A 144,179-nucleotide genomic window follows, 5' to 3' on the forward strand; every position below is an offset into this window, starting at 1 on the left:
TTGTTGGTACATTTTTTAGAGTCTATCCTTCCATTTATCTCTTTATATTCTATGACATATATGCCATTATTGTTATTTTGATAAGTTATTACTAAAACCTTATTTCCCAACTGTTCTTATCATACTAGTTTATGCTGTCAATTTTCTAGGGAAGGTTAAAAAACTAAATTTTTAAATCAAGAAGTTCATTGATGTACCAAATAAAGACTGTTCACATGATGCTGGAAGCTTATGTTTCTGCAATATAATATTGTTTTCCTTGAACTAACTTTGTGCTCTTGATTTAGATAAAAATGAGATAATAAATTATAGAACAATAGTGTTAGGCATAACGTTCTTGAAAAAAAACTATAACTGATTGTAGGAAACTTAAATATGTATATATTAAATAAACATAAACTAATAGTGAAATATATATATATATATATATATATATATATATATATATGTATATATATTTACACAAACATATATATATTTACATAATAAATATCAGAATTATCAATTACCATAAAAAAGATTTTTCTAAAAACATATTTCCTATAAAAAGATTATTGATTTTAAAAGATCCATAATTTCGGTGTCACACATATTGGCTGAATATGTTCTTTATATATTTATCATTTATTTAAGTTGTGAGACGTTTTTCTACAAATGATCCAAGAGATAAAGAAAAGAGAGTTGGGAAGATTACAGGAATCAAATAATCTGAAAATATATGCAAAACTTTTCCAAGACACAAAATTACAGGTAAATAAATGGTTTTGCTTCAACTCTGCAAAACTGAGATATGTCATATTAAAATATAAAAAAAACCTCAGGGATGTAATATGTCTTATGATTCTTTATCAAAACTTTTCTTGAAGAAAAGTAGTGACTTTAATATATGTGAAAATTCATTGTTGATTACAAACAGCAAAAATGATAAGACAGCAAAATTAATCACACACACTTGCTTTATGTGTACCTTTCATCTTAGAAAATTTGCCTAAAAATAGGAATAAAATACCTTATCTGAATAAAAAGCATACAAATGTGCATTTACAAGGAAAAGAATATGAAAGAATGCAATTTAATTTTAGATGTGCTGTTTATATGCTAAACAATCTACTTAATTACAAAAATGAATATTTTTTCTTGATTTATAAAAAAACAAAAAAACATTTCTTTTAAATGCAATTTAATAAAATTAAGGGAACAAGGGAATAATAAAAAAACAATTTTCAGTTTTTAAAATTAACAAGATTGCAGTGAATTCCCTGATTATAAAATCAAAGTTAATGCAAATTTAAAATATTGTACTTCATCATGCATCTGATAGTATTTATTTATCAACAGAAACATGATTAAAATGCAAAGTATTTAAGGCTGATAGAGAAAATTAAGCATAGAAATTTTGGTAGTCAGCTTGTTGCTATTGAGTGAATAAAGACTATGAGGAATTTTTAATAAACCTCATGGGATAAGAGCTTGCTAACTTTAAAATCAAAAGCAGCAGGAAACCTTTTAAAATGTGCACTTTTATCTAAGAGCCAAGGAATGTACAGGTATTAAATTAGCCACAAGAGAGCTGTACTAATGTTCCCTAAATGTGAAACAAATATGTGAAGAGTTATGAGAAAAATAAAGGTATTTAATGAAGGGGATGTAAAGTTCATATAAACACTCTATAATTTATACCAATCATGAGTGAAGTTCATACTTAATCACATTTGATCCAAATTCTTGTGAATATTAATCATATCACTGAAGATTTTTTTTCATTTTTATAGGAAGCAAAAACATGCCCCATTCTTTCAGAAAAGATATTTTCTCCTAGGTAAATTCTTCCCATTTATTTATTACCTTGTTCATGCAACAGAATACAAAGTCAATCTCAAATGGAATACTGGACTCAAAATTGGGGTATCTATATTAGCATTAATCTATTAACTAATTAATTTAAAACATATCTGTCAACTATTTTATGCAAGACACAGATGTATACAAAATATCTCATATCACATAATTTACATTGCAGCTAAGAGAAATAAGCATATATACACTAAATAAAAATGATATTAAAAGTTGTCAGAAACAATGTGAAGAACATACAGGGTAGAAGAAAAGTAAAAGAAACTATAATGTGGTAAACTATCTTTTGAAAGATTTTTTTAGAGACTTTTCAAAAAAAGGAGAACATTATGAAGGAACAGGGAAATGAGAAGGAGATACTTAGATGAGTGTCTAAAGACAAGTGCTGTTTTTACTGAGGCTGGCTTTGAACTTTCAGTCCTTCTCACTCAGCCTCCAGAACCACTGGAATTACAGTTGTTGGCATCCATACCTGGCATAAAGGCAAGTTTTAACACACATGAAGGAAACTTCAGGTTAGTGCATATAGAGTAATATCACTGTGTCATAGTTGATTCTGGCTGCTATTACAACTTGTCATAGAATGAATAGTTTAAGTAGCAAACATTTATTTGTGACAGCTTCAGAGAAGGAGGAGTCAAGGTTGAGGTGCCAGCAGATCTGGGGTATTATGAGGACTCTCTTGGTTTGCATTTTGCAGTTTTCTTATAGTGCCCTTACCCAGCTGAGTCACAAAAGAATTTGGGCTCTTTGATGTCTTTGTAGAGGCACTAAACTCATTATGAGGGTTGCATCTTTAAGGCCTGATATAAATCTAATCACTTCCTGAAATTCCTACCTTCTAATAATATTATCTGGGGTGATAGGATTTCAACATATGAATTTTGATGTGATGCAAACATTCAGTTTATATTTCCACTACAGCCCCTCCTCCATGACTTCCACATGTATAGTATGTACATTTTATCCCCAAAGTCCCAAGTATCTTAAGACATTTCATTAGTAACTCTGTAGTCAAGCCACAAAACTCATCAATTATCATATAAATCAGAAATGAATGAGATTACAGTATGATATATTCAAAAGCAAAATTTCTGTAACTGTGAACATAAAAAATCAAGCAAGTTATATTCTTTCTCACTACAGTGATGGAGAAAGCACAAGATAGACCATCTCAGTCCAAAAGGAAGAAATAGGGAAGCAGGAATTGATAGAAAGCAGAACAACCAAGAAAAAGAAGCCAAAGACAGGTGTCAGATTTCCAGATTCAGCATGATTTTGCAGGGGATTCTTGCAAATAAATAATGTGTGGGTATTCCCACTTTTGCATCTAATAAGTACTGGCTAAGGAAATCCATGGGAGATGCTTACAAAGTTGTAGAATTTCAGTCTCCTTTTGCATGAGGGTAAAGTGACTCCAGTCACTAGAGGACATGGTTCAAAGACAGTTGCAGGTAAAGGCGATGAGAAACTAAAGAATTCCAAAATTGTAGTATGTGTGTGGCCATATTAAAGGATCAAAGGGATTTATAGTAGAGAATCAGCTTTCACATCAAAACACTTCTTTGCATGCTGTGCTCATTTCTTTCTGAACTAGAATAACAGACTCCAATTGATCTCTCCCTTAACCAAATCCCTTTCCTACTTTTTAGGCTATTTCCTATTTAACCACCAAATTGATCTTTTCTAAATATATTATGTAAAACTCTTTCAACAGCTTTTCATTTCACTGGAAATGAATGTGAAATTCTTACTCTAGCTTGGCAAGGTCTATGGGAACTTGACCCCTGCCTGAATGTCTGGATCCAGTTAATACAGATAGACTTTTTGTTCAAAGGCCTACAGTCTGCATGAAGGGTGCATCTAAGTTAAAATATACCACAGATCATTTGGAGTGATATTCAATGTCTCCTGCAAATGTGGTTATCAAGGTCAATGGACAAAATCATTTCTTCCTATGGGAAGAAATCAGGGTAACCAGTGTAATCAACTAAGGAATTTGTTGTGTTTTATATAAGTGAAGCATCAGCTTCCTTGAAATTCTCTTGCTGCTAATTTTTCATTTCACCATGGCCAAACTACCCACTACTGGGTATGTTCTGCAGTAGTGGTGATTAGATATTTTTTCCTCCCACAAGATATTTTCTAAGTACTAGTTGTTAATTTGGATATTTATTAAAGAATTTTAACTTGATTGTGGGTAAATTTGCCAGTTACCCCATAGCTCTCAAGATTATTATTAGCTATAATAGCCCTGATGAATGACAGTTATTATCCACTGATATTTCAGATTCAGAAAATGATGAGGTTTAGGATTTCTTTTACTGGGGAGTGTTTTTACAATCATGTATATGTTTTCTTATAAATCATACCTTTTTAAAAGTAATAGATTTGGAAATTAAGTGACATAGGTATGATGGACAGAGCTGATAGTTTTGCACTGTAGCAAACATCTATAACAATACTTGCCAGTCTCCATTCTCTTTTCTGCTGTGCTAGGCCCATATCTCTGAATTCATTTAGATTGTATTTAGTTTACTTTAGTTATCCATATGTATATATCAGAAGATATCCATATCTCCCTAATTATCTATGTATTATATGAGTTTTTAATGGTGGCTCACTGCTTTATAATAGAAAAATTATATATAAACTTAAATAGCAATCAGAATAGATTTTTAGTCTACAGGTTGTGTGAAAGTGTAACACAGCTTAGTAAAACCATTTTCTCCAATCCTCTTCAGGAGATACAGACAATACATTGAATTTGACATCCTTCTGAAGTAGCAGATAATGAGGAGTTACCATTAACTACCATTATTCATCTGGACCTACATCTTGCACACAGTTGACACCATCCCATTACAAGAAAACAGTAGCAGTTACTTACCCAGCCAGAGGATAGTGAGCTTGACAAAAGATGATGGTAAAATGCTTCATCGCACCAAGTGTGGCTGGATGTCAAATCAGTTCTTCTTGTTGGAAGAGTACACAGGTACAGACACACAATATGTAGGCAAGGTAAGGACTTTGATATGAGAATTCCAAAACTTGAAAGTGATAGCTGTTTATTTATTTTCCACACAACTAATAATTATTCAGAAAAAAATTTCTTAAATATGATGTTTGAAAAGCATGCTCTTGCAGATTATTTCAGAAAGGTAGTATGTGGAATGTGATGTATTCACACGCCTATTTTATATCACTATCTGAAAAAAGAATCAAAATAATATAGCTCATGTGTGGCCTTGGTTCAGTGTTAATCATGACATATGAATTGATTCTATTCATTTTAAAGAACACTTTCCTTGAAATGTTATTTAAAATTATGATAACTGTCTGCTATATAAGAAAAACAAATCACAATTTTAGTATATCATAACATTATTAAAATATAGTGGTATCTATAGATGACTAGTTCATCGTAAGAATAGCATGTTCTGTGTGAGAAATAAATTATTTCTAGATGCTTTCATATCTTAATATCAGACTAAACTACTTCCTGACTATAATCCAGACTAAAAGTTTAAAGGCAGAATGAAGAAGAAAAGACAAAAGAAGGCAAAAGAAGACACTATCTTTAGGGAAGTATACCTTTATGTTAATAGCAGCAACATGAATGGTTTCTCATCAGCAACCAATAACAAATGGTAATTGAAAATGTATAACTCACTTCCTCATGTCTTCCTTTTGTGTTTAAAAAGATCTTTCTCTTTCTTTCAGGTATTACCTATTTTTTCAATTCATTCTTATTTATTTTTTCTTTAGTGGCACAACCTATCTTTCATATCTTATCAATTTTATTAATTCTATTCTATACTCAGGACAATTCATTATTTCACCTGATTATATTTGATTTATTCCCAGTGCTGAGGCTTTACCCAATTCTGAGAATAAGCATGTAAGTAAGCATAAATACTAACATTATACACAGACCATATATTTATTTTTCTTGATTCTTGAACAAAAATCTTAGATGGAATTCTAATAATTGGACTATAGACTCACTGATACCAGGTGAATACATTAGAATAATCCCAAAATAAAAAAAAAATAAAAGAGTACCTGATAGCACAAAGTTATAGCTTTCTATATTAAACCAGAGATGCATTTATTCTGTGAAATTGCTTAAATGATGGTCTACTTCTTTATTTGTGTGAACAATATGCTTTTCAAATGCAGCCTCCCTTTCCAGAAGCCCATTTTTCCACTTCTTTTGATATATCTCCTCTGGTCCCATAGGTCATCTCACTTGACCCTTCAGTTCACTGGCTGCTTTTTTCTCTGTTATTTCTCCTCAGGTTAGTCATATGGCATCCTCCAGCATCCCTCATTTAACATCACTCTTCACACCATAGTTATTAACTAACGTGAAGATGTTTCCAGTTCAACAAGCAGACATTTGTGTCTAAGGACTTGAAATTGCCTTAGGATTCTTTTTCTAAGGCAGTGTATAAAGGACACATTCAGATCACAGGGCCTTACTACAGAAATAGTTTCATCCTTGGAGACTCACAGATACAGAAAAATAGCCACTGATAAAAAGAAATACTCATAATCTCAAGACTGTTTAGGCACTACTACAAGCATTTGATTTTAGTTGAAAACAAAAATGCTTCCTTCTGAACAATGAGTTGATTAATTTTTATGTTGACCACATTGCTACATGAACAACTTAAAATACACAATATTTTTTAAATCTTTAGGTACTACTTTCCTTATTTTTAATAAATTGTATAATCTCTTACAAATGATTACTAAAAGTAGGTGACAAATCTGTTTTGTTACTTTTCATAACATGTTTTATCATTTGTTTTAGCCAAGTGACATTTTTTAAACCCATGAACAAATTTAAGATGTGTAATTTGTTTGTCTTTTTAACCTCAACAAACAGAAAATAAGCCAAAAATAGAAAACTCATTATGATTATGAGAATTTTCATTTAATGAGAATAATTAAGCCAAACATATATGTTCACTTTTTATTTTTTCCATGTAAAATCTACATATATGAAAAAAGTCTTCAACAAAATAAGACACCCAATTCTTTCTCAGTTTTGGTGTAGAACCAGGTACATCTGCCCTTACTACATATGTAGTTCACTGTAGAAGTGGGATACTAACCACTTCGGAGCCTTTGTTATTAGGAGCTTATTCACCCTAGCCTACCCTGTTCTCATTACTTTTAGCTTCATTAGTTATATGCCTATACAGAAGCTAACAGAGCCCTTGACCCAGAACGTAGAGAAACACAAGAATTCTAGTAAAAACTGAACCTCTCGAACATCACAAAGACAGTGTCTGTGACCATATTGCTGCTGGTTGTCCTGGTAAACTAAGCATTTATCCTTCAGAATCTACTGCACTGGAGGCATTATGCCTTGTAAAGTTACACCTGCCAAATTCACCACACACCAGGACTGGAAAGAGACAGGTAGTTTCTAATGAAAGAAATTATATTTCTTATATTATATTTTGTATAATTTTATAGTTTGGTTTCTGTTTTTTGTACATACTAGGTAACACAGAAAATTAAAAACAAAACATTTATTCACAGGTGATATAAAATTATGTAAAGTTGGAATAACAAATAGTCTGAATAGAAACTACAGTTTCATCATAAATATAAAAGAAGCAATTAAAGAATAAACAAAATGACAACAGCAAATTTAACCTTTACATGTATGAACACCCACAAATATGCAACTTACAAGATTTTATCCTGATTGTGGCATTTGAAATGGTATAGAATTTATGTGATTTAGTTTTCTAACCCTCATATTTTTGTTATATTAAATCAATTGCCATTAAAATTTCTTTTATTCTAAGATTCTGCTATTTTCTAGGCTTTTGTAAGAATCTGCTGATGTGGGCAGGAGGATTCAGTAAAAATGTTCATGTAAACACATTTAAGAAGGTGGGATTAAAAGCAGAGGAAAAATGCCTAATCTAATGTATCATAGATTTACTAATAATCTTTTATGTAACAAGAGAATCCTTTATTTCTTACTCAAAACAATTTCAAAGTCACAACTGCCATCTAGTTCCTCTTCTATTTGAACAAAGACATTTCATTGAAATTTTTATGCAGAATAATAATATTGAATAAGACAGAAGTGAATAAAATTTAGCAAGAAGTTTGGCAAGTGATTTTACTCTTTTGTTGAAGAATCTTTACATGTACTTTTTGTGTGTATGTGTGTGTGCATGCGCATACAGGTGTGCATGCATGCTTGCATTAAAATCCAGGGCCTAGCATAAGCTAAGTAAGTGCTCTACATCTGACCTACATACCCAGTCTGCATGATATTATTTGTTACATTAGAACAAGATCCTAAAGAACTTTTCTTTATTATGGATCAACAATCAAGTTATATGTCCAGTATTAAGAATTGGGCAGAATTTCATTCTGATTTAAATATATGCTTGCTAAATCTCATTTATTGTATGAAGAGATGCTAGCTTTCCAGACATAACTGATATAGCACTAAATCTTGAAAGAAAATGTTAATATTCCTTAAATTTTTATATCAATTTAATTGACTGTTACATTTTAATTTGAACATATGTATTTAGAACTATTTTGTTCAGGACAGGGAGTGTGGTGGTCAATGACCTGCATACAGTATCCACCATAAGAATATAATAGGATCTCTGTTACAGAGTGAGTTCTGAAGTCCTCATAGATTTACTTCAGAAACTTCCATTATTCCATAACTGAAATAATTATGACTATAGTCAGAAAATATAAAAGGGGTGTTTTTCATTGATCAAGTGCCGTATATTTGGTTATAATAGATTTTGTTGTCACTGAAAACAATGTGAAGCACAGGTAACAGATATGAAATGGGAGAAAGGGTACAGTCTTGTTTGTATTTGATTGGGTATCAAAATTCACATCATTCTTTCATGCTCTCTCATGATGATACATGCAGTAAATACTAATATATCCCTAAAGCATATATAATATATTGGAATGACTGGGAATTTTGTCTTAGGCTTTTAAGATATGGCACTTTGATGTGTATAAGTATCAGGCAGAGGAGAAATCAAAGACTGAAATAAAGCCTCAAATTTACTAAGGGAAAACTGATGATTTTAATGGTATATTATGTTACTTTTTAGAATCTAAATAAAATATTTTTATGAAGGTTTTAGAATGTCATTATTTATGGTGCAGTACATGTAGCAGCAACTTTTTATTTGTGAATGCATCATATTTCAAAATTTTCTTTATATGTTAATTGGTTAAAACTCAAAACACATGACGAAAATACTAAACATTATAACCCTTTATATCCAGACTCCCAAGATAGTCTATAAAGGCTGGGTCCGGTGGTGCAGCCTGTAATCCTAGCAGCTCCAGACGTTTAGGCAGGAGGATTATGAGTTCAATGTCAGCCTCAGCAAAAGCAAGGTGCTAAGCAACTCAGTGAGACCTTCTTCCTAAATAAATACATAATAGGCCTGGGGATGTGGCTCAGTCATCATGTGCCCCTGAGTTCAATTCCCAATTCCTCAGAACAAAAAAAGTGTAGTCTACAAAGATTTGTTTCACACTGAGTTCTATTAAAAAAAAATCTGCGTGTAAAAGGCGAAAGATTTATACGATCTGAAGAGAAACTGTAATCAGAGATATGATAAATTATAGTACAATGGTGTAGGAATTGTAATGCAAAAATAAAAAAGACCAGCATAAGTAAATAATTTACCATTACTTCTGACATATTAATTGAATAAATAATATGCATTCATTTTTTTAAAAATCCGCAATTAAAGTTGAACCAGTCTTCTAATATTTACTACCATTACTCTTATTGACAGTACTGCATTACCATTTTACCAGACCAACCACTGCATTTCAGCACACTAAACTAATATTTTAATTTTAAATTCTCAAAAACATATTACCCACTTTTTCTTTCTTTTTTTTTAAATGACATAATAAGTGTCCTAATTTATGGCATATAGTGTAATGTTTTGCCATTTATTTATATTGTATCATGGGTAAAAATCATTGTGATTTGCATATTTTCCTCTCAGATATTATTTCTTCACAATGAAGCACTAAAACACCTCTTGTCTAACTACTTTAAATACACAGTTTATTATTATAAAACAGTTTTTTAATAATACCTATCTCTTGTAATTTTATAGAAAATCAATCTAAAGTTACTTAAATAGAATTAAGTGTTCAATGGTCTCACATGTTCCCACCTATGTTCTATGTATCCCTAATCCTTGGTTCTATTTAGCATGAAATATTACTTCTTCCATGCACCTATCTATTTCTTCATCATGTCCACAGATCATATTTATTGTATGAAAAGATGCTAGTTTTCCAGACATAACTGATATAGCACCAAATCTGGAATAACTGATCCCTTTTCCAGAATCTCTTCCTTGGGGTATCACTAAAGAAAACCCATCCTCATTCTTCCTAGCTAGTATTTTCCCACAGAATGGTAAGATTATAAAAATTATAGTCATGGAATATTCCCATTACTGTGTTCTATCTTTCATTATTTTCTTCTAGAATTTGTGTACTTGAATCTGCTTTAGACCCAAATGGTTTTTTTTCCTTTCCTCAAATGTTTAACATCATTTGTTTTCTCAAAAATAATATTTAGTTGGTATTTCAAAACTTTTTTGGGGTGGTGGGTATTTATTAGTCAGTATTCTGAGAGATAATACTATGGAAAACAAAACAAAAAAATTAGATAACATTAACCATAAATACATTCACTTTCCCCATTATATGCAACAGCAAATTCAGACATTCTCAGCAAATGATGTTTGTTTTTGCTGTTCTTGTAATTTTCCCTCCTTATTCTCAATACTTTCTAGGTTCCCTAAATGCATTCACACCCTGTCATTTTCCCATATTGTCTCAAATATCACATACTTTAAAATGATTTCTACTAAGAATAATCACTATTCCTAATAGAAATTATTTTAAAGTAGTATGTAGAATTTAAAAATAAGACAAAGCCAATTTGGTCTGAATTAGGATTTGCAGTACTCCTACATACACCTGATTCTAAAAATTAAATGAACATTTTTTTGTTTTATTTATTGTTAGAATATAAATTACTGTGAAACTATTTTAACAATATTAAGTGGCAGAATATTATTAGTATGACTACCAAATTATATGTGTAAATTTTCATCACAGCGTCACTGGTTTCAGTAGTATTGAACTATTTCTAATATTACAATATTCTCTTCTCCTTCAAATTGGAAAGGGTCAGATCCACTATTACTCATTAGGAAGGAAGAAGGAAGGAAGGAGGGAAGAAAGGAAGAAAGGGAATTGAAATATCAGAAGTAGTACTGCCTCTAGAAGTGTTTAGAGGGAATAATGGGGAAAACATTTACACACAAGAACATCAGATATTATTTTTGTCATTATTATTTTATAACTATAAAATATATCACTATAAAACAATATATATTACCTATGAAAAACCATGTGCAGTGAATTTTTAAAAAGGATGAAAATATTAAGATAACTACAATCATACCACAAAACATTAAAATATTTAAATATTAATTCTATTTACTGAATATATTCTTTAAAATTGTGAGTTTTCTGTTTCTTATACTTTTTTCCTGCCTTTCTCAGATAATGCTACATTTTTGCATATTGTTAAAATGTTGCAATAAGCTATGATATATGTTAAAATTTTTGTTTTGTTTCTTTCCAATTTTACACACATATACACATACATGTGTGCACAAACATATCTGTGAAGATTTTGTACTAAAAAAATATTTGTATATTATAAATTACTGTATATAAATCTAAATTAATGAAATGGAAATTCTTAAAGTTAAAATAAGAATTTTAAGACTTTGAATATATTAGCTATTTGTACCTCAGAAAATTTATAACTCTTCTATACCACTAGCATTTAATCAATGCACTAACATAGCACATTAATGTTTTGCATATTAATTATAAGTTTCTGACTTCATTTTAATGTTCATTGTATTCCTGTGTAGTATTATTAATGAGTGTGAAAATGGAAAACCTGAAATGTGAAACCGTAGAAGGAGGAATAAGAAAACCTCACCACTTCTTAAACAACTTTTTCCTGTGTAAAATAAACAAAATACTATTATTCTGGCCAAATATGGGAAAGGCCTACCAAACATGAAACTTCTGTTCAGAGTAAAATAGACATATTTTAATTTATTATCTAATGCACTGAATTCTTTTGTTTTGTTTTAGAGTGTGTGTGTGCATGTGTGTGTGTGTGTCTATGTGTGTGTGTGTGTGTGTGTGTGTGTGTTAATTACTTGAAATTAAAACCAGGAGATTCTTCCTATGAGCAAGATCCCCAGTTCCTGTTTTTAAACAATTATCATTTTGAGAAGGGTCTGCTAAGTTGCCAAGGCTGTCCATAATCTTGTAATCCTACTGCCTCAGCCTTCCAAGTAGTGGGGATTACAGGTGTACACGACTGCTCCTGACTAAGATTAAATCACTAATAAATTCTATGGTGCCTAACTTGACACTAGAATTATTCTCAATTAATAATGTATGCAAGCTTGCTGCTTTTGTTTAGGAATTATTATGTTTTCTGTTCCCAAAGAACAAAGACTTTTGTTCCAGATAAAAATGTTTCAACTATACTCACACAAACCTTTTGAAGTTTGTCCTGAGCAAATCTTAAACAATTAAGGACCACAGAACTGAACTGTTGGTATTTATGGAAATGGTGTGAAGAAGGTACTCTAAAACTGTCAAAGTTTTACACTAAGTATATGAGGTATTTGAAGTCACTCTCAATATGCAATTGAAGCTTGGGAATTTGGCTGAACTGGTAGCACACCCGCCTGGCATGCGTGAGGCACTGGGTGCGATTCTCAGCACCGTATAAAATAAAATAAAGATATTGTGTCCACCTAAAAAAAACTAAAAAATAAATATTTTTATAAAATGCAATTGAATATATACTTAGCTTAATTCATACAGTAAATACTCTTATTTCAAATTCAGAGTTTTCTAGGAATGTGATTATAATAAATTATCATATTGAGAAACAAACATTAAAAACAAAGGGACAAAGATGAGTTCAAGATTAGTAGGCAAATAGTGACTCTGCAAATGTATGATAAAAAGATATACATTGTAGCCGGGTGTTGTGGTACACACCTGTGATCACAGGTTTGAGGCTCGGGAGGCTAAGGCAGGAAGATCTCATGTTCAATGCCAGCCTCAGTAAAGGTGAGGAGCTAAGCAACTCAGTGAGATTTTGTCTCTAAATAAAATAAGAAATAGAGCTGGGAATGTGGCTCAGTGATTGAGTACCACTGAATTCAGTCCCTGGTACCCCCACCCAAAAAAAGATATACAGTATTTCTGTTTAAGCAATTTTTGAAAAAAATGATACTCTTAATTTTTTGTAAAAACAAATGTTTTATAATGAAAAATTATAATCATTTTACAGGGTTTATTCTATTGGTCATAGTTTATTATTAATATTCTTAGTCTTAGGAAAATATGATGCTAATATTAAATTATCTATCCTTGTAATTTTTTATCTCCTTGTTCAATTCTTACTGGGAGTAGAAATTTAAAACCTACATTGTTAAATTTCTTTCTACTTTTGTCTATTTTTAAAATTATTTTATGCAACTATTAGGTGTATATCCAATTATCTTTCTTGAGTTTGTGATTAAATGGTCTTTCATCATTATGAAATTCTGCCCTTTACCTGTAATAACACTACTAAATTGATTTCATTTCACCTGAGGCATGTGTTTGTATCCTTTATCTTTTGTCATCCTTTAGCTCTCAACATTTTTCTGTATAATTGTCTTTGAAAAACAGCTACCATGATTTATTGAAATGCAAAAGTTTATGGTTGGTTTATACATTTTTGTGAAGTTTGGCAATCTTTGATATATAACTGGCAGTTTATTCATATATGCACAAATTTTCTTAGCTATTGTATATCTGAAAATATTCTATTTAACTTTCATTTTTTGAAAGATATTTTAATGACTATAGAAACATGTTAACCTGACCATTTTAGTTTCCTTATAGCATTTTATATTGTTGCTTGTGTTGTGGATTCTATTATTTTTAAATAATAAGTCCATCATTATATTTTTCTTGGGGTGGGGGGCTGGTACCAGGAATTAAACCCACTGGTGCTTACCCACTGAGCTAAAACCACAGCCCATTTTTATATATTATTTAGAGACAGGGTTTCACTGAGTTTGTTAGGAACTCACTTAGTAGCTGAAGCTGGCTTTGAACTCTGGATCCTGCTTTAGCCTCCACAGTTGTGCCACAGTGTCTTAAGACTCAATCATTATTCTTATGTTTGTTGCCCTATATATAATGTACATGCTTCTCTAGGTGCTTTTATGTTTCTGTTCATAATTGTGGTTTTCAGCTGTTTTTCTCTAATACCCAGATACAGTCATGTTTATTCTTCTAGGAATTTGTTGGCCTTCTTAGTTCTGTAAATTGTTTTTCATCAAATTTTAAAATTACATAAACATTTAAAAATTATTATTTTTGCGACTGTTTGTTCTTCATTTTGGAAATTTCAAATACATGTGATTTGAGACAAGAGATATTATTCCATAGTTCAAGACTGGGTAGATTTATCAAAATATCAGTTTGTCTCTGGGCTCAAATTGGGATAATTTAATTACATTGTCTTCAGATTTATGTTTTTATGTTTTATATCCAATCTACTGTTTCGTATTTTTATTTCAGATTTTTTAAATTTTTTGCTTCTAGTTTTAGTATTTCATCTCTTTGACTTTTCACATATTTTATGACATTCCTCATATATTTATCATTTCTTTTATTATGCCTTATTATATTCTTTATATATTTATGTGAGTTATTATAAAATTTTTTTCTGTTTAAATCCAACATTAGGGTCCTCTTTGTTTCTATTTATGTTGAATATTTTCTCTTTACATACTGACCTTTATAAATTATATATTGTGGGGATTCTATATTCTGTTATCTTCCTATGAAGAATGTAGAGTTTTGATTCAGTAGGCAGTATAATTACTGTAGGCTTCTTTGATGTTATGTAAGTTTTGTATTAAAGATTTAAAGGCAGCTTATTATTTTGTTTATGTGTTTAGTCTTGTGATATATATCTAACCTTTATGCCAAGTTTATCATTCTTACTCACAAATTATCACACTCCTAGTGTTTCACTGCAAATTCCAAAATTTTTACCATCCTCATCTAAGTAGAACTTTAGTCTTCTCTCCTAGGACCTGGAGTGGCTAAAATCTCTGCTCAGGTATCAGTCTTCAGGCTATTCTATATCTCTGATTCTTTTTTCTTACCCCACAACATTCCCTGTTCTCTGCATGTTTAGTTTAGGCATTAGCTGCATGTTACACTGTACGTATAAGTACCACCTCTTCTGTGACTTCTTCCATTCCTGGATTTTCTCTTTTCAATTTTTGCCTCTATGAGGGTCCTTAATCCTGACTGTGATTCCTCACCTAAGACATATGTCTTCTGCATAACACAAGAAATAGTGTTAATGTAAAACTTACTTCTTTCCCTTATTTGCTTATATTCTTCCCTGTTTTGTTTGTCTGTTATTGTTTTCCTTCTGGTAATTTGAAGCATGCATTTGAGGTTAGTCAGGAAATGTCTTTGATCTCCATTCTCACTGTATGCAGACATGCCTCAAGCCTCCTTTAAATTCAACTTTCTTTAATTGGCTTATCCCTCCAATATTTTTGCTTGGAGTGGAGGTAAGAGGGAGTCAGGTGTGGATCACACAGTCAGACCAGCAATGGCACTGGGGTTTTCTTTTTTATTTTGCTATATCCAGCCTCCTGGGTCCCTGATCTTCTTTGAATGTCCAGAATTAAATCCCAGTAAAGTCCCCCTTTCTCACTTTCTTGGTTTCTACACCATTTTTCCTGATAAATCATGTGTGTGTGTGTGGCTGTGTGTGTGTGTGTGTGTGTGTGTGTGTGTGTGAGAGAGAGAGAGAGAAAGAGAGAGAGAGAGAAAGTCTGTGAAGAATTATTATTACCAATATCAAGAGTTAGTGTTACCAAACCCATGCTACATGGCTGGAATCAAAACAAATATGCAGTTTTTCCTTATTAATCTTTACCTTTTGGCAGTTCAAACATTGAAGCATATCTACATGCCACAGTCACTAGTTTTAGTGAGTAAAAGGCCTATTTTTGGGGGGGGTGGGGAGAGAAATATATATATACATATATATATATGTTTCACCAGTATATCTCGTTGGTATTTGAGTAATGACCAATATTCAAAAGTAGTTATGTGGATATCTTTTGTGGAAATACAAATTTTAAATGTTCCTACTTAAAAAATTAACTCCACTCCACTTTATTTCTTTATATTTTTCATATCTATTAATAAGAAATGCAAAATTAGACACCTTTAAAGTAGTGAAATATTACTTACTGAAAATGATTTTAATTTATAAATTTCTGAAAGAAATTTCACTTCCATTTTTATGCTCAATCCAGTAAACATAACAAATAATCATGAAAAGTTGGATTCCTAAGTAAGTGAAGGGGTTTTTGTGTATGTAATAAAATAATCAAAATGGCTTAATCTAATGATAGAACTTTAAAATTGATTCTATATATATTATTATTTTTTTTGTCATGTATGACAAATATAATCTAAATCATATTTCATTTAGTCTAAGGTTTGTCATAAAATATTCTAATCTTAAAAAATAAATTTAAAAAATGATTCAAAATTAACAAAAACTCTTTTTCTCATAACTGAATAAACCCATTATACCTCAAAATTAATTTAAGCAAAATAATATTGAAGTTTTTTTTTTTTACACTATAGAGTCAGGGAAACACTTAAAAACAATAAAATGAAAGGCCACTATAATAAAAAGCAATTTTAAATATTTCTTATAAATACACTATATCTCAAATACTTTTATTAAATAATAAATAATTGTCTGATTATGCACCATAGGCAAAAATCACATAGCAAGGTCTATTATCAATCTAAAGACACTGTGTTAAGAGTGCCCTTAAATTAAAGACAACAGATTATGAGGGTGCACAACCATCTTTGAATTAACTTTATAGAGGTTATTCACTGACAATTCATTAGGAGGTTTAGGGAAATTGAATGAAATCCAGACAAGGCACACACTCAATTAATTCTAACAGAACTTTTAGAAAGGACAGGAAAATGGTGTCACACATTCCCTGTAATTTTTTTTTCTCACTAGATTTATTTCTATGTCCTGATTGATTGGTCAGCCATTATCACTACATCCTTTGCTGTTTTCTTGAAGTTTAAGTCAAATGCAGTGATAGAAAATGTGAAGACTTGTGATTAGAGAATAAAAATACAACTAGAAGATTTTGCGTAGTTTTAAACCATAGATTATCTATGATAAAATGATGTCCTTTGTTAAAAATATAAATGCTTTCTCTTCTGGCATACAAGGAGATGTTAAATGTATTTGAGTAGTGGAGAGTTAGGGAAGTGAACAATAATATTTTAAAAAGTATGAAATACATACACTGACAACTCATCGATAACTATGACTATGAGGTGATAAATTGATTCTGCTCTTCTTTGTTGCCATAAAATTTGAATCAATTAATCATAAGGCAGATAAAAACTGTATACTGCCTTTTGTACCTAAGATTTTGGTAATTTTCAAGATGATTTTCTAGGAAATAGTTTTTAATTATTATGCAATATTACATCAAATAGAAAATACAATCATGAATAATTTTATTAAATAATGAACAATCACTGTGAATATAAATAAATCTGGATCAATGGTTATCAGTTTTTGGGTGTGTTGTCAATTTTGACTCTTTAAAGATAAACTTATATAAACTAACATATAAAAAGTTAATTATATAGATCAACAACATTTTATATTTTATAGCTCTGTACTATTTTTTAGGCATAAAATATAACTGGATCAATTTTACTCTCCAATCTTTACCCCACATTTCCCTTCACCTATCATACTAGTCTGTCTTCTAATTTTATAGAGCTTACCTTTTTTGTTGTTACTTATTTTTCCTTCTATTTTCTACAGGGAGGAGAAAATGAACCATAATTTTTTTCTTTGAGTCTGTCTCATTTTGCTTGATACTATGATCTCTGGTTTCATCCATGTTCCTGAAAATAACATAATTTGGTTCTTCTTTATGACTGAATAAAACTTCATTGTACATATATTCCACATTTCTTTATCCAGTCATCTCTTTATGAACAAACAGGCTAATTTCATAATTTGGTTCTTAGAATCTTTGCTACTATAAACATGAGTAGGATAGTATATCTAAAATAAGGTAAATTTAACTCTTTTGGAGAAATACTATGAGTGAAATAGTGAAGTTTATGGTAGTTCTATTTTTAGGCTTCTGAGGAATCTTCATACTGATTTCCATAGTTACTATACCAATTTACATTCCCACCAATGGTGGTTAAGGATTTTTTTCCCCACATTCTCACCAGCATTTATTAATTTTTTCCTGATGTCACCCATTCTAATTGGGTTGAGATGGAACCTCAGTGTAGTTTTAATTTACATTTTCCTGATGGTTAGAATTATTGAAATTTATTTCATATAATTGTCTATCATTTATACTTCTTCTTTTCCAAAGTGTGCATTCAGTTAATTTTCTGATGGAAGATTTAGTTTTTTGTGGAACTTGTTATTGGATCATCCTTCTTTTGAAGTAGTAGCTAGCAAATGTTTTCTCCCAATGCATTAGTTGTCTCTCAACGCTGTTGTTTCACTGGCTGTGCAGAAGCTTTTCAATTTGATACCATTCCATTCATTGATCCCTTATTTTCTGAGACATATGTGTCTTATTCAGGAAGTCTTTGTCTGTGCCTGTGTGTTGAAGCAATTGTCCTATTTTTCCTTTAAAAGTTGCTAAGTCTCAGGATTTAGTGTTAAGTCTTTGGTCCCTTTTGATTTTACTTTCAAAGGGAGAGATAAGGATCTAGTTTCTTTTTTCAACATATGTTTATCCAGTCTTCTCAGGACTGCTTGTTAAAAATGCTGTCTTTTCTCCAATTTATGCTTTTGGTACCTTTGTCAAGAATCACATGACTGTAGATGTATAAATTTGTCGCTGTAGTTTCTATGACGTCTGGTTCATCTAGATATTTTGTTTATGCCAGCTGCATGCTACTTTATTTATTATGGCTCTATGATATAATTTAAAATCAGGTTTTGTGATGCCTAAGCTTTGCTGCTTCTGCTCAGGATGGCTTTGGCTTTTGTGGGTCTTTTGTTCATTGAATTTTAGAATTTCTTTTTTTTTTCTTCATTTGGTGAAGAACAAAGGAGGGGAAAAAAAAGACGATTCTAATCTACTTTATTTATTGAAGTATTATTTTTTTTCCTTCACAATCTGATTATATAAACTCCACCTCCAACCTCCAGCCAGGGTTCTCTTTTTCAAAATACCTGGTTTTCAAGATTCTTTATACTTTCATAAAACTTTTAGAATTAACTTGTCAGTTTCTACAATTTTTAGAAACTGTTTAACACTAAAGAAAGTAAAATGGCCTACCTATTTGAGAAAATGCAATTCTGGATATGCATGAGGAAAAACTATATGACATTATAGGAACAATTGGCATATTTTAGACTATTTAATTGAATGTTAAATGTAATTGTATTATTAAGTATCTAAGTTAATAGCACTATTATTATATTAGATGATTTTCTTAGAGAACTGATGCTGAAATGTTCATTTTAGGGGTATGAACATGACTAGGTCTTTAAGAGGAAAATAATTCTAATTCATATAATATATGTCATAATAAATATGACAAAATATGCAGGTATAAGTTTATAAATCAATTTTAAAAGATGAAGGGGAAACAATAAAATGAGCAAAGTGTAATATATACTTCACAAAGATAATGTCAGTAAGCATTTGTTAAGCAGTTCAATTTATTTATATAATAGAGATTTAACCCACTCAAACACTAGAATGACTTAGAATAAGAAGAAAGAAAATCCCCAGGGGAGGTCATGATATGAACAAATTCAAATTCTCATAGATTCAGGTGGAACTGCACATGCTGCAAACATTAAAGGAGAATCATAAAAGGAGAAATGAGATATGTCTAGAAATTAGAAGACTAAAATATTACCTAACCATTAAATGTAAACTCAATTAATATCCCTGAATATATTGGGGAAATGTATTTTGAAATAATTGCAAACTTTCAGCTGCAGTGTCACTCAGATTATGCAAAGAACTTCTATTCATCCTTCAGCTAGATTCACCAGTTATCAATATTTTTATGATGTTTTATCACTCTCTCCAAGTAGATTATAGCTAATGGTAGCCATTTTTCAAGTAGTTCATTACTACATGGACTAATCACCTCCTGAGTTCTACAGAATTTATCACCTCCTTTCTTCTACTAGAAAATGCACAGTAATTTGACAAGGATTGAATTAATTTCTTCTTCCTTCTCATAAAATCTCTGTGTATTCTGCAGTATTTATCCTAAACTAAGGCTTCTGATATTGTAATACACAAAATTATCTCATATATACTTAGCCCAAATAGTCTCTTCCCCACCCATATCTTTCTTTATTTAGTTCTGATTTATGAGCTATTATATTAGGAAAAAATTCAGATTTTTTTATCATATATTATGGAATTAATCCATACTTGTCCCTCTTAAATAAGACTCTGAGCTTTGATATTTTGAGACATTCTATTATGTTAAGAAATATGAAAACCCTTACAGAACATTTTCTTTGTCCCTTTTGTATGTACCTGAAAAGTCTATTTTGGAATCTGAACATTGCTCTTCCTGTTAACATCTCAGGTGCTTGTGACATCAGTGATGGGCTTCTCTTCCTTCCAAGGCTACTCATTCCACCCAGGAGTCTTTGAAAAGTGAAAGCACTCATCAAGCTACTCATCAGCCTTTTTTCTTTTGAACTTTCTACTCTTCCACTCTTCTTCATATAGCAGACATGGGCCCAGGTGGATAAAAGAAATGAAGATATGTTGTGCAAAGGACACAAACTTTCAGTTTAAGAGATCAAATGCCCTGCAAGATAAGTATAGTTAATAATGACATATTTTGTACTTGAAAATTGCTTTGAAGTTAGATCTTAAGCATTCTCAGCAAACATACATGCACAATTATAAATATGTGAAAAAATATACAATCATTTTCCAATACATATGTATCCAAACATCATGTTGTATACATTAATACTTGCAATTTTTTATTATTATTTATAGCTGAATAAAGTTGGAAAAAAATAAAATAACATATCACCAGTTCCCCCTCCCATTTAATCCTCTTCAAATGCTCCTATCATATCTATTCAGACTGGTTGATTCCTGAAATGCAGACACTCCACACACCCAGGTCAGAGCCTGTAACTTAGCACTTAATTCAATGTTGATTTTTAATCCTGACTTTTAAAAGCAAGACTTCAATGTTGTTTATTCCTATTTTAATCACTGCACTGATTAAGCAGAGATATCACAGCTAAAAATAAACAGGTGAAAAATCTTCCAAACTGATTGAACTGCTTTGCTGGAGCTTTGCAAATGTGAACTGGGACACATGTCATGTGCATTTATTTATTTATGTTAATAACTAGAAAACCATTCTTTTACTTACTAGGTGTAGTCTTCCTAGTGTGAATACAAGATATTTAATTAAAACTGAGCAATATCAAACAATATAAAGATTACATGTTCTTTTGTTGAAGTTTTAATGCATTTTAAAATGCAAAAATGCTTTACTATTTGAACCTTTAAATTTCTTCATATAAAAAAATACAACATGGAATAACAATATAAAAAAAGAAAGAAAATTCATTTAAAGAAATGTTTATTAACACATACTCCTTAAAACTTATTAGGGAAGAGAGACAAATTCAAATCAGTGAAATTTGTTCTCATTATAATCACTTCAAAAAACATTGGTTATGGAAGAGATTGAAATACATGGACAATATTCTATAATTATATGCTTGTGATGAATTTCAGTCATCTCAATTGTATAGCCATAGTTTATACAGCTTTACTGCTAAACTTCAAAGAATATTTTTCATAAATAATTGCAAAATAAAACACATAAAAATGTTATTGTAAGATCAGGTGCAAAATAAAATATTATAATTATGAAATCAGATACTGAGCAGAAACTTTTCAAGGCTAAATGGACCATTGTAGCTTAGGTTAGGTTTTGTAATTTTTTTAAGCTGTTATCTGAAGTCATAGAATCGATCTTGTATATACTGCACATGAAATAATCAGTCTTAAAGACCCAGTGATCAGGCATTTCTTCCAATTTGGATAAAAAATCTGAGGTTACAAGTTCCTGGCTCTATTTAGCAATCCTAATTTGAGACTCAACGTTTTTTTTTTAATTTTTTTAATGGTTGTTCAAAACATTATAAAGCTCTTGACATATCATATTTCATACATTAGATTCAAGATGGTTATGAACTCCCAATTTTACCCCAAATACAGATTACAGAATCACATAGGTTACACATCCACATTTTTACATAATGCCCTATTAGTGATTGTTGTATTCTGCTACCTTTCCTATCCTCTACTATCCCCCCTCCCCTCCCCTCCCCTCCCATCTTCTCTCTCTGCCCCATCTACTGTAATTCATTTCTCTCCTTGTTAATTTTCCCATTCCCCTCACATCCTCTTATATGTAATTTTGTATAACAATGAGGGTCTCCCTCCATTACCATGCAAATTCCTTTTTTCTCCCTTTCCCTCCCACCTCATATATCTGTTTAGTGTTAATCTTTTCTTCCTGCTCTTCCTCCCTGCTCTGATCTTTGTTGTTCTCATTATATCAAAGAAGACATTTGGTATTTGTTTTTTAGGGATTGGCTAGCTTCACTAAGCATAATCTGTTCTAGTGCCATCCATTTCCCTGCAAATTCCATGGTTTTGTCATTTTTTCGTGCTGCGTAATACTCCATGGTGTATAAATGCCACATTTTTTTTTTATCCATTCATCTATTGAAGGGCAACTAGGTTGGTTCCACAGTCTAGCAATTGTGAATTGTGCTGCTATGAACATCTATGTAGCAGTATCCCTGTAGTACGCTCTTTTAAGGTCTTCAGGGAATAGTCCCAGAGGGGCAATAGCTGGGTGAAATGGTGGTTCCATTCCCAGCTTTCCCAGGAATCTCCATACTGCTTTTCAGATTGGCCATACCAGTTTGCAGTCCCACCAGCAATGTACCAGTGTACCCTTTTCCCCACATCCTCTCCAGCACTTGCTGTTGTTTGATTTCATAATGGCTGCCAATCTTACTGGAGTGAGATGGTATCTTAGGGTGGTTTTGATTTGCATTTCTCTGACTGCTAGATATGGTGAGAATTTTTTCATGTACTTGTTGATTGATTGTATGTTTTAATCCTTAGTTTCTTCCATTTATCTTCAACCTGCATCTAAAGTGCAGGACCTGCAGACTTTTTGCAATGATTGCACATATATTTTGAGTCTTCTTTCAATTTTTTTTTCTCAAACAGACACTGAAAAACATCCAATAGAGAAAAGTATACAGAAGGAAAATTCCCTTTAGCTTAGTGATGTTTCTTTTTTTTATTCCTTTTTATTGATTGATCTGGTTCTTGTCCCAAGCAATCAGTCTCTCAATGTCATTCAAGTCTTGTCTCAAAACCCCAACTTGACCTAATATTCCTGGTTTGCCACTCCCCCTTTCAAATTAGTTTTCTGTCCTCTTTACAGATTACTTTCTTCTGTAACAATGTTATCCTCATTAAACACTTAATGGGAAAATGCCCAATTATGTTGATGTCACCATTCTTTAAATACTATTAATAATAAGCCACTCACAATTCATAGCATCCTTATTAATTTCCACACCTCCAGTTTGTTCATAAAATTTATTTCACCTTATGATTATGCAATATATTCTTATTCATGAGATCTATATATGATGTCACTTTTCATGAGAAATTTTTCACCTGTAAGTCTGTAGTTGCTACTTCCTCTGTGTTCTGTTACTATATATTTATATTGATTTTTTAAAAATTATTTTTAGTTGTCAATGGATCTTTATTTACTTATACGCAGTGCTGAGAATCAAACCCTGTGCCTCACACATGCCAGGCAAACTGAGCTATATTTATATTGTTTTTAACATTTTCTTATCTCAGTTCTCTTTGAATGTGTTTGAGCATGTATGCACTTGTGTGCTTGCTGTCAAAATAAAAATTTAGTCCCTTTATATTTCCAAAGCCTTAGCAAAGTGCAGGAATTTTACACACACAAACACACACATACACACACACACACACACACACACACACACACACACATTTGTTAGAGCAATAAGTACAGACTTATTGTAAGGAGATTAAACTTCACAAGAAAATATTCTAAAGTAAATCCTATTGCCAAAGTACTTGCTATCCATGTAGTTGATTTTAGCAACATATACAAATAATGTGTTACAAGATATTGATTGACACTAGATTCTCTTCTTTTTGACTCTAGGTTTTATATTTAATGAATATACATTGAGAGCAAAATAGATATTATTAATTAACATTGGTCCTACTGAACATGCATTTTTCTAAAGTTGGAATGAAATAGAATGAAAATAGATCACTAGAGTTAGCACTCTCCAGAGTGTAAAAATTGCTTCTTGAAAATGATGTGTTCAAGGCTATAACCTTCGTTTGTATTCTAGGAGATATAATATGACCAATGAGTGAATCCTAATTTTCTCTCATGTCATTTCACTCCGGCTAATGTGTGCTTCATCTTGACTATTTTCATGGTGAATAATGCTGGAATAATAGAGTACGTATTCTCTTTTGACTTTCTGGTCAAGGCTAGAAATAGAGGCTCTCATTTTAGCTTCCCATAAAGCTGAAAAGAAGCAGAGTTTTCATTTATGTCAAAAGGAACTTTATAGGATAAAAGGTAGCTGAAATGTGTGAATTGTGATAAGAATGGCCTCTTCTGTGGCAGGAACATTCCTAGCGGCTTTACTGCTAACATTCTTTCCCCTTCTGTGAATCAGAAAATTTAGAGGAAATGAAATTTTATGTTGGTATTCAATTTGAATTGTATGTGAGCATCCCAGGTCCATCCTTATTGTATTTACACTGGGCACTTGACTCACTTTAGGACTTGCAAGGCTCAAGAGAAAAAATTGTCTTATTTATATTTATACAGGTGTTCAGGGCAAGATCAACGTTGCAAATGAGTTCTTTTTTTAATAAATAAGGCCTAGTTTTTGTAAATATATGTAAAGAAATTTCAGTGAAGGCAGTTTATCTGAAGGTTCTGATTATTAATGCATAAATTTCAGAAGGTACTGAATTATTCTGCTCTGTTTCTTTGGAAAATATTCCAATTATTATTTTCTGTGCTAGCTTTAGTCTAATAAGCCTGACAAGTATAATATGACTGGAACAAAGCAGCTTAATCTTGAATATTCAAGCAAAACTATTCTTGAAAAAAATTATACAGTACATAGAATAAGATGTATCATGTGTGTGGATATATTTAGAAAAAATAAGAGTGTTTTTACTTATATTTCAGATCAGGTAAGTTATTAGAAAAATTGTAAATAAACCTATTAGGATTATTGGTTGCTGTGAAACAATATACATTCTATCATTTCTTTATATAGTCAATGAAAAAATTAATTGATCAGAAAGTACTGTAAGGCCAATTACTATAATTTAAACTATATATATAAAGAAAAAAAAAAGAGAGGCCTAGAGCCGCCGGGCGCCTGCAAGGTAGGCAGACCTGCGACTCACCAGCAGATCAGGCCCAGCAACCCGCGGAGCGGTAGAGCCACCCCCGCGCCTGCAAGGTAGGTGCACTTGCCACCCACCGGCAGGTCAGGCCCAGCAACTCTCGGAGGGGCACACCTGCTCCACGCAAGTGCAAGGTAGGTGGAACCGTAACCACAGACAAAACAGGCCCAGTGGCCCACCAGACACATCGCCCCGGTTGGGGGAGGGGCAGAGCCGCCGGGCGCCTGCAAGATAGGCGGACCCGCGATCCACCAGCAGAACAGGCACAGCAATCCACAGAGTGGCAGAGCCACCCCCGAGCCTGCAAGGTAGGCAGACCTGCGACCCACCGGCAGGTCAGGCCCAACAACCTGCGGAGGGGCACAGCTGCCCCATGCGCCTGCAAGGTAGGCGGAACCGTCACCACCAACAAAACAGGCCCAGTGGCCCGCCAGACACATCGCCCCAGTTGGAGGAGGGGCAGAGCCGCCGGGCGCCTGCAAGTTAGGCAGACCTGCGACTCACCAGCAGATCAGGCTCAGTGACCCACGGAGCGGCAGAGCCACCCCCACGCCTGCAAGGTAGGCGGAACCGTGACCACTGACAAAACAGGCCCAGTGGCCCGCAAGACACATCGCCCCGGTTGGGGGAGGGGCAGAGCCACCACCAGCGCCTGTTACGTAGACAGACCTGCAACCGACAGACAGAACAGGCCTAGCGGCCAGCGGAGGGGCAGAGCCGCTGTTCACGCCTGCAAGGTAGGCGGACCTGTGACCACTGAAAGAACAGGCCCACCAAAAGTACAGGCACAGTGGCCTGCTGGCATGGTTGGCACATTGCCCCAATTGGAGGAGGGGCAGAACCACCGCCAAAGCCTGCGAGGGAGACTTTGCAACTATACAAGAGCAATATAAATATATAGGGGGAAAAATCAATAACACAACAGTTTCACCAAGCAGAAAGAAACGTGATCAGTATGAAAAGACTAGGAAAAAAAGGACCACAAGCAATGCAGGTCAACTCAACTTTAGAAGAGGTAATATCTGCAGCAGATGGAATGTCAGATAAAGAATTCAGAATATACATGCTTCAGATGATCTGGAGTCTCAAGGAAGACATTAGACAGCAAAATCAGACAATGAAAGACCACTTCGACCACTTCGACAATGAATTACATAAACAAATCCAAGAAGCAAAAGATCAATTATACAGGGAGATAGAGGTTATAAAAAACAAACAGACAGAAATCCTGGAAATGCAGGAAACAATAAACCAACTTAAAAACTCAATTGAGAATACTACCAGCAGAGTAGAACACTTAGAAGATAGAACATCAGACAATGAAGACAAAGTATTTCAACTGGAGAAGAACATAGACAGCTCAGCAAAGCTGTTAAGAAACCATGAGCAGAACATTCAAGAAATATGGGATAACATAAAGAGACCAAACTTAAGAGTCATTGGGATACAGGATGGTACTGAGGTCCAAACCAAAGGAATGAGCAATCTATTCAACGAAATAATACGAGAAAACTTCCCAGACTTGAAGAATGAGACAGAATTCCAAATCCTAGAAGCCTGCAGGATGCTGAATGTGCAAAATCATAAGAGATCCACACCTAGACACATTATAATGAAGATGCCCAACATACAGAATAAGGAGAGAATTTTAAAAGCTACAAGAGAAAGGAAGCAGATTACATTTAGGGGTAAACCAATCAGGATAACAGCTGATCTTTCAACACAGACTCTGAAAGCTAGAAGATCCTGGAATAACATATTTCAAACACTGAAAGAAAATGGGTTCCAACCAAGAATTGTGTATCCAGCAAAATTAAGCTTCAGGATGAAAGATGAAATTAAAACCTTCCATGATAAACAAAAGTTAAAAGAATTTGCAGCTAGAAAACCATCTCTTCAAAACATCCTCGGCAAAATATTACAGGAAGAGGAAATGGAAAATATCAATGAAAATCAACAGCGGGAGGTAGTACAGTAAAGGGGGGGGAATAATCAAAGAGGAAAACAAACCATGTTTAGTTACATAAATAAACAAATATGGCTGGAAGAACAACCCATATCTCAATAATAACCCTAAATGTTAATGGCTTAAACTCACCAATTAAGAGACACAGGCTAGTAGAATGGATCACAAAACAAGACCCAACAATATGCTGCCTTCAGGAAACGCATTTGATAGGAAAAGACATACATAGACTGAAGGTAAAAGGTTGGGAAAAATCATCACTCATATGGACTTCGGAAAAAAGCAGGAATGTCCATACTCATATCAAATAAAATAGATTTCAAGCCAAAGTTAATCAAAAGGGATGAAGAGGGACACTACATACTGCTCAAGGGAACCATACACCAACAAGACATAACAATCATAAATATATATGCCCCAAACAATGGTACAGCTATGTTCATCAAACAAACTCTTCTTAAGTTCAAGAGTCTAATAGACCACCATACAATAATCATGGGAGACTTCAACACACCTCTCTCACCACTGGACAGATCTTCCAAACAAAAGTTGAATAAGGAAACCATAGAACTCAATAACATAATTAATAACCTAGACTTAATTGACATATATAGAATATACCACCCAAGATCAAGCAGTTACACTTTTTTCTCAGCATTACATGGATCCTTCTCAAAAATAGATCATATATTATGTCACAGGGCAACTCTTAGACAATATAAAGGAGTAGAGATAATACCATGCATCTTATCTGATCATAATGGAATGAAATTGAAAATCAACGATAAAACAAGTAAGGAAAAATCATGCATCACTTGGAGAATGAACAATAGGTTACTGAATGATCAATGGGTTATAGAATACATCAAGGAGGAAATTAAAAAATTCTTAGAGATAAATGAAAACACAGACACAACATATCGGAATCTATGGGACACATTGAAAGCAGTTCTAAGAGGAAAATTTATTGCTTGGAGTTCATTCCTTAAAAAAAGAAAAAACCAACAAATAAGTGATCTAATACTTCAACTCAAAATCCTAGAAAAAAGAAGAGCAAAACAACAGCAAAAGAAGTAGAAGACAAGAAATAATTAAAATCAGAGCTGAAATTAATGAAATCGAAACAAAAGAAACAATTGAAAAAATTGACAAAACTAAAAGTTGGTTCTTTGAAAAAATAAATAAAATCGACAAACCCTTAGCCACGTTAACGAAGAGAAGAAGAGACAGAAGTCAAATTACTAGCATACGGGATGAAAAAGGCAATATCACAACGGACATTTCAGAAATACAGAAGATTATCAGAAATTATTTTGAATCCTTATACTCCAATAAAATAGAAGATAGTGAAGGCATCTATAAATTTCTTAAGTCATATGATTTGCCCAGATTGAGTCAGGAGGATATTGACAACCTGAACAGACCAATATTAATTGAGGAAATAGAAGAAACCATCAAAAGACTAAAAACTAAGAAAAGCCCAGGACCGGAGGGGTATACAGCAGAGTTTTACAAAACCTTTAAAGAGGAACTAATACCAATACTTTTCAAGCTATTTCAGGAAATAGAAAAAGAGGGAGAACTTTCAAATTCATTCTATGAGGCCAACATCACCCTGATTCCTAAACCAAAGACACTTCAAAGAAAGAAAACTACAGACCAATATCTCTAATGAACCTAGATGCAAAAATCCTCAATAAACTTCTGGCGAACCGGATACAAAAACATATCAAAAAAATTGTGCACCATGATCAGGTAGGATTTATCCCTGGGCTGCATGGTTGGTTCAATATATGGAAATCAATAAATATTATTCACCACATCAATAGGCTTAAAAATAAGAACCATATGATCATCTCTATAGATGCAGAAAAAGCATTCAACAAAGTACAGCATCCCTTTATGTTCAAAACTCTAGAAAAACTAGGGATAACAGGAACATACCTCAATATTGTAAAAGCAATCTATGCTAAGCCTCAGGCTAGCATCATTCTGAATGGAGAAAAACTGAAGGCATTCCCTCTAAAATCTGGAACAAGACAGGGATGCCCTCTCTCACCACTTCTGTTCAACACAGTTCTCGAATCACTGGGCAGAGCAATTAGACAGAAGAAAGAAATTAAAGGCATAAAAATAGGAAAAGAAGAACTCAAATTATCACTATTTGCAGATGACATGATTCTATACCTAGCAGACCCAAAAGGGTCTACAAAGAAACTATTAGAGCTAATAAATGAATTCAGCAAAGTGGCAGGATATAAAATCAACACGCATAAATCAAAGGCATTCCTGTATATCAGCGACAAATCCTGTGAAATGGAAATGAGGACAACCACCCCATTCACAATATCCTCAAAAAAAAAATAAAATACTTGGGAATCAACCTAACAAAAGAGGTGAAAGATTTATACAATGAAAACTACAGAACCCTAAAGAGAGAAATAGAAGAAGATCTTAGAAGATGGAAAAATATACCCTGTTCATGGATAGGTAGAACTAACATCATCAAAATGGCGATATTACCAAAAGTTCTCTATAGGTTTAATGCAATGCCAATCAAAATCCCAATGGCATTTCTTGTAGAAATAGAGAAAGCAATCATGAAATTCATATGGAAAAATAAAAGACCCAGAATAGCAAAAACAATGCTAAGCAGGAAGTGTGAATCAGGCGGTATAGCTATACCAGACTTCAAACTATACTACAGAGCAATAGTAACAAAAACAGCATGGTACTGGTACCAAAACAGGCGGGTGGACCAATGGTACAGAATAGAGGACACAGAAACCAATCCACAAAATTACAACTATCTTATATTCGATAAAGGGGCTAAAAGCATACAATGGAAGAAGGATAACATCTTAAACAAATGGTGTTGGGAAAACTGGAAATCCATATGCAACAAAATTAAACTGAATCCCTTTCTCTCGCCATGCACAAAAGTTAACTCAAAGTGGATCAAGGAACTTGATATTAAATCAGAGACATGGCATCTGATAGAAGAAAAAGTTGGCTATGATCTACATACTATGGGGTCTGGCTCCAAATTCCTCAATAGGACACCCATAGCACAACAGTTAATAATTAGAATCAACAAATGGGACTTACTCAAACTAAAAAGTTTTTTCTCAGCAAAAGAAACAATAAGAGAGGTAAATAGGGAGCCTACGTCCTGGGAACAAATCTTTACTCCTCACACTTCAGACAGATCCCTAATATCCAGAATATACAAAGAACTAAAAAAAATTAGACAATGAGATAACAAATAACCCAATCAACAAATGGACCAAGGACCTGAACAGAAATTTCTCAGAGGAGGACATACAATCAATCAACAAGTATATGAAAAAATGCTCATCATCTCTAGCAGTCAGAGAAATGCAAATCAAAACCACCCTAAGATACCATCTCACTCCAGTAAGATTGGCAGCCATTAGGAAGTCAAACAACAACAAGTGCTGGTGAGGATGTGGGGAAACGAATACTCTTGTACATTGCTGGTGGGACTGCAAATTGGTGTGGCCAATTTGGAAAGCAGTATGGAGATTTCTTGGAAAGCTCAGAATGGAACCACCATTTGATCCAGCTATTCCCCTACTCGGTCTATTCCCTAAAGACCTAAAAAGATCACACTATAGGGACACTGCTACATCCATGTTCATAGCAGCACAATTCACAATAGCAAGACTGGGGAACCAACCTAGATGCCCTTCAATAGACGAATGGATAAAAAAAATGTGGCATTTATACACAATGGAGTATTACTCTGCATTAAGAAATGACAAAATCATAGAATTTGGAGGGAAATGGATGGCATTAGAGCAGATTATGCTAAGTGAAGCTAGCCAATCCCTTAAAAACAAATGCCAAATGTCTTCTTTGATATAAGGAGAGTAACTAAGAACAGAATAGGGACGAAGAGCATGAGAAGAAGATCAACATTAAACAGGGATGAGAGGTGGGAGGGAAAGGAAGAGAGAAGGGAAATTGCATGTAAATGGAAGGAGACCCTCAGGGGTATACAAAATTACATACAAGAGGAAGTAAGGGGAAAGGAGGAAGAATATAAGGGGGAGAAATGAATTATAGTAGAGGGGGTAGAGAGAGAAGAGGGGAGGGGAGGGGGAGGGGGGATAGTGCAAGATAGGAAAGGCAGCAGAATACAACAGACACCAGAATGGCAATATGTAAATCAATGGTTGTGCAACTGATGTGATTCTGCAATCCGTATATGGGGTAAAAATGGGAGCTCATTTCCCACTTGAATCAAAGTGTGAAATATGATATATCAAGAACTATGTAATGTTTTGAACAACCTACAATAAAAATTAATTTAAAAAAAGGAATAAAAAAAAGAAATAAACAAGAAAAAAAAGAAAAAAAGAATAATGTTTAGTAGAGTCTTGACATTTTTATAAAATTAAAAGGAATTTTACACATCACACATTATTAGAATTCAGGATTTTTTAGTGTATTTTTTAATTTATTGTAATTAAAGCATTAGAAAAATGTCATTTGAAATTTATAAGTCCTTAAAATTTGTTTTGTTATGAAGAACTTTTGAAAATGGTATAACTTACATTAAAAATTTTATATTCTAGCCAACACAATTTCAGTATTTAACCAACAAAGAAATCAGCAGAAAACAAAAAAAAATTCTAAAATTCTTGATTTCAATAGCAATAAATAAATATTTTATTTAATAAAATATTAAATAAAATAATGAATATACATATCAGGGAATGTGAATTTTTGAAATCTCGATTCCAATCCAATTAAACTCTGAAACTATAAGTTGAATGTCTGTTAGTCTCAAGCCCTATATTAGGAAATTCCAGATTTATACTGAATGTTTATAAGATGTGCCCAATCATGAATAACAAAAATATATTTCGACAGGAAATTTTGAAAACATTTAAGTGAGCACAAGCATCTTTTCTTGCAGGATCTAGTTTATTTAACTTAGTTTTTTAATATTTGAAATAATCACCACCAAGTTCTGGCCAATTAACATGGACCAGATTTTTGTCTTCACTAATCATCACCATTATCATGATCATGATCATGATCATCATCATCATCATCAATAATAAAATTTAGCTCTTCTTCAACTCATCAAATGAACAAGTTTGATACTTAGTGAATTTTGGTGCATTTTAACTATGAGTATCCAAGGACTGAAACAACAGAAATTTATCCACAAAATATATTCTTAAGAATACCTGTGAATACATGTGCAAAAAATGTTCATGATAGTAGTCAAAACAGTAACTAATGAGAACAGCATAGGAAGGAACTAAATTTCCAATTATGAAAGAGTACTAAACAGGAAAATGAATAATTCCTTCACTGTAAAGCATGAATATATGGAATTTTTCAAATGATATGATAAACTATGAAGCTTTGTTTTTAAGAGAAAAGTTCAGAACACTTTTAAAAAAAATAGGATAGCAAATAACATCAATTAACAGTTGCATACTTTTAACCTGAGATATATAATACTGTGTATTTCAATTCCGTGAAAATAAGTCACATGGTAGCTTAATAGACTTCTTAGATAGATACTATTTTTTCATTTGTATTTTTATTCTTACTGATGCATAAACGTATATATATATTTGTTGGGCACCATGTGATGTCTCAGTACATATTTACATTATATAGTATAAAAAAGTTATTTTCTTAATATGTTTACATACAGCCTTTATGCTAAGGACAATTTAATATTTCTATCCTATTTTGTATGATGTAAAACCTATTCAGGGGCTGGTGTTGTGGCTCAGTGGTACATTGCTCACTTAGCATATGTAAGGCACTGGGTTCAATCCTTAGTACCACGTAAAATTAAATAAATAAAATGAAGGTATCGTGCTCATCTAAAACTAAAACATATTAAAAACAAACAAACAAACAAACAAACAAAAAAGCCTCTTCAGACATGGCCCCATCTCCCTCATTAAATTCAAGACACTTTTCCTGCCAAAGATGAGTTCCCCAACTTTACTGATTGGCTTATTAATGTCATATCATGCTTCTTATACCACCAGGTATGTTATAAGTGATGTGTTCTATGTTAAGTGTCTTGAATCATTTTCCATGTATTAGTTTTCCATCTACTTAAAATAATTCCTATTCATTTTTCATTAGTTAGCTTTTCATCACAGTACCAAACTATCTGACAAGAACACCTTAGAAGGCTCACCCTTTCAGTGATTTCAGTACATAGTTGGCCAGCTTCATTGCTCTGCATCCAGTTTGAGGAAGAGCATCTTGGCAAAAAGGGGTTGTTCATGCAAACTTGGAAACAGAACTACAGAAAATTGTGGAAAAAGGATATGATACAGTATCCATGGATATGACCGCAGGGACCTACTTCCCCCAGGCATTCCCTACCTACCCACAGTTACCATCCAGTAATCCATTCTAATTACTAACTCATTGAATGGAATAATTCATTGATGAAATAAAAAATTGCCTAAAAGCTCCACCTCTGAACCTTGGTGCTTTAACCCATGAGCTTTCTGGGGGAATATTAAATATATAAACCATAATGTCATTTTACAAAGTTTACCTCATATATCATCAATTTCAGAAGTTTTTCCTGGGTTTATTATGGTAAAAGATATAAAAAATATGTAAGAATATATCATCTCACAATCTTGTATTTTTCTTGTTTTAGATGTTTATCATCCCATGACATTGTGAATTTTATTAATTTTATATCTCAGAAAATAAATTGTATGCTCCGTGGCATGTGCAAAGGTCTGTAATTTTTGTGAAATGTATATACAAAAGGTTTGTTTTAGTCAGCATTTTTGCTGCTGTGACTAAAGGATCTGACCAGAAAAACTATACAGGAGGAAAGGTTCATTTGAGGACTCAGGGTTTCAGAGGTCTTAGTCCATAGAACACTGGCTCCATTTCTCAGGGCTTGAGATGAGGCTGAAGATCATGGAGGAGTGTGTGGCAGAGGGAAGCAGCTCACATCATGGTAATCAAGAAGCAGAGAGACTCCACTCTCCAGATACAAATATATACCACATAGCCATGCCCCCAATTACCCACTTCATCTAGCCACACCCCACTTGCTTCCATTAACCACTCAGTTAATCCCATTGGGGATTATTTCACTGATTGGGTTAAGACTTTTACAATCCAGTCATTTCTTCTCTGAACCTTCATGCATTGTCTCACACATGAGCTTTAGGGGGACAACTCATGTCCAAACCATCACAAGGTTATAAGAACCAAAGACAAACAAAAACAAAAGCAAAGTTTTAAAGAAATTAGTGTAATTTAAAATAAGATAGTATGAGAACCTTTGTTTCTCACCACCAGAACATGTACCCCATTAGGAAAGCATTATAATTTGTGTGGTTATTGCTATATTTTTAGTTCCTAACAAAGTTCCTATAATACATTTTAATATCTGATAAATTAATGCATTCATAAGTGCTCTTTCTAAGGAAGCAGACAATTAAAGCAATTAAAAAACTTTTCTCATGACATGAACTTAAAAATTAAGTTAAAATGATAGAATTTTAAATTCTAGTGGAGGAGGAGTATAAGCAGAAGTCACCAGATACCTGGTCTTTATTTTCATGAGCAAGGCTTGTGCTTAAGAGGGACCTACTCAGATAAATGTGGAGGTGATAACAGAGGGAGGAACTAAGTGGCAAGGTAACCAAATGTAGAAAGAGAAGAGAGAACACAAGAGAAGAAAAACCAAGACAATGAAAGAGAATGAAGGGACTGATACCTCAGAAAGGCACATATTTGAGAAGTAAAATATGGCCTAATAATTCCTGGAAGAGTCCTGAGTGCGTGACTAAGCAGTGGCTAATGGGAGAACCAAAAAAAAATGCAACATCACAAAAATTAAGGAAAGACCATTTGCAGTGAGCAATTATGCAGCCAAAATGTGAGGAAATCTCTCAAGAGCATCAAGAGAAAAACTGAAGAAAACTAGTAGAGACCTCTCATTTACTCTAGGGGGATAAAAAGTACAAAGATGTAACAGTTATAGATAAAACATGCATAAATGAATGTGTATTATTTGGATAGGTAATTAGAGGAAATCATAGGATATGTGTTTAGAGGAGCAATTTGAGTATGGATTGCATCATTCGCTGTTTCTGAGGAAAGGAATCTTGAGACAGCCTTTCCATGGGGAAAGCTTATCTATTGGTCATTGAGCAAGACCATCTAGACAATGAAGGACTTATTCAAGTTGGATGAAGGAACATTTGAACTGCTATATGATAACAGAAGTCATTCCACTAGTGAACTTTGAGGTGGAATTATTCTTCAAGCGAGGCAAGCAGATAACTTTACTGCATGTTGGGACTCCCAGAATTAAGGTTGTAAACCTAGGTAAACTGACAGTAAAGATGGAAGAGAACCAAACCTCATCAGTGAGCAGGGAAAAGAGTGGCTTGATATGAATAGGTGCTCAGACTGACTAAAAAGTGCAGGTTTAAAGCACCAAATTTAATTTGAAAAAGTAGTATTATTTCATATGATATGGATTTAAGAATGTCAAAAATATTTATACAGTTATTTAACATGTTCAAAGCTAATAGAAATATGAAGCATTTTGCCTATTTTCTATATTGTCATAGAATCTATCTTGAGTCTTGATTTTGTTGTTGTTGTTGCTGGGGTTTCATTGCTTATATATCAGTTTTATGAAGAACTTGGAAAAAGATAAACAGAGTTAATTTTGTGCTGGAGCTGTTTGTCTGACTATTCTTCATTGTCTGAAACAATTCCAGAAGTGTTCAAATAATTAGGCTAATGTGATTCATGTAGTTTTGAGTTGCCCAATTATCATTTCCTTTTTATAGAGCTCAGAAATGTATCACCAAGTGTTAAAGGGATTTTGTTTTTAATTTCAATGATAAAATGGAAAGACTGTTTCACTAGTTTAGTGCAGTTAAAAGTCAGTGTCAACAGTACCTGAGTGTTTTACTTAAAATATATTTCATTTTGTGATAAAGAAATTCAAAGCTGTTTCATTTAACCCATTAAGTTCCAAGTTTTGAATTTTGTAAACATTTTAATGAAATTGACATGGGGGCATTAAAACCATAATATAGAGCTTATGTATTCTTTACATATTTGCATACATATGGGCATATATTATCCAAAAATCTCATTTACCTATTACTTTTCTCAAAAAAATAAATTCTAAAATCGTAATGTTTCCTACAAAAAATATCATAAGTGGTGTGTCTGTTGCTGGATTTAAGTTTTTATATGTGTCCAACATTTGAGCTGCTAAGACTTAATAATTTAAAGAAAGTATCACAGGTAAAAATGCTGGAATTCATCATTCTCACTAATGAATCTCCTCAATTTCTGTCACTGTAAAATCAATAAACTGGTGAGAATAAAATTTCATAACTGAAGGTTTTAGCAATATAGAAAGAGTTTGGAATTTTGATGAATCAGAAGCTTCTTATTGTTTACTAAAATACAAAACAGAACAAAAACCAGAAACCCTAAAACAATTTTAAAAAAATACAGTTTCTTAAATTTAACCACTGTAGAAAAACTGATTCATGAAAGTAAAATACTTCCATTAATCAATCAACATACTGCTTATTTTTATGAGAATAGAGAGATGAACCCAGGGAAAATAACACATACTTTGTAGCCTTACATATTTTTTGATGTTCATACCTATAAATTTATTGAAGAAGATACAACGATTCAGTGTACCAAATTCCTAGAGAGTAGGAAAACTGTTTTCTTAGGGTGCTCTCAGAAATCTGGTTTCAAATACAGAATTGAAGAATATTTCCTGTTTCCTAACTTCTATAACATGTGTTGGTGTGTTGTACGGGGGGGAGGGGGGAGGTATTAGTCATCACACAAGCTTGCATTAAATTGAACATAAGTTTTATAAAGATAAGAGAGCTCTTTCCTGAACAAAAACTAAACCATAAAGTAACATGACAATTCTATTACAAAGCCTGTGAAAACATTAGTCACAAATATACTAGATTATATTTCACATGAGCACTCATAATTTTTTTTTTATTTTATGTAAAATTATAGTGTTTATCTGCATGGAACTTTCATGTAATTGGTAAAAGTTGTTCATGATAGTGAGATAAACTTTGTCTTTTCTAAAATTATTTTAGAATTTATTCTTAAATGTTTTCAAAATGTGAATCTGTTTTATTTCTTTTTATTAATCTTTAAGTTCTGATAAGATCATTTTTTCACCTCCTTATTTTGTGATTCAATTAATGTTCATTGAGTTACCTAATCTCTGGGGATCAAATCACACTGTCTATATTGAAATGGCTCATCATTTTTTTAAAAAAATATCAAAGCCATAATTTACTCTTTGCACTAATGTTTTTGGAATTTATGATAAAGACCTGTTTAAATTTGTACCCATTAATCTAGCAAAACAATGAAAGAAAAGCTCTCCAATTTCTCTATTTCAGAATCTTTTTGAATATGGCCAATGTTAGCTCTTCATTTATTTTTTTTTATTTGGTGTTTATGTTACAATGTTTTAGCAGTCTCCAAATTTATTTTCTGGTTGTGCTAAAATATCAGCAATGAATAGTTACCATAATAATAAACCAGGAAAGATAAAATTGGTATTTGATATCTTCATGTGGCATGTTTGAGAGATTCTAAAACAATTATTTTATCCAAAATCAACTTAAAATTACTCCAGCACAGAAGAGTCAAATGGGACTTGGGCTAGAAGATTGATTCCCTAATAACTCAGAAAAATGTAAATTATTTTATTATAGTGTCCTTCTCTAGTTCTTTTACATTTTCCTCTGGGCTTAACAAACATTATTTCTCTAAAAAGACAAAGAATATAAGATAAAAAATGCATTATCGCCGGTACTAAATGATCAATTCTAATGTAATTTAATATGTAATTACCAAGTATAGCTCGGTAATTATCTATCTGTACCACAGTAATTTTTACAAATAATATTAGAGAATAATTTGTACCTTCTTTTATATTATCATGAAGTCAGATTAACTAGTTCAAAAAGAATAAAATTTTCTGTAAGATAATATATTGACTTAGCTGACAGGAAGCTTCTTTTTATAAAGAATATAATGTTTTGGGGGATGGGGTTGTAGATCAGTAGTAGAGAATTTGCCTAGCACATGTGAGGTTCTGGGTTCAATCCTCAGCACTTCATAAAAATAAATAAAGAAGATAAAGGTATGTGTCCATCTACAACTAAAAAAAAATGAAAACCAAAAGTATTATGTTCTTAGAAAAGAAGTTTGATAAACATTGATATGAGCAGGATTGAAACTAACAAAAGATAGCAGAGAAGAGAAAGGTCATTTTTGTTTTATTGCAGAGAAACAGAACAGAATACAGAAGTTGAGGAGGCCCCCAGTGACAGAAGACCATGCCTTATGTGAGGGAGGGTCAGCATGAGTCAGCAAGAAAACTCTGACATTTGGTTGTGAAATGGACTTCACATAATAAACAAACAGTGCTATATCTGAGGAGTGGTCAAAGTGACTCCAGGCTAGTGTTTCTAAATAATAAGGAAAGTGTTCTTCAGCACTAGAAGTTCTGTGAGAATTTTTTAATGGGTATGTTGATTGTTTGAAGTAGAAGTTTTAGAAGATTGATATTTTTTTAAAATTTTACTTTATAGAAAATTTATTTATTTAATGCATTTCAATTCATAGTACATATATATAAAATAGTTTTTCATGTCTCTGGTTGTACATAGAGTCACACCATTCATGTCTTTATATAAGCACCTAGGATAATTATGTTCATCTCATTCACCATGTTTCCTGTCCCCATAACCCCTTTCCTCCCCTCCCTTTCTTTTCCCTATCTAAAGTTCCTGTATTATTCCCATATCCCCCCCCCCAATCTCTATTATGAATCAGCATGCACATATCACAGAAAACATTTATCATTTGTTTTTTGGGGATTGGTTAACTTCACTTAGCAAAATATTCTCCTACTCCATTCATATACCTGCAAATGCCATTATTGTATTCTCTTTTAATGCTGAGTAATATTCCATTGTGTTCATATATCACATTTTCTTTATTCATTCATCCATTGGAGGACATGTAAGTTGGTTCCACAATTTAGCTATAGTGAATTTTACTGCTATAAACATTGACGTGGCTGCGTCTCTTTAGTATGCTGTTTTTAAGTCCTTTGGGTATAAACCCAGAAGTGGGATGGCTGGGTCAAATGGTGGTTCCATTCCAAGTTTTCCAAAGAATCTCCATACTGCTTTCCATATTGTTTGCACCAATATGATGTTGCCTGGAATGCCCGGGAAAACAGGGAAGAAAAGAGGAGTAAATGCAACAGGTCAAAGGTTTACTAATTATTCAGAGAATATAGAAGGGTTTGTAATTCAATGAAAGATAAAGAAAAGATCTATACAGTTTCATGTAGAATTGTAAGTGGATAGAAGATGCCAAATATTACTCAGTTTACAACCAGAATGATGCTATATATGTTAAAATATATTAACCATTGAAATTTGATGGTCAAAGACATTTTTATTAAACAGAAGGACTAAGGTCAAAAGATCTGTTGTACAATATGGTGACTATAGTTAATAAGAATGTTCTGCATTTGAAATTTGCTAAGAGATTTGATGTGAAATGTTCTCATTCCCAAAATAGAATATGTGAGAAGAGATATATTAACCAGTTTGATTTAGTTATTCCACAACCTGTGCATTTACCAAAACAGTAAGTTGTACACTGCAAATATATACAATTATACTTGCTAATTTAAAAACTACATAAGTTGATAAAATTAATGAATATCAGTCATTAATCATTATTGGCCAGAGGGGTTGGTGATCAACTTTAGAATTGGAGAGGAAGAGAAGAGTAAGAGAAGCAATCGACTGAGCAAAAAAACAAAATCAAGATATTAGAGCATAAATCATCAGTCAATTTTTGTGTACTTTTGATTGGGTATTTTTGAATTTTTCTTTTACATAAAGTTAAGTAGCTTCATGATTTGATTCAGGTATTTTATATTACTATCAATAGAAGTAAAGAAACACCGCATGGAGGTAAAAACTCATGAATACCCAGCTTTTCAAATTTGTAGAGCATGACATTTGCGCTAAAAATTTTCAGATTTTTTTAGAACTAATTTTTCATGTCTGTGGAGATATTTAAAACATACATTAAATTATATTTTGATTATGATTATTTAAAACTTATTTGGAATATACTAGTACAGATTCATAAAATATATTACATCTATTAGCAAGCATTTTCAATAAAATGATTTCTTAAATGACAAGTGAAAATATACAAAGCTGCAAGATCCTAAATAAGTTGTGTTTATATCTACCATGTGTTAAAAGAATGGTACTCTCATTTTACTTCCTAATTGAACTACTAATACTGTCCATATTTTAAAAAGTAAGTTGTCCTTCTATCAATAAAAATGACCAATGACAGACTCCACAGAAAGGCTCAATATCATAAGTCGCTGAAGGAAAAAGAAAACTTTTATGTAATTTCAAAAATTCATTTGAATATCAATTCAACAAGGTAAAGAAAATCTTTAAGAAGAGGTTTTATTATTTCTAATTTATATTTTATTTATTCACTTTTTACTTAAATACAGCTCATTTTATTTTTATGTTTTAACACAGACATAAAACAAAAACTGCACATATATGTGGAATACTATATAATGTTGCAATGTGTATGCACTGCATATTTATATATAGGAGATATATATATATATATATATATATATATATATATATATATATCCTAAATATTTTCAATTTCCTTATGCTGAAAACATTTAAAAATCTTTTCTTATAGAATTCTAAAATATTCAGTATGCTATTATTATCCATTGTTACTGTAGCATAAAATAGCATACCAGGACACCCCACTTCCGTCTAGTATTTAATATTCACGTAGCAAATGTTTCCCTTTCCTATTTTTTCCAGCTTCTAATAATTCCCACTCTACTCTCAATTTCCATAAGTAAGATCACATAGTACTTGTCTTTCTGTGACTGGTTTATTCACTTAACATAATTGATTCCATTTATAGCTGTTTAATTACAAGTGGCAGGATTTCATTGTTTTTTTTTGACTGAATAATACTTCATTGTGTGAATGTACACACATTTTCTTTATCTTTTTATCATATGATGGACACTTAGTTTTTCTGCATTTCTTGACTATTGTGAATAGTGCTTCAATGAACATAGGAGTATAAATGTCTCTTCAACACACTGATTACATTTCCTTTGTGTATGTATCTAGGAATGGATTTGTTTGATCATATGGTTGTTTTCTGAATAAAATTTCCAAAAACATTTCTTAAGAGAATTATAGTAAATACTTCTTATTAATATTATATAATGCCCCCACAGTGCTCTTATAACAATTATCAAACATAATTAAATGTTTTACAGAGGATTTTATTTCCTTGGTGTTTTAAATGAAAATCAAGGGTATAATATTAAAATCAGCTAAATAAAGGGACATTTTTTGATGAAACTTGTAAGTTCAGTAAGAAATTAGAGGTATAGATTTAATCCCATGAATTCTGACACAGTATTTTAAAGAAAAAAAAAACTAAAACTATGTAGAAACATAGGAAGGTAGTTGAATGACCACACAGTGAAATTTAAAAATTAAATCAAATAAACATGTTGAAAGATAACTGCAGTACAATACACCCATGGTTGTAGCTACTACTCACTGAGTGCTATCCTTAGCCTAAGCAATATTTCAAACATTGTGTATATTTAACAAAGTTCATTGCTAAAGTTAAGAGTGTTCGATATTATTATTTTATCTTCATTGAAGAAATTGAGTTATTAAAATATTATATCATTGACTCAAATAATCATCATTAAATCTAAGATCTTGGATTAGAATCTAGTGTGTCTGTCTCTAAAACACATTCATTTATCAACTACACTATCTTGAAATCCAGATAGCTCAGTGTATAGTATATCAGCACTATATCTGCTAATTGTTGAAAGACTAGTGTAAGAAACTCATGTGAAGATGTGTGATAGGCAAAATGATGGTCCCTAGGACTGCGGTTGTGGTTCAGCAGTAGAGCGCTTGCCTAGCACATGTGAGGCCCTGGGTTCAATCCTGAGCTCCACATAAAAATAAATAAATAAAGATATTGTGTCCAACTAAAAAAATTAAAAAAAATTATGGTCCCTAAACATTCTTGTATCCAAAATCTCAAAAATCTATTTCTGGTACATTTTATGGTGAAAAAAAATTGAACATGCTAATCAGGTGACCTTGTGATTCAAGAGCCATAGAGAAAAAAGGAATGAGAGAGAGAGAGAGAGACTATCACTAAGAAGATTCAGAGAAATATGTGAAGATTACCAAAACTATTGTTTGCTAGTTTTGAAGAGAGGAGAAGAGGAGAAGGGGACTATAAGACAAGGAGTCCAGTTAGCTTCTAAAAAATAAATTAAAAAAAAAGTTTCATTATTCCTACAGACTCCAGAAAGGAAGGCAGCTCTGATAACACTTTGATTTTAGCTTAAGTAGAATTGTCAAACCTAAGGATCTGTTGGTACTATACTATATTTATGTTGCTTGAGGACACTAACATTATCGTTTGTTACAACAACAATGAGAAACTAATAAAATTAATACTGGTATAAATAAGGTCTTTCCACAATTATAATATTTCACTTGAGTTTTAAAGAAATACCAGAGAACAATACTTCAAAGAAGTAAGAAGAAGACATTTCAGATAGTGAAGTAATGTCTAAGAATAAATTTGAGGCAACAGTTAAAAATGGAATTGAAATAATTGAATAATAAAGAACATTATTTTCACTCTGTTAGGGGACTTCTTAAAATCCAAAGAGTGGTAACATAAATTTTTAAGAAAGGAAAAAATTGGGCAGTTGCCAAAACACAAATCTTTAAAGTTTCTAGAATTCCAGTTGGAGATAATTAATCTTAAAAACTGATAAATAATCACAAGATAAGGGAGCCATGGAAAGTATTATTATTAATTGGAACTTGCTTATCTACGGAAAGGAATGAAGAAAAATTATAAAGAGTAGGAAATCTTCCAGAAAATACCTTTCTACAAAAAAGTTTTACACAATCATGAACAAAGTAATAATTGTGTCACTCTAACTTAAATGTTATTGCAAAATTATGTTGAGATCCATTATTCAACATAAAGAAAGTTATTATATGGTTATTTAATAAATGAGGAGGAAAATTATGACTAGATAAATCTTTGAGGTAAGGAGAAACAAACTAACATAAGTTCATGGAGGCCATGGTAAAATTTTGCTAATGTGTGTGCATGTATTTGTGTGTGTGTGTGTGGGGGGGTATATGTGTCTGTGTGTGCACGGGTGCATGCATGCTACTGGTAGTTAAAAGTCATTGGTGTATTTTAAGCAAGGGAGTCTAAGAACTTGCTCATATTTTGAGAAAAAACCTTTGGTTGTTATGAACGACATGGATTCTAAAGAAGAAAAAAAAAGGAAGAGCAGTTAAGAGACCCTAGAAGTAATTCAAGAGGTCATAAATGATCAACATGGTCATAAGTGGTTTGCACTAAATTGTTTGCAGAAGAGATGAAGTCATAGGATTTGCTGATGGATTAAATGAAGGATGGGAGAGGAAGAGAACAAACAATTTTAACATGATCAGTCTTGAAAGTGAACTGCAACTTGTAAACATGGGATGTGTTGGAAAAGGAAATATGCAGGGTCAAAGAATGGGTGGCTCAGAGAAAACAGAAGATTCTAATTTAGGCATTGCTATGCTTTGGATATTCTTTGATTATGTCCAACAAAAGTTCATATATTGGAAGCATGGTGCTGCTTACGGCAGTGTTAAAATAAAGTTGAACTTTTAAGAGGTAGTGCTTTGTGCAATGGAATTAGGTCATTGGGGTTGCGGCACTCAGAAGGTATTGACAACATATCTGTGACTTGTTATTCTCTGTGAAAGAAAGCTACTGTAAAAGACCAATGCTTATCTCTGCCTACTCTAAGGATTCCTTTCTTACCACATAATTTCTTGTTTTGGCCTATTTTTCCAGCAGGATGTCAACAACATGATGCCATTCTGTCAGGGGTACTCTTGGACAAGCCATCACCATGCAGCTTGGACCTTTATCGATCAGCACTGTGAGGCAGATAAATTTCTTCACATTATATACAACTCAACCCCAGATATTTTCTATGGAAATGGAAAGTGGACTAATACAGTCACATAAAATTTTAAATAATTTATTTGACACATTGTGGATATAACAAGCAAAGATAAAATTTCAGATTCAAAAAGATTGAAAAATTTAGGATGTGGATGTGGTTGTGAGACTCATTTGATATAACTGATACTTAAATCTATTTGGTAAGCTCTTTATGGATAAACTATAAATAGAAGACAAAGATAAGGACCGTTATGTTTGTGTAATAACAAATTAATTAAGGCAATATCCATGGTAATATACAAGAGAAAAATGCATTGCGAATATAATTGTAGAGTTCACATGCATAAGTTTTACTTTTTAAAAAAAATATTTTGAAGCACAACAGGAAATATTTAATAGGATAACAGTCACATTTTCAAATTCACTGAGCAATAATAGAATCAAAATTATATAGTGTCTCTGTAAAAGCCAAATTATTGCCTCATTATGCTTTCTGAAGTGGAGTGGTTGATATACAACAATGAACTTTAATGTTTTACAATAAAAATGAAGGAAAAACATTGCAGAAAAATAAAGGCTTCTATAAATCCTAGGATTTTCTGAATTTAATGTGAAGCATCCAGAGAAGGCAGCATGTTTAATGCTGATACAGCGTAGACTATCAAGTATGTAATATGTCTCCTAATTACATATTTGTCTAATTTCTTTTAGTTTTATGAATTGTCTTACCATCCAAATTACAACTTTATTTTCTATTAAATTCATGTATTCTTTGGGTAATGCCACATTTGGTTCAATGCAACAAGAATTATTGAAGAATTGCAAAATTTCCAAGAATTTGTGAATTTCCCCTTGTCTTTTAAATTGGGTCTACACCTTTGAACATACAAGTTTATTGGGCACATTTGAATCAAGGAAAAAGATACAGTTGAAAGTGGTACTATGATGATATTTGATTAAGAAGCAAAAAAAAAACCTTTTCTTTTTATATTCTCTTATTTCTCAATCAATTATAGTCATCTGAACTTTTCTATGTATGTTGATGTAAGCATTTATTTGATGTGTAAGTTTCATATGGCCAACTTTGCTTTCTTTTTATATATTTACACAGGCATTTTTTAAATCAACTAATGACTTCAGTTTATATTTTAATATATTTTCTCATTTTTTGAAAACTATTGTTTTTATAAGTCTGAATTTAATTCTGTAAATGATTTTTCAAAGGCTTTGCTCATCATGTGACTTTGTCAGAGAATATTTTTCCCAAGCTCGTATGTTCCCACTGACTGGGGTGGTAACCAAAGGACATAATCTTGCCATTTCTAAAATGCATTTTGTGTGTAGACAACATAATATCCCAGTCATCACAGCAACAGCTTCACAACACTGGCTTTTAGAGTTAGCATACTAGTTAGTCGATCCATACTTAGTAGGTGAAATTCAGTTTTTCCATCTATCTCTTTAAACCCCGAATAATGTTTTCTCTGTGATATCCAGGACACTAGAAAACAATGACCAAAGCCCACTCTAACTTAAGTTTAATATAACAATTCAAACTATTAAACGTCTGTTGTCTAAGCCACATATTCGACAACCTTTAAAAACTACAGTGCAATCGTAAATGATGCCTTTTCTTTATAATAGATAAGGCTTGTCTGCCATTGTTAATAGCTCTGCCAAGGTAATTACTGAGTTCATTTGTATATTTAGAACTCATTTTTTTTCCTTCAAGACAAATTTCCAGCTATGGACAACTGACTATAAAAGAGACATTTCCTTGTGTTCATATTTTAATTAGTAAGACTTTGTCAACATGGTGGCAACCTCCTAGGAATGTTATTCCTATCCCACTCAGAATCTGAGGATCATATGAAGTTTTCCCCCCAAAAAAGGTCATGTGTTAATGCATGAGGTGAAATGATTAAATTATGAGAATGGCAACTTAATCCAAGCATTAATTCATTAGATTTATCAATAATTTGAAGAAACACTCTTTTGCGGGGCAGGGGTTACTGAGGATTGAATCGAGGGGCACTTTATTGCTGAGCTATATCATCAACCCTTTTTATTTGTTTTAAGAAGGGTCTAAGTTGTGTAGGGCCTCACTAAGTTGCTGAGGTTGGTCTTAGACTTGTGATTCTCCTGTCTCAGTCTCCTGAGCTGGTAGGATTACAGGTATGCACACTGTGCCCAGATTGCCAGAGCTACTCTACTGAGTGGTGATTGTAGAAGGGGGCATGGCTGGAGAAGTTGGGTCACTGAGGGGTGTGCCTTTGGGAATTATATCTTATTTCCCTGGATCCTGCCTCTATCTCTGTGCTTCCTGTCCCCACGATTTGAGTAACTTTTCTCTACCTCACCCTTTAACCATTATGTTCTGTATCAGCTGGGAATCAGAACAATGGAGTCCAGCCTGCCATGGACTGAAACCATACTCTCTAAATAATTTGTTCTTGTCAGGTATTGTATTCACAAAACAGACTAACACAAGTTCCTACATAATTATAGAACATTTGAAAGAGTGGGGAAAGTCCTAATCAAATCACCACATATGTTATGCTGTGAAGAGTGAGAGAGTTTAGTATTGTTCTGTGACAATACAAAGTCCTGAGGTTTCTCCCACCACCCGCCAGTGGATGTTATGAGATGACAAGAAAGACTAGGAGTATGACTGTCTTGTTCTGACAAATTCACTTGGAAATCACATAGTTGAAGCCTTCCCTTGGAATTAATCCTTTTATGAGTGCCTTTTTCATTCATTACTTATTTTTACCTATTACTTTTACTTTCACAACAGTTTAAAGACAAGGTCAAATGTTTTTCTCATATGTGGAGGTTAAACCAAAGGAAAAACAGGGGAGGGGAAGATGGGGGAAATCCTATGAAAATAAAAGTGAGACCAGTGGAGAAAAGGAGGAGGAGAAAATTGAGGAGGAGAGAAGAGACTCAGGAAAAGGGAAAGGCAGTGGGATGAATTTGAACAAACTTTCCTATGTACATATGTGAATATGCCACATTGAAATTTTTATATGCATATATATGTATATATATGTATATATATATATATATATATATATATATATATATATATATATATATACACAATGCACTAATTTAAAAAAACTAAATAAATAGAAGAAAGATCTGCTGAATAGAGTAAAGGGAACAGGGGAAGGGAGGAAAGGAGAAAGTACAGGGGACTGAATTGGAATACATTTTCTTCCATGCCTGTATGATTATGTCAAAATGAGACCCAATATTATGTAGAACTAAAATGAACTAATAAAAAATGATATTGAATTTCTTTTAAGGTCAGCAGCTATTTTATTTACCCAGACACTTGACAATAATATTTTTCACCTTTCCCCTTTTTTCAGACCAATGAGAGATTTAATAGTTCAAGAATATAGGACAGGTCCTGTTTCTTGGTAATGGAGCTGCATTTACTGCTCATTCTAATTTAATCACAAATGTTATAGTCCTGAGTCTTTCCAAAATATTTTTAGAAATTTGCACTGCTCAATTCAATATCAACAAAATTAGGTGGTAGGCATTCCTTGGGTCTAGAAAATGTTAAAATATAGCTATCAATCCTGAATAAGAAAGAATAGATGAAAACAGTAGGTGAAAATGGAGAAATGCTTAATTGTAATTGCTCTGCTCTCTCATTCTTAATTTTGGATTGTAAGATGACATTTCATTAAAAATTCTATGTTGCGCTTGCTTAGACATATGAGAGAAAAATATCCAACTCTTGATGTTGAGTCTGGCTTATTTACTTAGCATGATATGCTCCAGTTCTACCTTGTAACAGGAAATAACATAATTTTATTTTTCTTTGTAGTTGAATAATGCTTCACTGGACATATACCACATTTTCTTTATCTACTAATCTTTTGACAGGCATATGGGCTGGTTCCATTACCTGGCTATAAACATTAATGTAGGTACATCTCACCTATATTGCACTGAATTTCACTATTTTAGAAAATAACAGGGTCTGCAATATCTAGATCATATGAAAGTTCTATTTCTAGCTTTTTTTAAAAAAAAGAAATTCCCATACTATTGTCAGAGCAGTTGTACTAATGCATAGTCCCACCAAAGATGTATTAGTGTACACTTTCCTTCACATTCATGTCAGTATCTATTATTATTTGTGTACTCTCAATAATTACCATTGTTACTGGAGTAGGATTAAGTCTCATTTTAGTTTTGATTTGCAATTCCTTGATTGCTAGGGATATTGATCATTTTTTTTTACATATTCATTGACCATTTATGTTTCTTATTTTGAGAAATATCTGTTTAGTTCTTTTGCCCATTTTTTGGGTGGGTTATTTGAGGGTTTGTTTTTGGTGTTAAGTTTTTTGACTTGTTTATATATTCTGAATATTGATACCCTGTCTAAGGAGCAGGAGGAGAAAATTTTTCTCCCATTCCATAGGCTCTCTCTTCAAGCTCTTAATTGTTTTCTTTGCTGTGCAGAAGCTTCTTAAGTTGACAACATCCCACTTATTGATCCTTGGTTTTATTTATTGAGATTTAGGGGTCTTGTAATGGAAGCTAGAGCAAAATAAGCTAGAGGGAAAAGAAGCGGGAGGCTGGATATCATAAAGACATAAAGAAGATCAGTGGAGTAGAAGAAAGAGATCAAGAGTGAGTGAGGAAGGATGGGAAAAGGGAAAAAATGCAGAATAAATTTAACAAAACCATGCTGTGTGCATATATTACATATATTTATAAATATATCATAGGGGATTTTAACTTGATGTATGTGTATGTAAAGCAACAATCAAAGGTGGGCAAATTGTATGAGCAGGGGAAAAACTGGTGGAGACAGGTGGTGGTTGGGGAAGGAAGGGAGGTTTAATGGAAGGGTGGGGTGAGGACCAAGGACTGAAATGGAGTGGGTCAGATTTCATGCATGTATGATTTTTTCAGGATAAACCCCCGGCTACTATGTATAACTATAGTGCTCTGAAATATAACCTCTTTTATGTCCTCTCATATTCAAACTTAGGATGTCTTTATTTAAATATTAAGCCAACCTAAAACCTTTCCAGTTACCCGTTTTCAATAGTCAAAGTTTGAAAAGAGCACTGTTCTGAGTGTAACATGTTCATAACATATATGATTTATTGACTCTTTCTGTACATTGATAACAAACATGTGCTTGAATGGAAGAGATATTCTCATGAATATTGTAAGAAGGGAATTTGCTATCCCCAAATTTTTAATGTTTTTTTTTCTGTTGTTGTGTGTGTTACATGATTAATGAAACTGATTTTAAAATTAGAGCACAAAATGAAGTGTATTCAAAAGCCCTCCGGTATGCAGCAGATGTCATGTCACGTGTGCTCTATGCTCTTATGGTCCTTACAGATTTTAAACCACAGATATTTTCAAGCAATTTCTTCCTTGTTGCAATTAGGTGAAACTCTAGACACATTAGATCATTTGATGGCTAAAAAGAATGTTGCCATCTCTCCATCAGTGATTACTCGAGTTCCAATATAGCTTTTCATTTAAGAAACCGAAATAGCTCTCTTGTCTGAGGCACTGCCTTTGCATTGGTTTCTTTATGAACTGTTATATTGATGCTGGCTTGTTTGTTTGCTTGGCAACTCCACAGAATATGATAAATCTGCATTAACTTGCCTGACCACATAAAAAGGCTATAGCATAAGATTCTATGAATATCATAAAAATATTCTGATAGTGGGGGCATATTTTTTCTTCAATGCTGAATGAGTTTTAATAAATAACTAATGTTCAAAATTTACTTTTCTTTTTCAATCAGTTTTATAATCTGCAAGTATGTCTGCTATTTACCAAGTGAGTGAACACTCCCTTGAGTGTGTTGGCCATGAAAAAAATAAAGTGCCTGTGTGTTATTAGTTTATATTACTTGTCCCCAAAATCTCATGTTTATGACCATGCAAGAAATTTTAGAGGTGAAATTATTAGGTTCTAAGAGCCTCGTATTAATCCCTTGATAGGGATTAACTGGGTGATGACTGTAGGTAGGTAGGGTGTGGCTGAAGTAGGTAGGTCACTGGGAGACTGCTTTGGTGTTTATATTTTGTCTTGGTTAGGGGAGCTGTTTTTTTTCTATTTCCCAGTGTGATGTCCTGACTCTCTGACTCCACCACACACTTCCTTATGGTATTTTGCCTCACATCAATCTGTAAGCAGTGGAGTCTAGGTACTGAGACCTCTGAAAATTGTGAGCTCCTACGTAAAGTTTTTCTCCTCTAAAATACTTCTTGTCAGGTCTTTTGATTGCAGGAAGAAAAAAAGAAAAACCTGACTAAAATATTTTTGAAGAAGAATGATGCAATACGGTGTTAATGGGTGTCTCTATTTCCAGCCTTTTTTTCAATGAAAAAACATGCTAGTAAGTGTGCTTATGGGGCTGGGGTTGTGGCTCCATGGTAGAGTGCTCCCTAGCATGTGCAAGGGCCTGGGCTCAGTCCTTAGCACCACATAAAAATAAATTTAAGAAAAGTAAATGTGCTTATGTGGTAGACTCCTCCTGAAATGCATCCTCATGAAATACTTCTTCCCTTGATCTTTCTTACTCAGCCAAAAGATGGAAAAGCCATCTCATGATAGACTTCTTAACAATACATCATTGTGTGTCTTTTTCCTTATCCTTATATCTCTCTGTTATTAACCAGGACAGGATGTATTTTCTGCCTTCAGTCTTATCTGACACCTTTTCTTGGTGAAGGAACTTTTTACATTAGTTAGCAATTGCCTTTCAATGTGTGAGTGTGTGTGAGTGTGTGTGAGTGTGTGAGTGTGTGTGAGTGTGTGTGTGTGTGTGTGTATATATATATATATATATATATATATATATATATATATATATATATATATATATATATAAAGATATATCTTTAGGCAATTTCTGGGGTGGAAAATTTGAGGTCTCTGCTAAGGATCCATGATTGGTTTCTGTTAGATCTTTGGTCTGTGTATGCTTTGGTCACAGCTGTGTCTAACATCATTGAACAGTGGCTTATAAGAGCTTTCTGGAATTGTTTGTGTCACCATGCTTTGTAAGTATTTTAATGGTTTTTCTTGCTCAGGCATTCACTCAAATTCACATTTTGTTCTATGAATAGAAATTGTATTTGCTGATGAAGAAAAACAGATTCCAAAGTTGATAGTGAAAAGAAATTTGTCATGGCAACCATTTCTTGAAGCTTAGAAATGATACATTGATTAAATCCCAGAATTGTATATTGGTTAGTATTTTCTATCAATGAATACTAAGGCAATCCAAAGTTTTCCTTTAAATGTGATTGAATGGAAAATATAGATAAATGACCCTAGGTAAAGAGTAGACAACATTCCCCTTTATACATAATGATATTCATCAAAATTATGCATCAGATAAAAGTCAAAGAACTGATGAAAAATCTCATTAATCACACTTTGCAATTTTAGAATGCACTCCAACATTTCACCAATTTCATTAAATTTAAGAATGTATTTCTCCTGATATTTTTCTGAATATTATAACCTATTAAAAAATACCTTCAGGATTCAGTAGTCATGGGTTTTTGACCCATAGTTGCCTATAGACTTTTTCAGGTAGTCAGCAATTTTTTTGTTACCTCACGAGTAAATAGGATAATTTTTAATGTAGCTACAGAATTATGAAGAGGCCTGTTACCAATTCCTTCACTGAATAATCAGGCTTGTACTAGGGGTGCTAAAAATTGCTAGAAAATAAAAGTTTTTTTGTTACCTTCTTTTTGACTTTCTTCTTTTAATTCATTCACTTAGCCTATGCATCTGGCTTTCAAGTCTTCTGCCATTAAATTTAACTGGTGAGATTTAGATCATCATCTGCTTGAAAACCTTTGCATCTTAATGATAAATATAAGCGTCCTGAGTTCCTGCTATAAAATTTTCATCCTACTGGTCTTCTCTTATCTACCTTCCAAAAGAGACCTGAGAGAGCTTATGGTTTCAATGCAATCTTGCCCATTATCACCAATCTGAGCTAACAGAAAGCACTTACAAATCAGACTTAAACTAACCAGATTTTACTGAATAAAATCTTTATGATCAATTTCAAGTATGCAAAAATTCAAGAAGCACAGAAAAATCAGGGAGGAGTTTGGGATATTCAGTGTAAGTTATTAAAATCTTCTTTTAAGCTCTGATGATTCACTCCAAGGGAGGTCATGGAGATGTTGGTTGTCTGGATTAAAAGAACAGGTATGTTGAGTTTATGAACTCAGATTGTTACATAGTTTAAATGACAATATACAGCAAATTAGGTTGCTTTAGTCATCACAGCTAGAAAATATAAGCCCAGCAATCCTAAGCTACAGATTTATTGTTAAAGCTATCCTTGAGTCAAGATTTTCTCCTTAATTTGCCCTTAATTCATTTGACAAATAATCAATTTACAAGGAGTCACCTACATTCTTGCATTCCTAAGAATAAAAAGCTAGAATTAGATACCTAAATGTACCACAATTTATATGAAGAAATAAGATGAGATAGTCACAAGAAAATTTTTAAAATAAAAAATAAATATATGGCAAGAAAAAATGTTTTTCCCAAAAGGGTTAATACATTATTCATTTTTTTTAAAAAAAAATAAGATGATTATTGTGTTAAAACTTGAAAAAGTTGATTTAAAACCACATTTGGCTTTGTATCCATCAATAGCCATTTAATATTAGCCTTGTAATGGCTTCAGATGAGAAAGAAAAAAATTAGGAAGAAAACACACACACACACACAAGTAACAGAATGATTATTTTAGTTTAAGAAAGGAATTAGAGAATAATCACACAATTTTGCACTTTATTAGATAAAAGACAATTTTGAAATTTTGTTCAATGAATAGAAATTGTATTTGCTGACAAAGACAGTTCTTTATTTAAAAGAAATATTTAAAAGAAATCAAAGTTTTATCTTTAATTTTCTGTATAAAATGTGAGGTACAAACTCAATACCCAAGGGATATAAATAGGGATAGTGTATCTGATCCTCATGGGGAATAGAGTCTAACTCAGAGTCACACTGAGAGTTTATTCCAAAGTTTGTAGATTTGATATAAGTTATTTTGTATTATCATTTTGTTTTAATTTGAGTTGTGTGTTTAAGAAAGTAGAGTAGAATTGTATAAGCTTCTGGTCAGTATCGGAAATGGAGCATATTTTGAAATGCATATTCTGTTCAATGTAAGCAAAGAAAACTAAAAAAAGAAAAAATTTGGATTCAAAATATTGAAACATAAATATACAAGCATAAAATGATTTTAAAGAAAGAAAATAACAAGTTACATTTCACAGAGAAAAGAAAGTTTGGAAAGCCATTTAATTTTTCTTCAGGAAAAAATTTTATAGAAATTAGCATCTATGATACAAAAATATAGAAATAAGTTTAAAAAAGGCAGAAAATGGAAATATCAATGAGTGAGAGCAGAAACCCTAGGAAATTTACAATGCAATTACATTGAAAGAAGTGAAGATTAGCATTCACAGAGGGAAAAAAAGAAACAGAAACAAAACATTAATTAGGGGGCTGGGGTAGTGGCTCAGCAGTAGAGTGCTCACATAGCATGCACGAAGCACTGGGTTCAATCCTCTGAACCACATAAAAATAAATGAATAAAATAAAGGTATTGTGTCCAGCTACAACTAAAAAATAAATATTAAAAAATTAATTAGTGAGGAGCAAAATACATCCTAATATGGAATAAAAATAATAATAAGCAAAGTAAAAATAACAGGAATGCTGGTAGGTATGATTTAATGAGAATTGATTTTTTATGACTTAGAACAATTAGAAATAAAATAATAATCAAATTTGGTAGATTTAATTCAAAAATAACAAAAGAGCCATCTTTTTTGGTTTTATTTTTTAAATACACGAGAGTGGAATGCATCACAATTCTTATTACACATATAAAACAATTTCATATTTCTGTTTGTATATAAAGTATGTTAATACCAATTCATTCCTTCATATATGTAAATTGGATAATGATGTCTATCATATTCCACCATCCTTACTAATCCCCTGCCCCCTCCCTTTCTCTCTCACCCCTCTTCCCTATTTAGAGTTCATCTATTCATGCTCCCCCTCACTACCCTACTATGAGTCAGCCACTTGTATCAGAGAAAACATTCAGCATTTGTTTTCTCGGGATTGGCTAACTTCCCTTAGCATTATATTCTAAAACACCATCCATTGCAAATGCCATGATTTTATTATCTTTTATTGCTGAGTAAAATTCCACTGTGTATACATGCCACATTTTTAATCCATTCATCCACTGAAAGGCAGCTAGGTTGGCTCCAGAGTTTAGCTATTGTGAATTGTGCTGCTATAAAAATTGATGTGGCTGTGTCCCTCTAATATGCTGTTTTTAAGTCCTTTGGATACAGTCCAAGGACAGGGATAGGTGGGTCAAATATTGGTTTCATTCCCAGATTTCTAAGGGATCTCCATACTGCTTTCCATATTGGCTACACCAATTTGCAATCCTACCAGCAGTGTATGAGTGTGCCTTTCCCCCCATATCCTCGCCAACAATTATTATTGTTTGCCTTCATAATAGCTGCCATTTTGACTGGAGTGAGATGGTATCTTAGAGTAGTTTTGATTTGCATTTCTCTAATTGCTAGAGATGATGAACATTTTTTCTTATATTTGTCGATTGATTGAATATTGTCTTCTGAGAAGTGTCTGTTCAGATCCTTGGCCCATTTATTGATGGGTAATTTGTTTTTTTGGTGTTTATCTTTTTGAGTTCTTTTTATACTGTAGAGATTAGTGCTCTATCTGATGTGTGAGAGGTAAAAATTTGCTCCCAAGATGTAGGCTCTCTATTCAGGTCATTGATTGTTTCTTTTGCTGAGAAGAAACTTTTTAGTTTGAGTCCATCCCATTTACTGATTCTTGGTTTTAATTCTTGTGCTATAGGAGTCTTATTAAGGAAGTTGAGGCCTAATCCCACATGATGGAGATTAGGGCCTACTTTTTTTTTCTATTAGACACAGGGTCTCTGGTTGTATTCCTAAGTCCTTGATCCATTTTGTGTTGAGTTATGTGCATGGTGAGAGATAGGGGTTTAATTTCATTTTGTTGCATATGGACTTCCAGTTTTCCTAGCACCATTTGTTGAAGAGGATATCTTTTCTCTAATACATGTTTTTGGCGCCTTTGTCTAGTATATGATAGTTGTAATTTTGTGGGTTAGTCTATGTGTCCTTTATTCTGTACCATTGGTCAACCAGTCTGTTAAGTCATATGACTTGCCCAGACTGAATCAGGAAGATATACACAATTGAAACAGACCAATATGAAGTGATGAGATAGAAGACGCCATCAGAAGCCTACCAATCAAGAAAAGCCCAGGACTGGATGGTTATATAGCCGTGTTCTACAAGATCTTTAAAGAAGAGCTAGTACCAATACTCTTTAATTTATTTTAGGAAATAGAAAAAGAGGCAGCACTTCCAAACTCATTCTATGAGGCCAATATCACCCTGATTCCAAAACCAGGCAAAGACACACCAAAGAAAGAAAACTTTAGACCAATATTTCTAATGAACATAGGTGCAAAGATTCTGTATATAATTCTGGCAAATCGAATACAAAAACATATCTAAAAGACTGTGCACCATGATCAAGTGGGATTCATCTCAGGTATGCAAGGTTGGTTCAACATTAGGAAATCAATAAATGTAAGTTGTCACATCCATAGACTCAAAGTTAAGAATCATATAATCATCTCAATAGACACAGAAAAAGCATTTGAGAAAATACAGCACCCCTTCATGTTTGAAACTCTAGACAAACTAGGGAAAACAGGAACATATCTCAACATCATAAAGGCTAAGCCCCAGGCCAACATCATTCTAAATGGAGAAAAATTGAAGGCATTCCCTCTAAAAACTGGAACAAGACAGGGATGCCTCTTTCACCACTTCCATTTAACATAGTCCTTGAAACAGTGGTCAGAGCAATTAGACAGATGAAAGAAATTAAAGGGATATGTATAGGAAATGAAGAACTTAAATTAGCACTATTTGCTAAGTATTTTCTGACAATATGATTCTATTCCTAGAAGACCCAAAAAGCTCCACCAGAAAACTCTTAGAACTAGTAAAGGAATTCAGCAAAGTAGCAGGTTATAAAATTAATACCCATAAATCAAAGCCATTTCTGTATATCAGTGACAAATCCTCTGAGAGGGAAATGAGGAAAACAACCCCATTTATAATAACCTCAAAAAAAATAATAAAATACTTGGGAATCAACAAAAGAGATGAAAGATCTATACAATGAAAACTACAGAACCCTAAAGAAAGAAATCAAAGAAGACCTTAGAAGATGGAAAAATCTACCTTGCTCTTAGATAGGCAGAATTAATATTATCAAAATGACCGTACTTCCAAAAGCACTGTACAGATTTAATACATTTCAAATCAAAATCCCAATAGTGTTCCTCACAGAAATAGGAAAAGCAATCATGAAATTCATCTGGAAAAATAAGAGACCCAGAATAGCTAAAGCAATCCTTAGCAGTAAGAGTGAAGCAGCTGGCATCACTAACCAGACCTTAAACTAAACTACAGAACAATAGTAACAAAAGAGCAGTCTTAATCAAATTCTAATTTATTGAGGGCATGTTATATGTTAGGAACTAAGATACGTTTTTACCAACATTATCTCATTAAACCCTAAATAACAGAGCAAAGTAATGAATATAACATAATTGTTACTTGAACAGGACTTAATTCTCCCTTGGGAGTAAATATTTTGAGAGCACAGTTTGTGTGCTATGCAGCAATCTGTCATCTTCTGACTCATTGTTCTGCAGACACTCATAGTTCACCCAGCTTCAACAACAGTTGCTGCCACAACCACTAAGCTGACAAACTCCATTGTAGTCTTCATCATGCAGCTGTCTCAGCCCCTTGGAACTTTTGTGCAGTATAATTCACTTCTAAAACTGAGTCTATCTACAGTAGGTCATTTTGCCCTCTTTATTCTTTTAAAATGCCTACTAGTCACCTGTATCCCCTAGTGATAGTTGATAGCTGTGTATGGCTAGATAATTAAGAAGAAATTAATCAGCAGTGTATTTAAGGAGAGTTGAAGGATTAAGATTTTTGTATGTTTGTTTGCTTGAGGTTTTGTTTTTGCCTATTTGTATTATGAGGGTCTCTCAGAAAAATATGGTGTTACTATTGGCAGAAAGTTAAATTCATCCACTTGTTTGATCTTTGATAATAGAGTGACTAATTAATTTGGACTCCAAATTTGTATTTTTTTTTCATCACAATCCATACTAGATATGAGGAAATTGTCCTTTTATTTAAGGTTGCTGAAATCAAAATAGGGGGAAAAAGCAAGTTAAAATCTTGGTCAAGTTGTGAAACACCAAGTGAGAATAAAAATTTTTGGTATCAGAGTAGCTTTGGCAGAAGATATCAGAGAGAATATTTATATCCCCCCTAGGTTTGTACGCAATTTAGACATGCAACTGATTAAACCAAGCTGTCAATCTATAGGATCCTAAATATTATAAACACATTGACCCAGGATATTACCATAGATTTTTTTTGTTCATTTGTTTTTGGGTTGTTTTGGTACAGGGGATTGAAACAGAGGAGTTTACCAATGAACTACATCCCCAGTTCTATCTATCTATCTATCTATCTATCTATCTATCTATCTATCTATCTATTTATAATTCAAGACAGTGTCTCACTAAGCTCCTGTGTGCTTCCTTAATTTGTTGAGACTGGCACCAATCTTGTGATCCTCCTGACTCAGTCTCCCATGTGGCTGGGATTACAGGACTGCCTCATCATACCCAGATGTAGTTTGGAACTGTAAACAGGTATTTTAAACTACCAGTTTACCCAGCATATTCTCTTCCAATGAAAAATAAATACCAGACTTTGATGCATCCTGAGAAAAGAATAGAATTGTCACAGTTCAGGTCTAAAGTAACTCCCATACACAGTGTATAGCAGTGAAATTATCCCTAGAGTGTGTAATCATTTAAAACTAGTTTTCTTTTCCCATATCCATGGGCTATTACACAAATACATAAGATTAATAGCTCTGTGAAAAATCTGAGGACAAGTAACAGTTCGTGTTGCAGGGTTCTTCACTCAACTTTGATTGTGTATACTAAACCACTAGAAAACATTGTGTTTGGGGAGGGAAGGGTACCCTCCTAGATTCCTTCCTTAACTCTGATAGGCAGTGGGTTGGTTCTTATTCTCTATGCCACAATGACAGGGAGCAGTTAAGTGGGGAAGTCTACATGGCATTCTAAGGATAGAGAGTTCCTGAGCTGTGGACAGCAAGATATTGCCATTCTGAAAATGCATAGAAAAATGGAAGAAGTCTCTGTGTGAATTGAATGAGTATGAACATTTTCTCTATGGAAAGTTACCTGTAGCTGAGCAAGGGCTCTTTATAATGTAACAAAGTTTAACAAAATGAAAAATGTCAAAGTCAATTTGTGTTTACCTTATGGAAACAGAAAAGTTTTTTCAGAACCAAGTGGGCTGATCCTTTCATCATTGTTTGTATCCAGTATGAGTGCTTCTTGAAATGCATTAATATGGCATTGATCCTTGTTTAAAACTGCATTATCTTGAGCCGTTTAACATGAGGAAGTGAGGAGTATAAGAAACTTTGTTTATGTATGTTGGTTGAACAGAAGATGTTCATGCACTTTTTTAATTCAGTGATTATTTGCTAACGGAATATTCTAAGCACAATTTCAGTTTTCTGAAACAATGCTTATTACACCAGGCTCAACCTGGATAAACTCAAGCTTATTTTCAAAAGTATACTATGGAAGATAGAAAACAGGACTTTTCTTGCTAATTCCTGAATTAACTTTACAAATCAAGTGAGGTGTTCCCAGTATATTAATACAAATTCATTTTCTCCAATAATATTTCTTGATTTATTATTCTCACCATTTTACTTGTACTTGAATTTCAAAATTAACTCCACTGTACCATGTAATTTGCCTTATTTCAGATCACTCATGAGTTAAAATCCATGTAGAAAATGGCTCTGCTCCATTTTAATGTCTGAACAGAAGTTTTTCAATATTTCACACACCTATCTTTCTTTTCAATTTAACTTTTAACTTCAGTTATCAATAAACTTTATTTCTTAGAGTAATTTTAGTTTTATAGAAGATAGCATAAAGTAATGAGTTTTCCTATGCCTACACACACACACACACACACACACACACACACACACACACAGTTGTCTCTCTTATAAGCATCTTGTGTTAGTTTGGAATCATTATTGTTACATTACTGTTACTATGGTCCATATAGTTCACGTTAGAATTCAGTTTATGTCTTGTACAGATCTGAGTTTCAACAAATGCATGTTCCTTTTATCCCCCATTACAGCATCTTATAGAGTAGTCTCAATGCATAAAGTTTCCCTTTGCTAGATCTATTCATTCCTAACATTCATTTAGTCTTAGAATGGCTATCTTTCTATTCTCTACACTCTTGCCGTCCTGATAATGTAATGAAATTAGAATCATGTAGTCTATAAAATATTTTGCAGACTAGTGCCTATCATGTAGTAATCTGAATTTAATGTTCCTTTATGTATTATTTAGTTTGGTAGCTAATTTCTTTTTACTACTGAATAATATTTTTTAGGGATGTATAATCAGTTATCAATTCAGCTACCAAGGGACATCTTGACTGCTTCCAGTAATTGGGAATTATGTCTAAAGTTGTATAAACATTTGTGTACGGGTATTTCGACATATTCAGATAATTACCTGGTTAGCTAATATGGTAAGACTATTAAGCTTTGTGAGACATTTCCTAACTGCATTACAAAGTGGATTCAATATTTTGTATTCATACCAGCAATGAACAAGAATTCCTATGGTCGACATCCTTATCAACATTTAGTGCTCCCAGGACTTTGATATTTAGGTCATTTTAATATGAATGAAGTGGTATCTCATTTAGTTTTTAGTTCCCTAAGGAAATTCAATGTTGTACATTTTCATATGCTCATTTTATTTGTTTGTCTTTTTTGGTGAGGTGACTCCTCAGATCTTAAGTTTTTTTTTTCTTTTCTTTAGTTGGGTTGTTTGTTCTCTGACAATTTCTTTATATATATATTTAGTTTTCTGCCAGATAAGTAGTTTGCAACCTGGACTGTGTCTTTTTCATTCTGATGATAATAATTTTTACAGAGAACATATTTGTAATTTTCATGAAATTCAGTTTGTGATTTTTTTATGGATCATACATTTGTACCTAAAGTACATTGCCAATTATAAGATGATTTAGATTTTTCTCATTGTCTTCTATACATCTATAGGTTTGCCTTAACATTTAAGGCTGTTATGGTTTAGATACGAGGTGTTCCCCGAAAAAATTCATATGTAAGACAATGCAAGAAAGTTAAGGGTGAAATGACAGACTCATAAGAGCCTTAACCTAATCAGTGCGTTAATCCACAGATATGGATTAACTGGGTAACTATAGGCAGGTAGGGAGTTCCTGGAGGAGGTGGGTCACTGGGGACATACATGGCTTTTGGGTTTATATTTATATATCCCCGATGAGCAGAATTCTTTCTGGTTCCTGTTTCTGTGACATGAGCTGCTTTCTTCCACCAAGACCTTCCATTGTGATGTTCTGCCACACTTTGGACACAGAGCAATGGAGTCTGTCATCAGTGGACTCAGACCAATGAAACTGTGAGCCCTAAATATATTTTTTCTTCTTTTTGTTGTTCTCACAAGAGCATTGGGTCATAGAAATGAACAAACTGGGGAAAACAAGGGTATGACTATTTTGAGGTGTGTTTGTGTGTGAAATGTGTAAACTGTATCTAGATTCATTTTTCAATGCTGATATTCATGTTTGCAGCATTACTAATAAAAAAGTTATTCTTTCTCTTTTTACAAAAGAACAATTGAATATATTAACTTGGATCCATTTCTGAGTTTTTAATTTTCTTCTATTAATTTGTTTGTTCTTTCAAGAACATCACATTGTCCTGATTATTACATTTTGTAGAAAAACTTCAAATTTGTTATTGTCAGTTTTCCAGCTTTTTCCCCCCGAATGTTTTGATGATAATTTTGAGTCTTTGGCCTCCCCACATAAATTTTACAGTTAGTATGTCTATATCTACATATAACTTCATTTAAATTTGTTAATGATTAGATCAAGTGGGGAAGAACTGACATCTATAGAATATCGAATTTTTCTACTAATGACAATGTAATACCTCTTCATTTATTTTTTTTTCTTTTATGAGAACTGTGTACATCTTATACATATTTATTAAATATATGTAAACATTTTTATTAATCTAAAAAGTTAGTTATGTTATTAATTGCAAATTTCAATTGCTTATTGCAATTGGTTTAAGGGTAATTTTGGTCTGACAGAATGAGTTAGTATTTATTATTTTGCTTTTATTTTCAGGAACAAGTTTTTAAAATTTTGTAACAAACTTTTTTAAATGTTTGATAGAATTCAACAGTGAAACCATTTTAGCCCAGTTCTTTCTGTTTTGTAATGGAATTACTTGTTGATTTTTTCCCCTAATTGTTAGTGTCCTGTTTAAAGTATTTCTTCTAGTGATGTTGTTGTTGTTGTTGTTTTGTTTTAAAATTTTAATCTATTTGTATTTTTGATAGATGGTGACTTTTAAGGAATTGATTTCAGATTGTGAAATTTAATTTTCTGTTTTCTAAGGGAGAACTTATGATTTATTTTAGAACTTTATTCCTTTCTATTACATACATGAAGCCTTCTCTCACTCTCTCTGCACTTATTTAGATATATGGTAATAAAGAGCGTGCGCGCGTGAGAGAGAGAGAGAGAGAGAGAAGGATTGGCAATGGACAAGCCATGTTACAGATATAATAATTACTTATGAAATTTTATAAATTATACTTTAAAAACTGAATTTCTAAACACACTAATGAGAGAGTGGATAAAAAATACAGGGCAAGTATATGTTGTGTACAGTAAATTAACTTTAAAATGAAGATTAAAAAGAGACATAAATAGTATTCTTAAGTTTGTCAGATGCTTTCTCTTCATCTATTAAGATAATTATGTGATTCTTGTCTTTAACTCTATTTATGTGGTGAGTTGCATTTATTTTGATTTGCATATGTTGAACTGTCCTTGCATAACTGGGATGAATCCCACATGATCATGGTATACTCTTTTCTTAATGTGCTTTTGAATGTGGTTTGCCAATATATATATATATTTTTTTTTTAAAGAAAGAGTGAGAGAGAGTGAGAAAGAGGGAGAGAGAGAGAATTTTTTTAAATATTTATTTATTTTTTTTTAGAATTTGGCGGACACAACATCTTTGTCTGTATGTGGTGCTGAGGATCAAACCCGGGCCGCACGCATGCCAGGCGAGCGCGCTACCGCTTGAGCCACATCCCCAGCCCCTTGCCAATATATTTTTAAGGATTTTTGCATCTTTGTTCATGAAGGATATATTTATTCTTTGATGTGTCTTTGACTAGTTTTGATTGTGGTTTTATAGAATGAATTTGGCTCTATTTCCTCTTTTTCTATTTCATGGAATAATTTGAGGAGGATTGCCTCTAGTTCTTCTTTAAAGATGTTGTATAACTAGGATAAGAATCCACCTGATCTTTGGCTTTCTTAGTTGGGACATTTTTAATTGCTCCTTCAGTTTCATTGTTTGATATTAGTCTACTCTATGTTTTCTCTGTGTTTCAAGCGGTGTTGAAAAAACTGAATGAAACTAGATTCCTATCTTTATGATGAATAAAAAGTCACCTTAAAGTGAATCAAAAACATTGGAATTAGATCAGAAACTTTTTAATGGCTAAAAGAAAATGTGGGTTCAGAAATCCAAAATATTGACACAAGCACCAACTTCCTTAACAAGAATTACAATCAAGAATCAATAGGTGGGATGTCATCAAATTAAAAAGTTCCCTCACTGGAAAGGAAAAAAAATCTAAGATCATAAAGATAGAGGCTACAGAATGGGAGAAGGTCTTTGGCATTGTTCCTCAGACAAGGGATTAATAAGTAGACTATCTAAAGAACTAAAAAAATACCAAGAACCAACAAAGAACCCAATTAAAAAATGAGCAAAAGAACTGAACAGACACTTCTCAAAAGAAGAAATAGAAATCACAAATATATAAAAAGTTCAACATCTTTAGTAATCAAGGAAATACAAATAAAAATTACACTGAGATCTTATCTCACTGCAGTTAAAATTTGAATTATTCAGAATTCAAATCAAGGGCTGGAGTCGTAATTCTGTGATAGAATGTGTAAGGCACTGGGTCCGATTTTCAATACCTCATATAAGTAAATAAACTAAAGGTCCTTTGACAACTAAAAATATATTTTAAAAAAGAATTAAAATAACAATATAATGGTGAAAATGGGGAGGGGGATGTACACTCATATATTATTGATGGAACCGTGAATTAGTACAACCAATCTGGAAAGCATCATGAAGATTCCCCCAAAAAACTAGCAATGGAATCAATATGCATCTATCTCATTCTTTGATATTTATCCAAAAGAACCAAAATTGTTGTTTTATATTGGTACAGGCACATCAGTGTTTATAGCAGGGTAATTCAAAATCATCAAGTTATAGAACCAGCTAGGGGTTTATTAATAGACTGGTAAAGAAAATGTGGTATACATACACAATGAAAATTCTATTTAACCGTAAAGAAGAATGAAATTTTGACCTTTGCTGGAAAATGAATGGAACTAGAGAACATCATGGTAAATGTAATAAGCCTGACTCTTAAAATCAAGAACCAAATGTTTTTTCTTGTTCCCAGAAGATAGACTAAAATAAGGGGGAGGGGGAGGTGTGTTTGTGCCAGGAGTAGCATCATGAGAATAGAAGATCAGTGGAATAGAGGAAAGAAAGAGGTGAAGGTAGCAAGGGTGGGAAATGGGAGGAAGTTTGGAATGAAATTGAACAACTTTCCTATTTAGTTAAATGGATATAACCCAGTAAATCTCAACTTAATGTATATCTATAAAGCACCAATTAAAAAAAACTATGAATAAATAGAAGGAAGAATAGTAGAGTAGAGGAAAGGAGATAAGAGAGGAGAGAAAGAAAAATACTAGGAACTAAACTGGAGCAAATTATATTCTATGCTTATATAATTATGTTAGAATTAGCACCAATATTATGTATAACTATAATATACTAATGAAAAAGTTACTCAGTTAATGACAATCAAAAGAAAGCTGAAGTAGCTTCATTAATATACAGCCAACATCAAATTAAATTATGAGAGATAAGAAATAATATATAATCACAAAAAGATCAGATCTCTTAGAAGAGAAATTCCTAAATAGGCATATATACAATAACAGAAGACAAAACACATGTTTTCTGATGAACTGATTTTTATTTTAGTAAAATAGCAAATATTGTGTTTATATTTTTTTTAGTGACAATGGGTGTTTCATGAAATGTTTTCCCACCTATATGTCACGAGTTCGTGTACCTGTTTTATAAATATTTTCATTGGAAATTTATTGTTTAATTTATCATACATATATTATGTATATAATTTATATTTGTAAACAATGTGAGTTATGGGTGAAGTGTCTTCATTTTTAAAGTTACTGATATACTGTTGCTAAGGTAAAATTACTCTGATTTCTTCTGCAATTATATTGTATTGGTGCATTTTTTTCTAAATGTAAGTCATGGCGTGCCTGTGGGTTTATTTCTGAATTTTATACAGTGTGTGTGTGTGTGTGTGTGTGTGTGTGTGTGTGTGTGTTCATATATATATATGATTTTGCTGGGAAGCTATGAAGGTACATAATAACACCCCAGCAGCAACAATACACCTAGCAACCATATCTTTTTTTCTACTGCCATTTTCTCAGGAACCGGGGCTTATCAAAGAAATGGATGATTTTCTGATTAGAGCAAGAAATATACAAGATATATACAAATATACAAGGAAGCATCTTGTAGTACCATAAAGTATGAGGTGAACATACAGAGAAAAAGAAACCATGATAATGGTGTATGCCAAAGGGAAAATAGAACCCATTGAAAGAGCTCTCATTGAACTAAGATGGAGAAACTGCAGAACAACAACAACAACAAAGATATAATTTAGGATTGTAACTCAAAACATGAAATATGAATCCATGAATCCAAAGTAATATAAATAGAAGATTGACTAAATAAATTGGGGAAAAAAACAAATCTTCCATGCTGAGCAATTCCCCCACATTTAATACTTAACCCCAATAAACAGGTGTAATACAAATCTTTAATCTATGTGTTGGCAGCAAATAATGAGTTTTCTTTTACCAAAGCATATGATAAGAAAAAAGAGGATAAATAGAGTAATTTCATGTAGGAAATACTAATTAAAAACTAGTCTGAACTAGGTGATAAATCAAGATTAATATAAATAATTACATGACATATTTATAGTATCCTTGATAGGATGAGGTGGAAATGAACATTTACTACTTTGATGTATCTCCTCAGAACACATAATCTGAAATACATGACATATAGTTGAAATTGTCAAGGTGATTGAAAAAATGAAAAAAAATGAGTAATTTTCACTGTACACAAAATACTAAAGGGACAAGAATAGTGAATGAAATAAGTGTCATTTAAAAGACATTAAGAAGAAACTAAGGGAGTGGGAATACAATATAGACTTTGGTTAACGATAATGAGTCTGTATTGGCTCATTAATTATAAAAAACATATTATATTAATGTGATATGTTAATAAAGGAGAAACTAGATATGAGATATACTTGAACTAATCTGCTGTTTTAGAAATTTCTCCATAAATCAAAAGTATAAAACACAATGATATTACATGTGTGCAGTAATATATGTACACATCTGTTAATATTATACTTATTGCAATTACCTGCCTTAATAATGGGTGGATATGATAATAATTCACTGTGTACACCTATTTCAAAATATGTGAATTATATGTAGATAATATAATAGTATAATAGTATCTCATATTTTTGTAGCTTTTTCATATTATCATATTCTGGACATTGTAGGTAATACAATGTGCTGTCAAGCCTTGATTTTAAGATGAGTTTGAATATGTTTATTTTATTTTTACTTTATTAAAATTCATATATATATATAGTAAATGGTGGATTGAGCAGACCACTTGGGTCTGACCTCAAATAAAGAAAAATCCTGCGTTTTATATATATATATATATATATATATATATATATATATATATATATATATATATATATATCAGAACAGCCTGATTTCCTTTATGGTGGATAGGATGAGAGGGGAAATAAACAAGTGTTTTGGGCTTGGTAGGTAATGCCCATGTCCAGAGGCTATGTTTGAACTTGGAGTTGTGCTCTGGGTCAGGGGTCCAGCATTATCGGAACTTTTTGTAACCAGGGAATTTCTCCCAGAAGTTCTCAGAACTACAGAGTGGGGCGTCCTTGCCTTAATGACCTAAACATTGCCCAGTTAACACAGGGCTCCCAAAGGTTGTTCTCTTCCCTGTGACTTTTTTACCTTTGTATACTGTCTAGGATATTGATGTCACAATTACATCCTTGAATTCTGTATCTGGCAGGATTGCAATTCTGTGCATGTGCCACTTCTGTGCCATAAAATTCTTCCCAGAAAACTCAAGTTCAGTCAATTGTATCTTAAACCAAGCAGGAATACCCCCTGCTGCCCTCCAGGTACTAGAAATTCAATCCATGGGTTCTCTACCACAAGCTACATCCATCACCCTTTATTTTATTTAATTTTAATTTTGAGACAGTGTTTTGTTAAATTGCTGAGGCTAGCCTCAAATTTGCAATCCTCTTGCTTCAGCCTCCTGTCTCTTTATGATTACAGGTGTATACCACCATGCCCAGTCACAAGCACAAAATCCTTATGGTGTAAAGATATCAAATAGTAATAATATTATATTGAGTTTGCATTTACTACACATTCAAGCTCTAATATAGTAGTCATGAAGCAATATTTAATATGAGTTGATTTAAATATATAAATTGACTTACCTGAAATAAGTGAGAAAAATTTAATTAATTTATTTATTTGTTTGCTTGCTTATTTATTTATTTATTTATTTATTTAAGGTACTGGGGATTGAACTCAGGAGCACTCAGCCACTGAACCACATCCTCAGCTTTATTTTGTATATTTTATTTAGAAAGGTCTCATTGAGTTGCTTAGCACCTAGCTTTTGCTGAGGCTGCCTTTGAACTTGTGGTCCTATTGCCTTGACCTCTCAAAACTCTGAGATTACAAGTGGGAGCTAGAAAAACATGTAAATTTCGTACTGAAATAAAATATTTCATTTTTGAAAATGTTTTGGAAATGTATTTGAACATGAAATCATCAAAAATACTGTACTGTACTAGTTATTTTAGCTATTATCTATGCCTTTCCTCATTACAAACCAAATAAGATAATATAAAATAAGGAGATATATTTAAGAACATACAAGGACTATTGATATTATATATATGGAGTTTGTTATATTTTGGACTTCCAGCATTTTAAGCAAAGTATAAAGCGATTATGATGCTTTATACTGTGTCAACTCATAGTCAGACAGGGTAATCAACTAAAAAACATATCAATGACAGATATATACATGTCAAAATTATAATATTTTATAAATTAAATGTACACTTCTTATTGAATACAATTTATGTCTTAAAGTCATTTTTAAAAGGTTAAACAAACAACCAAAAATCCTCACTCCTTATTTTGAAAATGATTTGTTATTGAATTTGTTTTGATTTCACAATTTATATTTTTTTAAAAATTGAATTTAGATTATATGAGATTTCCAGAGAAACAGCAAATATATGTCAATTTATTGCAAGAAATTAACTTACATTATTGTAGAGTTTGAGAAGTATAGATATGGGAGGCTGCAGCTGGTGAGAACCCATAATATTATTTTCAACTGAGACTAAAATAACTCAATGAATGGAATAAGTCCTATCCTGGATCTGAGTCCAAAGGATGATTCCTCTTTTCTCAAGATATTTTAGTACACAAGACTTCAAGGCGTTGAAGGAAGACCATCACATGTGGTGGTGGTGGGCAATACCCTTTGCTTAGTCTATGGATTTAAAGGTTAATCTCATCCCAAAACATCCTCACCCAGACATCCAAAATAATTTGTTGCCAGATATCTGGACAAGCCAGTCAAGTTGACACATGAAATTACCATCAAAATTCCAATCCTTGCCAAATTGACATTCACAGGCGACATCTCTTTACACAACACATTGTCTTCAAATAAAAAAGAAACAAGGTCATAATCCCACCTACCATGACACAGCAACCCTGCTTACAATAAAATACTAACTCCTTCCCCAGAGGTTACCTCCACCCTTGAGTTCTGTTTATTTTCTCAATAATATGCTATAACATAAATGACATGATATATAATTAGCAATAATTAAATTGTAAGATTTCAGGTCACCATATTTAATATTACATGATAATGGAGAGAATAAAACAAGTTTATTTGAAATATTTGACAAATACTCACAAATACATTCAACAAAATAAGGGAAAAGAGTCACAAAAAGTATGTCCTTGTTTCTCCAAGTGGTCGCATGGTCATACCTGACCTTTACAACCATTTTTCACTACCATTCAGTATTTTCTTTTCATTTACAAAATATCTCAAACTTTTAGAGTAGACATGTGGGAAACAATGCAGAAAGATTGATCAATAGGTACTAAGTGACAGTAAAACATTAAAAAAAGCTCTGGTATGGTATTGGACTCTGGGTTGATTATAAATAAAATAAAGTAAGTTTACAAATAGGTATAAAGACAAATTTTTAAAGTATTCACCATAAAGAAATAATAAATAATCAAGGATATAAGTATGTTTAAATTGATTTAAACAAACACAATGTAGATGTGTATTAACTATTAACTAATATTGTGTTTATATGTATGATTTTTATGTATCAGTTAAAAATAAATTTTAAAAATATACTAAAAATAATAGCTAAAAATGACCTTTCAATATGTATGTATGGTATTATATAAAAATTCCTGAAATAATATTTTAATAAAAAGGTAAAAAGTATATATATATAAAATATTTTGGAAGAAATTAGATCAGGTGGATATAAAAAAAATAAAATCACCATTATTACAATCTCAATAGTAAAATGAATAAAATGATTTTACCATTTTTTGCAAATCTTTTATTTATAAATTAAATTATATTCAATCAATATACTTCTTTATAATATCCTATAATTTCATGAATGTTTCAATTTGTCTTGATCAACATCTTCTGTGTAAAGAATATGTGTAATGCTCCATTTCTTTGACATTGTAACGCTGATTATAAAACCATTCAAATAGGAGTGATTATGAAAGCTATTGTGTTAATGTAAACATTTTCCAGACTGTTATGTATTTTGAATGAGGATAAAATAACTGAAAGTGAAGGTATTTCCATGAGTATTTAAACATTAATCTAAACAGGATATAGAATCATATCTAATTTTGTTTGAGAATTACAAGTTCAATTTCTTGAAGAGATCAATACAACACAATAAAGTGTTGAACATTACTTAAATCATAAAAGGCAAGAAAATACTTGCTTAAAATAATACCATTATGTTAAACACATTGGAAAATAACAGGAAATGACATAGAAAAAAAGTACAATTATTTTTTTATTTTACATTCATATGTATTCAAAAATTTTTATAGAGTTTATTACAATCATTTAGACTTTCTGCTATGTAGCTAAGTTGCTTATCAATAATTTCTATAAGAATTAAATAGATTTCACTGAAAAAATTATCTATTCTTTGTTCACAGTACTTAGTATTTCATGACTTTAAGCAAATTGCAGCATCACAGTGACACTTCCATACTTACACTCTAAAATTATACAGGATTACATTTCTTTTCCTGTAGGTATAATAAGCATGAAGCAGAGAACAGTATAATATAACTGTGAAGAGGTACTTTTATAATTCATTTATATGTGGTTTCTGACTCTTTTTTTTTTTGTTTTCCTGTTTCAAGAAATCAATACAAATTTATTCCTAATATGCATAAAGTATGTATAGCTTAAAAATTAAAGATAAATTAAAAATTTAATAAATATTATGTGTAGTTGTTTATTTTTATGAAAAATAATGACATAAAACCATGAAAAGATAAACTGTATTGCACCATTAATATCCTACCTAAAAGTATGTTGCTTAATCAAAGATTTACATTCAACATTTATGTAGACCAGAATTTTGATGGCTCCAGGTGATTTTCTTGTACATTAATTAGCCTAGCCAACTCAATAAAGTGAACTTTTCAGTTAATTCTACAATTTTTGCCAAATTGACAGACTTTCATAATTACATTATTCTCTATTTACCCATCCATCTCCGTCATCTTTTTTCAATAATTTTCTTCATTTTCTTCTCCTCTTAAAGTAAAAGAACAGGTGATACAAAGATAAATATACAAAATACTTTTATAAATATTTTGAGGAATAATAATCACTGTTCAATAAAATATTATGGACTTTAGAGATTTCTAATATGTAATTTAATTTATTTCTGTTCTGATTTTTTCTATTAATCAATGATAGACAAATCCTTTTATTTATTTGAGAAGATAAATAAATTTTGCTATTTAAAAAGAGAATAATCAGGGCTGGGGATGTGGCTCAAGCGGTAGCTCGCTTGCCTGGCATGCGTGCGGCCCGGGTTCGATCCTCAGCACCACATACAAACAAAGATGTTGTGTCCGCCGAGAACTAAAATAAATAAATAAATATTAAAAAAAATAAAAATAAAAAAAATAAAAAGAGAATAATCATTTGGTTTTCTTGTGAATATACATGTATAAATATATGTGTGTGTGTTTGTGTGTGTGTGAGAGAAGAAATCTATATTGAGTTATTTAAAATGGATATCTATGTTTTCCTAATTTATTTTACCTTTTAGTAGCATGGTTCAAAATTATACTTAACTTGATGAACGTCAGGGTGGGGAGTAAAGAGTTACATTAGAAGTTGCCCTGAAAAGAAAATGTCAAAATGAGATATGCCAATTATTTATTTAGGGGAAAACAAAAAAGAGTGGAATGTGTCTAAAGGTTAAAGATACATATGTAAACACCAGCTGTGAAAACAGGTAAAGGCTTCCTGAAAATGAAATTAAACAAACAATGGAAAACAAAACAATTGGTATGTATGGGAGGCATAAAGGGGCAAAGTGGCAGAGCCTCCAGGATGAAGGGCCACATTATGGATGTTTGAATGAGGTAATAGACATCAGCAAATTATAATGACAATAATGTAGACACTATTTTAAAATATTGACATTAACCCTTTTCAATGGAGAAGGCTAAAATTATTAAATAAATAAGAAAGCAAAAGGATGTTCCCAATATAATACTTAAATTTGCATGAAACTAATCCTAATTTGTAGGACTTTAAGTTCATGGTCATAAACACTATGCCTTGTTGGAGATTTTTAATTTCTAGTAAAATGTCTATATTTGTGATGTAGAAAAGTGAAATTTTTTTGAAATAGAGCACGAATAGAGGTAGCATGATCAGGAGACTACTGCAGTGAACTGGTGAAGTATGTTGGAGGAAAAGGCAGAGTATTAGCCAAGGAGGGAAGACAGATGAAGAAAGTATTTCAAAGAATGAAAGATTACATATGATGATTATTTTAATAGGTTTAAAACAAAGAAGGATAAAAAAGGAAACAAGTTTCAAACTTCGACTAACATAAAAAGTAGCATTTATATTAACAAACAATTCAAAGATGGATTTGGTCATGATGAATATGTGAGTTCAGAACAATAAGAATTGTGATGAATGTGGTGTAAGACTGCCCCAGAAGGGGAGACTAGTTAGGATTCCAGTCTTACTAAAATCTACAGTTTTAGCAATTTTGAAATAAAGAGTATTATTATTATTATTATTATTATTATTATTATTATTATTATTCCTGAATAGGTGAAGTGTTGTACCATTTAAATAACACCACACTTTCTCCATTGATTTTTTTGTAAATGACTTTATCACACAAGAAAAATGATAAGCCTGAGATGGTGGATTGGTTAATTAGCCCAGTTTAATTAATCTACAATTATTTACTCATTCTTCAATATACACATACATCAAAACATCATATCATAACCCACAATTTTGTAACATACACAATTATTATTTCTCAATTTGATTTTTAAAGAATTGCCAAAACTTTTAAAACTTTTACAAATCAAAGTTTCTTTGATTATAAAACTGTTTTAAATTTTCATTGGTGAGCTTTCTACATTAAGAAGTTATTTTATAGAAGGGTAGTTTGTGAAAGAAAATAATTTGTGAATAAATATTTATTTCTATTAAGACCTAAACTATATGGACAAAGAGGAAAGTCATGTTTTGTTTCACTTTAAATTTAAAATATCTACAAAATAATTTCCTCCAAGTGAGAACATTGTAATTGAAAAGGTACTCTTCAAAAGTGGTACAGAAAATATGAGTTTGAAATTCTCTCTGACTGGCCTCCCTGTATACAGAGTTTGCAGTTTGACAATGTTATATTGGATTGTGATAAAATCAATTAAAAATTAAGTTATTCATCTTAAACTTAGCATTATATCAAGTTCAGAAATTCCTTATACCATAACTTTGAGTTTCGTTATTTTAAATTTTACAATGATTACTTGATATTTAAAACTCAAGATCTGAGTTAATGGATTTTTTTTATCTCTAGAGGTAACAAAGATTTCTTTGTAGTGTTCTACTTAAAAATATCTTTCAAATAGTATGCATTGAAAGAGATACATTTATTTTCCTTTTTATTTCAATCTAGCTTTGTATGATGTATAAATGAAATTGTTAAACATATTTAGCAAAACAAAACCTGAAATGTTTAGTTTCCACTCAATGAAAATAAGATAGCATATTTGTAGTGATATTGTCTAGTTGATATGCCAAAGTTATTTTTACTGTAATAATGCATGTGTTTACAGAACTCTTCTTTTTTACCTCTTTGAAGCTTCATATTGACCAAGATAAAGGAGATGGAAATTTAAAATACATTTTAACAGGAGATGGGGCTGGCAGTCTGTTCGTCATAGATGAAAATACAGGAGACATTCATGCTGCAAAGAAATTAGACAGAGAAGAAAAATCCCTCTACATTCTTCGATCCAAGGCTATAGACCAAAAGACTTGTTGGCAGGTGGAACCAGAATCAGATTTTATCATTAAAATTCATGATATCAATGACAATGAGCCAATATTTACAAAAGACTTATATACTGCCAGTGTTCCTGAAATGTCTGGAGTGGGTAGGTATTTCCTAGTCAACTAATCAGTATGTTTGTTTGCTAAATTATATGAGGATGTGGTTATTACATGTGACCTCTTTCATGATAAGAGCTGTAACATAAAACTGCTATTTAGTGTAAACTTCCTATTTAGTTTCAATTACATGTACCTTAGAGTCTCTTATTACATAACAAGTTACTGAGAACAATTATTTCATTGCATTGTCATGGATACCTTCAGCTCCATTCAATTGTCACTCAAATGAGAGCAAGTAGAAGACATTTCTATGAGAAGGGAAAGGAATAATAGTTCAGGCAGTATTGGACAATTTTGCTTGCATTATTTTGAATTACAAAACCTAATGCTTGCATTTGACAGATTTCTTCTGAAGCATTATCTCATTTGATCTTTCAAAAAGCTTTTTTTTTTTTAAGAAGCATGGGAAATAAAACTTTAAATCCCCATTCTGTTAATTAGCAATTCAGAATTCACAAAGATTTAGCAACTGGATTAGTATCAAATAACCTGGTAGCTTCATGGGCAGGATTCCAGGCTTTTGTTTTTTTTCTTGTTTTTTAGTTTATTTTTGTTCATGTTCCACTACTGAACAAAGGTTTATAAATGAAAATGAAAATAACTTTTTCTCCTACTACATCTGCCTAAGATTTTAAATTTAACTCATTAATATTCAAATATTGTATCTGAGTAACTACATTTAACACTATTCATGTAGAAGGTTTATATTTGTTAATAAGAGTAGACGCTTAAGTATAAAATATTTCTTAAAAATGATAAAACTTATAGTATAAAAAATATACAAGCTGCATATGAGGATTTATAGTCTAAAGTACATATTTGATTTTATTATAGCTAGCATAACTTTCAATCTAAAATAACTTCTATGTAGGTAAAAAAATACGTGTACACATTTTTACTGAGGATTTTATGTAAAATACTTGTTAAATATGAGTATCTGGCAAGAAGAACCAAGAGATAATAAAAAGTAATTTCCTCTAATGGCAAATAAGATCTCATTTATTTGAAAAAAGTGCTGTTCTATTGTTTTGGGGGGTATTTTCTCCAATAATATAAAAAGGAGTCCTGTGAAATCATAAAGACTGGAATAAAACATGAGTGGATATGTTTTCTTTAATATTATTCTTATATCTGCTAGCCTGGTACAGTTCCTTGTATTGGTCTATAGTGTTCCATCACAAGGGTAATTTAGGTACACATCGTGGTCTTTTTATATTTCATATGAGAGTACATTTTAAATTATATTCCTCTTTAGTATTTAATTTACTATTGAATTGTTTTCAAGTGATGTGGTTTTTGATAATACTCTTTAAAATTTGTAAAACATTTTATATGCGTGATATTTTAACAGATATTTTTACATTTTACAATACCAAAACATATATTTTTCTTTCTTCAGAAATATTTGACATGTATAGGAAATTCAAAAGCACACAAAAGATAACATAAATATTGTAATATGAGAAAATTTGACTATAGTTGATTAAAATATAAATATACTTTAAAAATTTCCAAAGCATTACTTCACATTTTAAAACAGAATATCATGAGACTATTGATATTTAAATTTTAAAAAGCCTGTATTTTCTCCTGAATTCTATAGTGATATTTCATCTCTCACTCTATACATTCCTACCATCTGTCTGCCTAATCAGATTCTTCCTTATACAAGTATTCTAATCTAGATTATATTAAGTACATAAAGGCATCAAGATTGAACTAAGCATTTTGTATGTATGTGTGTGTGTGTGTGTGTATATATATATATATATATATATATATATATATATATATATATAAAGTCTTCAATGACTCAGTTCTTCATAATACAAAATGTAAACTTTATGTGTGAATGGAGGCTTGTAGATTGTCTCATTCTAAAACAATTCCTGTATTTCATTTACAGAAGATTAAGTTGTAAGCAGGGCAACCTCTGATCAGGCTGTAAAAATGAGAATTTTTTTACCATTGCCAATTGCACTCCATGATAGGAATCCACAAAAACGTTACACAACAAGAAGTTATATGACTCTAATTGAAGCTAATTAATAAAAATTTTAAAATGCACATGAAAAAAATTATACAGATAAATCCTGATTCTTTTTGTAGGGTATAGTTATTTTTCTTTATTACTGACATTGGTGAATGTATTGCTTCTTTGGTCCACTGATTGACTTTGTGTTTCTATTTTTTAATTATCTTATTATATAAAATATAGTATGTCAAAGGCACTATAATTTTGGTTTACATACTTTATTTTTTTAAAGAGAGAGTGGAGAGAGAGAGAGAGAGAGAGAGAGAGAGAGAGAGAGAGAGAATTTTTAACATTTATTTTTTAGTTGTTAGGCAGGCACAACATCTTTGTTTGTATGTGGTGCTGAGGATCGAACCCCGGGCTGCACGCATCCCAGGCGAGCGTGCTTCCGCGTGAGCCACATCCCCAGCCCTACATACTTTCTTTAATAAATATGTACACATGAGTCCAAAAGAATTAAGGTGCCTTGCCCAAAGTACAGAGTCAGCTCATTGCTAGCCTAGACTGATAATGAAAACATAGTTTAATAGATTCAGAAGTAGCTGAACAATCTCACTGTCTATTTTCTTGCACTGTTAGTTATACTTGTCTAAAATGTAATTTGAAAATCTTCTATTTTATTAGAACCTGAGTAAGCACCCCTAAATAGCATTTTTAAATATACTATATTAAATCAAATGCCCCTCTCAAATTAAATCCAAATAAGAGTAAAGGGGAGAAACACTGTGTTTTTCAATATAATTTTAGGTACTATTATACACACTCATACACACAATATCTAAGTAAAATGTAGATGTATTTATGACCTGAATTTATGTTGTTCTTTGTTGCAACTCTCATACCTTTTTTTATTTGATCTTTTTAGTTATACATCTCAATAAAATGTATTTTGACATCTCATACCTACATGGAGTGTAACTTCCCATTCTTGTGGATGTTCATAATGTGGAGTTACACTGGTCATGCATATGTATATGAACATTGGAAAATTATATCTGATTCATTATACTGTTGTTCCCATTCCCATTCCCCTCCCTTTTTCCATTCCTCCTTGTGCAGTTCAGCGAAGCTCCACTCCTCCCTCCATCCTGCCTCTTGTGAGTCAGCATCTGCCTATCAGAGAGAATATTAGGCCTTTGTGTTTTTTGGGGACTGGCTAATTTTGCTTAGCATGATATTATCCTGTTCCATCCATTTACCAACAATTGCCAAATTTCATTCTTCTTTATGCCTTAGTAATATTCCATTGTATTCCACATACGTTTTTTATGAAAATAAAATAAAATAAAAGATTAACTCATCATAATTATTGCAAGTGAACATATTCTTTGTTTTTATTTGTACAAGTAAATAATTTTATGAAGAAAAATTAAGGGGTGATATCTAGGAACTTCTCAGACTATGTATTACCCATATTAAGAGTTTAAGTACATGTGTAATTTAATTATATATATATATATATATATATATATATATATATATATATATATATATATATGAAATAATGCACATAAACTGACCTCCACTTTTATTTGCATTATATTAGTGATTTTTATTTAATCAGTGGGTTGACAAACTACAAATTGCTGAAGAGGAAATGAAGTTTAATAGAATAAAATAAAATCTCTCACCCTCCAAGGATTTCCTTCAGTCTGCATCTCCTTTACATTTGCTTTTCTTCTGAAAATATTTGTCACTTCCTTTCTCCCTCACCAATCATTGTCCTTAAATTTTCCCTCTCTTTCTTTCAAAACCATATATCATATTCCATTTTAGCTGTATAATTAACATACCCCATTTACTTAAATGTGCATGATTCTAATGAGCTCATAAAATTTGAAATGCATTAACATCTTTTTTTAAATATATATATATTTTAGTTGTAGTTGGGCACAATACCTTCATTTTACTTATTTATTTTTATGTGGTGCTGAGGATCTAACCCAGGGATGCATATGTGTGAGGTGAGTGCTCTACCACTGAGCCACAACCTCAGCCTCTGCATTACCGTCTTCTGATTAAGCGTTTAAACTTGATAATACACAAATATATGCAATTACAGAAAATGGGATGTACTCGTATTAAAATGTTAGTGTAAGTCCCTACATTTTCCTTTTTCCATTTCTTGTGGTCAGGTTGCTCTTGTATAAATTTGGTAGTTTGGCATGCATATTTTCTCAAAGCCTGGATATTTCCCTAAATGCACACTAAAAGATTTAGCCAGTCCTCCTCCTCACACTGGGTAATTTTCCAACCAGTAATTCCTCTATAGTTTTTGATAGAAATAACACAATCAACAACTTCTTCAGGTCCTATTTCAGTCCTTTTTTTTTTTTTGAGGTCTACTTGCTCTGGATTCAATAACATATCCAATAATATCCATAACACTACACAGAACATTTGATAAAATATTTAGAAATATTTAGAATAGACTAGTTACGGCTAATTCCAGTCTTGTAATTCCCAGGTTTGAAATTTATATTGAACAAAAAACGGTTTTAATGTTTATGTATTGAATTCATGGGTTGTTTTAAACAGGTGCCATTGTACTGTCTAGAAATATCATCCCTATTTTTGCTGGTTCCCCCATGCCATGAATATTTATGCAAGGGGCTCTCCCCGTAGGTCCCCAAGTCAATGACTGTCTTAGCTGAAGGCATAGGCAGAGAGTTAACTTGGCCAGTACTATAAGAACATCCATGGAAGAGTGAATAGTTATTTCCTTCTTTTTTTCTTTAATCTTCATCACCTAATTTTCTCATAGGGCTGAGATAAATTCAATATGTTTTATACAGGAGTTAAGAGGAATGACTTGGGACAGAAAAGGACAAAAACCATGCTACATGTCTTATTTTCCTTTGGTTCCTCCAGTTCATGGATCAGTTCTGTTCTTTTTTCCTTTATTTGATCTCACAATTTTTTTAATATCTCTCATATATATATATATATATATATATATATATATATATATATATAATTGTAGGTGAGTTTATGTACATGCATATTTGTGAGTGTATACACACATACATACAAACTTGTTTGTAAAAAATATATAATATGCATTATGTAATATATAAGTGCAATATACATAAAGGGAAAAATAATTTCTTAAAAGTTTTATACAATATAATAGGCCATATATATTTTTTCAATATTACCGTGTTTATTAAAGAAGACTAAAAGCAGTAGAGTAGTATATTCCTTTCCCAATACTGTTTGTGTTTAGCAGTTGAAAATTATTTTAAACTAGTAATTTTGATAATAGCTGAGTAAGCTTGTGCACAACTATTTTTCTCTATTTTAGTTTATTCATAGCTGTACTTGGATTGATAGGTAGCTGGTTAGATACATAGATAGGTACATACATACTGCATAATACATTGATAGATATTTAGATATGAAATCTATACTCTTTGGTTCATTTGCATTTGAAAAATTAAGAGTTTCATTTTCTATTGAGTGAACTAGCTGAGTTAGTTGGAATTGTATTTTGAAATTCAAATCATGTTCAAAACTGTATATTGCAAATATAATTTTATTTCTGCCTATAAGGCATAGAAACAGAAAGTTCCCTTTTGTTTTATGGACAGAATGTATTCTATAAAGTGAGATAGCCTGAATTTGTTTAACTTCCCCTAATTTAGTTCATAACCATAGAGGAGAACAACTAGCATTTTGGGGTTACATTGTGTGATATAAACCTTTTTACTTTTATATTTCATCCATAAAGGTAATGCTTATGAATATTTCTTTTACTGCCAAATAAATGATTTTGCTTTTCCAAACACTTAATATAAAAATTATTATTTGATTAATTTTTAATATTTTTATGTGATTTTCTATTATGAGTTTAGCTTTTGTGTCTTGAATTTTCTTAGCTATTAAACATTAGCTTTATATTAAAGAGAGGAATTAGCTAAGGGATGCAATAAACATTTTTGATTCCATAACATATTTTCTGTTTAAAGAAAGATATTGTATACGAAATTCTTCTAAGAGTTTTCCAAGAATAGCAACATAAAAATCATGCTCAATTTTTTGAAATAAGAAATGTGATATTTAATTGTCACCTAGTCCTTGTTATATTTTCCCATGTTTTATATTCTTAATGCAAAAAAATGAAGAAAATTTTGAAAAAATGAAATTTTGAAAAAGAGATATAATAGCCAAAGTGTATTTTACATTAACCTGTCTTCATAAATACATGCAAAATTAGTTTAACTGTGCATCATTTTACTTTATTACTAAATAATGTTCACTGTTAAGAATCATTACATTTTTGTGGAAAAAGAAAAAACTATCCATCCCTTGTACACCAAAACAATTGGTATTTTTTTTTTCTTAACTTGTTGGTATAAATAAAATATTAGAGGCATGTCATTAGCGTTTACCAGTTTCAAAAGCATACTTAACTATTACCAAGAATCTGAGGGATGGAATGTGAATATTATAGGGGTGTTCTAGTCTTTCAGTCACATGATGGGGGTGATTTGTATTCTCTAAACTTTCTTTTTTCTTAAGGCCAAGCATTTTTTCACAAGTTTAAAGATCACACACCCATAAAATAGAACAAGCAAAACTTTTTCACCATGAAAATATTATTTAAAAAGTGTGAAAATGTGGAACTGGGGTTGTGACTCAGTTGTAGAGTGCTTGCCTAGCATGTGTGAGGCACTGGGTTGATCCTCAGAACCACATTAAAAAACTAAATAAATAAAATAAAGTTATTGTCTCCAATTCTGACATATGTATATATATATATAAAATAGTGAAAATGTACAGAAGATTGTTTTTACCTGTACCCATAGTGAAACATGAAAATGTTTACTTACAAAAAACAAAAGGGACAAGTAGCACAGGAAATGTCCAAAACTTGATGAAGTAACTAATGGAATTTTCAACATATAAGCAAATCTTAGTAATTTATATTTCAATGATATCCAAATGTGAAAACAATTCTTATTTTAACTCACTTGTACTCACATATGATTAAACAAAAATTTAAATATAAATTAGAAAAAAACTTAGATGAACTTTCAAAAATTACTGAGGAGAAAACTAGTTTAAACTTTTGGGTGAGGTTGGATAACTTTTCAATGATAAATCTTATAATTGACATGGATCTAGTGACTATGTAGTGTTTCCTGTCACAGGATATATCAATTCCATTACAGATGAGCAGAGGTTTTAGTGGGTGAATTCAAGTTATCATTGTATGTGAATTAATTTAAGAAAACATAAACGACTGTTCCTGAATTAATGGGGTACTATTGAAATGATTTGATGGGAAATGAGTTGTTAGTGTTAATCTCAATGGACATCATATTTATTTAATGAAATTTGCATAAGTATATGCATTCAAAATTGAGAGATATTCACTGCAATTTACTTAGAGAAGTTTATGAGTGAATAATATATATGGTGTATTAGGATAGATGACAGAACCAATGAGGAATTCACTCAGTCCTCAAACATATTAATATCTGAGTAATATAATTAAACTTGAAAAGTTGTGTATAATGTACTTAAAATGTTCTACAAAATCATTTCACTCAGGGGAATCCATAGTAGGTTTCAGTTAAGATTTCAAAATTATTCTTTAATCTTTATAGCAATTGAGTTAAAAATATGTACATATTTTTATGTATATATACATTAAAATGTATATATATATATATATATATATATATATATATATATATACACACGTGTATGTGTGTGAAACAATTTATATATTCCATTTGTTTATCTCCTAAAACTAATTTTTAAAGCACTTCTAGTTTTTAAAGGATTGGGATTTCTTACTAACCAAAAATAAAGAAATGTTTGTAATATAAAATTAAATAGATATCAGTATACATTTTTTAGAGAATTTTACTAAAATTTTTATTTTAGTCTTTATCAGTAAATACTAATAACTGCATTATTAAAAATTTTTGCATAGTACAAGTACACAAGTACATTTTTCCAATTTGGAAGTATTTACGTGTTTATATTTGGGAGCTTTTTGTAGGTACATCTGTTATACAAGTGACTGCAACAGATGCAGACGATGCCAACTATGGAAATAGTGCCAAAGTGGTCTACAGTTTATTGCAAGCACAGCCATATTTTTCAGTGGACCCAGAGTCAGGTAAAACACTTATGACATGGTATATTTCTCATTATATACATCTGGATGTACTGATTTCATGGAGAAAAACCCATGGAAAAAATCTTTCGGTTTTATGAATTATGTTGAATTAATTGTGCATTGAAGGATATGCTTAATCACACTGCTGTTTTATCTATTTGCTATGATTAACTTATATAAAGTGAATCTTAAATAACTTAATTTTAAAAGCCAGTCGTTTAATTGTCTTTTTTTTTTCAAAAGGCATAATAAAAACTGCATTACCAGACATGAGCAGAGAAAATCGAGAGCAGTACCAGGTGGTTATACAGGCCAAAGATATGGGTGGCCAGATGGGAGGCCTTTCTGGAACCACAACAGTGAACATCACTCTGACATGTGTAAACAACAATCCTCCTCGATTTCAACAGAGTAAGGAAGGTTTAGTGATCTCTTGTTGAAAAACTTGTCAAACGTACAATTATTTAAATCTAATGTTTGCATTATCAGTTCACTATTAATTTATGCAAACTATTAAATCCAAAACCCATCCCTCTACTCACACACACACAGAAGCACAATTTCTTTCAAACTGAGAGTGATGGGTATCATTTTCTTCATTGGGTAGGCAAAGGGTCAAAACAAGGACATGAGGTTCTTTTGTAGTTTGGGCTTTTTACTATTCTTTTCTACTTTTTGAAGTGTTGGAAAACGTCCCATGCTAAATTCTGTATGATCTTCCTGATTGCAATGTGGTCTGTGCAGTTGGTCTGATTGGATCCTATTTATTTATTTATTTATTTATTTATTCATTCATTCATTCATTCATTCATTCATTCATTCATTTAGTGGGAATTGAACTCAGAGGCACTCTGAGCCACAATCCCAGCCCTATTTTGTATTATCTTTAGAGACAGGGTCTCACTGAGTTGCTTAGTGCTTCACCATTGCTGAGACAGGCTTTGAACTTGTGATCCTTATGGCTCAGCCTACCCAGCCACTGGGATTACAGGCAGGTGCCCACGTGCCCAGCCCCTGACTAAATTCAAATTCTATGTCTCACACTGGTCTCTGTTGTCATGTGTGTGCATAAGCATTATAAGCCTTTGATAATTGATCCTAAGCAAAACTTTAAATTTTAACATCTCTGAAATCAAATGATTTATGAAAATGGGTTAAATTGGCCACATTCAATATTTTTATAGTGAATTATAGAGTCATGACTTACCAAGGTTGTGTGTGATGGCATGTATTGATACTGACATTGTTAAACATGTGATGGCATACTAAAATTGAATAATGTCAATGCTGTTGAGTCATGAAGATTAAATTATTTAATTCCCTTTTGGTTGAAACAATTTTAGGATACACTTTAAAACATGGATATTTTGTATCTCTTGAGGTCCTACAAAAACACATTTCAATTATCTGATTAAAATTTTTGACTCTGCAGTGTGTAAAATGATAAAGAATTCTTCCTTAAAATTCTCAGTTGAGGTTCGATTTAAATTCATATTTATTTCAAACAATAAAATATTTTTTAGGTTGACAAAATGTGAAATATGTGATGCAACAGTTTTGGTGAACATATTCATATGATTAATTTTTAAAAGTGAATTCTGCTGAGAACATGAATAATAAGACCAGGTAACAGAAACTTAAACATTAGATTAAATGTTAGTAGTGTTTACTAATAATTTTATTGTAAACTAAAATTGTAAATTGCCAAATTATTGAATGTCTTGCCACTTGTTAATTCTAAGATCTGTTAGAATATTAACAAATATTTTAAACTATGATAGTACTAATAAAATGCTGAGGACTAGATCTTGAGCTGAAGGAATTACAGACAGGATTTTATATAATACAACAATCTTGTAATTAAAATGCTAGCATTTTCTTTTTCATTTTATAGATGAAAACATGGTTTTCATAGTTTAGAAAATTTAATTACCTTGCACAGAAGGACAAATTAAACTCATACAGTGGACTTATAAGCTTATATTTTTAACTATCAAACACTGGAAAAAGAATAGACTATGAAGTCAGAGACAACTGGCATTTTCCTTTACCTAAATTTGGAGCATGATTTTCTTGAACCTGATCCTGAAGATAATACCTACATTGTTATTTAGAGGAAAAAAAACTACTGTAGAGAGCATTTGACTATACTGTTCAACACATAAAAATATTTTAAAAAGTATTATTTTTACTTTAATTAATTTTTTTTGGACGTCTTTCCTATTGATTCTTGAATACTTACAAACTAAAACACTTTCAGGAATGACAGAATGTGAGGTATTGAATGGGTGGGTCTACAGAAAAGATAAACAAACAAACAAAACAAAATCTACTAAAAATACATTAAATTTGAAAAAAATAAACAAAAAATAAAAGTGAGGGGAGCATTAACATTGATCTCTGCAGAGTTGTTTTTCTATTCCTGATTTAAAAAAAAAGAAGAAACACGTATTTTTAAAACAATTGCATTGATGTAAAAATATATGATAATAATTTTGAATCTCCATGTAAGCAATAAATATTTGGTTTTTATGTTCTTTTAAATAAATAATTTTAGATTCTAATATCACATTTCCCATCTGTAAGTAGCTTCCCAAAACTTATATTTCTTACTTACAAATTGTTTGCCTTTATATATTCTTCTCCTAACTTAATAAATCTATAAATTCTGACAGCTTAAAATTCAATAATATGGAAATCTCTTCCAATTTAAAATTAATTTATTTAAGTAAAAATGAGGAGAAATGACACAGTTTCATCTTCTAAAAAGGAAATGCCAAAGCAGTACTGATTTAATTTACAGGTACATATTAGTTTAGTTCTCCAGAGTCTGCACCTCTTGGAACCCATCTCAGAAGGATAAAAGTCAATGACCCTGACTTGGGGGAAAACGCTGAGGTGGAGTACAGCATTGCAGAAGGAGAGGGAGCGGACATGTTCGATGTCATCACTGACAAGGATACACAGGAAGGGATTATAACTGTCAAACAGGTGTCTTTTTGCTGTCTTCATTTTTCCCTTGAGTGCTTTTTAGTTTATTCTTGCTTCTCAGTAAAAGAAGGAAAGTCTTGGATTTATTTTTCTGTATCTTTTATATGCTGTCTACCTTTCACGTAAGTGGGAATAGTTGTGATTTCACTTCAAATAAGTAAAGCATCTTTATCATTCACACTTATACAGTGGTTTGAAAGCTCAATTGCTTGCATTTGTAGTAGACAGCCATCAAACTAAGTTAATACTAAAAGTACCTGTTTAATCTCTTCTTATGGGAGAAAAAATAAGCATGTAGCTATCACTGTTATTTCACACAGTTTTTAAAATGTTCTAGTTTTAGCTGTAATGGTTTATATAAATAAATAAAAGATAAAAATGATATGTGTTTTATGTTGATTATATTAATTTTTAATGCATTTTAGGGAACTATTTTGAAACTTTACATGGAATAATGTAGGTCAATATTATTTTACATTTTACTCAAATGTTACAGTCAAATAAATGAAATATAAACAATTTTGCTCTAAGATTTTACATCAGTCCACTTTTCTTCTGGTTTTAATTATGTATAACTTTAATGCCAATAATATATAATCATTATATTCATTAAAGAATGTCTCATTTATCTGTGCCTAAAAATATCGAAGTACAATACTGAATGTGAATCAATCTTATTTGCATATTCCATTATATTTAGTTAAACCTGTAAAAGTAAGTATGGGGCAAAAGGAAAAAAAACTGCAAATTTATTTTATACATTATTTAAAATAAATTTGTTTATATATACAATATTTATATATAATTAACAATATTATATATAATTAAGTATATACATATGTGTGTGGGTAAGTTACTTAGTCTTAATTGCCTGTATCATTAAAAAATCAGGATTTTATATCTAGAAATTTTCACCTATGGTTATGGCTTGTAAATTGTGCCAATATTTTCTTGTTTTATCTAATTTCAGAATTTAGACTTTGAAAAAAAATGCTATATACTTTAAGAGTGGATGCAAGTAACACTCATCCAGATCCCTGATTCTTACACCTGGGACCTTTCAAAGACACATCTGTAATCAAAATATCTGTGGAAGACACAGATGAGCCTCCTGTGTTCAGTAGACACTCCTACTTGATAGAAGTCGATGAGGATGTAAAGGAGGGTAGCATTGTTGGACAAGTCACAGCATATGACCCAAATGCCATGAACAATTTAATTAAGTAAGTACTTTCAAAAGAGTTATGTTTGCAGGTATATAATCTATTTTCAAGCCATCTGGAGACAAATGTGTTGCACAATGTCAGTCAAACACAGAAATAAACACAGATTACAAACCCTTAGTTGAAATGTTTTTAAGCCAATTAGGTCTATTATTTATTAGAGTCTTACAATTCTAGATATTACTATGATATTTTTCTGGGGATGATAAGATCAAGACACTAAGTGTTTAAATAGCCCAATAGTAACAAATTTGGTTCTTAAAAAATCAGGCAGTCTATCTAGCTTCAGGGTTAGTCAGGGATTTGAATCTCACTTTTGATTCAAATGATTCCCCATTGCTCTTCTTTATTAAATCAAAATGGATGTAAAAATGATTTAAGAAAGAAATTGGAAATATACATTTCTCTCCTAAAAATATAAAGCTATGCACTTTCAAAAAGAGCCACTAAACCTACCTTAATTAAAATTTTGGTGAAACATTGCACTAGTTCATCATAATTCCAATATGAACACTTATATGTTCATACACTACAGAATTACTAAAGAAATAATGATATATAAGTCAATGGAAAGGTTAAAGTACTAACAACTAGCAGACTATAATACTTTTCCAATATTTCAATATTATATTCATTGTTTCAAGCTTTAAAAAAGTATAACTTTAATGCCAATAAAATAAATAAATATAATAAAATATATTTATAAAATTATAAATTTACATATGAAAAACTTCAATGATTCTTAGAAAAAAATTTTCTTAAGGAGAATGGGAATGTAATTGATACCTAAATAACTATGAATAGGACAGAAGGGTGCTGATGTGTAGATATGTAGAGGAACTTAGAAGTGACAGAAGATGTAGATAAATAATACCTTTTCCATTTAAATATGTGGCTAGTAAAATACCTATAATTTCATTTTTCTTTAAATTGTACTCTTAAGAAAAATAATTGGTTAGATGTTTTTATGTCATCCTTTACACATAGAATATTAATGAATATATGTATTACCTAGTTTTTATTTTAGGACTTTCCAAATGTGTCAATTTGCAAAGTAATATTGCTGCACAAAATATATTCTGGTAAAAATTCTATTAGTTATTGGCATTAATATACAATTGAACATGTTAAACTTTGTAACCAAGAATTATTCTAGAATATTTTATTCTGTAGGTTATAACTAGAGCTTAAAATTTGGTTAGTTTTAGGTTGAGTAGAAAAATCATTTACTAAATCTCCCTATTTAAAAAGTAAATGATTGTTTTCAAATTTTATATTTTGTTTACTATTAAACATTATTTTTATGAGATTCATTCTAGTTTATACAAGAAATATTTTACTCTTAAAAATATTTTTTAAGGGCTGAAGTTGTAGCTCAGTGGTAGAGCACGTGCCTCACAAATGTGAGGCACTGAGTTCAATCCTAGCACCACATAAAAACAAATAAAGGCATTGAGTCCATATACAACTAAAAAATAAAAAATAAATAAATATAATAAAATATTTTTATAAAATTATAAATTTATATAAGAAAACATTTACTCTGAAAAATATGATTATCAATATACATAAAAGTATGCATATCAGTATACTCATATTTTTATCAATATACATATATTTTATCATTATAAATGTCCATATTAGGGACTGGGGTTGTGGCTCAGCAGTAGAGTGTTCATCTGGCAAGTGTGAAGCTCTGGGTTTGAGCCTCAGCACCACATAAAAATAAATTTAAAAGGTATTGTGTCCAACTACAACTAAAAAATAAATATTAAAAAAATAAATTCCCATATTATTTAAAACAAAGCCTTTAAATAAAATGAAAAATTAACAGTTTTCTATGATTAATTTATCTGTACTAGAATGTTCATTTCTAATACAATGTGAATTTTTATGTTATTGAAATGGGACATGCTTATTGCCTTTTTGTCCTCATATGTGAATATGTTCAAACTCAGTGTTTAAAATGCATCCAGGTTCTTTGCAATGCTCAATGAGAAACAAATGCTTATTTCTTTTTTACTTTTATATCACATATATTTGGAACTTGATAAGGGCTTCACAAATTTGGCAATTATCCAAAAATTTGCAATGTATATGATAGTACCAATAACACATTGTAATAAAATGTTCTTATAGTGAAAATAGAGATAGTTTGGCTGTTCTACTAGAATGATGGATTGGCTTTTCAGTGATTGGTGTTAACATTTTTTTCCTCTAAAGTCTCAACTTGATAGCACCTTCCTATTTTTAAAGAAAATAAGAGGTTTGCCACATTAGTAACTACAAATGCTTAATGAGTGTCTGCCTTTGATGGTTTAGGCCAGTTTCTAAACATGTGGTCTAGGTTTAGTCATACCTTCATTTCTCCTTAGCATTTGATATGAACAAATTTTTTTGATAGAAATCCTACATGTTCATTTTAAAAATAATTACTTGTGCCTTTTTAAAATGAAAGTAATCCACTTTTTAAAATTTGTTGTCAATGACAGTGTCTCAACATATTTAGATAATGAACCATCTTATTGTTTGACCATTAAGCATTTCTGAATCATAAGGAGATCACATCTTAACAGTAGTCTGTGGATCTTTCCTAATTTGTATCCTATATTTGCATATTAAGAAGTCAATAAATGTTGCAAGAGGCATGTAAATTATTCCATGACACCAAGGTTACTTGTTCATTTACTCAGGTGAGGTGTCTCATCAACCTTTATCAATTCTTAACACTCCTTTCTGCAGAAATATTTTCATCTCATCACTAAATTCGGCACCAGGCAACAATGTGTATGTTTTATTAGTAAAATCAAATTATAAAATTTATAACAGTTAACTACCACACTTTGTCTATTTTCTCCATTCAGTTATTTCTGTTTCAATGCATTTGTCTTACTATTACATTATTTTTTCTGTTTATATTGTGGATACCTTGCTTTCTTCCCCGTCCCTGTTTCTTTTACTTACAATATGAGGTTATTTATTTGAGATATTAATTTTACATTTTTCTTAAATATACATCATAGTGATATAACTTTCTCTTTTAGCATAGCTTTAGGTATGTTTACAACAATCTAATATTAATATGTGGTCTTCCTCTTTTTTAATTATTGTTTTTTAATTAAAATATAACTTGTATTGTAGATAGATGGTCTTGCTTTATAACCCAGTTTAATATTATTTCTTTTAAATGAAATGTTTATACTGTGATTTTTCATACTGTTAAGTTTGTCATCTTGCCACTTTTTTTCTGATTGTTTCATCTTTTCCTTGTTCCCTCTTATTTTGTGCCATATTGGATTAGTACAATATTACAGATTGCTGGTTTTCTAACAGTATGGTAAATATTTTGCTCTGTAATAATGTTTCTTCCTTTATGGAATTTTTTGTTCCTCATGCTGCTTTTAATTTTTCAGTAATTTTAATTCAATTGATTGGAATATGACTTACAATAATGGACTTCATTTCCTTTTTGCTTAAACTTTATTGAATTTCTTGGATGTGTGAATTTATATCTTTTGTGAAGCTGGGAAAATTTTTAGGCATTGAATCTTCAGTTTCTTAACCCATCTTCTTCTCCTTCAGGGAATATAAATGTTATTAGGTCTAATGAATGTGTCTGTCATTTTGTATATACCACATTCCACAGCATCTTCAAATTCATTAATTATTTCTATAATGTTTAATCAATTTTAAATCCATGCAGAATATCTATATTTTTTAATATTTATTTTTAGTTGTAGTTGGACACAATACCTTTATTTTATTTATTTTTATGTGGTGCTGAGGATTGAACCCAGAGCCTTGCACGTGCTAGATGAGCACTCTACTGCTGAGTCAAAACCACAGCCCCAGAATATTTTTTAACGTACATGCATTGTCATTTATTCTGTAGATGTTGTATTAAGATCACATATATATGTATACTACACACATATATGAACATATATATACGGAACACAGATAAACATCTTTTGAATGTAATTTTGAGCTAATTCTATCAACTGTGTCATCTCTGTGTTGGTTTGAATTCATAGATTTTTCTTTTCACTCATGCTTTCCTGTCTTTTGCATGCATGTAATTTTATTCGATTATAGACATTGTGATTTTTACCATGGTTACTGTTGTCTAAGTTTGCATTTTTATGAAAATTCCTGAGCTTTATCTGATGTAGTTAAGTTGGTTGAAAGAGCTCAGCTCTTTTGGAACTTTTTCTTGTGCTTCCTCAGCAGCCCTTAGTGTAAGCCTATTTTTGCTCCATTGTTCACAATATCTGCTTGTTTGAAATTATATAGTTTTTCATCCTGTATGATAACCAGCAAAACTATCTCAAGGTTCATAATATTCCACTAATATTCCTAGTTGATACTGTGTACCCTTTAATTCATAAGATAATTTACCTTCATAGTGTTGTAGCCAAGTTGGATCCTCTTCAGATTTCAGTCTTCGCCTTCTCTCCAGTGCTCCCTGCCAACTTTACCCACTGTTGTCTACCTCTACCTCTCTGGGTTTCTACTCACAATACTATAGGAACCTAGAGGATACTCGTGAAAGTTCAGGAGGTCACCTCCATTTTTTCCCTTCTCTAAGAATTGCTGATTTCTGTTGTTCTTCTTCTTCTTCTTCTTCTTCTTCTCCTCCTCCTCCCCTTCCTCCTCCTCCCCTTCCTCCTCCTCCTCCTCCTCCTCCTCTTCCTCCTCCTCCTCCTCCTTTTTTTGTAATACAATGGAGTGGATTTTTCTTTGATGTTGTTGTAGTACATGGACACAATTCCTTTATTTTACTTGTTTTTATTTTTATGTGGTGCTGGGAATTGAACCCAGTATCTCACACATGCTAGGCAAGCACTGTACCACTCAGCCACAACCCCCAGCCTCTAAATGTCCAGTTTTTTAAACACCATTGTTCACTTGCAATTTGCATTTTTTTTGGTGTTTAGTGTGTATGGGAAATCCATCCCCTATTATTCCATTTTTGTCAAAAGAAAAATGAAAAATTATTTTAAAAATTGTCCCCGAATTGTTTAAGTGTACCAATTCATTTTTAAAAACACAGGAAATTTTGTAGCAAATAAAACATGAAATTCTCTGTTACTCCTGTATTACTTTACTGCCCTTCTATTAAATATTCCATCATTCAAACAATTTGTCAATCTATCTCATTTTTATATCATTGAGTCCTTTAGCCTTTGTATGTTTTAAATTCTGTGTGTTCACTTATGTTCCAAACTCAGTAATTTTTTTTATAAATAATGCACTATTATGTCAATAAAACATCATTGATAAAAATTTAGATTGCTTGGAGCTTATATAAATATATATATTATAGATTACACATAATACATATATATGAGATCACACATATATAATATATATAGATTACATATACATGTTCTGTATCAATATATGATTACACATATAGATTACATATAGAGGTAACACATATTTTGTATATATTTTAGGCATATATATATACATTATATATATTATATATATATATATATATATATATATATATATATATATATATATATATATATAATATATATGTACAATCTTCACCTAAATATAATAATTCACTGAAGGTACAATTTCAAAAATAAATTTCTATGTCAAAAAGATCTATAGTCAAATTTGTATTCTTGTTTCACAGTGTTAAAAATTGGTTGTCACATTTTTAAGTTTATAGTCCTCCCAGATATTGGCCTTGGATAGAGAACTCACATCCTGGAGAAAAAACAATGAGAAATAATTTTACCAGTAAATCTGAAAAAGTGCCTTTCAAGGAAAAATATTAAAAGAACAAATTAATCTCATATTATATTTCTTAAATTATATTGCCAATTCTGCCCCCCCCAAAAGCATTATAGACTGAATGCTATTAACATGTAAATATATGGGGAAAAATACTTTAGAACTCCAAATATAGTATGAAGAAAAATCAGTATTAATTCAACAGTGAGTCAACAATGTAATTTGGGACAGGGGGCTGGGGATTGAACCCAGGGCCCCCCATGAGCTAGGCAAGTGTTACATCAAAAACCCATGTATAAGTCTTTGCTTTGTCTAATGCAATTTAGAAAGATGACTAAATGACTGTTTCCTAAATGCAAAAACAGGCTGCAATTAGCATCATGGGGATTCATATTTTTCCAGAAAATATTGGGAACTACTTCTTCCTACACCCACCCCTGTAAATCTGTCATCAAACATATTTTCTGAAATACATATGCTACTTGCCACATGAAATTTTTGTTACAGTTAGCAGCTGTTGTCACCTCTGCTTCACCACATTAGTTATCATGGAGTTACTTATCCCAAGTTGTAGAATCAATTATTGCTTGACAAGGTCTGAAAGAACATCATGCTTCATTTCACACCTATTTTATGCTTAATGTATTTAAAATTCAATGATTTTTTTGAAGAAATCCTTTATACCTCTGTTAAAACTAAAATAAGGTACTTAAGGCAAAAATTTTGTTATGCTTCAACAAAATATATATGATTCCAACATATACAAAAATATGTGCATAAGTGCATTTATATATAGTGGTGTTTTTATTTCAGAGGGTAACATAGTAATGGTGTAACAACAATACTAAACTTAGAAAAGAATATTCTGAATTAATATAATTAACAAACATAAAAAGAATGTTAAACATCTCCAGCAATTACAGAAATGCAAATTAAAGCTACACTGAGATTTCATCACACTTGAGTCAGAATGGAAATTCTGACAAACAACAATAAATATTGGTGAGGATGTGGGAAAAAGGGTACACTCATACATTGCTGGTTGGATTGCAAATTGGTGCAACCACTCTGGAAAGCAGTATTGGAATGGAACGAGGAATGAACAACCATTTGAGTTAGTTATCACACTCCTTGGTGTACATCCAAAGGACATAAAATCAGTATACTACAATGATATAGCCAAATTAATGTTTATAGCAGCTCTTCACAAAAGCTATGCTATGGAATCAACCTTGTTGTTCATCAACAGATGAATGGATAAATAAAATGCGGTTTCTATACACAATAGACTGTTAGTTAGCCATAAAGAAGAATGACTTTATGATATTTGCCAATAAGTAGATGGATGTAGTGACTATCATGCTAAGTTAAATAAGCCAATTCCGCAAAAGTAACAATTGAGTGTGTTCTCTGATACATAAATACTAACCCAAGGGAAATTAAGGGAATAGAGGTGGTGATAAGAATAAGACAGACAGTGGAGTGAATCTGACATAACTTTCCTATGTACATCTATGAATACATAACAGTGAATCTCAACATTATGTATATCCATAAGACTGTGATCTTAATTAGAATAAGATATATTCCATGTTTTTATATAAATAAGTCAAAATAGACTCTATAACTAAAAAGAACACATAAAAATAGAGAAAGAGAATTATAAGTAATTTCATCATATAACAAACATTCATGTTTTTAATCATTTCATGGTTCTAAGCTATGGAAAATTCATAAGTAGAAGCTAGAATGGAAAGAGTAGATCCATATCAGGACTCTATTGACTTATTGAAAGAAGTAACATGAATCCAATAAAAGAAAAATAATGTAATGATAAGCTATTATAGCATATTACTGATTTGACCTCCTGTCTTAACTCAGTTTCCTTTTTACTTGTAATTTTTTTAGTAAAAAATTTCAGGTATATGATATGGGTTTGATTTTTAATGGTAGAATATGAAAATGGAAAGAAAACAAAAAATGGAATCTAGAGATTGGCTACAGGTTCAGTTCTCTTTGCTTTATTTCACTTGTTATTTGACATCCAATGGTTGGATCATCTTTCTAGAACAGGCATTCATACACAAAAAAAATTATGCCGGTGTTCTTTTGTAACTTACTGTTCAACATTCAGTGTAGGGAAATCAATAATGTATTACTGCTATTATAGGCCATCTTCTGGGACAGAGAGAGAGGTTTTCTTCTGTGTTAAGTGTTTATCAAGCTCTTTCTGCTGGTTTGTTGTAATCCAATGTATTTATTATTAATAGGTAAACCAGAATGTTCCTATTCTGTGTTGAAAATAGAACTTGGCTGTTAAATAAAAGAAAATTACTTTGGGCTTTTGACAAATAGTGAGGCATCATTTGCACTTACGAAATTTGCTAAATATAGACCTGTATCATTAACAAAGTAAGCTATTTCTAAATTGTTAAAGTGATTTTCCTCTATGATTCTTAACTTAAAAAGCAATGTCTTTCAAGGTTAAACCTTGGAGTAGGGGCAGACAGAAACACATCCATTTTGATCCTACTAAGCTACAAGACGGTCAAACCTTGACATTCATACTGGTAGAATTATTGTTTATTCCTTCCTCACAGACTGTACATGATAATCTCTAGGGAAAGTAACCATGGGGATTAAAGAAAATTTTATTTTCCTTTTTGATCTTAATGGAAACAGTAGAAAAAAAGTTCAAGATCTATTCAGACAGAAATAGATAATGGCTGACTGTTGACCTTTCCAACAATGATGAGACGCACCTACAGAGGATACTGTAATTGCTTCATTCCACACATGATGTGGTCATGTTTGTTTTTTTCTTTCCTTGTGTGCATTTCATGTTTGCTTTTACTCATAAATAGAATTTGGTGTATGTAAGGAAAAATAAAGCATACTTAATATTGCAGTAACTTTCTTTGTCTTTCTACTAAATACCTTATAATAGAGATGTGATCCCAAAGGTAAAAACAGCCCACATTGGGAAATAATTTTAGAAATGCTGAAACTTATGGATTAAAAAACCTCAAAATTTTGTTAGCACAATTAATCAATAAAGTTTAAAAAGACACAATTCGAAATACCTGCCATCTTCAACTTAGGTGTACTGGTAATGATTTTAAAAATCAGATCTACTGCACATAAGTATGTAACAGAGAACTATTTTTAGAAATCTGATGTAGTTTTGTTTCCTTTATTTCCTTTTATACGTTCATTGCTATATAATAGTTTTCTAATTGTCCTGTGTCTCCTTAGTGTTTCCCACTATGAATTACAACTACTTCCTGTTAAATGATCATAAATCAAATCAGTTTGTTTTAATCTCCCAAATTCTTATGTAGGAAAATTTCAGTGATTATTGAAAAAATGAGGAGGTTTTTCCATTTCTGTCCAGGATAGGATTCATCTCAGTATCCCCATTGCTCAGTCCTTCCAAAGGAAAAAGAAGTGACTAAATTGTTCCATGAGTTAGGAGTAAGGTGTACAAAGAAATCTGAGACTATAAACTTTTCCAAAATTCTACCTTTGAGATAAAACACAATATATTTTTTTCAGTGCCCCAAATACTGTCTTTGAAATAGTATTTCTGAGTTTAAAACATTCATTTAACATAGTTTAAAATAAACTAGTAAAGAAAGAACCTTTATGAACTACATTAAATTGTTAAAATTTTTTCAAGATCTATATTTTCTTTTTGGATTTCTTAAGTTCAGCAGAGCTTTTATAACAATAGATCAACTTGTGTAGCCTCTATTAAAACAACACCCCCCACCAAAAAAGTAGAATTTAAATAAACATTTTTTGTCCAACAATATTGAAATTGCCAACTTTTCATGATGTTTAGAATCTTAAAAAATGAATCATTAATTTTTTTTGGTTTTTGTGGGAGAGGGGTACCAAGGACTTTACTCAGGGGCACTCAACCCCTGAGCCACATCCCCAGCCCTATATTGTATTTTATTTAGAGACAGAATATCACTGAGTTGCTTAGTGCCTCACTTTTGCTGAGGCTGGCTTTGAATTTGTGATGTTACTGCCTCATCCTCCTGAGCGCTGAATTACAGGCATGCACCAACATGCCTCCATAATGTTTTTCAAAGTTAGTGCCAGAATGTCTCATACAGAATTATAATTGGGTAGTTAAGTTTTCTAATATATTATAATCAAAGGGAATTCCTTTGTTAAATATCTTTAATGAGACACATATAAAAATGAGAATTGAACCAGATGCTGATTTTTTATGTTTTCTGTCTTTCATGGTTGTTCTTCTGTCTTCATTCTGAGAACTTTATCCAATAGGCTATATTTGAATGTAGGCTTTGCCCAAGATAGGATTCACCTCAGTTTGTCAAAAATGCAGAATTCCAGCTCCCATAATAGACATACTACTGCAAATTCTAGGGTTTATTGTTGTTGTTGCAATCTGCAGATCAAACCCAGGGCCTCATGCATACTAAGAAAGTAGTTTACCAATGAGCTATAACACCAACCTATCAAATCCTGTTTTATTAAGAGCTACCCATGATTCATGTAAATTATAGTGTTTGAGAAACATTCCCTTTCCTATATGGCTCCTGAAAAACTCAGAAACAGAAATCTCAAATTTTACCTAGTCATGCATAGCAAGATTGGATCTATCTACCATCTTGAATTTAAGACAGCTCTTTAAAAAAATCTTTAGAGAGTGTATTAGTTTTCTGTTGCTGCAATAAGAACATATCATTACACTAAAAACTTAAAAAAAGAAACACAAGTTTGTTTTCTTTTAGTTCTGTGGGTCAAAATTATGGTGTGCACCTCACCAGACCATGAGTAAAGGTGTAATTGTAGACAGGACCATGTTTCTTTCCACAGACTCTAGGAGAAAATTGTTTTCTTTCCATTCTGGTGGCTGGCAGATTTCAAATTCTTGCAGTTGTGGAGCAAGTTTGCTGTTTCATCATTGACTGTCAGTTTAAAGACTGTTCCCAGATTCTACAGGTTGCCTTCATTCCATTCCTTGTTCCTCCATCTTTGAAGCCATCCACAATAAATCTTTCCTTATCACCCCTTAAATCTCTCCTCTTTGCTTGTCTCCTCTTCCTAGACCACTTTTTTCCTTCCCTCCAGTTTCACTTTTAATAACTCTTACGATTAGTTTTTACCCATCTGCATAATTGAGAAAAATCTTCTGTATCAATGTTTTCAGCCTTAAGCGCAATTGCAAAGTTATTTTTGCCATGTAAAGTAACATGTTCATGGGGATTAGGGTATGAAACTCTTTGGAAAAGGAGACATTATTTTGGCAACTGTAAAATAAAGTTTGGGATAACATGTGCCATATCTATCCTTAATGGGAAAATCACAGAACTCTGTGGTATTTGAGATTAGATTTTTATGTGTAATAAGTTGAGGCATAGATTAGAGGAAGACCTTTTATTCAGCTGAGATGTTACATTCAAGAACAATGAATTTATGATAGCCTTCTCTATATTAATATGTACTCTTTGAATACATATTCATATTTTTTAAATTTTAGAGTATATTTCATTTACTCAATGATATTGACTCTATCTGATTCAACAATACTATTATGTTTATATTAAATACTGAGGTAAAATAAATGATTTAAGTGACAATAACTCACTTAACAGCTGCACAAAAATTCATAACCATAAATAATGCCTTTAGTGTGCATACTAATACAATAGTAATACTGGAAACAATTATATAAAATTGTTTATGAGATAAAGATTCCAAGCCACATCAATGTTTATACTAGCAAAAGTCACAATGGCTAAACAGTGGAACCAAACTAGATGCCCATCAGTTGATGAATGATAAAGAAAATGTTGTATATATACACAATGGGATACTATTCAGCATTAAAAGAGAATAAAATCATGACATTTGCAGGTAAATGGAGTTGGAGAATATAATGCTAAGTGATGTTAGCCAATCTCAAAAATCCAAATGCCAAATGTTTTTTCTGATATAAGGATGTTGATTCATAGAGAGGTTGGTGGAGCATGGGAGTATTAGATGAACTCTAGATAGAGTAAAGAGGAGAAAGGGGAAGGGAGGAGGCATGGGGACAGGAAAGACAGTGGAATGAGATGGAGATAATTACCCTAAGTACATATATGAAGACACGAATGGTGTGACTCTACTTTGTATACAACTGGAGATATGAAAAAATATGCTCTATATGTGTAATTTGAATTGTAATGCATTCTGCTGTCATATATAACAAATTAGAATAAAAAGGTTCCAGAATGTTATCAGCACTTCATATTTCATGCCTTTGTCAGATCATTGAGGAAAGTCCCTATAACTTTAAGAAATATTTGAAGAACTAATAATCTTAAAATAACACCAGAATTTATGAGTCTCTTTTCTGCCAGATACTCTGTTGATTGGAATACTGATATGGACTGAATTTTTAGTATCCACTCAGAAAATGGCTCTATTTTTTCTCTGAAGCCTCTTGCCCGGGAATCATCCCCTTTGCACAACATCACTATTACAGCCACAGAAATAAGTAAGTTGTCAACACATCTATCTGAATGCATTATCTTTTACTAAAATGATCAAGTAATGGCTTAAGTTGACTCTTTCTCTCCTGTTGAATGGCTACATTTTGAGAAATATTTTAGAGAAATTATTTCAATAGTTTGGGGTTTAAGGATTATTGAATCACTCATTTATTTAAAATTTTATTTTTTATAATTTAGAGTAGGATAGAAACATAATCGAATCTCATAAAAAATTATTAACCAATCTATAAAAATAGAGTAGTACATTCTTATTGATATTTTCATCTTATTATTGTGCTTTCCCTGTGGACCATGTTGATGTATTCATGAGCATCAGCTAAGAAAGTGAATACCCCAGAACTGATCTGTTGCTAAGCTACAAATGGGCAAGTGGTTTTAGTTCTTCTCTGTAAATGAGCCTAAAATCTTACACATGTTCTTGTTGCAGATAATCCAAAACAAAGTAGCCATATTTCAGTCTTCATCAGAATTCTGGATATTAATGATCATGCTCCGGAATTTGCCATGTATTATGAAATATTCGTTTGTGAAAATGCAAAACCTGGGCAGGTAAGTGAAATTATTATAAATTTAAAATAATTTTTTTTCTTTATGAAGGCAGATGACATTAATTTATTTGTAAGATTTTTTTCATGCCACTCTGTTCCTAGTTCCTTATTTACTTCTGTTTGATCTAACAAAAATTATTTTTTAAACTCTTTTTTATTGTCAATCTAATAGAATATAAAAGTGAAAATTTATAACCAGACATATAATAAATATCATATATATATATATATATATATATATATATATATATATATATACACACAAAGTTCATATTTGGATTCATATTTAGGCTGAGTTATATACATTAAAGTATGGAGGTACATTATTAGATAAATGTGAACTATAAAATAAAAAATTTCTCTTTTAACTAGAATAATGATAATTATTTTTTTTACATTTTTCTAATTTAAATAGCTCAATCAGGAGTTTTTGTTTTGATCTAAATGATATTTGTGATTTATAATATTCATATTATTTAAATAAAATAATGTTAATGACTTGTAAATTCCAATTACAAAGTAATGTTTCAAATATATCTAAAGTAATTTAAAGAAATGCAAAATATGCCCAATTTTTATTCAAACAGAATTTTCTAATACCACCAACTCTATATCTACCTATCTACATGTATATTTAAAGAGTTATTCAGTTACTTCCTTTTTTTTAAGAGAGAGTGAGGAGAGAGAGAGAGAGAGAGAGAGAGAGAGAGAGATAATTTTAATATTTATTTTTTATTTTTTGGCAGACAAAACATCTTTGTTTGTATGTGGTGCTGGGGATCCAACCCGGCCGCACAGATGCAAGGCGAGCGCGCCACCGGTTGAGCCACATCCCCAGCCCTCAGTTACTTCTTTAAGGCAATAATAGGTAGATGGTAAGAATCATTGACAATTTCACAATGTCCATTTAAGAAAATAAAATAGAAAACACTCATTCTTTTATTTCAATTGAGATTTTTAAATGTTTATGCCCCCCCCATTTATTCACAGGTTGAGGTTGTGAATTTGGAGAAAGGGTCTCCAAGGTAATAATTAAGGTTAATTGGGGTCATGAGAAATGTTGATCTGATATAACAAGTGCTCTTATGAGGAGCCATACCAGGGATCTCATGTTTTCTCTTTCTCTCTGAGCTCACGAACCCAGGAAATGCCATGTGAATACTCAGAGAAAAGACAGCAAAACATAAGGCAGGAGGACAGTTCTCACCAGAGGCCAACCATGTTGGCAAGCAGATCTCCAGAAAAGACAGCAAAACATAAGGCAGGAGGACAGTTCTCACCAGAGGCCAACCATGTTGACAAGCAGATCTCCAGAAAAGACAGCAAAACATAAGGCAGGAGGACAGTTCTCACCAGAGGCCAACCATGTTGGCAAGCAGATCTCCAACTTCCAGCTTTAAGAACTTTGAGAAAACACATTTCTTTTGTATAAGCCACAGTCTGTAGCATTTTGTTACAGCATCCTGGCTTGGATTAAACTACTTTCCACCTTTCACATACACTAAAAAATTACAATGGAAGCCAGGCATGGTAGCCTCTGCCTATAATCAAAGCTAATCATAGCTATTATCCTAGCTAATCCTCCTAGGATTCTGAATTTGAGGCTAGTCTTGGTAGCATAATAAGATGTCTGAAAAATAAATAAATAAGGTGAAGTGTTTTTTTTTCTTTTTTTGATTCACATAGATTTATTACATGCTTATTTCAGTTCAAAAACATTTTTCTTTTTCCACTTTGGTACATGATAATGGCCACATTCTCAGTTCCATATTGATTACTGTTATTTGATGTTTATTTTTTTATAGCATGGCCACACATTAATAAACTTACTAAACTACTTTTCTACTAATGGACATTTACTTAATAAGATCTTATTCTTTCAGAGAGCATAATAATGAGTACTAGAGTACATTATGCATTTTTACTTACTGGTATAATTTTTCTTTGTTATAAGCTTTGAAGTATGAATGATTAATCTATAAATATTAATAGATGCTGCCAAATATTTTTAAATATTATTTAAGGGATTCTTCTGACAGTTATGATTTCCTGTTTACTTGGATTACTCTAGATTTTAAATGTTTGTGAACTTCTAAATATCTCATGAGAGTTTAGTATAAATTTCTTCAAACTCACTTAAGCTGAATGTTTTCATTAATGTATGCTTTTTTTTAATCTTCACACTTGTATCAGGTTCCTGGAGTTGCCATGAAAAATTACCACATACTAGATGATTAGAAACTACAGAATAATTTTTCTCATAATTTTAGAGATTAAATGTCCAATATTGATCTGTCACCAGGCTATGCTCTCTCTGAAGGTTTTAGGTAGGATCCTTCCTTAACTTCCAAGCTTCTTGTGGTTGCCATGATGTTGTGACATTCCTTGGAGTGTGGACTTCCAATCTCAACCTCTATCATTACATTGCATTCTTTAAAATTTTTTTAATTGTAGTTGGACACAATATCTTTATTTATTTTTATGCGGTGTTGAGTATTGAACCCAATGCCTCACACGTGCAAGGTGGGCTCTCTATCAATGAGCTACAGCCCCAGCCCTACATTGCATTATTGATGTAAATCTTTGTGTATTCAAAATTGTCTGTTTTTATGAGGACTCCTGTCATTGAACTAGAGCTCTCACTCATCCAGTAAGATTTAATTTTTACTTGATAATATCTGCAAAAAAGTTTGTTCCAATTGTGATCATATTTATAGGTAATATGATTTAGGACTGGAATTTATCTTTTGGGAGCCACAGATGAATCTACCTGAATCAGTAGGTGTTCTTTACTTTTTTATGTATTAGTGTGCTATCTTTTATTGATTCATACGAGTTACTGATACAATGCATACTAAAATTAGATACAAAGTATGATTGATAATAATTATGATTATTTAATATATATTCTTACTCTTTCATTAAATCAACAAAGATAAAAATAAAACATAGTTCCTAAAACATAAAGCCCATCAAATCATTTGAAGAACATAAGTCATGCAATTAAAGAACCAAGATTTTTTAATGATTAAGAATAGTTCTACAAATAAGATTTATTATTATTATTCAGGATCAGGAGGTTGAGCAATAATACTAAATGTTTTGTGATTTTTTTAAATATTGTGCTTCAATTTTCTAAGAAAAAAAGATTATTAATTTTGTATTAACAATTGTGAACTTTCAGAAGCCTCATACAAAGAAACACAAGGTCACATGTTAATCTATCAATAAAATGAATGAACTCATATGTAATATGAAGTTAAAGTAGAAGAGTATTGGCTAGGTGTTGTAGATGGTATGGCTATAATAGGTACACAAAAAACAAAAATGTTTAAAATCATTGGGAATTCAGTAATAGTTCACCACAGAATATTGGACTAGTACACCTGGAAATGGCACAACTGTTTATTTTTCTAGAAGAGAAAACTGAAAGTAAGCATAATTACCTGGCTCTAATTTCATATCACACAGATGGCAGAACCAGAACGAGGAAAACAGAACATTGATATGTAGCTTGCTGCCTTTTGGTTATGAAGTTTTCAATTGGAATTTTCCTCCCAAACTAGTGCTTGCTGCTCCATCTTCCTTTATGGCACACTTCAGAATTATTATGGCTCAGCAAAGAGGGTCCTAATTTTGCAACTTCCACAATGATTTCACAATACTTGAGAAGCATTTCTTTTTATGTATTTATCTTTGCAAATAACATTAAAAGAAAGGCAAACAATCTGAATTAAATATGCAATATGTTTCAATAATGCACATAGCTGTAAAATCTTTTTCTTTATAATACTATGCGATGAAGGGTTCACTTGTCTGGAAACATATTAATAGTATTCTTGATTTGGAATTGTCATAAAAAGTTATATTTTTAAAAGGAATCTTGTATGATTTCTTCCTTTGAGAAAACATTTTCTAGTGAACAAAAGGGGTTAGGAACCAAATACTAATAAAATAGGCTGGTGCTTTACAAGACTACAAAAGAGGATACTTATTGAACTGATCACATCTTTGTTTGTTTGATTTTTTTTAAGTTCATTGTTTCAGTGGCAAGGAAACAGATGATGAAGCATTGAGAAGCACTGACAAGTAATAATGATAGACATTTTTATTTACTAATTAAATATTATCTTGAACAAAACCTTTACAAAACACCTTGGAATGGTTTACTAAAAAGGACTTTTTTTGTTTCTTAAGTTTAGTGACAAACTCAAAATTCAAAGCATGAATGCATGCATTTAAAATATTTCTTTAATTAAAAAAGATGACTACTTTTAGTTTTGTTTTGTTAAATATATGCATTTGTTTTGCTTTCAGCTGATTCAGACTGTCAGTGTTATGGACAATGATGACCTTCCCCGAGGTCACAAATTCTTCTTTGAGCCAGTACCAGAATTTCCTCTCAATCCAAACTTCACTATTGTAGACAATAAAGGTAATAGAAAAAATTTTAAAAACAAAAACTTTGAAATCTTAAGATAAAAAACTACAAAAGTGTGAAATATTTTCAATTTCTCCCCCAGATAATACAGCAGGAATTATGACACTCAAAGATGGGTACAGCTGCAACAAAATGAGCACCTACCTACTTCCAATTTTAATTTTTGACAATGATTATCCTATTCAAAGCAGCACTGGCACACTCACTATTCGGGTGTGTGCCTGTGACAATCAAGGGAACATGCAATCCTGCAACGCAGAGGCCTTGGTCCTCTCAGTGGGCCTGAGCACAGGAGCTCTTATCGCCATCCTGCTATGTGTCCTCATACTTCTCAGTAAGCAATGCCCTTCTCAATGGTCAGTGAACCCATAATTCTCTCCTCCATTTTCCAGGAATTGTGCACAAAGTAACACTCTCCTCCAGAGCTAATGGTGAAGTATCTTAACATTTATCAAAATTCGCTTTTCTGTGAGAAAAAAAAAAGTAATTCTAGCTTTTATCTGTGTGGTTAGTTTAATTTTTCTAGAGGTCAATAACAGAGAAAGTGCTTGCGAGGGAAATGGGATAAATTATGTTATTTGCAGGTATCTATGTTACAATGTACCCCACTATCATGTATAGTTACAATGTACTCGAAAAAAAAACAGTAAAAAACACAAATATAAAACAAATGCTACATACATATTTTTACAAAATTTTATAGCATTAACTGTTATTTCTCTGTTTATGGTTACTTTGCAAAGGGCATTTGATTTAATAAGCTGATCTAATCGTTGTATCAACTTCATCAGGTAAAACGTTTATACTTGTACCGAATGGTTATGTAACATGTCAAAATCACTCTTCAGAAAGTGTTTTTATACTGGCATTAAAATAGTTGAGTCTATTTTAGAATACTCTTTTCTGTTATTTTCAAAACTGAAGATTATTTTATCTTTACAAATAATATTACTAACAAATATTTATACTTATATTTATATATGCCAACAAATACATACATATTATCTATAGATATACATATACATACGTACATACCCACACAATTGGCAAATTTATAAAAGTTGTCAAAATAGGACATTTTTCTCATAATACTTTCTATATATAGATGCAATGCACCAAATTAAAAAGTTAAATTTCAGTTTTTAAATATCACTGTGACCCTGTGGTATACTTACCCTGCAATATTTTCTAAATAAATTTGTGCCTCCAGTAGCAAATGTTTTATTTGAGCATACACTAACAGTACAACAATTTAATTCAATTAAACAGTTGTTCCACTGCAAAACACTCCAAAAAAATATTTCCATCAAATATTCATCCAAAATTTTTATGTGTAGGGCAAGAGAGTAAGCCAAATTTATATTCTAATGCTCATATACGCTGGCTTCTTTTCATTGCAAATCCTTTCAAGCTATCTGGATGAAATCCCTTTGGCCAGATATCCTTGCAGGAGTTCACTGGGGGATTGATGAAAGTGAGGAGAAAACATTTGTCTCAGTTAAGATGATCCAACTATCAAGAAAAAAAAAATTCTCTGAGATGAGAACACAGGCACTGCCACCATAACCATGAGCAGTTCCCATCCTCACCTGCTTCTAGAAAGTTCAGGTCCTCTATAAAATATTTTTGAAGCCCTGTGGAGATTTAAATTTTGTTTACCCTTTTAGCTCTTACTGATTTTATAGCTTAGACAGTTTTCCTAATTTAAAATGAGGTAAATATATGTATATTGCAATTTATAAAATTTCTATATTAATGTAGTACACACACAAAGCTATTTATTCACATATGATAGAACAAAACATCCACCAAATATTCTGATATTCAAATACAATCATTTAAAACATTTTTTTAAAAAATTTTGCTATGCAGAAATCCTAGAAAGTTTTTATTATTATTCTGAAAAAAAAGAATCTGTCACCATTCTTCCTGGAGCAATATAGAAGACACATATTTATTTTTCACCTTCCCAATATATTACTTAAATATGGAATGATTTTGTATCATTTAGTTAAAATTGCTTGTAATGCAGGTTTCATTATCAAAATTACTAAAACATTCTTGCTGTTATTTCAAGTCTTTACAGTAATGGCCCGACATAGTTACTACATTTCTATAGTTAAAAGTTAGCACTTTGTAAGACAGAATGGGAAATATTTCACATCTGTGCTGATAATTTTGAAGAAATGCAGTCCTTAGTTTCTCTCTATGCTGGTGGGGGCATGATTAAAACTTTAGGGCAGAGCTTTATAAAAGTTTTCATTCCCAGTACCACTTTGACAGTCTGATGAATCTTTTTAATTTTTTTCAGAACAATTTAAATAGTTGAGAGCTCTGGGATGTAGCTCAGTAGTAGAGTGCTTGCCTGGCATGCTTGAGGCCCTGGGTTCAATTCACAGTACTGCAAATAAGTGAATATATAAATATATAACTTTAAAAGAAGGAATCAGAAGAAAATAAGATGTCTAACTAAATTCAAGAAAAAAGCAAAAATCAGAATTTGTTTGCTTATTGAATTATTCCTTTGTAGAGGAAGTTTAAATATAGTTTGAGGATAGCTGTCATACTTGAAATGCAATATAAAGTATCTGTGATTTCTATTGGTTTAATAGTCACAAAAGTTGCTACTATAATTTTGAATATTATTTACTATGGCAAGAAAGGAAAAACATGCTAAATTATAGTTTCAGCTTACTAAAAGTGTTCAAACATTTTCATCTTTCTTTATCCTAGCTTATCTGAATTCTAATTCCATATCCTTAATTATTAACTTTAATATAGGAAATGAAGAAAATATTTTTTTTCTGCCAAAAGAGAAAAAGAAAACTGTAAAATGTCTCTCAAATCTACTTACAAATTTCAGTAAATATTTATAGGTAAACTTTAAGATAAATTTACTATATGATTATTATGCTATTTACCAAAATTAAAGAAATTTTAAATTATCCTTAAATATTAAAATTAGAAAGAACTGTTTTTTTCCTAGTTATGGCCCAATTTTATGGATGTTAGATTTATGTGGGACTCAATTAATCTTATGTTATCTTTTAATAGGAGCAAATACAGATATATCTCATTTATACAAAATAATTATTTTTTTAAAAATGTCTCCAAGATGATCCTGAACTCAACACCTGAAGCTCTCTAATGAGGTTAACTTAAGATGCTTCTAATTATTTTTATAAAAGTCTATTAATTAGGAAGAGCAAAGGAAAGCATGCTGGCCAATATAAAAATGACATTGGACAGGCCTTTATATTAACAAGGAATGTTAATTTTTAAGAAAATATTTTCTTATACAATGAAACAAATAATTTTGTCAATATATTTAACTAGTCTCAACTAAAGTAAATGTAGCTGTTATTTATCTGAAGTAATATTTAAATGTTTTGGAGAAGTTTTCTTTCATTAGTTCTTGTGTAACTTATATGTAAAATTACAAAGTTGGTCTCTTTACAATAGAAGATATATATATTGGAAATCACAAGGAGTTTTTTGTTTTCTTAAAATGAATTTTATTGACTATAGCATATATTTGTTGAGAAAGAGTCATTGTCAAACAAACAAATAACAATTTAAGTACAAGTTCTCTTGCTATACATAATGCAGTATACTATATGGGGAAGTCCACAGTTAACTTTAAAGCAAAAGTATGTAAATAATAACTACATACAAGTAGAGAGAATACTATTAACAATTTAGTCTCAAAGTTTGAATGCAACTCTTTAAATCATGGAAGTCCTTGCTCAAGAAAATATTTAAGCTGTCATGATAATATTTAAGATAGGTACCAGTTAAAGATATGCTTGAGCTTAACTATTGTAATGTAGCAGTTGGAATTTATTTCAAATTTTGAGCAGACATTCAAAACCAGATCAATTAAAGATTTAGTAAAATGGCCCAATTTGGAATAGGATTAAATCAGTAGTTCATACATACTAATGTTCTTATGTGTGTTTATAAACACACACACATAATATAAGAGTATAATGCAAATATAAGCATATATTCATCTATAGATGAGTAAATGATTTGTATATGTTGCCTTGGGTCATTAAGAAAATATTCAATAGCTGCAAAAATTCTCTTGAGATAAAAGGAACTGGTGCTTCAACATGTCTGTATTTGGAATCATATGTGCATTCTCAAGGAGTGATGTGTCAAATTAAACAATATTTTTCAATATCAGAGGCCCACAGAACTTAAAAATAAATTGACCCTGTATTATCTGCTTTTTATCAATTTACTGCATCCATTCATTGGCCCAAGGCACTCTGTGCTTGTACAGAATACTCCTCCTGCCAATCAGTCCCACAAACTTCCATACACTGAAGTATGCATGCAGTTTTACCTCGGATCATGAAACCTCACTATTTTCTCATGTTTTTAAATAGTTTTAGTCATGCTGTTTGCTGCATTGAAGAGACAAAGAAAAAAGGAACTTCTCATAATTTCAAAGGATGATGTCTGCGACAATATTGTGACATACAATGACGAAGGCGGTGGGGAAGAATATACACAGGCTTTTGACATTGGCACGTTAAGGAATCCAGAAGCAAGAGAAGACAGTAAACTTAGAAGAGATGTAATGCCTGAAACTATTTTTCAGATAAGGAGGACTGTACCCCTGTGGAAAAATATTGATGTACAAGATTTTATCCATCGAAGATTGAAAGAAAACGACTCAGACCCAAGTGCACCTCCTTATGATTCACTGGCAACATATGCCTATGAAGGGAATAATTCCATAGCGGATTCACTCAGTTCCTTAGAATCCCTCACAGCTGATTGTAACCAGGATTATGATTACCTTAGCAACTGGGGTCCTCGTTTTAAAAAACTGGCTGATATGTATGGGGGTGATGAAAGTGACCGAGACTAAGCATATTACTTAATATTAGTGGAACTGTCTTCGTTACCAGAATGAGTGGCCTGCATTCTCCTCCTTGGAGGAATTTTTTCAAAAATTGAAATTACAAATAATACATAGGTGTTGTTTGTAAGGGTTTGCTTAACCAGTAAGTTTCCGTGAATGAATATGAATGATATTGATTTTAAAACAATAATAATAACCAGTTCACCCTCTTTGCCTAATAAACTTGGAAGGAAATTATATCACATTAATAATCAATAAAAAATATTTAAAAGGCTTTTTGTGCCTTTTCTTAGGTATGAAAACTTTATAAATGCTTTCTTAACTGACTTTCAGTCACCTTTACTATTAAATTAAACATTGTGCAACTGCTTTGTAAAATAATATAGAAATTATATATCGCTGATGAAATAGGAATGACTACTACTGCCATATTTATTTAGTTGAAGAATGTCTTTGTGTTAATTCATTCATATTTTTATAAATGTATATTTATATTTTTGTATTTTTGAAATAAACTAGTATTTATAAAAATAAATTTCATTTTATTTAATCCATAGAGTCAGTAGTTCTGATCTCACTTAAGACATAAATGCTTTACATCATTAAGTGTGAAGTATGATTTACTCAGGGAAAAGCAGTTAAAAAGTTACTGCTTGGAATTTGGTACTAAAGTGAGGTGGAATTATAAATGAACTTTGGTATGAATTGTTATTTGTTGTTTCAATTACTTAAATATTGACAAATGTTTATTGGACCACTGAAGTCTATGCATGGAAGAATATGAGATACTTTTGAAATATAAAGAATTATATAAACACACACACACATCTATATCTATATCTATATCTATATCTATATCTATATCTATATATCTATATATCTATATATCTATATATCTATATATATATATATAGATATATATACACACACACACAAATATATAGTTGTGGATAATAAATAAATTAAGTTTTTTTCAAGTCTTTATCAACCATTGGATTGTATTTATAGTAAATGAAATGTCAGTGATCTTATGTAGAAGAGAAAAACCTTAATCTCTCTTCTTTGTTTTTGTTGTTTTTTGGGGGGGGGCTCTGATTGAATAATTCATGAAATACTTGGTGAGTCTGGGGTAATAATTTAAAATGAATATTGACAAACTATAGGATGTTTACAAATTAATTATTTTACTGTGGCTAAGAGTTATGTACTTGAGGGAATACTGAAAGATCTAAGGACTTGTAGAAAAAAATCTAAAAGGTGCTTAATAAAGGTTAAGATTGTCTAAAGAACCAAATATAGGCACACTAAGACATAGGCAAGAAGAAGGAAAAGGTTCCTGCATGAAGATCATTTGCAAATCTTTGAAAGACTGCCATGCAGAAAACTTGACCTTGTATTATCTGTTTTTATCAATGTACTGACTTTATCAGCATGTGAAACCTAAATCAAAATAGTCACAGGGAGACTACATGCTATTTTCTTTGGCAAATATTATTTGTTTTCTTTAATTATTCATCTTTTAAGGAGCAAATGCATGACAATGGTGATTCACAGGTGGAATTACTAAGGGAGAAATTGACAATTGACTCTTCTGTTGTCAAGACTGAAAATAGTAAATATTTCACCAATTGCAAGCAGATAGGTATGTGTTATTATGTAACTCTTTTGGAAAATTTCTGAAGACTAACTCAATAACTTCATTAGCAACAGCTACTACACACTAAACAGTCAACTTAATGTTTAAATTTTTACGAGCATCACAAGAAAACCAGGGTACCTTCAAGTTGTAGACTTAAATTGCTGTGAAATAGTCACACTGATACCAGATAGAATAAGACAGAGCAAATTTTAAACTTGATATTTTAGCAATGTTAATTCAACTACCATTTTTTGTGTCAATTAACTTATGAGTTAGTATCAGAGTTTTCTCTTTCCTTGATTATGAAATTACCAATATACCATTTATAAAAAGAAAGTACCTAACAGATTTTATATTTAATATACTTAGCAGATGCTCTAATCAGAATCTAATTTAATTAAATAAATTATTAGATCTAACTCTAGCATTTCCTAGAATTTTTCAAAGATGTTCAAAATTTCTTTAGCAAGAAAGATGAATTTAAGAGACAGAAGGACAAAGTTTTAGTATTTTCGTGTTGATAAACTAAAGAGAAATTATTAAATTTCTCCAGAAAATACACATAATAAGATTCACTATGCGTGGTATAAATAATTTTATGTCACTAAATGCACACAATATATCCAGTAATATGAGTTTATTATCACTGGATTTCCATGGACTGTGTATTTGTTAAATTGAAGCATATTTATTCCTTATCTTTACTTTCTTGTTAAATAAAACAATTAATTAGCTTTGAATATGTAAATATAAGATAAATTTAAAATCATTTGAATAGTTTCTACCAGATATAATTAAAACATTATTTCACTATTTTATTTAGAATGTTCAATAATTTTCAGAAAAAAAATGTATTATATCTGGGTATGCTTCAATGTGAATCAATTATCTACATTATTCAGAGCAAACATTATTTGTTCATCGTTGCTCTCAGACATATAGATATAAATCCCAATAACGCAGTTACCACCCTTATATAAGTAAATAAAATGGCATAACAATTAAAAAGCAAGCAAACAAATAAGAAAATAAAGAGTGACAGTGACTCCTAAGCACTAAGGTGGATGTTGACCACTCCTCCCTTGTTTTAAGTAAAACTGACTTTTCAGGATCCTTTATTATTTTGATGATTCTTTTATTTTACTTGGTCTTCTTAGCTGGTTCCTTCTCTTTTTTTCAGAATCTTGAAGTGTTTCTGACCCTAGTCTTTTTCTTTGGTGTTTCAATTCTGGCCCTTAGTCATCAGATGCAGTCTCCCAGTTATCATTTACATCTATATTTATATTTCAACTGAGATATATATCATTCAGTTTGGAGCTCTCAAATTTACACTTCCCTTCTTCACCTCCTTCTAGTAAAGCATATATCCAAATAGCTATTCCACATTTCAAATAAACATTTCAAAATTAATGTGTCCAGATTTTAGCTTCTAATCATCACATCTATATTTTCTGTACCATCACCCTGACGCACAACAATTATACACATCTAGTGGATGGCAGCTCACCTGATGAGAATTCTATGATGATTACCCAGAGCAAAGGAATTGGGTTATCTTTTTCTTGCATTCTGTTCTCACCTATAGTACTTTTGATCACATCTGCTACCAGAAAGCTAATACTATTATCTAGCTTATTGCAATATTAAGAACTCATTCTTACCAGCTGTGCCCCTACCATCTATTTTAGTTTACACATATGTATACATACATATATTTTTTTTTATTTTTCTTTTTATTTAATTAGGAAAGTCTGAGCATCTCTTTTCTCTATAAAAACTTGTAAGCTGTTCATTTGCAGTGTAAGTCTTCACCATAATCTCTAAGGACCTATCAGATTAGGTTTGCATTACCTCTCTGATCTTACTTCTATTTCATTAACTCGTTTCATCTCAGATATTCTGAGCTCCTCAAAAATGCCAAAGGACAAATGCTATTGCACAGTTTGATCATTCTCTTTGGATCAATCTTTCTGAAGCTATCTCTGAAATTAACTTTCTAGTTATTTTAAATTCATTTTCAAGTTACAGGTTTTTAATGAGGACTATGTGAGACAGTCTATTTAAAATTGCAAACTCATACCCCATTACCCCTTTCTCATTTTTAAAAGTAAATATTATGAAAAGGACATATCATGATTTAACATAACATATGTTTTTCATTTAAATTTTTGGTTTGTCTATATCTATCAGAAAACTTTGTCATTTGGGGCAACAATTTCATAAAATTTATACATTAAAAACCTCAAAAATGTCTAAATTAGTGTCTCCTATCTTATTGAAATGCAGCAAATATGTGTAAAATGTTTAATACAAAACTCCAATTTTTTATTGGATAAGATACTGCAAATAGGAGACATAAAATAAAACAACTGAACAAGACAACACAACGTTCATAATAACCTAAATTGTTAAATCAGAAACGTATATTTTTTTCAAAAACAGCTTCACTCATTTAATATTTCTTTCAATAGTTTTACTTTCTAAAATAATATAGTAATGGAATTTTACAGGGTTTCAGACAATCTATCCCACTTGCTGAATCCAAACACCAGCCAATGCAAAGAAAGGATGAAATCAATAGTCTTCTTTTCTTCTTTTCAGCAAATGTAATTACTGTTACAATGGGCTTGTCATTGGACTGTCCTGGCTATTGACTTGTACATGGGAAATAGAATATGGGTTCTGGAAAATGAACAAGTCCAAAGGAAAATACATATTTTATTTTTAAAAAAACAATTTGGGGCAATCACTTATATGAAGTAGAAACATCAGCTGTTGAAATTTAAAGTCTATGTGGACAAAATAGCACCTTGGAAATACTAGGCCTCATCTCATTTACAGTCTTTTTTTAAAATAGAATTTTGTTAACATAAACATGTTAAAAAGTATAAGTTACCATATTGTTTCTAGCACTAAAATTTAGGACACTTTATCTATAAACCATTTATTTTATATTTTCTTGAAGAATCTACTAATGAGGTTAAGCATTTTTTTCTATATGCATATCCCACACAAGGAACTATAAATTTCTAGTTAATTTCTCTGAAACTTTTCTTTAGATACGTTATTTTCTCATTATTTCTAACAAATAAATTATTTTTCATAAATAAGAAACTTTTTTTTCATGATAATAAATTTCAGTGAACTATAATTATCTATGCTAAAATTTAGGGTTTCTCTGTTGTAGTTCGTTTTGTTTTCTGTGTGTTCTTAGTACTAATTCCATACCAAATCCTATGTCATTTATTTTACCTCCTCTCTAGCATTTCAGGTACAAAGAAGTATACACATTCTTGAAGTATATATCCTTAGTTGACCTACCTACTCCAATCTGAGAAGGACAGTGGTCTTTCATGCTGGTGCTGTTTTCATCCTGCTATCAATTCCCACCATCAGCTTGGGGACTCCCATCATCTATCTCTTCTTCAGGGCTGGAATACTGAGCCCCAACTCCCATACCAGCAGTTTCTGTTTTCTTTCTTTGTTTCTCCTCTTGACTTAATATAGGTGGAGTATTCCCTAAAATAGTTGAAAATAGTTGAAGCAAAAAGTTTTTAAGATTTTGAAGTTTTTCCAATTTTGCAATATCTACATAAATTTTGCTGTTTAAGTGTCCCTAATCCAAAAATTTTAAATCCAAAATGCTATAAATATGAAATTTTCAACACTCAAAAATGTTGAAGATTTCAGATTTTCAACCTGAGTAATATAATTCACACTTCACATATTTAAGATGATGTTATTGCTTATTTTTTCTGTAGAAATTCCATCACATTTTAACTGAATAATTCCTTGACAGTTATTGGATCTTTTTGCTCTGACTATATTGGCTACCCTGAAGTTTCAATTGTAAAGAATTTATTTTAATTCTTTAATGACTAGAAATTTCTTTGATATTATTTACACACACTATTTCATAATTTATGTTATTTGCTTGCTCTTGGTAAGTACTAGGCATTTAACTTTGTAACTTCTATTACATAAAATTAACAAGAATTTTTAAAAATGTAATGAATGCTATTACCAATAAAAATCTCAATATTTTAATTATTTTCAATACAATAAATTATTCTTATTAAAAACCCTCATATGTAGAAATTATAAGGAAATATATTTACAGGTAAATATACTTGGGAGAGAAATGTAAATATTCAGATTTGTTTTTCTCCTATTTATTTTTATCATATTAATATAATACTACTTTTCAGTACTCAACATTTCAAAATCCTTTGTCCCAAACATGAAATTTCATTGATAGAGTCTTAACAATTGAATGAGTAATTTATTTAATAATTTTTTTAAAAAAATATTTTTATTCATTGTTGATGAATTTTTAAATTTTATTTATTTTTGGTAGGTGTTGCTGAGAATCAAACCCAGTGCATCACACATGCTAGGCAAGCGCTCTACAACTGAGCAACACCTCCAGACCAATATTCAATAATTTTATAAATCTTTATTAAATGCTAGTATTATAAAAAATCATGTGAGAATTAGAGTTAAATTCAGCAAAACAAATAAACACAATTAGCTAAAATTAAAGTTGTATTTTATGTGTATATACACACACATATATGTGTGTGTATAGTAATTAGGGCTTAGAAAAAATATGAAGATTAACCAACAAAAAGTATATTTTTTGCTTCACATATCTTTCATCATTATGTTATATATTTAAAATATAATTGGTTGTAGGTTACTATATTTGTAAAAATCTGAGTCACCTTTGAATTAAAAAAAATATGATAAGAAAATTTAAGGGCTGGGGATGTGGCTCAAGTGGTAGCGTGCTCACCTGGCATGCGTGAGGCCCGGGTTGGATCCTTAGCACCACATACAAACAAAGATGTTGTGTCCGCCGAAAACTAAAAAAAAAAAAAAAAAAAAATTAAAATCCTTTCTCTCTCTCTCTCTCTATCTCTCTCTCTCTCTAAAAAAAAAGAAAATTTAAACTGGTTAAACTTTCTGGGTTGAATTCTTTGTTAATTTTAATACTATAACAATGTCACAATGTACTGAAGAATCTGACTTCATTTTTTGACATTCAATTACTGATAGTCTTTAAGTGACACTGTCACTCTAGACTTTGAAGCTATTTCTGAGCAAGTTGTTAAGAAAGCCTGGAATTTCTCTCATCATGGGCAAGCAGGGAATTGAAACCACACAAGTCCTACCAGAAGAACAAAATCTCCCCAGACCTGCTTTAGCCAGGATAAAAGCCCAGGTCCTTCCCTTTGCCTTGCTTTCTCTGTCCAGCTGGGACCAGCTTGGGAAGACTGCTGGGTTCTCCCTGAGATCTTAAAACCTATTCATGCTCTTTGGGTATGAATATAGTGTCCTTAGTCTACATATCCAAGTCACACTTTGGATAAGGGACCAACTGATCCAGCAGAAGATCATAACACTTAGGTTACAATCAAATTTTGATTTCTCAAAATGATAATATGATAAGGCTAAATGCAATTTGAATATTTCTGTAACTCTTATAAACACATAAAATATATATGCTTCATTGTTTTTTATCCCTATCTTCATAACACTTAAGAGTTAATGTCTCTTAATGACTTTCTTAATCATAAAATTGATCAAAATCTAATTTCATAATGAATAAATTGCTAAATACATTAGCAAAGAAACTGTGATTCATGTTTTACTTTCTTTTGCTAATTTGATTAGAGCTTTACATTTATACATAGTAGTTGAGTTCCTTCTGAAAAACTCATACAAAAGTGGAAATCAATTTCGGTTCAATTTAATTTTCCCTCCCCTTTTTCTGTCTCTTTCTCCCCCCTTCTCCTTCCTCTACTCTATTTCTTCTTCCTCTACTTCCTTTCACCTGTCTATTTATTTATATTTGATGGATTCTTTATGTTATTCTATCCTTCCCTTCCTCTATCCTTAATTTTACTCTAGCTTCTGCATATGAGGGAAAACATTGGACCTTTAAGTTTCTTATTTGTTCATTGAGGGAATGGGAATTGGACCCCTTATAAATGTTAGGCAAGTACTCTTCCACCAGGACACATCTCCAGTTACTTTTTTTCTAAGTAAAAAAATATATATTTTATTGACTTTTAATATCCATAAATAAGATATTTATTTTATTGGACCTTAATTGGCAGAAATAACAAAACAATTAATTAAAATTTGGTTTTCATCTTTTGATAAAATAGCTTAAATTTGTTTAAAGAATGCTATCCTACTAACTCAACTTATTAACTTTATGTAAATTTTATGTTTATTTTATATGCATTTTGCTTGAATTAGTTTTTATTCAATTCTAAGCTCACTAAATCATCTAGTCAACATTTTTTGAATATCCATTGTTCTGAAAAGGTATAATTGTTATTACAGAAAAAGCCTACTTGATCATAATAAACACTATTTTAAGAGGAAAAAATATCTGATTCAATCATTTCATTAGTGTGACCCTCCATAGATTTATTACATATCTCAAGGATTTAATTCCTTGATTGGTGAGAATAAATAACCTCTAGTACTTTTATATATATATATATATATATATAACAGCAGTATGCATTACAATTTTTATTACATATATAGAGCTCAATTTTTCATATCTCTGGTTGTGTATATAGTATATTCACACCAATTTGTATCTTCAGACATGTACTTTGGATAATAATTCCACCATCATTAATTACCCCATGCCCTCTTCCTTCCCTTCCAACCTGTCTGCCCTATCTAGAGTTCTTCTATTCTTCCCATGCTCCTATTCCTATCCCATTATGAATCAGCCTCTTTATATCAAAGAAAACATTTGGCATTTGGTTTTGGGAATTGGCTAACCTCAGTTAGCATTATCTTCTCGAACTCCATCCATTTACCTGCAAATGCCATGATTTTATTCTCTTGTATTGCTGAGTGATATTCCATTGTGTATATATTACAAATTTTTTATTCATTCATCTATTGAAAGGAATCTAGTTCGTTCCATAATTTAGCTATTGTGAATTGTGCTGCTATAAAAATTGATGTGGCTGTGTCCCTGTAGTATGCTGTTTTTAAGTCCTTTAGGTATAGACCGAGGAGTAGGATAGCTGGGTCAAATGGTGGTTCCATTCTCAGTTTTTCAAGAAATCTCCCTACTGCTTTCCATATTGGCCGCAGCAATTTGCAGTTCCACCAGCAGTGTATGAGTGTACCTTTTTCCCCACATCCTCACCAACATTTATTGTTATCTTCATAATAGCTGCCTTTCTTACTGGAGTGAGATGACACAAACAAGTTTGATATACAAAGAACGATAATCACTTCTAGATAAGGATAAAACATTAGTCTACAGTTATTTAGTACCTAATAATAAATAGCCAAAGATAACTTAAAACTGCAGAATATGACTCTGCAGTATTATAAAGCTATCAGCTTAATATACTACATAAAACAAAAACCAGTCATGAACTTACATTGAAAAAAAACTGAATGAATATTTTATTACCATCCTTGAATAGCTTGAAGGTGAAAAATACACTGAGTAGAACAATGGTAACATTTGTCAAAGTGCATACTAAAGAACAACATATTTAATCTCTTGATATGGTTTGGATGTTGTTTGCCTCCCAGGAGTTCATGTGTTGGGGTTGGTTTGGTCCCAAAGGTGCAATGTTAAGATGTGGTGGAACCTGTAAGAAGACCATTAGGCTTTCATAGAACCATAGGTTTCTCATAGAATCCCAGTTAGTTCTCACGAGAGCATTGATTTTAAATAACAAGAATGGTCACTCTCCTCTCTTTGGTTTCCTGTCAAGCCATTTCATCCCTCTCTTTCACAGGTGTTTCTGTCACTGTGATTCCATCCATTGATAGGACTTTACCAGATGCTGAACCTATGATGCTAACCAATATCCAAATTTCAGACTCCACAACTGTGACCCTAATAAATCTTCTTTTTTTATATTATCTAGTGAGGTATATTATTATAACAAAAAAATGAACTTAAACCATCTATACTATGTGGAAAGAATATGGTGCTTTAACAATTTACTTTTAATAATTTTAATAAACATGGCAAAATGTTAGTCAATAAGTCCCCAAAATAACTTAAGTGTAAAACTACAATGCTGTATGATAGAGGATTTCTGTCAAGTATGGCCCTTAGATGGAAAAATGAACTCATAATTGGAGAAATTCCTATAAAATTTCTATAAAATTATTTTGCCTTGGAAAATAAGTCATATGGAGTTAGTTGTTCAGCCTAGATATAAGTCTACATTTTTTAAAGCTAAGACATATTTAAATTTAGTATTACGTAAATAAAATTAATTAGCTAATTTTGTATTTACACCTTGAAGATAGGTAACATTGGGAAGTTTGGTTTGAATTCTTTCATGTCATGGAGAAGAGAGTGCACTTTAAAATGGAAAATTCTCAATTCAGAAGTAAGAATATAGATCTTGAATTTCGATGTGATGCTTTGCAGTTTTGAAAGACCACTTTGAAATTTTTCTGTGGGCCAATGAAATGAAGGTGGAGCTTAGCATCAATTAAGGCTAATTCCAAGCAAGAACATTGAACATCACACCTGTGTTGAGCTACACTCATTACAGAAGACAATGAAGAAGCAGAGGATATTATATTTGAATGCAGATGAAAGAATGGAGGAATGAGCATTGCCAACTTTTCCTTTTCCCAATGAACACAATATTGTGTCTTTTTCTTTTTTCTTTTTGCTTTTTTTCTTGAAATGATATTCAATTAAATCAAGACAACTGTGATCCAACAATAACATATATTTTGAATAAGGCTTGAGTTATTCAAACATATTACTTGCGTATGTTTGTATATTCACATTTTAATTTTCATACAAAAAAATTTTGAATTATAGGTCACCATTCAATGTGAAAGGTCTATTTAGAAAGCTTAGAGTAGTCTCAGTATTCAATTTTCATGGCAAATGTCATTTCCTGTATTTATGGCAATATGCTAGTACACTGCCCAACTTGTTAAAAATGTAGCTAGCAGATTCACTCTGTTTTAGTTTCAGAACTGTTTCTATATTTGCTTAATGAAATACAGAATCTTATCAAGAAATAATCATGGAATATGATCTCGATCTCACTTGGATGTTATTTATTAAATAATATTAACTTAATATAATGATGGAAGTGCTGATCTAGTGCCATGAAATAAAAGAATAGACATGCTCTGAATAAAAGAGTTGATTATACCGATCTAAGTACTAGTTAATAAAATAGTTGGGAAGTTATTTCCATTTCATGGGCTGTAAAATTAATTCCTTAACCTTCCAGCTATAATGAAAGATTGCATTTTGCATTTTTCATTATTAATCTACTCTCATAGTTATTATCATGAAATTATATTAAATATTCCCAACCTTTGTTCATTAAAACTTCAATGCAATAACCATTAGTTTTGTTCACTGAATAACAAATAATTTAGAAACAATGTTAAAAGATATTTAAGTGCAAATATATGTTAAGTGGACAAGTGATCTGAATTTCTAAAAGTTTTTATTTAAAAATCTGCTTTAATTCAGTTGGAACCAATAGGTCTAAACTGCTTGCTCTTGGTACATACATGACAAATTAATTAATTAGTATGATTTGTTTTTATTTTCAGCAGATTAAAGCATGTTCCATTTATTTTCTAAAAACCTATATTAATCTTCCATTTAAGAATAACTATGCATGCCACCAGGCAACAGAAACCTACAAATAAAATAATATAGCAGAAGAAAAACAAATATGTCCTTTATTTTAGGAAACTATGTTTGATAAATTTCTGCATATGCAGCAAAAAACACATTTGTGAATTGGGATATGGATATGAATTTAAGATTAAATCAAATTTCTGCTCATTTTTAATAGAAAAGCTCTTTTTACTAATTTCTATGAAGGGAAAAGCAGTAAAAGCAGTAAAAATAAATGATCAAAAAAGAAACCCCCAAGCTTAAAAACATGTTATAAATCTCATAGGGAAGTTGTATTTTCAAGTAGAAGTCTTCTTTGAGGAAAAAAATGAAAAAAAGTTATCCTTATACTACTTCAATTTTGGAAGAAAAGTAGACTACTGCATTAAAATGTAATTTAAAATTAGATCCCAAGTAGAGGAAAATGAATCATAGAAATGAGTTAAGTTATAATACATGGAGAATAAAGATGTCAATGATTTAAGAAACAATATGTTAATATGAAAGCTCTTATGTGTTCTGATGGCACTGATCATCTTGCAGGACAAATATGCTTATTAATACAAGGCTTAGCAATACATTGTGATAGAAGAAAGCTTAAGTAGCTGCAAAAACAGAATAAAACTGACAAAGATTATTGTGAAGCGCAGGTGTCCAGCTTTCTCCTGTATATGCTGCTATGTCCTTTTGCCATGTACCTTGGAGTAGAAACCTGGATCATATAGTAGATCATTTTTTCCCTTAGTTTTGGAGGCAATGTATGTTTCTTCACAATATGTTCACTAATTTACATTCTCAAAAAGTGTACAATGATTCAACTTTTTTCACATTCTAACCAGCATTTATGATTATTGTTATTATTTGTGTTTTTTGAAAACAACCCTTCTTCCTGGGCTGAGATGATATTTCATTGTGGTATTGGTTTACATTTTACCTGATTGTTAATGATGTAGACTTATGAATTTCTTTTGAGAAGTGTCTTTGCAAATATTTTCCCTGCTTTTCATTGGATTATATTTTATTATTCATGTACTATTCACAATATCTAAGAAATGGAATCAACCTGAATATCCCTCAGTGGATGAATGGATAAATAAATTGTGTTCATATGTGAATGGATAAATAGATTGTGTTCATATATGTACAATGAAATATTATTCAGACCCAAAGAAAGAATAAAATCCTATCATTGGCAGCAAAATGGGTGAAACTAGAGGACATTGTATTAAATGAATAGGCAGACCCAGAAAGATAAATGCCACATGTTTCCTCTCACATATGAATATTAAAAAATGTAAATTTTAGTGAAGAATAGTGATTATAAAGAATTATGGAAGGTGGAGGAGGAAGAGATAGCCAGAGTTTTGTTAACTAGTATCAAATCAAAATTAGAAGGAGTAAATTATATTGACTTTCTGCACAATGGAATGACTATAGTTCACATTCCATTATCACATGTTTTATGAAGAGTTAGAAGAGAGGTGCTCAGAAGCTCAAACACAAAACAATAATGAGGAAATGGATATAGTAACTTGATAATTGCATACTATATACATGTATTGCAATATAATACTGCACTTCATGTGTACAATTAATAGTTACAAAATTTTAAAAAAAGTTTAAGAAGACAGAATTGTTAACTTCTATTTGCTTGATCATTACATACTCTATACTTGTTATAAATTTTGACTCTGTACCCCATAAATATGTATAGTTAAAACAATAACTAACAAAATGTTTTAAAAAGCTGTTATAACCATTCAAATAAAATATGGTTGCTACTGAACTATATAGCCTTTTATATGGATACAGTGAATTTATGGAATTTTCTCTGTAACTCCTCCCATCCATACCTCGAATCTAGGCTGGTTGTCTTTATTTTACCTGATTATGGAAGAAATGATTTGCATAAATTCTGACCCCATAGCTCAAAAGGACTTGCAGCTTTTTCTATTGCCTTAAGAATTAGTCCTCTACCACATGAACAGGTCTGATAAGCATCCAGCAGCATAATAAATCATACTACTGTGAATTGAACTTGGAGTTATCCAACCTAAAACTCAAGAACTGTGATCAGATTAGTTAGGTCAATATGAAAAGAGTCACTGTTTTAGTCAGTTTTTTTGCTGCTGTGATAAAGGATTTCAGAGGTCTTAGTCCATAGAAAGCTGCCTCCATTCCTCAAGGCTCAAGGTAAGGTAGGAAATGATGCAGAAGAATGTGTCAGAGGGAAACAGCTCACATGATGATCAGGAAGCAGAGAGAGAGAGCGGTGTCCACTTGCCAGATACAAATATACAACCCAAAGCCATGCCCCCAAATCCCACCTCCTCCAGGCACACCCTACCACTTCAGTTATCACTCAATTAATCCCTACCAGGGGATTAAATCATTGATTGGGGTAAATTGGATTAAAACTTCTTGGATTATCTTACACATGAGCTTTTAGAGGACAACAACACATCTAAACATTAACAGTTACTCACCATTGCTAAGACATGAAATGGTGAGCCCAGTGAAATAGTTTTGTTTTATTCCACTAAGCATTGAAGTGGGTTGTTATATAGAAACAGGTTGCAGAAGACCCATTTCCTCCACTGCATATTGAGGAAGGGAATCAAAGCATCCATCATTCATGAATAAGGAGATACTTATTTCTGGCATTTCATGACTATCCTTATATTTCTCAACAATCTTAGGACATACAAATAAATGAAAGGTAGGTGCTTCGTGAATGCAGAGTTGAAATTTTTCAGTGGTCATTTAGTGGTCACACTCAAGTGAGTGCTTAATGACATATTTTGTTATATTTAACTCATTATAAAGAAAGATGGAATGCTTGGTATGTTGAATGTGTTAAACTGAAATTGATTATGTATAAGAATGGACAAAGTTAAGGGAATCAGCAAGGGAGAGTGAAACACCCAATAGCCAATGAGAGTGAGACTTTCCATTCATAATACCAAAAGAATGAGAGAAGCAGTGTGTCAGGAGCACAGGTGGAATTAGTTTCCCAGTATGGGAGATTTGTCTAACTCTACACCCATGCCAAGAAGAGAAAGAGTACTTGACCTTTCCTTTCTTTTGCCTTCTTAGCTCCATATGTTATTTTCTATTGGTTAAACACCATGGAAAACTAAAACATAAGGAAGTCTGTGGTGCAGTATACAGTTTTTAGCATCCTACAACATGATGGTGATGAATGTGAAGCAGATCAGAGAAACGTGGACATTGATAGGGAACACCAAACTCAAAAGAGCCAGAAGCATTGTCTATCATGAAGCCAGAGTGTCAGCTCAATAAACTTATTAATTGCTGACTGATCTTATGTATCAGGCATTGCACTAAATATTTTTTGACCTCTATTATGGTTCAAATTGCTGTAGTTTGGCTTCAGCAAACTAACCCGGGGGGTGGGGGGGGGGGTGACGAACAACTTGTGTAGATTGATACAGCAGGAGTGGAAGCCGTTTATTGTAGGACAGAAGCAGTATGTATACATTCCACACAGCTTATCTAATTAACATAAACTCGATACAGCAGTCAACCAATAAGGAATTTTTACACTTAATGGCTTGCTGGCCTTACTTCATAAACTATTCCCCCTGGCATTTTGTCAGGCGCCATCCAGACTTGTTTACAGACCCTAACATTTCTCTGGCAAAATGCCAGGTGCCATCCTGACTTGTTTACAGACTCTAACACAAATGTGAGGTGTCCTCCAAAAGTTCATGTGTGAGTCAATGCAAAAGGATTTAGTGGTGAAATGATTGGGTTATGAATGTTTTAAGTTAATCAGTGCATTAATACCCTGTACAAATTAATTGGATAATAACTGTACACAGGTGGGTGTGACTGGAGGAGGTCTTTGGGGGAGTGTCTTTGGGGTTTATACTTTGTCCTTGTTAAATAGAGCTTCTTGGTGGTCAAGTTTTGACCTGCATTTCTCGGCCACATTTTTCTGCCATGTTGCTCTGCCTCACTTCAAACTCCAAGTACTGGAGCTGGATCTCTATGACTGAGATTTCTGAAACAGTGAGCCCCCAAATAAACTTTTTCTCCTCTAATTGTTCTTGTCAGGTCTTTTGGTCACAGCAGAAAAAAAAATCTGACCAAATTATTCATGTATTCATTAACTTTTCTTTATTATTCTGTGATTGATATTCTTATTATCTATATTCCACAGTTGAAGAGCAACATAGAGATTATCTGAGCACACAGCTCATAGAAGAAACATTGAGGATTCAAAGAAATGATATGTTAGTTTTGTAATATGTGGCTTGATCACTTCACTGTATTATTTTTAAAAATATTCTTTAAAATGATTACAACTGAAATAAACTTGAAAGATCTGAAAAACTCAATACCACTGAAATTCATTGGAACAAATTAAAGCAGTTTTTCAAAAGGAACTAAAAAAAAAGATGAGTTATCTACCTATAATATCTCACAAATATTGAGCAGACTCAGCCAGGAGCAATCTTTAGACATATGTTCATTCAGAAGAGAGGAGATGTTCATGTTCATCCTACATGCTGGATAGTCCATAAGGATCTCCCCTAAAACCTGGAAGCAAACACCAAAGTAATGCTTTATACTAAAACTTGTTTAATATATGCCCAGAAGCTGTTCAGTCAGCCAATCACTCACTTGACCTAAAGATGTTGGTTCTCTCTCCTGAGGGGGATCTAAACAAAGTGAATAACTGTATGTGTCAACTATTTCCAAAAAAACTCAACCTAGTAAGCATCCTAATAACTTAAGGTAGATAGGAAAACAGACTGTGTATGATATTACAGGACTATGATTTGCTCCATAAACTTTCAAAAATGTCATGGGTCATAAAGCAAACCATAATCTTAAGAGAAATGATTCTAAATTATTTTGAAATACAATATTACCAAAATAACAATTTACATAAATTCTTGTGATTTAAAATTTATAAGATTTTAAACAATTTGCCCCTAATTATACATTTTGGAGATGGAATTTCAAATTTCTCTGTTAATGGTAATGATATTCTGAATAAGGAAACATATGTAAGAAAATAATCTGCATGTATAAAACATTCTGTAGGTTAAACTATGTTTTTAAAATTATTCCTTAGACTAAAAATAAATACTAATTTGAAGGAAAAGGTCATTTTGGGAGTATTAGGCCTGAGCATATGTGGCAATAACTTCTAAATGTTAATAAACTACAGAAATGTAAAGATTTTTACATTCCTAAAATCTAAAAGTTAATAAATCCTCATGAAATGTGAGCTTCTCTTGATTTAGTGCGATATTTTACTTTTTACATTCGGGCATTGTTTCAGTAGAAACTATGAGAAAGAGTGAGCCTATATCTTTAACATAAGTAATTTCTATTTCTTGGTTATGAACTGTCTTCTTAAATTCAGTGACTGACAATAAAGTAATGGACATTTGCAAACTTCAAAAGTCAAATCAATAAATATTCTGGATGAAATGTACACCTCTGCCTTCCCCTTTTCCAAAATTTAATACTTAAGAGCATTCTAATATATATTCCAAATGCTTCAGCCACATATAATCATTTTATTCAGATTCAGTCATCTCTACAACTAGTGTATTAATTCCAGGAGAATAGAAATCAAAGCCTACTTTTTCAATCATTTTGAGCTCATAGCACATGTCAATATCCTTGAATTGGTTAATCAGTATTGGTTGGTTATGTGAATGATAGACACTTGGAATGATCATTCCATGATTTAAAAGTGTATAGGAGACTAAGGTATACCTGACCTTATTAAAGCTAGAGCATGTTCAAAATGAGACTGAAGAAAGACCATTCAATAACAGACAGCTATCTCTCCAAACAAATTGTGTCCATGAGAAAAATTTATTCAATAATGACAATAGAACCAAAGTTTACTTCCTTGTCCTTTGTTAGTGATTGAATTAACAAAAGGACAATACACATAAAGAATTTGTGAAGACCTTTGTTAGCAACCATGAGTACAGAATCAATGAACAAATGTCTGCAAGAACTATTCTAGGGGCTGGGGATGTGGCTCAAGCAGTAGCATGCTCACCTGGCATGTGCAGGGTGCTGGGTTCGATCCTCAGCACCACATAAAAATAAAATAAAGATGTTGTGTCCACCGAAAAACTCATTAAAATGAAGAATATGTGATGGAGACCATGCCTCTGAGAAGTTACTGAATAGCATCCCTGTTAAATGATACATGCTACAAGGAAGGAAGACACGAGAAATGATCACAGAGAAAGAATTTTACTACATTTTACACCCAAAGAACACTGTCTAAATCACTAGGATGAATCACCAGCCAGCATTCATTGCAGGCATATACTAGTGAGAACAGATGGAATATAAAATCCTATGAAACATATCTACTAAGGAAACAAGCATTTGAAAAGTTAATGAAAGACAAGTCAACAAGGGAATCGTGTAGGCCTACTGAATGTTAATTTAATTACAGAATAGAATATCCCTAAATTTTTAATCATCCTCCAAATGGTAAATAATAATAAGGGCAGTAATAATAATACTCCAAACCCACTTATCATCATTCTATTAAGCACTTCAAGTGTGTATCATCTTACTTGATCTGACAAAAAAATTTGTAAGGTATCATTAATCATATTTTTATTGATCAGTTTTGAATCTCAGAGAAGTAAAATAAACCTTAGGGTGTGACAGATCCAGCATTCAAATTCAGTCAGATCCATCCTGATATGTTAAATAACAAAAAAATTTACTGTATTAATTACACCAAACCATACTCTACATATTAGACTATTTGCATTAACAAGTAAGTAAACAATAAAAACAACTTGATAGAATTCTCTAAGGTTTATTAATTCAACAAACCCTTCAGCAACTGATAAATGCCAGGCACTTTGGGTAGAAATGAAACATTGGTGACAAAAAAAGAAAAAGTGATAGTGTACCTTAGCCCATTCCTTAACTCCTCCCAAGGTGCTCATAAATTATAGTGAGTGATATTCAATACTACTTGGTGAAGTCTGTGGCTTTACTGCTATTCTAGGCTCCTTAAGTTCATCTTACTAAGGACACTGGTATGATTGTACTTCCATTTTTTAAATATTTATTTTGTAATTCCATTTTTGAGATGAATGAATAAGCACAAGGAGATTAAATAACTTGCTTCACTTTTCCCAGAAAGTAAATAACAAAGCTGGTTATTTCCACCAGGCACACTGTCTCTAAATTTGCATATGTACCCACTATATTGTATACCAATTGTGTTTTGTCAGAAGGCTATTTTAGCTTCTAAACTGCTTGTTTCATTTTTTTGTTGTTAAAACTCCCTGTTTTAACTCCAAAATCCATTTCTTAAAAATGAATTAAATTATGGAATCTTAAGATAAAAATAGTTACTGAATAAATTAAATATACCAGATTATGATCAGAAAATAAACTGGCCTCAAATATTAAACAGCATTGGAAGATGGAGGACATGCAGAACAGAGTTATCTTTCTATGGAGAAGAGCTGTTAGCCAATTGTATAAATGACCTTGGACAAGAACATGAAAGAGAAATATTTTCTATCTTTTTAAGGGACAAAATTATTGTTGAATCTTTCTGTTGCATCTAGCTTTACTATGACCCCCTCAACTGATTATCAAAAATTCAGAAAAGTATTTAATTAGAAAACGTGTAATTATCAATACCACATAAATAATGTATATGGAGGAAAAATCTTAATCTAGATTACCTTATTAGCCCATCCTCCAAATATAGAATAGAAACAATTTTCAGTTTGGTCACATTCTAGTATCCTAGTAATTCTATTATTTCCCAGCCTACATTGTTTAGTTAAATATCATCATGGGCCAATTTCTCTACTGAATTTTTCTTAGAACCTTTTTCTTTCATAATATATAATGGAGTCATGAAAATGACATGATATTTATTAAATTCTAATTTTGATCCAGATTAAAATCATTTGGCAAATTTTCCAGGTCAGCTAAAGGCCTCACCTTAGTTATGGTTATGGCTTCTATAGTTAGTTCTTGTTTGCACATTTTTATAATAACAGGGTTATTTTTAATCATAATTATTTTGTGAACTATTTATATAAATTTTCATCATTATGTGAAATGAGATTCTAGGCCTTGAAAGTCTAGCATTACTGCTGTTGGCTTGCCTTTCCTCCAAAAGTTTGAGGTTAGCAATATATGTAGGATAAAAAACAATAGGCAGTCTTATCTTAGCAAAAGGCCATGCATGATAAAAATTATTTCTCAGCCCCCTAGCAGTTGGTTTGACCATATTCTTGATTTTAACCATTGCTAGAATGAGTTTCATGTGTTCAACCTCTGAAATGAGGTTACCCCATCCATTGCTTCTAGTTCAGGAATGGAGTAAACATACATAATACATTGAATTTCTAGAGTAGATGGGTCAAGAAATATTACAGAGCCCACACACCACCTCTCTCAGTCTTTTATATGAAAAGAGATAAACTTCTCTGACACACAAAGGTAGGTACACAGTTAATGAAATTGCTGAAAGTTAACAAATATCAAAAACGTGACCTCTCTTCACATACAGATTTCGGAATGTTCAGTTCTTTGTAATTATTAAAGCTCTGAACTCATTTTAATATTTCTAGCCCTACAACCCAAGCTAAATTCTCCTGTGGCTTATTACTTTGCTATGGAGTTTAGTCCATCAAACTCTTAGTTATTCCTTTCCATACTTGGTAGTTAATAATATTCCAGACCCTTCCAGGTTAAAAGAAAAAAAAGATAAAAGTGAAGAGAATAAAATAGACAGTTACCATTAAAATGAAAATATGAAAAAAGCTCAGCTCTTTCTTTTCTATGGTTCACATCTGATTCATGTAAACAAATACATCCATATAACTGAAAATTTCTTGACTAAGGATTTATTTCCAGGATATAGCAGGATCTTCCATTACCACAGATTTTCCAAGGAATCTCATCCCTATAATTCTAATGCTCTCCAAATATGATAGGCAGAAATTACCCCTCATTAATACACAAGGAAGAAACAACCATAAGTTTTCAAAGGTGTGATTCAGCATAAGTGAAATCTCTTATTTTGTGCTCATTCAAGGTTCAAAGTAGTTATCCTGAAGGTCATATTCCACATAGCGATTGAATTACACAAATGAGCTCTTTTATTTCACAATTACATCACTCACTGAATCTGGCTTAGAGAGAGGAAATAAAGAGGTGAAAAAAAGAGAGAATTGTGTGGGGATGTTTGGTAAGGCTTGAAAATATTGTACTTAACTACCTGCCACACTACAATAGCTTAAATGAAAGTATGTGGCTACAAGTCAGGGGAGTCAGAAACTACTAGGTAGAGTTACAGGAACAGAGAAAATATTTAGGCAAACTAGAAGTCAGAATAATAACAAGTCTCTCACAAATCTCTCACTACTTGTTTCAGAGATTTGTGATACCTCTCAGACTCTTCCACAGTCCCATTGAAGTCCTTCTCTCTAAAGAGAATCTTCTACCCCTTTCATTTTTTAAATGAAATTATTTTTTCAATGGGAGCATTTAGCACTCCAAATGTTTCTGGAAAGGATACATTAAAAAAAATCCATGCGGCTGCCGCCGCCGCCGTCGCCCTCTTCGGAGGCGGGAGGGGCTGGCGGAGGAGGCGCGTCGTCGGAAGCCATGTTTGTGGCGCGCAGCATCGCGGCGGACCACAAGGATCTCATACACGATGTCTCTTTCGACTTCCACAGACGGCGGATGGCCACCTGCACCAGCGACTAGAGCGTCAAGGTCTGGGATAAAAGTGAAAGTGGAGATTGGCATTGTACTGCTAGCTGGAAAACACATAGTGGATCCGTGTGGCGTGTGATATGGGCCCATCCTGAATTTGGACAGGTTTTGGCTTCCTGTTCTTTTGACCGAACAGCTGCTGTATGGGAAGAAATAGTAGGAGAATCCAATGACAAACTGCGAGGACAGAGTCACTGGGTGAAGAGGACAACTCTAGTGGACAGCAGAACATCGGTTACTGATGTGAAGTTTGCTCCTAAACATATGGGTCTTATGTTAGCGACCTGTTCAGCAGATGGTATAGTAAGAATATACGAGGCACCAGATGTTATGAATCTCAGCCAGTGGTCTCTGAAGCATGAGATCTCATGTAAGCTAAGCTGTAGTTGTATTTCTTGGAACCCTTCAAGCTCCCGTGCTCATTCCTCAATGATTGCTGTAGGCAGCGATGACAGTAGTCCAAATGCAATGGCCAAGGTTCAGATTTTTGAGTACAACGAAAACACCAGGAAATATGCAAAAGCCGAAACTCTCATGACAGTCACTGATCCTGTACATGATATTGCGTTTGCTCCAAACTTGGGAAGATCTTTTCATATTCTAGCAATAGCAACCAAAGATGTCAGAATTTTTACATTAAAGCCTGTGAGGAAAGAACTTACTTCCTCTGGTGGGCCAACAAAATTTGAAATCCATATAGTGGCTCAGTTAGATAATCATAATTCTCAGGTCTGGCGAGTGAGTTGGAATATAACTGGAACAGTGCTGGCCTCTTCAGGAGATGATGGCTGTGTAAGACTGTGGAAAGCTAATTATATGGACAACTGGAAGTGCACTGGCATCTTGAAAGGTAATGGGAGCCCAGTCAATGGGAGTTCTCAGCAAGGAAACTCAAACCCTTCCCTAGGTTCAAATATTCCAAGTCTTCAAAACTCATTAAATGGATCTTCTGCTAGCAGAAAGCACAGCTGAGTACAAGCTAACTGGAGTAACTCTGCTGTTTTGCTGCTTGTTGCATGCACACAGGAATGGGACGCCAGCTCCTTTCCCCCTTTCCCAGCGCCGTTTGACCTCTCCCAGGACACACCAGCAGCCTGCTTACTACTAAACGCAGCCCCAAAGGCCTTTAGAAATGCAGTTGATATCATTTTTTTTTGTATAGTCAGTTTATTGACACTATTTGAAACTCTTGAGATTTAAATGGAGAGGCTTTTTGTTGAGACATTGTCACCAAAACAATTTTTTGAAATGTTGCTGAAACTCAGTTGGATTTGAAAATTAAAAGGATTGTTGAATCCTTATAACTGGTTGGGAGGAGGGAAGATACCATTTTATTCCATTTGGATAATATAGATATATTTCTTTTGTTTTCTAAATAAGCTAAACATGATGAATTTTTATAATTTTAATTCGAAGATTGAATAAATATTTTTCATAAAGATTGTTTTGAGTGCTAATTTGTTTACCTTTTGTAGAATTGCTTTATAAATGATATTATTTCATACAACTGTCATTCCTTTGTAATATTTAAAAAGTAGTAGTAAATGAGGAAATTAGCAAAGTAGTATTAGTAAGATGAAAGTAATTTGACTGTACAGTTTGTAGCCAAGTGGAGTGTTTGGTATTGTTTCATTCATAATTTGGTGGGAAATGGAAACAGCTTTATATGTTTCCAATTCATATTCACTAAAGACTTAAATGTTTCTGATATGTGCATGTATATTTTTGTGATGTGATTTCATGGCTTAAAGTTTCCTTCAAGACACAATTTGGAAATATAATCAGTTACAGTTTTGCTAAAAGTGTGCATGCAAATTAACTTACAAATCCCATGTCTCAGGACTTCCTTTAGTTTGCTGTTTCAGTTTGTTCATGTCCTCTAAGGCTCTGATCTTGATGACATAGCTATAAATCTTTACATTTGCTAAAATGCATAAGTATTACGGGTAAGTTATACAGTGGCGCAATAATGATAATAGGGCATAATAATTCTTTGAGTCCTTTTACAAATCAAAATTCTGTAGCTATTTTAAGGTTTTTGCAGAAAAATAAGTATATTTAATGATTGTATTTCTTCAAAAGTATGTTGCAATAGCCAGAAATACAATGTGAAGGTATATTCAAATTGGTTTTCAGTATCATGTATGCGCTAAAAAAACGTGTGCCTGCTGCTGCTAAAGATGGAGCACTGCTCTCAGCGAGAAAGCACATTAGATTGCCAGTTTACAGAATGGCATTAGACATATTTCTGAGAGGTTAGACAACGTTTTAAATTTATAAAATTAATGTCTTTGTAACATTCATACTGATAATTTCTTTGATATTTTAACAGATTGTATTTCTTTCCTTCAAGTTTCTATAATTGCTTAAGCAGTCTGGATTTGAGTAAGGGTCTTGGTTTGTGCTATTATGTTCTGTTAGTTTGGCATGAATATACTAAAGCTTTTTTTTCCAGCATGTGTTTTCTCCTCTTTGGTTCTCTTTGTATTTAATACTTTTCTCCTTTTCTTCTGTTTTGTTTTTTCTTTTCTTTTTTTTTCCTGTTTTGTTTTGTTTTGTTTTGGTGTTTTGTTCCTGTCTCCGTTGTTTCAGGTATTTCTTTCCCCCTCTGGATTCCCCACGGGCTGGATCGAGATGGTCCAGTTATGCCCAGCTCCTTCCTCCTCCTCCTCCTCCTCCTCCTCTGCTAGAGCCCTCTTGCGATGCTGACACTGCCAACCTCCAGTATCCTCACCCTCGCAGACGATCTCTCTCTCGGCCTCTTAATCCCTTACCTGAAAATGAAGGGGTTTAAAACACTGACTTAATATTTAAAGGCCTTATTCAAATGCTTGTAAATGCTTTCATTCCTGGCTGATTTTTGTTTTTCTTCTTTTTCTTTCAGAAGACTTTTCTTATTTAGGGTCTGTCTTGCATGTATCACAACCAGAACACAGTGTTTGGAACCTAAACCTGTTTGTGAGTCTGCATCAAAGGAACATTGGCTTCACTGATTGATAACCTTTGATGAAATGTGTACAAATATCAACTGTGAAAATTACACAGTAGCTGACTTCCAAGTGCCTGTTTTGTAAATTTTATTTTGAATTGTTATCATAGTCTTAAATTTTTTCTGCTTTGTCATACTGGTTAATGTGAAAACATCATTATGGAATTCATTCTTCCTTTGAGACATATTAAGAAATGTTTTTAATTTTTACAGGCTAAATGTTGTGACTAATGTGTAAAATAAATCATTCCTGTGTATAAAGCAGCAAAAAAAAATCCATGCTATAAAATCACTTTTTGGATTTTATTATTTATTTGATTTTATTCAGGGGTCTCCTACAGAGATCCTAGACACATGGCAGAGGTTCATGGCAATCATTTTTACTATTTGTATATGGGACTACTCTTATATTTGAGGACAAGCACAAATCTTGTTAGAGTATCTTCTGGAAGGACTTCAACTTTAACATTTTATAAAGAAAGTGTGTGTTTAAATGACAATGAGGAAAATTATCAAAATTCAAGATATTAAAGATATGAAATAACTGAGACGAAAGAGAATCATGAGGAAATAAGAATCTTTGCAAGTCATCATAATTTGGAGTGCTTTATTGATTTTAGGTAAGACAGAATAAAAGAAATTGATACAAATTCAGGTAATTTCACTGAATTTTGGATGGAAACTTGAGTAAGTTTATGTTTAATGACTTGTATTATCTCCTATTAACTGAGGAGTGTTAGAAACAAGAAGGATTGAGAAAATGCAGCCTCAAAATAGCTAACTGGAATTTCCCAAATTACATTTCATGGAATATCCATCTTGCAAGATGTGCTATGAATAAACGATTTAGTTGTCAAATTTAAAAAGCATTGCCTGCATATTCAATAAACATTCTCACACTATGTAAGCGTATTATAAATTCTGGATTTTGGTGCTATGAACTGACCTGTCCCTTATTTAATCCAGTAATTCATTAAAACATTTAACACTATACCTTTTATGATTATATCAACTTAAAAAAAACATTGAATTTAACATTTTATATAAGGCTCATAGCAGAGGCTAATATTTATAATACACTTCTCAAGTGCTAGCATTATTCTGACACTTTCAAAATAAAAAGATTGATCATGTCCATCCAGATTGTTTTCTCTCTACACATATAAACATCAATTGCAATTATCTCAAGTTTTAAAACCATCAAGCTGAATGGTTATGTGGATGATTGCAAACTAACTCATTTTTAGTTCTTCTGTGAGACCACATTGGGAGGAAGGAAAATGGAGGTTATGGCAAGGGCAAGCTTATTTTCCACCAGCTAGGAGATAAATATTCTCACTCTGATCACCAAAAGTCATAGTCATATTTTCCTTGATCTGATTGGAATAAATTCACTCTTTTCTCATGTTGTGTGTTTGTCATAATCCATGGTAAAATGACTGCCCATTACATACACAGTGGAAGATAGTGGGTACAGAAGTTAGGAGCCCTTGAAGTTCACAAAATTTTAAGCCTATTTATTGAAGTAGAGATTCCTAATACTCTTCTAAGAAAACAAAGGATTTCATCAAGTCCAACTGAAAGAATAATTTTACCCTAAAGCATGCAGAAGCTCTCTATAGATTATTTTACTTGCTCTTCCCAATTTCTAACAAATCTAAGCATTTTCCATAAACCTGGCAGTTATTTTACCTAATAACACCTAAGGAAATTAACTCAAAAAAGGTGATTGTCTGAATGTCTAATATTTTTTATGATTCTATCATTTGAATTTCTTATTTTCTTCTTTTGAGTTATTAAAACTGTGTGATATACAAACTAACAATGTAAAACTTGAGTTTCAAACATTTGGAAAAAGTTTACAATAAATTTTGACAGCACAATAAATGCATATAAATTACTACTTACAAATAATAATTTAGTTTTACAAAACAAAGAGAAAAGAAAATATCTTAATCTATCTAATAAACAATCCAAGGGCAAAAATAAAAGGTCTAAATTCAGCACTAACTTGATATTTATCAGAAAGTGTTTATTTCATGACAACTATGGATGAATGGACAATGATAGCAAAGAAAGTAATTTCCTCTGTTTACCTCAATTACACTGAGGTGTCTCCATTTTAAGGCAATCAAAACAGTAGTGATTTCCCCAACAGAGGATGTAGTTGCAAAGAATTAGTGTGGTTAAATTAATATCTGTAACTACTAATTTATATATATATATATATATATATATATATATATATATATATATACATGTAAATAGCCACTCACAGTAAAATACTTGAAGTGAGCATTATTTTGTGTCAAGATATTCATTGGGGAGCTTATAACACTGTATATTTAGAGTTGGCTTTTTAGAAATCTCTTTCTTCTTTCTGTTCCATCTTCATTCAAAGTATTCTTCCCTTCCTTTATTGATTTCTGCCACTTTCTGTGTGCTTCAAAATAGCTCCATCTGCAGTGCTGGTCTCTGAAAGATCCAATGTACAAAAATGAATAATTCTGTTAAACATTTGCTGTACTCAGAAACTTTGTAAGCTCTCTGTATCCTTTGCTCTCTCCCACCCCATCTCTGCCCTTTATCAGTTTCCTCTTTGAGGATTCTATTTCTGACACTTATGCCTCTCTTACTTCTTGTAAAGCTAATATTAATGCAAAAAAGACACTCATTGTGTCAACTTTTGGCGTCATATTATTTATTCCTTGTTTGGCACAGTAGGAACATTATATAATTTTCCCAGGAATAAATAATCAAATTATCAGAAATAGTATTTAACAAAATACCAACACAAAGGAAACAAAATTACTCCCCTGGCTATGAAACTCCTGGTTATCTCACTATAGTCTCAATCATAGCTACTGGGCAGGATCAAAGGAGTCAATAGAGAAGAGGTAGGTAGGAATTGGTAAAAATTAATTTTGCTTTTAATTTTTCATTGTCCACCATGTATAGATGTAAATGTAACAAAATAACCTTAGACTTGCATGGACAGATGGCCTTACCCATAAGCATTCAATAGTGCTTTTCTCAGATTTTAGGTGAATGTTGCCATAGCATTAAATAAAAGCCTCTACCACTGCCTGTATTGAGGCAATGGAATTCCAATCCTATGATACTATAAATAATACCCTAAACTCTTGAGATTTGTACCCTACCACTTGAAGAAGCAAGACAACAGAGGCACATTTAAAAGTTTTTGGAGTCTTTTTTAGGAACCAAAGTATTTAACAAATTGATGCTTTTTATCTGATGCCCTTGCTTTACCAGTGCATTAAGCAAGTATTTATCTAATAATTGTATCTGTAAAGTCTAGAGTAAACAGCATGCAGAGTGCAAGTCTGTCTGCTAGATATATTTAAAAGTATGTTCTCCAATTATAGCATCCATTTTCTGACTAGAAATCTCATGATGACTGTTCTACTTGGTCAATGATAACTTGCCTTCTTCATTCATTTTGCATAACAATTACTGAATGTGTTGCTGAGCACATTGTAGATACACAGAATTACCATTGGATGAAAATAAATTCCAAGTTTTTATAAAATAATATGAGGAGAAAATACTTGTTTATCTGGAAATAAGCAGTACTTATCCATGTCATTATTTTTCCCTATAAAAAGTGCTATAAGCTGAATGCTTGTTTCTTCCCAGAATTCATATGTTGAAGCCTAATATAGTATTTGTAGGTAGGACCTTGGAGAGGTAATTAGGCCTTAAAGGTGGATTCCTAATCACAGGATAAGTGTCCTTGTAAGACAATAGAGAGTTTTCTTTTTCATTCTCTCTGTCTTCCTAGGCACAGCAACCATATGGCCATCTGCAAGTACAGAAGAAGGTTTTCAATCTTGATTTTGTACTTCCCAACCTCCAGTGCTATGATAAATAATTTGTTTTTTAAATAATCCAGTCCATTGTATTTTGCTATAACAGTCTAAACAGGTCAAGAACTGAATAAATTCCCACTGTATTCTGAAGCCATAGTTTGATATTTGCAATTTTAAACACACTTGGGCAATAAAATTTGATATCCAATAAATGAGTTTAGAGAAATAGACATAGATGACAGCAGTGGAGTTGGTGAGAAGTGGTCAGAAAAAAGATAAATTTCAGTAGGACAAACAATACTATTGTTGACAAATAGGATAGCAGACATGGTGAAGAAGATTCAAGGATGATTCCAAAGATTTAATATCAAGATTGAGTACCACAAGAGTAAGAGTTTTCAATAGGAAAATTAGAGTTTCACTTCCTATACATTACATTTGAAGTAGTCTCTTCCACATTCAAGTGAAAGTAACTGAGGAGGTACTATTCAGGAGTTAAGGAATAAGATTTGGCCTGGAAATACCACTTTTCAGCTTATCAATATATAGTTGTTGTTGTTGTTGTTGTTGTTGTTGTTGTTGTTTTTAAGTCAATAGTCTAAATCAAATGCACAAGATAATGGTCAATTGTGTTGAGTGCTGTTGATTTTTTGAGGAAAATGAGAATTTCAGTCCCCTCACAGAGATTATTTTCCAGTCTCTATTAGCTATCCTGAGGAGAACATATCGCCAAAGAGTCATGGGAACTGAATTACTACTTAATGAGCTCAAAGGAGAAAGGGAGAAAAAAACTCAATTGTTTCATAATCTTAATTCAAAAAATTCTATCTACATGAGAAATCAATGAAGTTTATATTAATTGGAAAGGATTCAGCATTTAAGATTTTTTGAAGTTGTAAGATATTCAAATAAAAGTATCTGTTGATGAATATAATATAATAGAAAGGAATTTATTGTAGGTAAAGTACAAATAAGGGACTGTTTATGAAGTTATGGTCAAGAAGTAAATAGTTAAAAAGTGTAGGTAGTTATTGTCCTCTTAGAAAGGAAACCAGTGTACTGGTTGAGACAGCAATGTAGAGTCAGGTTAACGTCGTAGATTTGGTGGTGAATGCCTGTGAAATGTTCTTTTCCTTGATAGGATATTTTTAGTGAAGAAGATCTAATGTTATCTTGGAACAATTCAGTAAAACAAGTTTTAAATGACTTCAGGGAAAAGCAAAGATATGACACAGGTCTTTAAGAGATTACATGTCATCAATAAGCTGTACTTAATTATATCTGAAGAAAGAGCACATTGTTTTCCACCCTTTTAAAACTCTAACCTTCACTTCCAAGTAGAATGGACCATACTTTCCTATGGGATTCTACTTGACCCTGAATGTTGTGCTCTTCCCATAATACTCTGTGGCACTTTAAATATATAATATCTCACTCTAATAAGTGCTTCAAAGTTAAGGACTTCCATCTTAAAGGTTGTGGTATGCCTGGTGCTTATTTTATAAGATTATTCTATTACATGTTTCCTCAAAGTTACAATGAACACTTTATACAATGATGAAGTCTTATTTCAGAGATATCATTTGAAACTCATCATCTGCTTCATATAGAAGCCAGTTCCTACAGAATAATAATAAATACTCCAAACTGTATTTTTTACACAATCTAAAAATCTACTATATAAGCAATGGTATCTTCAACAATTAAAATTCCTTTTGATGCTTCCAAAATCTGAATCTTCAATTGTCATGAAAATGAATAAAATGTTCTTTTCATGTGTGGTGGGCTATTTTTGACATATATTTGAATCTGTAAGTGTATAGAAATATTCCATTCAGATACCACTATTTATTTTTTCTCAATTTTATTTTAATTATTACAGCAAATTTCAATATGCCTCTAAATTATAAATCAAAAATCAGTAATAATTTCAAAATAAAGCCTTTACTAATTTGCAAGAAAATTATTTTAGATTTAAATATATGATTGCCTTACTTTGGCTTGTAAACACAATTTTAGTAACAGTTCTATGTTGTCAACTAATTACTTATTTTTTTTAATGTTTTCTAGCCACATATGCAACTACCATAAACTACTCCAAGTTGTAAACTGATAATCACAAGACCACTTGAATCATTCACTTGATAGGTCAATGGAAAATTAGACTCGATAAGATTAAACTAAAGTCATACTCGTTCCATCTTCAAAAGCAGTACTTTTCTGGAATTTCCTGTCTTAGTAAAATGACAACTAATTCTACTCAGTTACAAAAGTCAGAATCATATCATTACAATTCTTTGTAGTCTTCATTCTCCAATCCATCATCACTTCCTGTTAAATAATTATTTGCTCCTAATTACTATTGAAATTCCATCTACTTTTTCCACATGAAAAATATGTTCTGTCTCTCATGCACAAAGCCTCAGTTCTAACCCCTGTTCCAAAAAACAAAACAGAACAAAACAAACAAATAAAACAACAACAACAACAACAACAAAAACCTATCTTCTTTCCTTCAAGATGTAGTAGCAGGAACTCCTGTAGTGCAGCCATAGCACTTTAATTAGCCTGCAGATCCTTTGGCTTCTTTAAACCATTATATTTATGATGCATTCATAAATACTTTTAAAAAATTCAAATCTTATTCTGGTAACTGCATATACTTAAAAATTAAAAGAATAAATTGATGCATCTTTGTTGTCCTTAAACACTTTAGCAAATCATAAATCTGGCTTTCATAGGCCTTTCTGGCTTTGCCTCACAATTCACTTCTCATTCTTCCTGTCTGTTCTGTCTACCAGCCATTCTGTTCTTTGTCTGAAAATGTGAAATGTTTCTCTTCAAAAGTCTGATACAGTGTTCACTCTGCCTCCTCATAGGCTTTCATTTTATTCGATTTACTGTTTCTTCCAATTTTAACTTAAAAGTCACATTTTAATGAAAAATTCTTTCTTTTTTTAGTATTTTTATTATTTATATATGACTGCAGAATGCATACAATTTGTATTACACATATCGAGCATATCTCTGGTTGTATACAAAGTATATTCACACCAATTTGTGTCTTTATACATGTTCTTTGGATAATAGTGATCATCACAATCCACCATCATTTATGACCCCATACCCCCTCCCTTCTCCTCCAACCCCTCTGCCCTATCTAGAGTTCATCTATTCCTCCCATGCTCTCTCTCCCTATCCCACTATGAATCAGCCTCCTTATATCAGAGAAAATATTTGGCATTTGTTTTGGGGGACTGGCTGACTTCACTTAGCATTACCTTCTCTAACTCCATCCATTTACCTGCAAATGCCATGATTTCATTCTCTTTTACTGCTAGATAATATTCCTTTGTGTATATATGCCACATTTTTTCATCCATTTATCTATTGAAAAGTAGTATGGAGATTTCTTGAAAAATTGGGAATGGAACCACCATTTGACCCAGCTATCCCTCTTCTGAGTCAATACCCAAAGGATTTAAAAACACTGTACTACATAGACACAGTCACATTAATGTTTATAGCAGTATAATTCACAATAGCTAAACTGTGGAACCAACCTGAATGCCCTTCAATAGATGAATGGAAAGAAAGATTATTTCTTTGATAGATCTTAAATGGCTAACTCATTCTCTTGTTTATTTTCAGAGTGACAACATGAAAGGATTTATGAAAGCTATGATGTTTTACATATATTAGTATGTTTTTATAATTATTTGATCACTGCATACCTAATTAGATGATACTCCAGGTGGTTTGGTTAAGAACCTTTTGTGAAGCTTCTGTTTACAAAAATACCATATTCTTCATTCAGAACATGGCACACAGAATATCTATGTCAAATATTGATTGAAATAATAACTGTCCAGAAATATATAGAAAAAGTATCATAATTTCACATAGAGCCACCTTGAACTAACAGAATAATTGTTTTTATTTAATTATTTATTTGTATTTTATTTATTTAATTTTTAGACACATGGTACCAGAAGCAATTCTGGGACCAATTTTTCAGAATTGCACAAGCTAAAGGAGCATTCCAGAATATTTTTCTTTGAACAGATGGTAGCTGCTTTATAAAAAAATGCATGCTATTTAAAAAAGCTAAAATGAGTTTATATCAAATAAAATATATCTGAAATTCCAGAGGAAATATTTTCTGTCTAATGATTATTCATAAATTCTTATCTAAAATTATGATATAATTTGAAGCTAAAACATTTCATCATTGACAAGATGAGAAATTTCTTATATGCAATAATGTTTTATTTTATAAGGAAAATAATGTATATTATTAAACCACATTTAATTCATATTAGAATTTTAAATTATGTTTGCCTCTAATCAATATGAATTAAAGACATTATTTTGAAAGACTTCATAAGGGAAGAATTTTCCAGAATACAGTTTTAGAAATAAATGAAATTTGTGCAAGAATATACTTCATTGTTAATAATGTGAATAATTCCTTCAATTTATATTCCATATTTGTTACAGCTTAAGTAAGCTAGCCATGATATGGAGTAGGGAGAAGTGTATTTCCCTGGAGGCTGTGCCAATCACCAGCTACATGGCTCTGGGCAATGCAGAGAGGCTTCCTGGATCTTGCTTTCCTTTTACCAGAATTAATGAGCTACTCTATATTATTTCTAAGGGAACATTCAAAGCCATGATTTTTGTGGTCTGATTTTCTTATTCATATAGAATACAGTATTTATGGAGTCTATATTTTTATCCTTGAAGTTTTCATAATGGGTAAATTAAAATAGCTTAAAGAAAATCACAAAACTGTAAGTAAAAAGGATAAATAGACCTGTGGATTATTTCCCAATTTGGATGATTTTGTTGCTGAGAGATTGTTTCCATGGTACATATTCTGTCATAATCACTAGAAAAGATATCTATATTACTTTTATTTGCTCTGACAATATCAGTTGTTAACTGTCTTACAATTCCTTTTCAAAACAAAGATTGAAGCAAGGACAAAGCCTGAAACAGTATAAACTCATTACTGGGACAAAATGTAGTTCTAACTCATTATCATTTAAAAACTATAATCTTGTGTTTGCTCAATATGCGATAGTCACTCAGGGATACTGCATCATTATCTTTCCTTAGAGACCATTTAAAACTTTCTCTGCAGGAAAAGTGAAGGCCAAAAAAATCAACACCTTTCTATTTGAAATCAGACTGTGCTTTAGCTATATATATATAATCAATTTAGAAATTATCTTCTCTATTGTAAATCAGACATATTAGTGTATATTTCTTGCATACATGCATGTATGTATACATTTACATGCATGAAGATATATAATTGCATATTTACAAGTTACATGATTTAAGCATATGTCAAAACATATATATTTTCAGTTAATAAAGAATCATAGATACTTATTCAGGAATATTAATGAAGATCTAACTTGCTCTTTTGAATAGGCAGTGATTATTTATATAAATTCTTTGGTGTTTTCTTCATTTCTAGATCATACTCCTGAAAGACAGGAATTAGGTAGCATTACATTAAACACACTTTTTTAAGTTCCATGTAGGCAGATATGTGAGTGCCTTTGGTCAATTTTGACATAAAAACTAAAGTAGTGGACTTTGTCATCTTTTGTTTATTAATTTTTCTTTTCTAAATTTGTGTTTTTCATATATATTGTGCTGTTTTATATCTTTGGTAGGTAATAGAAAACAATCTAATTATTACTTTATATTAAAGGAATGTAATAATTACTTTTCTTTAATATATGTTCACCTTTGATACAATATCATTCAAACTGTATATTGCAGTGAGTTAATATTGTGAACACTATTTTTTGTTTTAGTTATGTGAGACTGCCTCGTTAGTTAATTTAAAATTATTGTTGTTGTTATTATTTATTGTTGTGATGCTGGATATCAAAACCAGGTCTCATGGATGCTAGACAAGCTCTGGATCACTGAACTGCATCACCAGCCTAAAAATATTTTTAATTATAATGTTAGAGTATAATTTTAATGTATTTAGTCTTATCTAAATAGAGTAGGATATTTTATTTCAATATTGTTTAAATTTAGTAATTCACCATGCACAACATAATAGCTGGAAAATATTAGCTTTTTTTTTTTAAAGAAATAGACACATAAATAGTATGTGCCTATATAATTTTCTTCCAATTGAGAATTGATTAAAGCAGCTTCCTCCAGGTATTATTTTGCATACGTTTTGTTGTTGCTGATTTTTTTTTCTTCTTCCTTTCTCCCCCCCACTGCTATTTATTTATTAGATTCTCCTCTTATTTCATTAATTTTCATATTTCAGGACTTGCATTTAGTAATTAAATATCCTTTTGTTTCTCCTAGTGACTTAAATAATTCATATATTATTGTTTGTGGTTTTAGAGATCAAACCCAGGCCTTCCCACACACTGGATGAGTTCTGTAACTGAGCTACCCCTCGGTCCTAACTCATAATTTTTTTCTGCTTGCTGTGGCTTGTGTACTTTGGCTTCCTAACATTCATAGCCTTAGTTGAACTCTGATTTTGACATTTCCCCATGGTCTTCGGTGGGAATAGCCCTACTTATGATTCTGGCCTAACATAAAGACACTGGCTAATCAAAACCCCAGCTTTCACAAGAAGGGAATCAATGTGGCAATTTGCATCAAGTAAATGGTTTTTCTTGATAGAATCACTCAGTTGACTGCAAAAAAAAAAAAAAAAAAAAGTCTTGGCTGTCTTCCGATCTCATTCTCATGTATTTAGTTAAAACACACACACACACACACACACACACACACACACACATTCAAATGTTCTTTGAATGGTGATTTGGCTCAAATATCAGTTGAAAAAATTGTACTTTTAGGGATTTAGAATATTTCATTCTGGTATCCTATTACCACCAGAAACTGGGATAGGACAACAAATTTCTTAAAGTTTTTGTACAAATACAGCTGCAGGCTTTTTCAATATGCTGGACTCTTGGTACATGGTTGATAAAGAGTAAATGAATTTTCTTTTACTACTTTATCACACAAGGATGAGATATATAGTCCCATAATGAATTAAAATCATCATTATTATTATTTTTTATGTGGTTTCAAGTACATGGGTCCCTAACCCTCAGTTACTTGATGTAACGTAGTATCTTTCATAGGCCCCTGGAATGAGGGAATTGCTTTCAGACTCTTAATTTATATTTTAACATTTAAGTGTTTACATGCCATATTAAGGCAATCCCCTGAAGAAACTGTAAATCTTTGCAGCCTTTATGTGGAAAATGTAAACTTTTATCTGTAATTGAGTCATTTTTTCATAGTTGATAAAATGACGATGAATTAATGGTTCAAGAACTTCCCCTTTGCTTTCCTCCTTTCAGCATCAAAATACACAATGGAGTATTATGCAGCACTAAAAAATGACAAAATCATGGAATTTGCAGGGAAATGGATGGCATTAGAGCAGATTATGCTAAGTGAAGCTAGCC

The 144,179-nt window shown here is 31.8% G+C and overlaps 2 pseudogenes; both read left to right on the forward strand.

Annotated features, from left to right (window-relative positions):
* Positions 1-4,647: 4,647 nt before the first annotated feature.
* Positions 4,648-108,805, forward strand: LOC143410010 (cadherin-9-like; annotated as a pseudogene).
* Positions 108,806-129,771: 20,966 nt separating this feature from the next.
* Positions 129,772-132,676, forward strand: LOC143409748 (nucleoporin SEH1-like; annotated as a pseudogene).
* Positions 132,677-144,179: the final 11,503 nt, after the last annotated feature.

This window comes from Callospermophilus lateralis, chromosome 11 (genome assembly GCF_048772815.1).
Source record: "Callospermophilus lateralis isolate mCalLat2 chromosome 11, mCalLat2.hap1, whole genome shotgun sequence".
In the NCBI taxonomy this organism is placed as follows: domain Eukaryota; kingdom Metazoa; phylum Chordata; class Mammalia; order Rodentia; family Sciuridae; genus Callospermophilus; species Callospermophilus lateralis.